Consider the following 144179-nt stretch of genomic DNA (forward strand, 5'->3'; position numbering starts at 1 on the left):
GCTTGGGGTTCTAAATCTTGGATCTCTTCACAGGTATACACATCCCTGACATATAACACCACTCCTCCTCCTTTCTTGTCTGGTCTGTTTCTCTGAAATAGATTGTATCCCTCCATTATTGCATTCCAACCGTGGGACTTATCCCACCAGGTTTCAGTGATGCCTATTATGTCATATTTAGTTTGCTGTCCTAAGATCTCAAGCTCATCTTGTTTATTTCCCATGCTTTGCGCATTAGTGTACAGACATTGAAGACCATTAATCATTCCCCCGTTTCTCTTATTTAAGGGTTTTTTCCTCCCACCACTAGGTCTGCGTACTGTTTGCTCCATTTGGTCTATGACATTTGGATGATCATCTTCATCAATTGATAGACTCCTACCTTCAGGAGCACTGTCTCCCTCCCCCACATTAGTCAGTTTAAAGCCCTCCTGATGAGGTTTCTGAGATTTTTGGCAAAAACATTTCTCCCAACCGTTGTGAGGTGCAGCCCATCGCTTGCCAGAAGTCCATCTTCAAGAAACTGCAGTCCGTGATCTAAGAATCCAAACCGTTCCTGTTTACACCATTTGCGAAGCCAGCTGTTCACTTCCACTATTTTTTCCTCTCTCCCTGGGCCACGTCGTTCAACTGGGAGGACAGATGAGACGACAATTTGTGCATTTAATTGCTTCAATTTCCTGCCCAGAGCCTCGTAGTCACTGTTGATCTTCTGGAGGCTATTGCTTGCAGTGTCATTGGTTCCCACATGAACCAAGAGGAAGGGGTATTTGTCAGTGGGTTTTATGATTCCTTGCAGTCGTTCAGTTACATCTTGGATCTTAGCCCCGGGGAGACAGCACACCTCCCGAGACATCTTGTCAGGCCCACAGATCACTGCTTCTGTTCCCCTCAGTAGGGAATCCCCTATCACCACTACACGCCTCCTCTTAGGTTTGGTCGGGGTTCTTCCGTGAGCTGTCCGTTCCAAGGTCGCCTGCACATTCCCTGAAGACTGACTTTGCTGCTCGTCTTCATATACCTGATCGACTGTAATGAGGGAGAGATTCTCAAATGGAGTCTGTTCTTCGTCTTCCATGCTAGGGGAGAGGACTTCAAAGTGATTGTGTATTTCTAAATCTGAGCGAACCCTGGGCCTCCTACTTCTTTGAGTCACGTTTCTCCATATATCTGGCACCTGTGTTGGTGAACGAGCCTCCTTCTCAGAGGTGTCCCCTGTCTCCTCCTTGGTGGAGACAGTGTTCTCTGTTGCTTCCAAGAAGAGCTCCAGCTCTCTAATTCTTTGGAGCCTAGCTACACGTTCCTCCAGTTGCTGGACTTTGTCTTCTGAGAGGGCAATCAACATACAATTGCTGCAGGTAAAGCTGCCTGCAACCTTTGGCAAGATGGCAAACATTGCGCAGGAACCGCAGGCGACTGCAGCTGTTCCCTCACCCTCCATCTTGTAAACGTGTCGTTGGGGGTGGCTACAGTGGTCCTCCATCTTAAAAAGCATGAAGACAGGACAAATAACCACCCCCCCAAAAAACTAGGTCTCCCCCAACAAACTAAAAGATGGATCAAACTGCGCGCGCCGCACACACAAGAAAACCCTTTTTGCTCCTCCTTCAGCTGCTGCCCTGCAAGCTCTGAAAAGCTCCTCCCACAGCTAATCACCCGACTCAACAGAAACCCTGCCCCCTCTGACCTTTGCACAGGGAGAATAGCTAATCAGCCACAAAGAAACACACACACAAGAAAACCCTTTTGCTCCTCCTTCAGCTGCTGCCCTGATAAGCTCTGATAAGCTGATAAGCTCCTCCCTCAGCTAATCACCTGACTCAACAGAAACCCTGCCCCCTCTGACCTTTGCACAGGGAGAGCAGCTAATCAGCCACAAAGAAACACACACACAAGAAAACGCTTTTGCTCCTCCTTCAGCTGCTGCCCTGCAAGCTCTGAATTAATGGAGAAGAGGTCGACTAGAATATAAATTAAAATTAAACAGTATAATGACACTAAAGTTACTGTCTTGGAATGTGAATGGTCTGAACGAAAAATTTAAAAGGAATAAAGTCGAAAAGGTGTTAAAGAATAAAAATTATGATGTGATTTGTTACCAGGAAACACACGTGGCAAAAAAAACACAAACATATTTTATCTAATAAAAGGTTAGGGGTAGAATTTGTCAATTCAGATACTAATAAAAGAAGAGGGGTAGCGATATATGTGAAGGAGAAATGGGATCCAATATTAACATGTAGAGATGATGAAGGAAGAATTTTTGGAGTACAAATTAATCACCAGGGAGAAAAGATTAACATAATAAATGTTTACGCACCAAATATAAATAAAGCAGAGTTCTTTAAAAAATTGGAACAAATGTTATTAGAATTGGAGAATCACAAGTTGATCTTACTCGGAGTCTTGAACGCAGTGCCAATACAGGAATTAGATAGAAGTACGAAAAGAAGAAAATTCAAGCAAGGGAAGTTACCAAGAACATTTAATAATCTGGTGGAAAATTTAGATCTGATTGATATCCGGAGACATAAAAATCCAATAACAAAACAATTTACACACTTTTCAGAATCACACCAAAGCTGGGCTAGGTTGGACCAAATATGGGTTTCAAGAGAATTAACAAGAGCAGTGAAATGTGAAATCCAACCTAGAACCCTTTCTGATCACAGCTCAGTAACCTTGGAGTTAAAAAGTAGAATACAAGGGACATACAGATGGAGAATGAACGAATTCCTTTTTGAAAATGAGGAGATAATTGAGAAGGCCAAAAGAACTTTAAAAGATTGACATGAATATGAACAAAGAAACAAATATTAATACAGTCTGGGATGCCAGTAAGGCAGTGCTAAGAGGATTCCTAATTAATCAGAATAGCTACAGGAAAAAGTTAAGAGAACAAAAAAGAAGAAGAAATACTTAATCAATTAAGAGAATGCGAAAGAAAACTAATAATAAACCCAAGTGAGAAACAGATCAAACAAACCTACAGAATACTTCAAACGCAATACTCAATTTTAATAGGTCAAGAAGTAGAATGGAGAATTAAGGTATGGAAACAAAAATATTTTGAATCAGCAAACAAAACTGGGAAACTATTAGCGTGGCAACTACGAAAAAGTAAAAAACAAAATGTGATCAATAAAGTAAGAATAGAAGATCAAATTGTGGAAGACCCCAAGAGAATAAAGGAAATTTTTATTAAATTTTATGAAAAACTATATAAAAGGAAAAAAGAAGACATAATTGAAATAAAGAAGTACTTAGAAGAAAATAGAATGAAAGGTTTAACAGGAGAAAATACAATTAAATAAACCTATAAAAAGAATCTAAATTGAAAGCATATGCTGATGATTTGATGCTATCATTAGAAGATCCACAAAAAGTGTACACAGGGTAGTAGAATTATTAGAAGAATTTGGAAAGTTATTGGGTTTTAAGTTAAATCAAAAACTAAAATGATGACTAAAAACATCGAAGAAGTTGTGAAAAATCAGTTAGAGGTACAAATTGGAATTAAGGCGGTAAAAAAAGCAAAATACTTAGGAATTTGGCTAACTATGAAGAATATAAATTTAATGGCGGATAATTATTTAGTTACTTGGAAAGAAATCAAAAAGGACCTAGATATCTGGAACAGGATGAAATTATCATGGTCAGGAAGAATGGCCGCAATTAAGATGAACATACTTCCAAAGCTGCTACTTTTGTTCCAAAATATTCCGGTGATAAGGGGAACCACAGTTTTTAAAGATTGGCAAAAAATTTTATCCAAATTCATTTGGCAGGGAAAAAGGCCTAGAATTAAATTCAAATTACTTACAGATAGAAGGGAAAGAGGAGGATTTGCGGTACTGAACTTGAAACTGTACTACGAGGCTTCATGCCTCTGTTGGATTAAAGAATGGATTGTCATAAAAAATACTGACCCGTTAGATCTAGAAGGCTTCAATACCAGATTCGGATGGCACACATATTTGTGGCACAACAAAGTAAAAGTACACAAAGGATTCTCCAATCATATTATCAGAGGACCATTGATAGAGGTATGGGAAAGAAACAAAAATTTACTTGAAAGAAACACTCCCTGGTGGCTGTCACCAATAGATATTTTAACAACCAAAAAAGTAAATATAGAAGGTGAAAGATGGACATATGAAGACTTGTTGGTTAGAACAGAGAAAGGTTGGAATATCAAAATTTATGAAGAATTAGGAGATAAATTAACGAGTTGGTTACAATTCCATCAAATTAACGCACTGTGGACAGAAGATAAAAAGATTGGGATGAACGAAAAAAAATCTAGATTTCAGATAGAAATATTGGAAGGAAATTCAAAACTCTTATCAAAAATGTATAACCAATTGTTAGAATGGGATACTAAGGACGAGGAGATAAAAGAAGTCATGGTGAAATGGGTGGTAGACCTGGGATATAATTTGGAATATGATAGTTGGATAAAGCTCTGGAATAAAGATATGAAGTTTACAGCGTGTGTCGCACTAAGAGAAAATATGGAAAAAATGATGTACAGATGGTACATCACCCCTGTAAAATTAGAAAAAAATTATAAGACTGGAGACAAAATGTGCTGGAAGTGCAAAAATAAGGAAGGAAGTTTCTACCACATGTGGTGGACCTGCAAAAAAATTAAAAAGTATTGGGAGCTTGTTTATAATGAATTAAAAAAAATGTTCAAATACACTTTTGTTAAAAAACCGGAAAACTTCCTTCTGGGGATGATTGGTAATGAAATTAAGAAAGAGGACCAGACTTTATTCCAGTATGCAACAACAGCTGCTAGAATATTAATAGCACAAAATTGGAAGTCAATTAGTATCCCAACGGTAAGAGATTGGCAAAGTAAGCTATTCGAATACTTAGAATTGGCAAAAATAACACAAAAAATCAGAGATAAGAAAGAAACAAAGTTTATTAAGGAATGGAATAAATTCATAACATATATTGAAGCAGATTTTAAAAATCTATTTTTTATAAGATATTTATTAAGATTTTTTTAAGATATTACAATACAAAATGAAAAAGAAAAAAAATACAAAAAAAAAGATTTAAAAAGATTTAAACCACTCCATTTTTCTATTACTTATTTTCTTATTAGCTTGTTTCCCGGACCTCCTCATACCTTCCTTTTTGTATTCCAGTTCAATTTGTTGGCTCAGCAAATCCTTACCCTCTTTGTTTATCCTAATCTTTGGTCTTAAAATAGTAACATTATATTTTTCCCTATTAACAACCCATTTTTCATATTCCCTTAAAGCATTACAGCTGGAAACCACTTAATTTCAATCCAACATCATTCTAACATTCATTAATTTTACAATGTTTCTGTAAATAGTCTTTAAATTTCTTCCAATCTTCCTCCACCGACTCTTCTCCCTGGTCTCGGATTTTGCCAGTCATTTCTGCCAGTTCCATATAGTCCATCAGCTTCATCTGCCATTCTTCCAGAGTGGGTAAATATTGTGTCTTCCAATACTTTGCAATGAGTATTCTTGCTGCTGTTGTAGCGTACATAAAAAAAGTTCTATCCTTCTTTAGCACCAATTGGCCGACTATGCCCAGGAGAAAGGCCTCTGGTTTCTTCAAGAAGGTATATTTAAATACCTTTTTCAGTTCATTATATATCATTTCCCAGATAGCCTTAATCCTTGGGCACGTCCACCAAAGGTGAAAAATGTACCTTCAGTTTCTTTACATTTCCAACATTTATTATCAGGCAAATGATAGATTTTTGCAAGCTTGACTGGGGTCATGTACCACCTGTATACCATTTTCATAATATTCTCTCTCAAGGCATTACATGCCGTAAACTTCATACCTGTGGACCACAACTGTTCCCAGTCAGCAAACATAATGTTATGTCCAACATCTTGTGCCCATTTAATCATAGCAGATTTCACCGTTTCATCCTGAGTATTCCATTTCAACAGCAAGTCATACATTTTTGACAAAATCTTAGTTTTAGGTTCTAACAGTTCTGTTTCTAATTTTGATTTTTCCACCTGGAAACCAATTTTCTTGTCCAAATTATATGTCTCCATTATCTGATAATAATGAAGCCAATCTCACACTTTGTTTTTTAATTTCTCAAAACTCTGCAATTTCAATCTATCTCTGTCTTCTTCCAAAATTTTCCAATATTTCGGCCATTTGGCCTCCATATTGAGCTTTTTCAGAGCTTTTGCTTCGATCGGTGACAACCACCTTGGAGTTTTATTTTCCAATAAGTCCTTGTATCTTATCCAGACATTAAACAATGCTTTCCTGACAATGTGATTTTTAAATGCTTTATGTGCTTTGACCTTATCATACCACAGATATGCATGCCATCCAAATACATTGTTAAAACCTTCTAAATCCAAAATGTCAGTGTTTTCAAGAAGCAACCATTCTTTCAACCAGCAAAAAGCTGCTGATTCATGTTGTTGTTTAGTCGTTTAGTCGTGTCCGACTCTTCGTGACCCCATGGACCAGAGCACGCCAGGCACTTCTGTCCTCCACTGCCTCCCGCAGTTTGATCAAACTCATACTAGTAGCTTCAAGAACACCATCCAACCATCTCATTCTCTGTCGTCCCCTTCTCCTTGTGCCCTCCATCTTTCCCAACATCAGGGTCTTTTCCAGGGAGTCTTCTCTTCTCATGAGGTGACCAAAGTATTGGAGCCTCAGCTTCACGATCTGTCCTTCCAGTGAGCGCTCAGGGCTGATTTCCTTCAGAATGGAGAGGTTTGATCTTCTTGCAGTCCATGGGACTCTCAAGAGTCTCCTCCAGCACCATAATTCAAAAGCATCAATTCTTCGGCGATCAGCCTTCTTTATGGTCCAGCTCTCACTTCCATACATCACTACTGGGAAAACCATGGCTTTTACTATACGGACCTTTGTTGGCAAGGTGATGTCTCTGCTTTTTAAGATGTTGTCTAGGTTTGCCATCGCCTTTCTCCCAAGGAGCAGGCGTCTTTTAATTTCGTGACTGCTGTCACCATCTGCACTGATCATGGAGCCCACTGATCATGGAGCCTATGCTGATTCATAGTAAAGTTTAAAGTCTGGCAGGGCAAATCCACCTCTTTCCTTTGCATCTGTTAGTATTTTAAATTTTATTCTAGGCCTCTTGCCCTGCCAGACAAATTTAGAAATATCTCTCTGCCACCTCTTGAAACAGTCCATTTTTTTCCACAATTTGCAATGTTTGAAACAAAAACAACCTTCTAGGCAATATATTCATTTTTACCGCAGCAATACGGCCCAGCAGTGAAAGCTTCAAATTTGACCAAATTTCTAAATCTTTTTTCACTTCAACCCAGCATTTTTCATAGCTGTCTTTGAATAAATTCCCATTTTTTGCTGTCATGTTGTTCCCCAAATATTTAACTTTCTTAACCACTGTTAAACCTGTCTCGTTCTGAAACCTCTCTCTCTCTCCATTGGTGTTAAATTTTTCTCTAATACCTTGGTCTTTGACTTATTCAACTTAAATCCTGCAACTTGACCAAATTCTTGAATCAGTTCTAAAACTCTTTTGGTACTAGATTCTGGCTCCTATAACGTCAATACTAAATCATCTGCAAACGCTCTCAATTTGTACTGTTTGGCTCTGACCTGTATACCTTTAACCAACCGGTCCCTTCTAATCATATTCAGCAAAACCTCCAGGACCGATATAAAAAGCAATGGGGGAATTGGGCAACCTTGTCGTGTCCCTTTTTCTATCTTAAATTCTTCCGTCACTACATTATTTACAATTAGTTTAGCCTTTTGTTCTGAATAAATTGCACTTATACCGTTTTCAATGCCTTGGCCTACCCCCATCCCCTGTAGGCTCTTCTTCATAAAACTCCAAGAGATATTATCAAAGGCTTTCTCTGTGTCCACAAATATCAAAACTGCTTTAGTATTTATGTTCACTTCTAGTTTTTCCAAAATATCAATTATATTCCTCAGATTACAGATAGGTAGCCGTGTTGGTCTGCCATAGTCAAAATAAAAAAAATTCCTTCCAGTAGCACCTTAAAGACCAACTAAGTTAGTTCTTGGTATGAGCTTTCGTGTGCATGCACACAAAAGCTCATACCAAGAACTAACTTAGTTGGTCTTTAAGGTGCTACTGGAAGGAATTTTTTTATTTTTATTCCTCAGATTGTCAGACAAATGTCTTCCCGTGAGAAAGCCCGCTTGGTCTTTATGAATCTCTTCCATCAACACTTTTTTCAATCTCTTGGCCAAAATGTCTGCAAAGATTTTGTAATCCACATTAAGTAGTGATATGGTGCTGTAGTTCTTAAGCTGAGTCTTTTCAGTCTCTGTTTTCGGTATAAGTGTAATGTACACCTCTTTCCACGACTCTGGTGCCCTTTTCCCTTACAGTATTTCATTGCAGACTTCCTTTAAAGGCTGTATTAACCACTCTTTCAAGGATCTGTAATATCTAGAAATCAGCCCATCCGATCCTGGAGATTTGCCCAATTGCATGTTTTGGATGGCACCTTCTACTTCCTGTTCAGTTATTTTATAATTCAATATTAATTTACTTTCTTGAGAGATTTTTTGTAATCCATTTGTCTTCAGAAATCGGTCTATGTCCATTTCTTTCTGTGGCCCTTGTGTGTATAGTTGTTTAAAATACCTCTGGAAACAGTTTCTAATCTCAGTTGGATTGTGTATGTTCTTTTCTTCCACTTCTAAATTTGTGATAGTATTTAGTTTTTGTCTTTTTTTCATTTGCCAGGCCAGCAATTTCCCACATTTATTAGCTGATTCAAATGTTTTTTGTCTCATTTGTTTAATTTTCCATTCTATTTCCTGATTCATCATTTCCATATATTGTACTTGATATAACTTTATTTCTCTCAAAATCTCCTGCGACTTTGGTTTTGCTCTCAATTTCTTCTCACTTTCTTTTATTTCCCCCCAAATTTTGTCTTTCTTCTCATTTTGGCTTCTCTTCTTTATTGTGTTCTGTTGTATCAGGAACCCTCTCATGACAGCTTTGCTTGCGTCCCAGATTACTCTTTTTTCCACATTGGTGCTCATATTTATCTCAAAATAACCTCTCAAGGTTTTTTGGGCCTTCTTAAGCACTTCTTCATCTCTAAATAAGGTGTCATTCATCCTCCATCTAAAGGAGCCAGCTGATGTTAGTTTCAACTTTATCCTTACCGCATTATGGTCGGAGCAGGTTTTGGGGCAGATTTCCACTCTCTTTATCTTTGGTGCCATTCCTCTAGTTACCCATATTTGGTCAATTCTAGTCCATGTCATCTTAGCTTCAGAAAAGAAGGTTCCCTCTCTTCCCAAGGGGTTCTTTGTTCCCCAAGTGTCCACTAAATTAAAATTGTCTGTCATCTCAAAAAATGTTTTCAGTAGTCTACCATCCTTGGTAACTACCTCTCTTTGTGCCTTATCCATGTTTGTAGATACTACTCCATTCATATCCCCCATCAAAATCAGATTGTAATCCAAATAATCCAATAAGGTCTCATGCAACTTTTTAAAGAATTCAGATTTCCCCTCATTCGGTGCATAAATTCCTACTATCAAAAATTTCTCTCCTTGAACTTGAATTTCAATTGCCAAAAATCTTCCTTGATCATCTTTAAAAATTAATTTCGGTGATAGTCTCTCCTTTGCATATATCACAACTCCTCTTTTTTTAACTTTGTCAGATGAGATAAACTCCTGTCCCAATCTCTTATTAATCAGTAGTTTCCTGTGTAACCTTGTTACATGTGTTTCTTGTAAACAAATCAAGTCCAATTGTTCCTTTTTTAGTAAATGAAAAACACTTTTTCTCTTCCGAGGAGTATTCAAACCATTACAATTCCAACTTAACAGTTGCAGAGCCATGATGGGGTTACTTCGCTTTAGCTCCAACTGTGCCAAGTGTCTGTTCTTGTTCTGTCAGTGGTGTCTCTTACTCTGGGCCATGCGATCCAAAAGATAAGTTTGCTATATCTAGTATTCCTTTTTCCAGTGCTTTTGGCTCTTCTCTGGATTCCACTTCTTTCTGTAGATCTTCTCCGTGATCCTTCAGAAACCTATCTTTGTCATTGACTGATCTTATTTTTATCTTTCTTCCTTTATATTTAAAGGACCAGGCCTTGAGGGAATTCCCACCTAAAGATGATTCTATTTCTTCTCAGCAGGGCAACCAGATCTCTGTAATTGAGCCTTAAGTCCAAAAGATGTTTTGGAATGTTCTTGAATATCTCCACACTTGGTAATGCAGATTCAAGATTTTGTCTCTTTCCTCTTTTGTTCGAAGGGTAATCAAGCAGTCTCTCACCTTGTTCCTCTTCCAAGTCTAAATGCACTCACTATCTTAAATTCTTCCTTCCCCAAATCCTGTTGCCAGAAATCTGTAAATTCCTGCGTAAGAAAATCAGCCAAATTGTCTTTCTCACGTTCTGGTACAGCCCTGATTCTTAAATTTCTTTGTTTCTCTTTCAAGTCAGTCATAGACAATGTCAAACCGTGGTCCTCAAGTTGCTTATATACCGGCGGTATCTTCTCTTGAGTAGCAGATGCTATATCTTTTTTTTCTTCAGCTATCTTTCGGGTCGAAGCAGATTCCTGTAATAATTTTTCAATAGACTCTGTGTTGGTATTCACCTTCTGTCCCAAATTATTGATGCTTGTAGTATTCTGGTCAATTTTAACTGATGCTTCAGCTACTTGTTTATTTGTTTCAGCTACTTGTTTAGCTAAATTTTCCAAAGATTCATTAATTTTTCCAAGTGCCTGTGCCAGAACATCTTTGGACGACATAACTTTTGGTTTAACCTGTGGAGGTGCAGCCCCTGGTATTCCAGATGGTCCAGATGTTGAAGCCCTTCGCTGCAACGCAGGATCTGTCCGATAGGGTCTGCCAGACCTAGTCGTTTTTTCCTGCGCCAACTCTAGCTTTCCTCTCCCATCTGCCATAACACTTTCATGAGAATCCAAGGTCGTTCCCACGTCTGGAATTTGTTTTGGAATGGAAAGTTCCTCTAGCCCAGTTGTTATTGTAGCAATGTCAAGCCTCCTCTAGGGGGACACAGTAACAGCCAAAGCTTGCAACTTTTAGAAAAGAAAATAGTCCTTATGAGTCCCACAATTCACAAAAAACAACAGTTTCAGTTGCACTTAATCAGTTACTTTAAAACCAGGAGAAGTTCAGAAACACTGTATCTCTTCTGCAGAGTTAGTTGTCAAAAGTCCTCTGCTTACCGATAGGCTTTCCACAGAGCAGGGCAGTCCGTTCCCAGGTTTTAGGCGGTGGATTTTAACTTCCTTCAGATTTAAAATATTTAAAGATCACAGTAGGCTAAATATAACCCTCCGAAGTGCAGAAGTCTTAAAGATAAACTGCGGGAAAAATCCTTTATTATATAACCCAAAACTGAGGTGGAGGGAAGTCAATTAGTTATATGTTGTTGTTGTTGTTGTTGTTGTTGTTGTTTTTTAAATGATATTTATTGAGAATTTAAAATTACAGAGGGGAAAAAAAAGGAAAAGGAAAAAAAAGACAAAAAAGGAATTAAACAATACAAGTCAATAAAAAACAAAAGAAAAAACAAAACACACAATACATCAAAACCAAAAACAAAAGCAAACAAAAAATTTAAAAACAAATCCAATATTCCCAAATCTTTATCTTTTGTTAACTTGTTTCATCGACCTCCTCACACCTTCCTTTTTTGTATTCTAGTCATTAATTATCAGAGTTTGCAGGGCATCAGTTGAAGAAGGAGCAAAAAGGGTTTTCTTGTGTCTGTGTGTTTCTTTGTGGCTGATTAGCTGTTTTCCCTGTGTGAAGGTCAGAGGGGGCAGGGTTTCTGTTGAGGCAGGGGATTAGCTGTGGGAGGAGCTTATCAGAGTTTGCAGGGCATCAGTTGAAGAAGGAGCAAAAAGGGTTTTCTTGTGTCTGTGTGTTTCTTTGTGGCTGATTAGCTGTTTTCCCTGTGTAAAGGTCAGAGGGGGCAGGGTTTCTGTTGAGGCAGGGGATTAGCTGTGGGAGGAGCTTATCAGAGTTTGCAGGGCATCAGTTGAAGAAGGAGCAAAAAGGGTTTTCTTGTGTCTGTGTGTTTCTTTGTGGCTGATTAGCTGTTTTCCCTGTGTAAAGGTCAGAGGGGGCAGGGTTTCTGTTGAGGCAGGGGATTAGCTGTGGGAGGAGCTTATCAGAGTTTGCAGGGCATCAGTTGAAGAAGGAGCAAAAAGGGTTTTCTTGTGTCTGTGTGTTTCTTTGTGGCTGATTAGCTGTTTTCCCTGTGTAAAGGTCAGAGGGGGCAGGGTTTCTGTTGAGGCAGGGGATTAGCTGTGGGAGGAGCTTATCAGAGTTTGCAGGGCATCAGTTGAAGAAGGAGCAAAAAGGGTTTTCTTTTGTCTGTGTGTTTCTTTGTGGCTGATTAGCTGTTTTCCCTGTGTAAAGGTCAGAGGGGGCAGGGTTTCTGTTGAGGCAGGGGATTAGCTGTGGGAGGAGCTTATCAGAGTTTGCAGGGCATCAGTTGAAGAAGGAGCAAAAAGGGTTTTCTTGTGTCTGTGTGTTTCTTTGTGGCTGATTAGCTGTTTTCCCTGTGTAAAGGTCAGAGGGGGCAGGGTTTCTGTTGAGGCAGGGGATTAGCTGTGGGAGGAGCTTATCAGAGTTTGCAGGGCATCAGTTGAAGGAGCAAAAAGGGTTTTCTTGTGTGTGTGTGTTTCTTTGTGGCTGATTAGCTGTTTTCCCTGTGTAAAGGTCAGAGGGGGCAGGGTTTCTGTTGAGGCAGGGGATTAGCTGTGGGAGGAGCTTATCAGAGTTTGCAGGGCATCAGTTGAAGGAGCAAAAAGGGTTTTCTTGTGTGTGTGTGTTTCTTTGTGGCTGATTAGCTGTTTTCCCTGTGTAAAGGTCAGAGGGGGCAGGGTTTCTGTTGAGGCAGGGGATTAGCTGTGGGAGGAGCTTATCAGAGTTTGCAGGGCATCAGTTGAAGAAGGAGCAAAAAGGGTTTTCTTGTGTCTGTGTGTTTCTTTGTGGCTGATTAGCTGTTTTCCCTGTGTAAAGGTCAGAGGGGGCAGGGTTTCTGTTGAGGCAGGGGATTAGCTGTGGGAGGAGCTTATCAGAGTTTGCAGGGCATCAGTTGAAGAAGGAGCAAAAAGGGTTTTCTTGTGTCTGTGTGTTTCTTTGTGGCTGATTAGCTGTTTTCCCTGTGTAAAGGTCAGAGGGGGCAGGGTTTCTGTTGAGGCAGGGGATTAGCTGTGGGAGGAGCTTATCAGAGTTTGCAGGGCATCAGTTGAAGAAGGAGCAAAAAGGGTTTTCTTTTGTCTGTGTGTTTCTTTGTGGCTGATTAGCTGTTTTCCCTGTGTAAAGGTCAGAGGGGGCAGGGTTTCTGTTGAGGCAGGGGATTAGCTGTGGGAGGAGCTTATCAGAGTTTGCAGGGCATCAGTTGAAGAAGGAGCAAAAAGGGTTTTCTTGTGTCTGTGTGTTTCTTTGTGGCTGATTAGCTGTTTTCCCTGTGTAAAGGTCAGAGGGGGCAGGGTTTCTGTTGAGGCAGGGGATTAGCTGTGGGAGGAGCTTATCAGAGTTTGCAGGGCATCAGTTGAAGGAGCAAAAAGGGTTTTCTTGTGTGTGTGTGTTTCTTTGTGGCTGATTAGCTGTTTTCCCTGTGTAAAGGTCAGAGGGGGCAGGGTTTCTGTTGAGGCAGGGGATTAGCTGTGGGAGGAGCTTATCAGAGTTTGCAGGGCATCAGTTGAAGGAGCAAAAAGGGTTTTCTTGTGTGTGTGTGTTTCTTTGTGGCTGATTAGCTGTTTTCCCTGTGTAAAGGTCAGAGGGGGCAGGGTTTCTGTTGAGGCAGGGGATTAGCTGTGGGAGGAGCTTATCAGAGTTTGCAGGGCATCAGTTGAAGAAGGAGCAAAAAGGGTTTTCTTGTGTCTGTGTGTTTCTTTGTGGCTGATTAGCTGTTTTCCCTGTGTAAAGGTCAGAGGGGGCAGGGTTTCTGTTGAGGCAGGGGATTAGCTGTGGGAGGAGCTTATCAGAGTTTGCAGGGCATCAGTTGAAGAAGGAGCAAAAAGGGTTTTCTTGTGTGTGTGTGTTTCTTTGTGGCTGATTAGCTGTTTTCCCTGTGTAAAGGTCAGAGGGGGCAGGGTTTCTGTTGAGGCAGGGGATTAGCTGTGGGAGGAGCTTATCAGAGTTTGCAGGGCATCAGTTGAAGGAGCAAAAAGGGTTTTCTTGTGTGTTAGATCCATCTTTTAGATTTAGGGGAGCTAGTCTCAAACGTTTGTTGGGGAGATCTAGGTGTTTTTTGTGTGGGGGAAGTTATTTGTCCTGTCTTCAAGCTTTTTATGATGGAGGACCTCTGTAGCCAACCCCAACGACACGATCTCAAGATGGAGGGGGAGGGAACAGCTGCAGTCGCCTGCGATTCCTGCGCAATGTTTGCCATCTTGCCAAAGGTTGCAGGCAGCTTTACCTGCAGCAATTGCATGTTGATTGCCCTCTTAAAAGACAAAGTCCAGCAACTGGAGGAACGTGTAGCTACGCTCCAAAGAATTAGAGAGCTGGAGCTCTTCTTGGAAGCAACAGAGCACACCGTCTCCACCAAGGAGGAGACAGGGGACTCCCCTGAGAAGGAGTCTAGTTCACCAACACAGGAGCCAGATATATAGAGAAACGTGACTCAAAGAAGTAGGAGGCCCAGGGTTCACTCTGATTGCTTAGAAATACACAATCGCTTTGAGGTCCTCTCCCCTAGCATGGAAGACGAAGAGCAGACTCCATTTGAGGATCTCTCCCTCATTACAGTCGATCAGGTATATGAAGACGAGCAGCAAAGTCAGTCCTCAGGGAATGTGCAGGCGACCTTGGAACGGACAGCTCACGGAAGAACCCCGACCAAACCCAAGAGGAGGCGTGTAGTGGTGATAGGGGATTCCCTACTGAGGGGAACAGAAGCAGTGATCTGTGGGCCTGACAAGATGTCTCGGGAAGTCTGCTGTCTCCCTGGGGCTAAGATCCAAGATGTAACTGAACGACTGCAAGGAATCATAAAACCCACTGACAAATACCCCTTCCTCTTGGTTCATGTGGGAACCAATGACACTGCAAGCAATAGCCTCCAGAAGATCAAAAGAGACTACGAGGCTCTCGGCAGGAAATTGAAGCAACTAAATGCACAAATTGTCATCTCATCTGTCCTCCCAGTTGAACGACGTGGCCCAGGGAGAGAGGGGAAAATAGTGGAAGTGAACAGCTGGCTTCGCAAATGGTGTAAACAGGAACGGTTTGGATTCTTAGATCATGGACTGCAGTTTCTTGAAGATGGACTTCTGGCAAGTGATGGGCTGCACCTCACAACAGTTGGGAGAAATGTTTTTGCCAAAAATCTCAGAAACCTCATCAGGAGGGCTTTAAACTGACTAATGTGGGGGAGGGAGACAGTGCTCCTGAAGGTAGGAGTCTATCAATTAATGAACATGATCATCCAAATGTCATAGACCAAATGGAGCAAACAGCACGCGGACCTAGTGGTGGGAGGAAAAAATCCTTAAATAAGAGACACGGGGGAATGATTAATGGACTTCAATGTCTGTACACTAATGCGCAAAGCATGGGAAATAAACAAGATGAGCTTGAGCTCTTGGTACAGCAAACTAAATATGACATAATAGGCATCACTGAAACCTGGTGGGATAAGTCCCACGATTGGAATGTAATAATGGGGGGATACAATCTATTTCAGAGAAACAGACCAGACAAGAAAGGAGGAGGAGTGGCGTTATATGTCAGGGATGTGTATACCTGTGGAGAGATCCAAGATTTAGATCCTCAAAGCCAAAGTGAGAGCATTTGGGTCAAAATTAAGGGAGAGAAGAATAACAGAGACCTCATTGTGGGAGTTTACTATAGATCCCCAAGCCAAACGGAGGACATAGATGATGCCTTCCTGGAACAGATGGCCAAGCATGCAAAAGGAAGGGAGATAGTAGTAATGGGGGACTTCAATTACCCGGATATTTGTTGGACGTCAAACTCAGCCAAGAGCATAAGGTCAAACAGATTCCTCACTGGCCTTGCAGACAACTTCATTGTCCAGAAAGTGGGAGAAGCAACAAGAGGAACAGCCATTTTAGATCTGGTCCTAACCAATGTTGATGACCTGGTTAGTGGGGTAGAAGTGGAAGGATCATTAGGCGCGAGTGATCATGCTCTTCTGAAGTTTACTATACAGCGGAAAGGAGCAGCCAAGCATACTAGGACTCAATTTCTTGACTTTAAGAAAGCCGACTTCATAAAACTTAGGGAAGTGCTGGGTGAGATCCCATGGACAACAATACTAAAAGGAAAGGGAGTTCATGATGGCTGGGAGTTTGTTAAGAGGGAGATAGTAAAAGCACAACGTCAGGCAATACCAATGAGACGGAAACATGGAAGGTGCCTAAAGAAGCCAGGGTGGCTATCTAAAGAACTTTTAACTGAATTAAGATTAAAAAAGGATGTGTACAAAAAATGGAAAAGGGGGGAAACCACCAAAGAGGAATTCAAACAAATAGCCAGCACGTGTAGACACAAAGTCAGAAAAGCTAAAGCACAGAATGAACTCAGGCTTGCTAGAGAGGTTAAAAGCAACAAAAAAGGCTTTTATGGGTATGTTCGTAGCAAAAGGAAGAACAAAGAAACAGTGGGGTCACTCAGAGGAGAAGATGGTGAAATGCAAACAGGGGACACAGAAAGGGCTGAACTCCTCAATGCCTTCTTTGCCTCAGTCTTCTCCGATAAAGAAAACAATGCCCAACCTGAAGAATTTGGAGCAAATGATTCAGCAAAGGAAACACAGCCCAGAATAACTAAGGAGATAGTACAAGAATATTTGGCTAGTTTAGATGTATTCAAGTCTCCAGGGCCAGATGAACTGCATCCAAGAGTATTAAAAGAACTGGCAGATGTGATCTCAGAACCACTGGCAGTCATCTTTGAGAATTCCTGGAGAACAGGCGAAGTCCCGGCAGACTGGAGGAGGGCAAATGTTGTCCCTATTTTCAAAAAGGGGAAAAGAGAGGACCCAAATAATTACCGCCCAGTCAGTCTGACATCAATAGCAGGGAAGATTCTGGAGCAGATCATTAAGCAAACAGTCTGTGAGCACCTAGAAAGGAATGCTGTGATCACCAATAGTCAGCATGGATTTCTGAAAAATAAGTCATGTCAGACTAACCTGATCTTGTTTTTTGACAGAATTACAAGCCTGGTAGATGAAGGGAACGCAGTGGATGTAGCCTACCTTGATTTCAGCAAGGCATTTAACAAGGTGCCCCATGATATTCTTGTAAAGAAGCTGGTAAAATGCGGTCTTGACTATGCTACCACTCAGTGGATTTGTAACTGGCTGACTGACCGAACCCAAAGGGTACTCATCAATGGTTCCTCTTCATCCTGGAGAAGAGTGACTAGTGGGGTGCCACAGGGTTCTGTCTTGGGCCCGGTCTTATTCAACATCTTTATCAACGACTTGGATGATGGACTCAAGGGCATCCTGATCAAATTTGCAGATGACACCAAACTGGGAGGGGTGGCTAACACCCCAGAGGACAGGATCACACTTCAAAACGACCTTGACAGATTAGAGAACTGGGCAAAAATAAACAAGATGAATTTTAACAGGGAGAAATGTAAAGTATTGCACTTGGGCAAAAAAAATGAGAGGCACAAATACAAGATGGGTGACACCTGGCTTGAGAGCAGTACATGTGAAAAGGATCTAGGAGTCTTGGTTGACCACAAACTTGACATGAGCCAACAGTGTGACGCGGCAGCTAAAAAAGCCAATGCAATTCTGGGCTGCATCAATAGGAGTATAGCATCTAGATCAAGGGAAGTAATAGTGCCACTGTATTCTGCTCTGGTCAGACCTCACCTGGAGTACTGTGTCCAGTTCTGGGCACCACAATTCAAGAAGGACACTGACAAACTGGAACGTGTCCAGAGGAGGGCAACCAAAATGGTCAAAGGCCTGGAAACGATGCCTTATGAGGAACGGCTAAGGGAGCTGGGCATGTTTAGCCTGGAGAAGAGGAGGTTAAGGGGTGATATGATAGCCATGTTCAAATATATAAAAGGATGTCACATGGAGGAGGGAGAAAGGTTGTTTTCTGCTGCTCCAGAGAAGCGGACATGGAGCAATGGATCCAAACTACAAGAAAGAAGATTCCACCTAAACATTAGGAAGAACTTCCTGACAGTGAGAGCTGTTTGACAGTGGAATTTGCTGCCAAGGAGTGTGGTGGAGTCTCCTACTTTGGAGGTCTTTAAGCAGAGGCTTGACAACCATATGTCAGGAGTGCTCTGATGGTGTTTCCTGCTTGGCAGGGGGTTGGACTCGATGGCCCTTGTGGTCTATTCCAACTCTATGATTCTATGATTCTATGATTCTATCTCAGCAAATCCTTTCCATCTTTCACTATATTCTGTCATTAAATTACCTTAGTTTATTTTAACCTTATCTTACCATAAAAAGTCCTAAAGCTTAAAACTTAAAACTTATTTATACATAATTCCTTATAGCATTTCTACTAAAGCCAAATAGTTTCATTCCAGCATTTTTTCTAACACTCATTAATTTTTAAACTTTCTTCCAATCTTCATCCATCGTCTCTTCTTCCTGGTCTTGGGTTTTGTCAGTCCTTTCTAGCCCTTCCATCTAGTCCATCAACCTGGTGACCTTCTATCCGAGGCTCTTAAGTCTTTTCCATGTCCCTTCTGCAGGTCTTCTTCATGTTTATACCTGCACTTTACTTTGTCTTCTGCTGATCTTATTCTTAATTTCCTTCCTTTCTCACTGAGGGGTAGATCTCGGGGAGACTCCAACTTGACAATATCTTTATCCCTTCTCGACAGGTCAGCCCATTCTCCATAGTCAGCACTGAAATCCAAAAAATATTTGAAGGCATGTTTCAAAGTCCCTCCAAGGTTAAGGGCCCCCACAACTCCAAACTCCCCCTGGCCCAAAACCAGATCCTAAAAATCAAAACATCCCTGCATAGGGGGATCTATCCAACTTCCCATTGTTTTTTGTTCTTAGCTTCCCCCCCCCCCCTATTTAGCCGTGTTGTTTGGTTTATTTTTTGTTTGTGATGAATTTGTCTTGTGTGTATTGGTGTGTAATGAAAATTAATAAAGAGAATGCAAAAAATAAATAAATGTTTGACTGATGTGTGAGAGAGGGAAAAAAATGTTTGACTGATGTGTGAGAGAACTGACTATTATTGAATCCAGATAACAAAATAGATCATAGAATTGTAGAGCTGGAAGGGACCAAGAGGGTCATCTAGTCCAACCCCCTGCAATGAAGGAATCTTCCTGCCCCTTGTGGGGCTTGAACCCATGACCCTGAGATTGAGTCTCACGCTCTACCAACTGAGCTATCCTGCATATCCTCCGCCACACCTGGAAGTTGCTGGGTGAAGTGAGGGCCCCTCCAGCCATCCCTTTAAGTTTTGCATCCCTGATTATGTGTGCTCATGAGATTTCTCAGGAGACAGATGAGGTGATCAGGCACTCCCATTTCTTTAAGAACTTGCCATAGTTTGCTGTGGTCAACACACTCAAAGGCTTCAGCTGGAATACCATCACTTCCACTGGCCTTGTTATTTGCAGTGCTTTCTAAGGCCCATTTGACTTCACTCTCCAGGATGTCTGGCTCAAGGTCAGCAACCACACTACCTGCAGTGTACAAGCCATCCATATCTCTCTGGTATAATTCCTCTGTGTATTCTTGCCACCTCTTCTTGATGTCTTCTACTTCTGTTAGGTCCTTTCCACTTTTGTCTTTTATTATGGAAATCTTTGTACAAAACGTTCGTTTCATATCTACAACCTTCTTGAACAGATCTCTGGTTTTTCCCATTCTGTTGTTTTCCTCTATTTCTTTGCATTGCTCGTTTAAGAAGGCCTTCTTGTCTCTCCTTGCTATTTTTTTTTTTTGAAATCTGCATTCAGTTTCCTGTATCTTTCACTCTCTCTCTCGCATTTTGCTCGACTTCTCTCCCCCGCTCTTTGTAAGGCCTCGTTGGACAGCCACTTTGCTTTCTTGCATTTCCTTTTCATTGGGATGGTTTTCGTTGCTGCCTCCTGTATAATGTTACGATCCTCCATCCATAGTTCTTCAGGCACTCTGTCCACCAAATCTAAATCCATAAACGGATTCCTCACTACCACTGTGTATTCATAAGGGATTTGATTTAGATTGTATCTTACCGGCCCAGTGGTTTTTCCTACTTTCTTCAGCTTAAGGTTGAATTTTGCTATAAGAAGCTGATGATCTGAGCCAGTCAGCTCCAGGTCTTGTTTTTGCTGACTGTATAGAGCTTCTCCATCTTTGGCTGCAGAGAATATAATCAATCTGATTTCGATGTTGCCCATCTGGGGATGTCCATGTGTAGAGTCATCTCTTGTGCTGTTGGAAAAGAGTGTTTGTGATGACCAGTTCTCTTGACAGAACTTTATTAGCCTTTGCCCTGCTTCGTTTTGAACTCCAAGGCCAAACTTGCCAGTTGTTTCTTTTATCTCTTGACTTTAGCATTCCAATCCCCTATAATGAGAAGAACATCCTTCTTTGGTGTCATTTCTGGAAGGTGTTGTAAGTCTTCATAGAACTGGTCAATTTCACTTTCTTCAGCACCAGTAGTTAGTGCATAAACTTGGATTACTGTGATGTTAAAAGGTCTGCCTTGGATTCGTATCAAGATCATTCTATCATTTTGAGATTGCATCCCAGTACAGCTTTTGCCACTTGTTGTTGACTATAAGGGCCACTCCATTTCTTTTACAGGAGTGTAGATATGATGGTCATCCGAACTGAATTCGCCCATTCCCGTCTATTTTAGTTCACTGATGTCCAGGATATCAATATTTATTCTTGCCATCTCATTTTTGACCACACCCAACTTACCAAGGTTCATGGTTCCTACATTCCACGTTCCTATGCAATATTTTTCTTTACAGCATTGGACTTTCCTTTCGCTTCCAGACATATCCGCAACTGAGCGACCTTTCGGCTTTGGCCCAGCCGCTTCATCAGCTCTGAATCTACTTGTACTTGTCCTCCGCTCTTCCTCAGTAGCATGTTGGACGCCTTCTGACCTGAGGGGCTCATATTCCAGCGCCATAACTTTTATATGCCTGTTGTCTTTGTCCAAGGAGTTTTCTTGGCAGGGATACTGGAGTGGCTTGCCGGTTCCTCCTCCAGGTGGATCACATTTGGTCAAAACTCTCCACTATGAACTGTTATCTTGGGTGCCCTGCTTGGCATAGCTCATAGCTTCTCTGAGTTATTCAAGCCCCTTCGCCACGGAAAGGCAGTGATCCATGAAGGAGAATATACTATTACTGTGTTGATAACATGTTGCTGCTTGCAGAACAGGCCCAAAATAAAACCTCTGTATGGAAGGGGTCCCTAGTAATGCTGGAAGCAGACCAGAGAGTTATTATTCAGGGTTCATCCCCACTTCTGTTTGTGCTGCAATTTCTTGGCACAGGTCTGAGTGCTGGGTTTTTTTTTGCCCTGCAGCTTTCCCCAGGAAAACTTGCTGTTTACTGCTAAATTGAAACAAACATCGGTTGGGTCTTCCACAGAGTGACGCTTGTTCTGATTCAAGCCTACTAGGCCTGAATCAAACAGGAGTGAGGATGAGCAGTCAGTGGAGGGGAAACCTTCTCTCATTCGAGTGCCTTCTGCAGGCAATCTCTTGCTTCTGTGTTCAGCCTTTGCTAAACTGTAAAGAATTACTTTTTGCACCACACGGGAACTTTCTCCTTCATGGCCCTTGATCTGCTCCTTCCACCTGACCCCGTAATTAAATCCCCGCGTGAGGCCCTTGTTCGTGTGACATCGCATGCCCTTGCCATGTGGCAGTTGGCACATATCATGGAAGGGGGCAGTCAGAAAGCCTTGCTGGCTCTAAAGGGCACTCAGCTGTCTCATCATTCATAGATGGGAGATAAGTGGCTGCTTGAAGGCCCCCTCCATCCATGCTGGCAGGGAATAAGGCAGGAAATGAGATTTGGAAAAGGCTGTAAAAGGCAGAGATACAGGAGGTAAGGAGAGGGAAAGGGCAGCACATCTTACAAACCACGAATGCTGCATGGTTCCATTCCAGATAACAGGGCCAATTACACACCACCCAAAGGAGGACCAGGTGCCATGAAAAAGATGAGAAAGATTTGCATCGTGTGGGGAGTGGTTAGAACTTTGGGCTTGGGCCTGGAGACCAGGGTTCCATTCCCCACTCACTGGGTGACTTCAAGCCTCTCAGACAGTCGCAACTTACAGGATGGTTGTGAGGATAAAATGGGCAGGGGGAAAGACCTGCATGCAACATTGAGCTTTGTGGAGGAAAGGTGGGTTATAAATGTAAATAAAAAAATAAAAAATAGCAGCAGATGCTTATTTTATATACATAGATGGAATCTTTGAAATGATTGCTACAGTTTTAATTAGAAATACACACCACAGAAATACACTATATCTCACCATGGTGAGAAGACTGTGACTAGGTAACTTTTGTGCCTTCATAAATTCATTCCAAGTCATATTAAGAAGGGGATTTTTTTTTAATGTCATTGTCAGAATTAATCCCTACTTGTTTCCTGCTTGGCAGGGGGTTGGACTCGATGGCCCTTGTGGTCTCTTCCAACTCTATGATTCTATGATTCTATGATTCTAGGGGTCTCCCTGGAGGAGAAGCAAGGGTGAAGGATCTACTTCCAGCAGAGCTCTGCACTACCAGTGGCCCTGAGGAGTTGTGCAATCCAGACATCTCCACTTCCTGCATGGCTGTGGGACGGCTTCATTCCAGAGCTACAGGAGCAGAGGAGACAGTGAGCCAGAGGCTGTTCAGGAAGTCCAGGAAGCTCATCTAAGCCTCTGCCCAGGTCAAGATCTTTCCAAGAGCTAGGATGGGGTGGAACTGCCTGTAGCTATGTAAGCCCTCAGCCTGAGCTACAGCACTGGGCAGTTGCAGTGGTGTGCGGTCAGTGGACTAAGGAGACTAGGCCTGTCCCCGAAAGGGTCCAAGAGTCCTCCCGCCACCTTCCCAAATCCCACCTGGCTTTAGGAAGGTGGCAGCAGGGCTCCAGCATCCTGTCAGAGTCCTGGCGCCTCCTTCCCAAAGCCCAGGAAGCTTCTGCCCAGCTTAGGGAGGGAGGCACAATGCTCATGTGCATGATGTCAGGACATCATGCATGCAACATTGCTGCCACCCGACCCCACCCCACATCGCCCTCACAAGCTGGCACCTCTGGCCCTAACTGTTCCTTACGAAAAATGTCACTGCCCACCACTGGATGGCTGTGAACCTATTGCTAATCAACAACATTAGGCGACTCCAAAGTTCAAGTACTAGGGAGGGAGCACACTTCTTTAGCCACAAGCCCCTGTACAACATTGTTGTATAAACCTCCTATTGTGTTCCTGTTGCAGCTCATCCTTTATGCAAAGAAGCCCTACTGAAGTCAGTGTGGGGCTGACTCCAAGCTAAATGCACATAGAAGTGTTGTTTTAACAGTCATTTCTAGAAACTGAAAAGCCTCAGATACGGTACTTCCCTTTCTTCCTGCATGCAATCCCTTGGAAGTAGCTTCACCCCTATGGTAACCTTCTGGAGATGGAACTGGACACAATATCCCAAGTGGGGCTGTAGGATCTAAGAACATTATGATCTGTGCACATTATTATTTTCAATCCTTTTCGCCAAGTCTTAGTGTGGCTTGTCAGAACAGGAAGGTGGAGGGCATCTCTGTTGTGTTTGAGCAAAATGTTCCATCCCAAGCTACAAACCTCAAGAATGGCTTATGGTTTTTATGAAAGGGAGATGGCTTGTTAGTTCATCTTTGGCTTTGGGGGGCTTCTCTGAGGAAAGGCAAGTCCCAGCCACTCCCTGAGGGCCCAGCTGGTTTCTGTGATGTAGAGAGTTAAAAGGGATGCCAGCCTTCCTTAAATTTACTACAGAGTGTTTCTCAGTGAAGCATTTAAAAGCAGCAGCAACAAAAACATCAAAAACCTTTGCAATGCAAAGGAGGTTTTGAACTAATGGGAAACATTAATAAAGCTCATCTCAATCAGCACAAGGCCAGAAAGAGACAGTTTGGGCGGCAGGCTAATTAAACACTCTGATGTTGTCTCTCTTTTCTTCCCCTTCACTGTCACCAGAGCACGCTGCCTCCTTTCAGAGGATGGTCTGACTCACAGAAAGTTAAGTTCTGATGATGACGTTGGGAGCAGCGTGGGCCAGGAAAGAGGAAATGCACCGCTGATGAGTCCAAGCAAAGTGGTGGAGGTGGTTGATGTGACATGCAGCACGTATCACCCGTGTCTCCTTGTGCTTTTGTGGCATCCATAGAGGGGGCCATATGGTGAAGGGCCTCCGATGGCAATAGGGGGGTCTAGGCTGGTTCATAAGGGAAGAGGAGATCCTTGAGGTATCGGGGTCCTGAGCCACATAAGACTTTTTGGGTCCAAACCAGCACTATGAAACTAACTGGTGGCCAATACCAGGATTGGTGTAATGTGCTTAGACCATCTTGCCCCAGCCAGCAATCTCGCTGAACCAGCTGCAGCTTCATAGGCAGCAGCCCTACATAGAATCCATGCCAGTCATGTTAGAAGCCGTGGAGCCAGGGATCAGCACCTCCCTCCCCAGGTGCATCTGCAGACCTCTTGTGCTGTTTCTTCCTGCCCTCTCTGTCGGCAGGGTGGCATTCTAGGACACTTCCATGGGCCATCAGCAGCCACAGGATTCCCCCTAAGAGCAGAAGTTTAAAATTGAAATACATTTTGCAGGTGCTTCTTGTTTACATAGTATTGCAGTCTGGGGCTCACTAGGACTAGGAAACCAGAAGGAGAATGAAAGATGCTCATCTCCTGGTGTTGCCATCTGGCTGGTTTTGATGCAGGCCTAACCAATTTTTTTCTGCACCCTGCTGTGGTTGGGGTCTTTTGGCTTTTAGCTCAGTCTCTAAATTGTTTAAAACTGCATGCATTTAAATGAATTGGTATATGCAAATATGCAAGAGGAGTTCCCCTCCCCCTTAATTCCCCCTTACTGGGAGAAGTGTCATCCCTAATTACAGCTGAAGATAGACAATCAGTTCCCCGCCCCCTGAATGTAGCACTGAATGTAGTATGTGATTAAGGCTTGGTTGCCAGTGGTGCTGCCAGGGCAGTATTGGGTCTCAGAAGCTCAGAATCCTGCTCAGCAGAAGGAGCAAGCCCCCCACCAAACCAGGGCTTGATCAAAAAGTGGCACTAAAGGGGCAGTTGTCCAGAAGGGAACTGGGCCCTCGGGGAGAAGAAAGGTTCTCCTCCCCTGATCTCAAGGGGAGTAAGTGGACTGTAAGATCTTAAGCTCAGACTCTTGGCGAAATTGCACCAGGGTGTGGGGGTTTCCCTCATGCCATCATTGCAGCTGGGCAGGCAGAATGGCAAAGGCACCAGCTGTCTCTGTTTAGCAGGGACACAAGCTGTCCTTGGTGAATAACCTTTATTTCTCCCCACACCCCCACCCACCCCTTGCTGGCTTGCCATTGTTTTTAGCACTTCCATGGTGACATCTGCTCAGGGCTGCCCCAAGTCGCCCAGTGACAAACGGTAACCACTTCATGGTGAGTTCCAGCACCTATTTAAGTTCCAGTTCACCAACTTGATTCACTAACTATTTGAATTTCCATGGCAACATATTGTCTGCAGTTTACTCAACAAAGGAGATGCCAACATTAACCCTCTCTTGTCCAACTCTGCCCACACTCACAGCAATATCTTTTGCAGGAAGAATCGATGTCTCCTGGGTTTTTAAAACAGAGAAGGGCAGGCTGTAGCAGAGTCAAATAATGTGGGTGGATTAAAAAGCTTAGACAAATTCATGGGCTATGAGGGGCTGCTAGGCACAACGGCACTGCATCCCCCCCCCCCCGTATCAGAAGGGCTTTGCAAGTGCAGGCAGAGCTGCTGCCCCCAGGACCTTCTTGCAAGCACACCCCCCCCCGCATGCATCTGCTTGACTACCACGAGAAGAGGGTGCTGGGCTAGATAGGCCTTTGGAGCTGCTGGTGTGTGCAATTGCTGCCATCGTGTTTACCGGCCGGGAGTGTGTTAGGTGTCCAGTGGTCTGTGTTTGCCTGAGCTTGAATCTGGACTAAGGATTCTGAGTCTCTGTGTTCTGATTCAATGCATGATATCCAGTCACAGAACATTTCAGGATTTGGGCCACTTCCATTGGCCCTTAAACTCTGAGTTATTATTTGCAGCTTGGGAGTTTAGACAGCCAATCACGTTGAAAGTGGGAGTGGCCCAGGCCTTCAGAAATGTATATAAGCAGTTGCTGTTGTCCAGTTCTGTTAATCCAATAAAGGTTCTTGCTGTTATCACAGTGTCTTGCTTTGTGGGAACCCACTTAAATTTCAGAGTGTCCATTATGTTTAGTGGGAGAATTGGGGGCTTCTACAAGTGTGGTCGCGGGTGGCGCTGTGGGTAAATGCCTCAGCGCCTAGGGCTTGCCGATCGAAAGGTCGGCGGTTCGAATCCCCGCGGCGGGGTGCGCTCCCGCTGCTCGGTCCCAGCGCCTGCCAACCTAGCAGTTCGAAAGCACCCCCGGGTGCAAGTAGATAAATAGGGACCGCTTACCAGCGGGAAGGTAAACGGCGTTCCGTGTGCTGCGCTGGCTCGCCAGATGCAGCTTTGTCACGCTGGCCACGTGACCCGGAAGTGTCTCTGGACAGCGCTGGCCCCCGGCCTATAGATGTGAGATGGGCGCACAAACCCCAGAGTCTGTCAAGACTGGCCCGTTCGGGCAGGAGTACCTTTACCTTTACAAGTGTGGTTCTCTTTCACCTGTGAAATGTTGGAGAATATGGAGTGGCACAACTGTACCTTCTCGCTTGGGCCTGGTCCTGCAGCCTAACACAGTGGAGCCATGGACTAGTGATGGAGACGGAGGGTGGACTGCAACCACTTTGTGTTGCTGTTGTTCGTTGCCACAACAGTTCCTCAGCAGGGACACTCTATCTGAGAACTGAAAATTAGACACTTCCTCATGATACCATAACCCTTTGCCTAAGTCTTCTCCAGTCTTTCCACTATGACTATCCCATCTCATTTTGTGCTCTGCTAAGTCCCCAATAGTAGGGACGCGGGTGGCGCTGTGGGTTAAAGCCTCAGCGCCTAGGGCTTGCTGATCGAAAGGTCGGCAGTTCGAATCCCCGCGGCGGGGTGCGCTCCCGCTGCTCGGTCCCAGCGCCTGCCAACCTAGCAGTTCAAAAGCACCCCCGGGTGCAAGTAGATAAATAGGTACCGCTTACCAGCGGGAAGGTAAACGGCGTTCCGTGTGCTGCGCTGACTCGCCAGATGCAGCTTTGTCACGCTGGCCACGTGACCCGGAAGTGTCTCCGGACAGCGCTGGCCCCCGGCCTCTTGAGTGAGATGGGCGCACAAACCCCAGAGTCTGTCAAGACTGGCCCGTTCGGGCAGGGGTACCTTTACCTTTACCTTTAAGTCCCCAATGGCAGCTATTTTGTGACTGGAGAAATGTGCCTGCAGATCTAAAAAGGTGTGTGACTCTTGTCCAGAGGGTGGCAAAGGCTATTCAGGCTGCTGGTGTTTGCTTTGCACACCCACAGAATCTCAGGAACGTCAACTCAGATCACTAGAGAAAACACAAACATTTTACCTCAGCAATGAAATTACCAACATGTACAGACCAGACATTGGATGAAAGCTAATTACTGTTTTCTTGAACTTAGGACAGTCTAGTTTACATAGTTTTTACTTTGTCATTCATATATATTACATCTTTACCACAGTAGCCTTGGCCTGATGGAACAAGCAATCTGGGGGAAGGGGTTTTAAGAGTCTTTCAGGCAATAGATTCCTTCCAAAGACCCTTTTTGCAAGTGGGATTCAATCTCCCCACAACGTGCATGAGGGTTACTATTCAGCTCCCATAATAATAAAGTCTTCCAAGTGTCCCTGTTTTCCAGGGACAGTCCTGGATTTACAGAATCCATCCTGGTTTCTGATTTGATCCCAGAATGCCCCACTTTTCCTTAAGATGCTCCTATTTTCCTTGGGGAAATGTTGGAGGGACTGGAGTTATGCAACCCCTGAGCCAAGGAGATATGTACCTTTAGAATTAGTATTATTATTATTAATTTTTTTAAAAAAATAATATTTATTAGTTTTCCAACAAATTAAACACAACACTACAAAACACCAAAAAAGAAAAAACATACAATACAATACAAAAGAAACAAACAAACAAAAGAAAAGAAAAGAAAACAAAAACCATTTAAAACACAATCCAATTTCAACATCTTATCTTTCTTTCCCTTATTTCCTCGACCTCCTCACACCTCCCTTTTTGTATTCCACTTCTGTTAATTGTTTCAGCAATTCCTTTCCATCTTCCTGTCTTAATACATTCTAACCATATTTTTCCCTTTAAACCTCTATTAATCTAGTTATACTTAATTCCTTGTAACATTTCTACCAAAGCCATATAACTTCATTCCAACATTTTTCTAACATTCATTATTTTTACAGTATTTCTGTAAATAGTCTTTAAACTTCTTCCAGTCTTCTTCCACCGACTCTTCCCCCTGGTCTCGGATTCTGCCAGTCATTTCCGCCATCAACTTCATCTGCCATTCTTCCCTGGTTGGTAAATCTTGTGTCTTCCAATATTTTGCGATGAGTATTCTTGCTGCTGTTGTTGCATACATAAAAAAAATCTATCCTTCTTTAACACCAATTGGCCAACCATGCCCAGGAGAAAGGCCTCTGGTTTCTTAAGGAAGGTATATTTAAATACCTTTTTCATTTCATTATATATCATCTCCCAGAATGTCTTAATCCTTGGGCACGTCCACCAAAGGTGAAAGAATGTCCCTTCAGTCTCATTACATTTCCAACATTTATTATCGGGCAAATGGTAGATTTTTTCAAGCTTAACTGGTGTCATGTACCACCTGTAAATCATTTTCATTAAATTTTCTCTTAGGGCATTACATGCCATAACCGTTCCCAGTCAGCCATCATTATGTTATGTCCAACATCTTGTGCCCATTTAATCATAGCTGATTTCACCGTTTCATCCTGAGTGTTCCATTTCAACAGCAAGTTATACATTCTTGACAAATTCTTGGTTTTTGGATCTAACAATTCTGTTTCCAATTTTGATTTTTCCACCTGGAAACCAACTTTTTTGTCCAATATGTATGCCTCCATTATTTGATAATAATGGAGCCAATCTCGCACTTTGTTTTTCAATTTTTCAAAGCTCTGCAATTTTATTCTCTCTCCATCTTGTTCCAGAATTTCCCAATATTTCGGCCATTTGGTCTCCATATTGAGTTTTTTCTGTGCCTTCGCTTCCATTGGTGACAACCATCTTGGGGTTTTTTCCCCTAACAAATCCTTATATCTTATCCAAACATTAAACAATGCTTTTCTAACAATATGATTTTTAAATGCTTTATGTACTTTTACCTTATCGTACCACAAATATGCATGCCAACCAAATACATTGTTAAAACCTTCTAAATCCAACACTTCAGTATTTTCAAGAAGCAGCCATTCTCTCAGCCAGCAAAAAAACAGCTGATTCATAATAAAGTTTAAGGTCTGGCAGGGCAAATCCACCTCTTTCTTTAGCATCCGTTAATATCTTAAATTTTATTCGAGGCTTCTTGCCCTGCCAAACAAATCTAGAAATATCCTTCTGCCACTTCTTGAAACAATCCATCCCATCCAAAATTTGCAATGTTTGGAACAAAAATAACATCCTTGGCAGCACATTCATTTTTATCACAGCAATTCGGCCTAACAATGATAACTTCAAATTTGTCCATACTTCTAAATCCTTTTTCACTTCAGTCCAACATTTTTCATAATTATCCTTAAATAAGTTCACATTTTTAGCAGTCATGTTAACCCCCAAGTATTTCACTTTTTAAACCAATGTTAGTCCTGTCTCCTCCCGAAACTTCTCTCTCTCATTCATAGTTAAATTTTTCTCTAGAACCTTGGTTTTCATCTTATTCAACTTGAAACCTGCAACCTGTCCAAATTCTTGAATCAGTTCCAATACCCTTTTAGTACTAGGTTCTGGCTCCTGTAAAGTCAATACTAAATCATCAGCAAATATTATTATTATTAATTTTGAAGGCAGCCCTGTAGAGGGAAGTTTTGTAATGTCTAATGTTTTATTGTGGTTTTATATACGTTGGAAATCACGCAGAGCGGCTGGGGCAACCCAGTCAGAAGGGTGGGGTATAGATAGTATTCACTGGAGAAATGTTGGAAGGCATGAAGAGACAGAGACCCAGTATGGCACCCGGAATGGATGAGGCTAAGAATTTATAGCAAAGGCTACAAATGCTAAGAATTGTTGGCCTCTATTTGTTGGGGATCGGTATGCGGGTGGCACTGTGGTCTAAATCACAGAGCCTAGGGCTTGCCGATCGGAAGGTCAGCGGATGAGCTTCCATTGCTCGGTCCCTGCTCCTGCCAACCTAGCAGTTTGAAAGCACATCAAAGTGCAAGTAGATAAACAGGTACTGCTGCCGCAGGAAGGTAAACGGTGTTTCCATGCGCTGCTCTGGTTCTCCAGAAGCGGCTTAGTCATGCTGGCTACATGACCCGGAAAAACTGTCTGCGGACAAACGCCGGCTCCCTTGGCCAGTAAAGTGAGATGAGCGCCGCAACTCCAGAGTCGTCCTTGACTGGACTTAACTGTCAGGGGTCCTTTACCTTTACCTTTGTTTGCTGGGGAATGGCTACAGGTCAGCAGTAGAGCACATGCCTTGCATTCAGAAGGCCCCAATTCTATTCCTGATATGTCTAGAAAAAAGGCTTCTGTCTGAAACTCTGGGGAGGCAAAGCCAGGGCTCACCCACACCTATCTTTGCTCTGCTTTCCAGGTCCTTTTTTGAGCACTTTTTGCTGTTGCCCCAATCCTTTCCCTGTGAAAACCTGATCTTTGCAGCTGAAATGGAGCAACCGCAGTCTGGTGAAAACCAGAATTACTGCTTGCTCTGATTCAGTAGTAAAAATCGAGTAGTAAGAATCCTGGGGAGAGTAGGGGGGGGGAGAGCGCTAGGACATGGACCAGGAAAGCACAGACTATTTTTAGAAAGCATGTTCAAGGCAAAATTCTGTGTTTTAAGTTTGAACCCTGCACCCATGTCCTAGACTGGCAGTTCCAGTGGGGGGAGAGGGTCTGATGGGGGCAACCAGGTTTCCCCCCTGCACCTCCCTCTGAGAGAGACAGAACCACATCAAGTCAGGGGGACAATGCTTCTGTTGTATTTCCAAGCATATGGTAGCAGGCTTTGGGCTGCTGGATTATCTATTTTGGAACTTTTCAAGAAGGATTTTACTTTTTAGCAAAAAGGACAGAGGCAGTGCTGCAGTCCTCAGATCACCTTGTAACAGGTATGGATCAAAGATGACAACCTCATAAAGCGATCCATGGGGAAACTAGATCTGTCACTGTGAGCCTCTCCATCCTATGCTCAGGCTGTATATATGTGCAAACATATCCCATGCAGCATGGATCCTACACCCTAAAGACCCTAAAGCCTCCAGTGTCCCTCATGACAAAGGAAACTGGCCCTTTGGAACCCCTGGCGTCTCCTGCCGCTTGGAGCCTGGGGTTGCACACAGCAGTATGGGGTGGAGGGGAGCAGAGTGTCCTGAGCGTGGGGCGGAGCGGGGTTGGGGGGACCTTAGGACTCTGACCCATTCACCTTGGGGGACTGGCACTGCTCAGACAAAAGAGGAGAATGAGGAAGTTGACTGCTTTCAAGTCCCCAATTCCAGACGGCAGGAAGTGGTGGAAAGGCGGAATCTCAGTTCCAGTCCTGTTATACTGTGCTTTTGAACATTCAGCTCTGCCCAAGTCAGTGACTCAGCGCGACATCTCAGCTTTGCTCGCCACTGAGGCAGTGTGCGCTGTCAGCCAACTCACCCTCCCGGCTTGTTCCTGTCAGAGGCAGGACATGCCAGTGCTGAGAATGAATGTCGAGGTGACCCAAGGCCACCAGAGCGAGAGGCAGCCTGCACAGGCAACAGAAGGAGGAGCACGCAAGGATGATCGGGAGAAAGACAGTGATATTGCGTGGCATCCATCAAAGGGGCGCCATGCTGTGTACAGACCATCTCCTCCAGCCAAAGGCCTCTTCTCATATGAAACACACCCACCCTGAGCAAAACCTGCTGAGAGCTGCACCATGTGTCCACGCTATAGAAAACGGCCAGGGTTCATGTTTACAAGGGGCCTTAGGGGCATTTGCCGAGGGTTCATCCATGCACAGGGCTGGCCTAAGACATTTCAATGCGTGAGGGGGAGCAGCAAATCCCCCACACCACCCAAAGGAAGGGGTGGGGGAAAATGGGTTCAGTATGACTTTCCCTGACTTAGAAACAGCTGCAAAAGCAAAGATGGCCCACAATATTTTGATGCCTGGGGCAAAGGACAAGGTGCCAAGAAGTTTACCTGACCACCTGCGGAATCTGTCTTCAGCGCCAACTGGCTTAGGAGGCCTGGACAGGGCACTTAGCCCACACAGCTCAGTCCACCCCCTCAACACCACCTCTCTCTGCTCAGTACCTGCTGCCTGAGGCGACCCTCTCACCTTGTCCAATGCTAGGGCTCAGGAGGTGAGAAGGCATCACTTTCTGTTCTGCCCCACATTCATCCCATGCAGCATGTATCCTATTCTGCTGCAGTTCCTCTTCCGCCAAGAACTACATCATTCATTTCGCTGTCTGCTGTGGCAAAATTATGTAACTTATGTCTTTTGATTCATTAACTATGTAAATTACACAAGCTGCATAAGTTACATTATCATTACCTTGCTCCCCCCCCCCTTTGTTTCAGTGCAAAGGAAACACAATACAGACGGGGAGAAATGTAATCAATGTAATTACATATCATTTGTGGACGGAAACTGACCATGACAGCAAATACCAACCCTTTGGGGCCGGATTGATTTCCATTGTGGACATGGGATGGAGAAGCAAACATCAGCAATTTCTGCTCCTGTTCCTGTTTTCTCCAACATCTGTAAGGAGGGCCGTCCCTGCCTTCAAGCTGCTCTGAAATTTGTAGATTGTCTTGCTTAAGAATGTCTAAAATCTGCAGAAATGCTTGCTACGCTCCGGCTCTCTTTTTGCCTTGGAATAGGCTGGGTGTGTCCTGATGCTGTTTACTGCCAAAAGAAACACACAGCTTTAAGTCAAAGCAGAGGATAGAAGTGAGGGGACTCTGCTGCAAACTTCACATTACTCCCTCCCCCCCTCATGTTGTTTGATATAAATCTTTCCAAACGAAGTCCCCCTAAAGGCAAGGCAGGTTTGATTTAGGCCTCTGCTATCCAGACGGCATTTTGGAACATGAGCCACTTTGAAGTGTTTCAGAGGCTGGGATCAAAGGTGGCAGTGGCAGGAAGAGATGGGGGGGGTGTTTGCGGATGGGGTGGGCCGGGGGCTCCCAAGATGCTGGGGCTGTGCCAGGTGGCAGCCTGTTGAACAGCTGAGGGAAATATACTTTAAAGTAACACAAGCTGGCATCAGGTGTCTTTATTCAAGCAGTGCTAAGCGAAAGAGAGACCCTGATCATTTGGTTCAGAAGTGGGAGCCCACCACCCGCATGTGCGTGTGTGGCCTTTATGGCCCATGACCAATGCCCTGGTATTAGGAGGAGCCTATGACAGGCAGCCAGGATTTTTCATCTTGGGCAGGAATTCTAATTAAAACGTCAGCTTCCTTGGTGTAAGATTACGCACAGTCCTTTGCTTCTCCTGCAGCAGGCAAACTCTTTCATGCCTGGTTAATGTTTGCAGAGAATGGATCACATGGAAAGCTCTTGGATCAGAAGACGGAAGGAGGGCGGGGGATGATCATCCAACTGGAAGGTTTCCAGGCTGCAGAGGCACAATCTTCAACTGGATATGCACGGAGAGTTTCAATTTCCAGTTCACAAACAGCACAGAAGCTGACACTCTGCTACCAAAACAGCAACAGCAGCTGCTGCTGAAGGAAGGTGGTGGGCAGTGGCACTAGGATATCCCCAAGATTGGGGGGCTGGTGTGCGTCACACGTGTATGACATCATGTGCGCCTCACAGGAAATCACACACATCTCCTGATGCTGCAGGGACTGGCGCAACCTCATGCTTGGTGCAGTGGCCCCACAGCGTTTCCCAGCAGCTCACAGGCCAGTGCAGCCTTCGGTGACATTGCCCTGGGTGCCCTCACAGCTTAACAGCACGGCCAACAAAATGAGCAAAGCCTCTCCACTGGCCTATACTTGGGAAACCCCAAAGTGTCCTATGACTCTAAGCTGTTTTAACTATAGTGGTACCTCTGGTTACATACTTAATTCATTCCGGAGGTCCGTTCTTAACCTGAAACTGTTCTTAACCTGAAGCACCACTTTAGCTAATGGGGCCTCCCGCTGCTGCCGCGCCGCAGGAGCACGATTTCTGTTCTCATCCTGAAGCAAAGTTCTTAACCTGAGGTACTATTTCTGGGTTAGGGGAGTCTGTAACCTGAAGCGTATGTAACCTGAGGTACCACTGTATTTTTAATTCTGAATTTAAAATTGCTGAAATCTGGTGAAGGGTGAGTAATAAATAATAAAAAATATATGACTTCTAAAACCTGCTCTGCAAAAGAAGCACCTCCCGTGATGTTAAATGAGAAGTGTGAAGGCTTTCAAAATGTATTGCACTCTCATGTAAGGATGGACAAATCTGTCAGCTTCGATTTTCTCTTGGGAGTTTTAAACGTCTTAAATTCAGTTCCCCACATTTCCACAGTAATTTGCAATTTAAAAATAAAAATCCCCATGGAAATTCATCAGCATATTAGGGTGAAATTCTCCTAAGAAACACAGTTTTTCATTCATTTGTTGTTTTGACTATCATGGTCACCTCAACCACCACAAAAATGGGAATATGTAAACTACAATAAATACATACATAGATACACCATTAAAATACAATATATGCACATATATATTAAAATACAAGGCAATGCAAATGGGTTTCTATATTTCATTCTCAATCAGATCTTTACAGTCTACCATATTATCCTTGATTAATGTTCTCCTCCATTTTGGGGCAGCAACACAGTTTTGTATTTAGTTTTGACTAATATAAACAAAATTTCAAAGAGAGTTGTGCTTCGGTTCAGGTCTTGCTTCTAGAGGAGTGAATTGGGTAGCAAAATCACATTCCACCTCCATGTCTACTCTAGTGGCACAATCCCTTGCCTGCAGATGCCCATATGGGAGGGAAACCACTTAGGGATCAAATAGACCCTTTCCATTTTCCCAGCTGTCCTTCAGGCAGGTGTGGACTACGCAGAGTGCAACATGTGTTTGGCCATTTTCTGGCATGAGAAGGCCATGCACACAGCCCAAGGAGAGACTGAACTGCCTTGTTTCCTTGCATGCTGAACACATGTGCTCCTCAGGCTCGACAGAAGGAACCTATGCATATGGCACTGAGAAGGAGTGGAGCCACTGAGCCACTGATGAGAGGTGCACATGAAGTGGAGCCACTGAGCCACTGTGAGAGGTGCATATGAATCTCTCATTCCAGGAGCATGAGCACTTGCAGAACATCCATGTACCCAGAGAAGGGATAACAGGGAGATAGATGGCTTCACTGAATCACATGATGATCTCCTTCCCCATGCACATGTGCAGGGGAGTATGGACTGTACCACAAACAAATGGTTAAAAGGTAAAGGACCCCTGGACGGTTAAGTCCAGTCAAAGGTGCTCATCTCACTTTCAGGCAGGGTAAGCCAGCATTTGTCCACAGACAGCTTTCTGGGTCATGTGGCCAGCATGACTAAACTGCTACTGGCGCAACGGAAACACCATGACCGAAGCCAGAGTGCACAGAAATGCAAACATATGCCAAGTCCTCAGTATCAAACTTTATTTTGGTCACAGACCAGCATAAGATAAAATATACAGATAAACTGAACACATAAGACTTAGAACAGGTAAGGGATAAAAGCTAGTAATTAAAACTTGATTATATCATACATATTTAAAAAGATAGAAACAAGGACAAACTGTTAAAAGCGACTATAAGAGGGAACGTGAAGGAGCACAGGTCTTGTATTTGGGGCCTAGTTTGTGGCGCAAACCATCCTTTGACAATATCCATCATGGCAGCTCAAAATCTAGCAACTGAGTTTTCATCTTGAAGTAGTAGAGAGGTATAAAGTTGATCTGTGCAACCTGGAAATTTATGTAGCATAGGCAAGAGGAACCTAGTTCGTATATCTGTGTAGCACTGGCAGTGAAAAGAGGCATGTTCTGTTGTTTCCAGGTGCCCTGAGCCACAGGGGCATTTCCTCTCCTCGTATGGTGTCTTCCTAAAGCGGCTTCCTGGGTGGCTGAAGGGAGGGCCTGGCAGTGGGCCAGAGGGAAAGCCCTTCGCTCTTTTGGAATTTCAAGGTTGGCTATACAGTGGTACCTTGGTTCTCAAACTTAATCCGTTCCAGAAGTTCATTCCAAAACCAAAGCATTTCAAAACCAAGGCGTGCTTTCCTATAGAAAGTAATGCAAAATGGATCAATCCATTCCAGACTTTTAAAAGCAACCCCTAAAACAGCAATTTAACATGAATTTTACTATCTAAGGGGACCATTGACCCATAAAACAAAAGCAATAAACAATGTACTGCAGTCACACAATCAATCAATCAATCAATCAATCAATTAATCAATCAGTAGCTGAACTGGATTCCACACAGTCACAAAAACAAAACGAAAATAGCAGCAAAAACAAAAATGCAAAATAAATAGCAAAAACAGACAGACCTCAGTGCAACACTCAAAACGGAGGTGTGGCACTCAAAATGGAAGTGTGGCACTCAAATCGGAAGTGTAACACTCAAAACAGAGCACGTTCGGCTTCTGGAAAAAGTTCGCGAACTGGAACAGTTACTTCTGGGTTTGCAGTGTTTGGGTTCCAAGTTGTTTGAATACAAAGGTGTTTGAGAACCAAGGGACCACTGTATATAGCATCTGGGAGGTGAGGTACCTTCTGGTTTCACTGATTAAAAATTTGGGGGACCTGGCTAGATCTGCTTAGTGTTCTGTATCTTCCAGGTGCTGGTTTTTTTGGCTTGGTCATACCCCATGTCGAATAGGATCTGCCCAGAGTTGTCATTATGTTTATCACTTCACATTTCCATGTCATTTGGAAACTGTCCTTAAAGAGTTAAGGGAGCAAGTCCATGCAGGAGGCAGGAGCATCTCAGCCAGTAATTTAGTGTGGCAAGCCATAGTCTGGCCTTAATTCTTATGAATCCAATTTCAAGACGTATGGTAGCATTGGAGATGTGTGTAGGGCTGATCTTAAGAATTTAGATTGTACCAGTTCTAATGGTGCACAATTGGGCACCATATACAAGCAATGTGCAATGGATTTGGCCTCAAACAGTTTGAGAGCTGCAGGTAAATATTGTCTACCTTTAGTCCTAAAGTACCTGAGTATAGAATTTATGCATTCTGTTATGTACTGAGTTGAATAGGATCCAAACTGCAGCAGTCTGATTGGTCCTAGAACAATAGGATTCAGAATGCAGCAGTCTGATTGGTCCTAGAACAATGCAGAAGTATGATTGGTTGGCAGGAGCCACCCAATCCAGCTCCAGATAGAAGTGAATCCACCACCTGATTGGCCTACAGGAGAATTTCGGAATTAGCCAATCATGTGCAGCCCATTGTGTAAATAATGTATATAAAGCAGATACTTTGAGGGGACTTTCATTCATTTCTCCTCACCACTATGAGCTGAATAAAGAGCATGAAATCCACTCTCGACTCTGAGTATATTTCACATTCCCTGCAACATTTATGCATTCCCGGCAACATAATCCCAGTGGGCTTTTCTGCTTCCCGAGGAATGAAGGGTTATAGCCAAATATTTGAAGCAGGTGACCTGATCAATGTTATGGCCATCGATGTACTATGAGCAAGGTTTGGGCCTTTTGGCAAAGACCATGATTTTGGTTTTCTGGTAATTTAGTTCTAGTTTGCTCTCCTTGCAGTGTTTTTATGGCTCTTTTAAGGCTAGTAGGAGTTATTGAGAGGATCGCTGCTTCATCTGCGTAAAGCAGCACGGGGATATGCTTTCCTGCTAGTACTTCCATGTACCCAGAGAAGGGATGGCAGGGAGATAGATGGCATGATGATCTCCTTCCCCATGCATGGCACATGTGCAGGGGAGTTTGGACTGTACCACAAACATATACCAAGTCATCATACTGTGTGGGATTACTGAGCTGGGCACTTAACTTCCCAAGGGGGGGGGATATATTTATTTTTGCTTCCTGGACTTCCGGGTTAGCGCCATCGGTAATGGCGGAGTTCCTCTGACCGAGAGGAGCCCGCTCAGTGAAAATCGGGTCTTGCCGCGGCGGCGAAGGCAGAGACCCCTCAAAAATCCCAGGCGGAGGAAGCCTGGGAACGTGGGATTCGGCTGACACCAAGAGCGCCTCACCTACTCGCAGGGAAACCCTTTTTTGGGGATCCAAAGCGAAGTGGGGTGAGTGGCACAGTGTTTTGAATTGACCGCTATTTTTACGGAGTGAAGCCGCACAGCCGTTGCCGGAGAGCGCTGACTTTTTCCTGTGGACAATTGGACTCTAAACAAGTACCCGTGAGTAGAACGGAAAATTGGACTACGAAACATTTTAATTTGGCACCAAAGCGGGAAGGTTCTAAACAGGAAGTCCGCCTTCCGCTTTTGTAAATAGATTGAAGCAAAAATTTTGCAAGCTAAAGTCTGGAAAGTCGTATATAAAGGACTAAATTTCCTTCAGTTAAAACCACCAAAACCCCTCTTGGAAGCAGGAGAAGAGGGGGGGAATCTTAGATTGTTTAAACCTGCAGGAGAGAGAGTAAAGAAAGATAAATTTCCACCGTCTCAAACCTGGGAACGGGGTGTCAGAGACAGAAATTTTTGGGGAAGTTCATTGACTGTGAATGGAACATCTTTTGACAGATAGTTAAAAAAGAGAAACATATTGATCCCAATGATGCCTTTTGCATCCAAAAGAAACAAAATATTTGAAAAATGAAAGTAATTTTCTTTTGTTGGACCTGCTTTCAAAAGATGGATACAAATTGAAATTGTCTCCTCTAGAGGGAGCTTGTTAAACTGTTGCTGGAGTCGATCTGGGGAATTTCACAGCTGTGGAGATTAAGGATTGTGAGACCAGACATTTGACCTTGGATAAGAATGTGTTTAGAAGAAGTTTTGGTGCTTGCCCTTTGCAAGACAAGTGCTTTGTTGGAGCAGCTGCATGAGAAGATGGATTTGATGACTGTTGCAGTCAATAATTTTGGACAAACAGTGAATACTCACATAGAAACCATTCAGGAACCAACCCAGGAATCTGTTTGTTTTTAAAAAATATTTTTTATTGCATTTTCCAGATACAAAGTCAGAAATATAAGAAAAAAGTAACAGAAAAAAGAAAAAAGAAAAAAGAAATCCAACTTTCCAAGACAGTTTTCCATAACCAACCTGTCAGGGGTACAGGGACAGAGGCACAGGGAAGGCAGGAAATGGAGAGCGATGGAGAGGAATCCCAGGAGAGCGAGGAAGAGGATAGCAATGACGCAGGGGATTCCATGAGTCTCTCCAGCGAATCAGAGGATTCCCAGAAAGGGGCGCCTGTGGTAAGGGCAAGGGGAGCCCCGGGGGGAAAGTGTCAGGAGCGGGGGGCCAGCAGGGGACCCCAAAGCGGCAGCTGGGAATCAGGGCCAGCCTCCCCACCAGAGCGCAGCGAGGGAGGGGGAGGTTCCAGTGTGTCAGAGGGAGCAGCTCCGGCGACAGAGAAAGGGGAGGGATCAGAGCAAGCCGTTCTCCCGGAAGGGGAGGAAGGCAGTGAGCAGAGTAGCATAACTGTCAAAAGGAAGGTCAGAAGTTGGGCGCGCGTGCCAAGTTCAAATGAGGAGGCGCGCGGGAGAACAGGGAGCCCGGAGGAGGAGGGGCCAGGACCCAAAGCCCGCAGGAGGGGGCAGGAGCAGTCTGGAGACTCCGCTTCAGGAGAAAGCAGGAGGGGGGGAACCCCGGCGGGCAGAAAGACCCTGCGGAAAAGGAAAGAGAGAAAAGGGTGGAGCAGCGTTAGCTTATTAAACTGGTGTAGGGGAGGGACCAATTCAGAGGGGACTTCAAATGTCTAGGGGAAAGAGACGCGGGGCCGCACGCCTCGGTTGTGGAACCAATAATGAACTGCAATAAACATCCTTGTATATAAGAAGAGCTTGGCGTTGGTCTTTTGTGAGCTGAGACCTGAGGCAGCCCTGACACAACCGGACTTCCCCACGTCTCCCTCACCCTGCATTCTTTACAATAAAAATATCAGCAAATTATTACCTTGTTTCATGCATTCCTTTGTACCTTTCAAACATTATATTTTGAGTTTAAGATACTTATTATCAATTACTTATACCTTAAATTAATTATAATGTTACTTTAAACTTTAACCATTTCTTAATTGTAACTTAGTTTCCTGTATCTCCAAATCTTATTGCTGAAGCTAGACTTTCCAAATCGTGCAAATTCTTAACATTCATATAACTTATAATGTTTTTGTAAATAGTCCTTAAATTTTTTCCAGTCCTCTCCTCTTCCATTGTTTCTTCTCCCAAATCTCGGATTCTGCCAGTCATTTCAGCCAGTTCCATATAATCCATCAATTGCGTCTGCCACTCTTCCAGTGTGGGCAAATCTTGTAACTTCCAGTATTTTGCGATGAGAATTCTTGCTGCTGTAGTTGCATACATAAAAAAGGTTCTATCCTTCTTTGACACTTTCTGGCCGACAATGCCCAGGAGGAAGGCCTCTGGTTTCTTGGGAAAGGTATACTTAAATACCTTTTTTAACTCATTATAGATCATTTCCCAGAAGGCCTTCACTTTTGGACAAGTCCACCAGAGGTGAAAGAATGTCCCTTCAGCCTCTTTACATTTCCAACATTTATTATCAGACAGGTGGTATATTTTGGCAAGCTTGACTGGGGTCATGTACCACCTATATATCATTTTCATAATATTTTCCTTCAAGGCATTACATGCCGTGAATTTTATTCCGGTGGTCCATAACCTTTCCCAGTCTTCAAACATGATGTTATACCCAATATCCTGCGCCCATTTTATCATGGCTGATTTAACTGTCTCATCCTGCGTGTTCCATTTAAGCAGCAAGTTATACATTCTTGAAAGTACCTTAGTTTTTGGTTCCAACAACTCTGTTTCTATCTTCGATTTTTCCACCTGGAATCCTTTTTTTTTTTTTTGTCCATTTTAAAAACTTCTTGGATCTGAGCATAGTGTAACCAATCTCGCACCTTATTCTTTAATTTGTCCAGGCTCTGCAGCCTCCAATTGTCTCCAATTTTTTCTATTATCTCCCAATATTTTGGCCAAACGGCCTCCATATTGAGTCTTTTTCGGGCCTTAGCCTCTATTGGTGACAGCCACCTCGGGGTCTTATTTTCTAATAAGTCCTTGTATTTAGTCCAGACAATAAATAATGCTTTTCTGACAATATGGTTTTTAAACATTTTGTGAACCTTTACCTTGTCGTACCACAGATATGCATGCCATCCAAAAGCATTGTTGAACCCTTCCAGATCTAGGACATCAGCGTTTTCTAATAAAAACCAATCTTTCATCCAGCAGAAAGCTGCAGCTTCATAATATAACCTTAAGTCCGGCAGGGCAAATCCCCCTCTTTCTTTTGCATCTGTTAGTATTTTAAATTTTATCCTGGGCTTTTTGCCCTGCCAGACAAACTTAGAAATATCTTTCTGCCACTTTCCAAAACATTCCACTCTGTCCACAATCTGTAGGGTTTGAAACAAAAACAACATCCTTGGCAAAACATTCATTTTTACAGCTGCAATTCGACCTAACAAGGAAAGTTTCAATCTTGACCAAGTTTCTAAATCTTTTTTGATTTCTGACCAACATTTTTCATAGTTGTCTTTAAATAAATTCAAATTTTTAGCTGACAAATTGACCCCTAGGTATTTCACTTTTTTAACCACATTTAACTCTGTCTCCTTCTGAAACCCATCTGTTTCTGAGGGTGTCAAATTTTTTCCCAACACCTTGGTTTTTTGCTTGTTCAACTTAAATCCCGCCACCCGACCAAATTCATGAATTAATTCTAAAGCTCTTTTCGCACTAGATTCTGGCTCCTGTAGTGTTAAAACCAAGTCATCTGCAAAGGCCTTCAATTTATATTGTTTCACTCCGACCTGTATTCCTTGCACCAACTGGTCCTCCCTAATCATGTTCAATAGTACCTCCAGGACTGAAATAAATAACAGAGGGGATAGAGGACACCCTTGTCGTGTTCCTTTTTCAATTTTAAACTCTTCTGTCACCACAGTGTTCACTATCAGCTTAGCTTTTTGCTCTGAATAAATTGCCTCTATGCTGTTTTGAAACCCCCGTCCCACTCCCATCCCATCCAAATTTTTCTTCATAAACTTCCAAGAAATGTTGTCAAAGGCCTTCTCCGCATCAATAAAAATTAACACTGCTTTCGTATTAATGTTAGTTTGCAGAAGTTCCAAAATGTCAATAATATTCCTGGTGTTATCAAACAAATGTCTACCTGGGAGAAAGCCTGCCTGGTCTTTATGAATTACTTCACTTAGCACTTTTTTAAGCCTACTTGCCAAAATATCTGCAAAAATTTTGTAATCCACATTTAGGAGTGAGATGGGACGGTAGTTCTTAAGTTGAGTCTTTTCAGATTCCAGTTTAGGTATCAATGTGATGAAAGCGTCTTTCCACGATTCCGGTGCCTTCTTCCCCTCCATAATCTGATTGCAAACCTCCATTAATGGTTGTATCAATAAATCTTTCAATATCTTATAGTACTTGGAGGTAAGTCCATCTGGGCCTGGAGATTTGCCTAATTGCATATTCTGAATGGCACCCTCAATTTCATGTTGTGTTATTCTGTAGCTCAGGATTGTTCTCTTTTCCTGGGATAATTTTGGTAATCCATTAATTTTTAAAAATTGATCTATCTCAGTCTCTTCCTGCGGCCCTTGCGTATAGAGTTTTTAAAAATATCTCTGGAAACACTTTCTAATTTCTTCTGGTTTCTAAATGTTTCTCCCTTCGACCTCTAGACTGGTAACAAAGTTCAATTTTTGTCTCTTTTTCAACTGCCATGCTAGCAGTTTACCACATTTGTTCGCTGATTCGAATGATCTTTGTTTCATTTGTTTAATTTTCCATTCAACTTCTTGATTTATCAATTTCGCATATTGTGCTTGGTGGAATTTAATTTCTCTCAAAATCTCTTTTGATTTTGGTTTTAATCTCAATTTTTTCTCTCCATCTCTTATCTTCTCTAAGATCTTATCCTTTTTTTTCATTCCAGAGTCTTTTCTTGATCGTGTTCTGCTGTATCAGAAACCCTCTCATAACAGCTTTACTTGCGTCCCAGATTGTTCTCTTTTCCACCGAAGTGTTCAAATTTATTTCAAAATAGTCTTTTAATGCTTTTTGGGCCTTCTTCACAATCTCCTGATCTCTTAAAAGGGAGTCATTCATTTTCCATCTGAAGGAACCGATTGGAGTGAGTCTCAATTCCACTTTCATAGCGTTATGGTCGGAGCAAGTTTTTGGGCAGATTTCCACTTTTCTAGTCTTAGGTGCCAGCCCTCTAGTTGTCCATATTTGGTCGATTCTTGTCCATGATAGATGGGCTTCAGAAAAGAATGTTCCTTCTTTACCTAGGGGGTTCTTTGTCCTCCAAATGTCAATCAAATCCATACTGTCAGTTAGTTCAAAGAATGTTTTAGGTAGTCTGCCATCTTTTGTTAAATTTTGATTTTGTGACTTGTCCATATTTGTAGAGACCACCCCATTCATATCTCCCATCATAATGATGTTGGTATAGTCTAGATATTCCAGCATTATCTCATGCAGCTTCTTGTAAAATTCTGATTTCTCCTCATTTGGTGCATAAATTCCTAATATCAAAATTTTTTCTCCTTGTGTCTGTATTTCAATTGCCAAAATTCTTCCTTGCTCATCTTTAAATAAGAATTTTGGTGACAGGCTCTCCTTTGCATAAATCACCACGCCACTTTTCTTGACTCTATCCGATGAAATAAATTATTGGCCTAGTCTTTTATTGATTAATACTTTCCTATGGCGCCTAGTCACATGAGTTTCCTGCAAGCAAATAATGTCCAATTGTTCTTTTTTCAATATATGAAAGATTCTTCTTCTTTTTTCCGGGGAATTTCCGCCATTGATGTTCCAACTAAGCAGCTGCAGAGACATCCTGGATCAATCTGTTGGTCCTACAGAGGCGTCTCTTCCTTTTCTTCTGATCCCAGGGATACAGGTGTCGGTACAGGTACAGGCAAAGGCGGTGGCCAAGCTGCTGCTGCTCCCTTCTGAAGGTCCTCTCCGTGGTCGTTCAGAAACTTTTGTTGGTCTTCTGCTGTTCTAATTTTGACTTTCTTTCCTTTGAAGTTAAAGGATAGTCCTTGGAGAAACTCCCACCTGTAGGGAATTGAGTTGCCTCTCAATAATCTTGCTAGTTCTGTGTATGTAGCTCTAAGATCCAAAAGTTGTTTTGGTATGTCTCTGTAAATTTCTGCTCTGTTGCCTTGAATTACCAATGATTTTTCAAAATGTAGGCCTAATATTTTGTCTCTTTCTTGCTTGGATCTCAAAATGATAAAGCAATCTCTAGATCTGTCCTTCCTCACCACTCTTCCCAGTCTAAAAGCGGTAACAATTTTAAAGTCCTTTTCTTCCACTATGCCCCAGAACTTTGAAAGTTCTGATGTCAAGTAACCAATCAAATCTCCTTGTTCAAGTTCTGGGATAGCTCTTATTCTAAGATTGTTTTCCCGATTTCTCAGCTCCACCATGGACAGGTAGGCCTGCTGTTCACTGATCTGCTTGTGTAACGGCCTTACCTCCCCTTTTATTGCCTCGGCCTTCTGATTGGCTTGTTCTGCTTTTTGATTGGCTTCCTCAGCCAATTTTCGATTTTCTATAGTTGCTTCCTTAAGATTCCCAATTGCTTGTGTATGTTGAGCAACTTGGTCAGTCAATTTGCTAATAGAGGTTGTAGCTTGGTCAATTTTTGTCGATTGATCATCCACCTTTTGATTTAAAATTGCCAGTTGTTCCAAAATTTATTTTAAGACTGTTTCAGATCCTCCTGTAGCCATATCCTCTGATGCTGGCTGCTCAGCTTCCCCTTCTTGTACTCCCAAAACAGCTGGGACAGATGATCTGCGTGATTATAAATCCAAAATCCTCTAGGGGGAGTACCACAGTAATTCACCAGAAAGAAAGAACTTTTTCCGCCATTAAAGTCCCTGCAGTCCCAAATAAATTACAAAGGAACCTTCGTTTTCCTTTTTAACGTGTAGAGCTCTTCCCAAGTTAAAACAAAGTCTCAAAAAAAAGGTGCAAGAAACAGTTTCCCTGTTGTAACAAAGCAGTAACGTTCAGATGTAACACTTTCAACTTTAGATACAGTTTCCGCAGTTTGACAGTTCTCTTATATCCTGGCAGTCCGGGGCTTTGGTTTCTTAATCCTTTATACTCCACAAAAGAGAGGAAAGTTCCATTTAAGATCCAATAAATTTAAAGCCAAGTCCCCCTTTTTCCCTTTAAAAACCAGTTCACGATAGTCCCAACTTTTTGTAATCCCGTTTAAAGCGCTTCCCGCTTGTCAGAGTCTTTGCTTTTGATCTTTTAAGCACGATCGGAAGACGGACTTCCTGTTTTGCGTCTCCCGTTTTCAGCCGAATTTTATGATTTTTAGTCCCGAAAATTTTGTAATCCCTACTCACGGGTATGTAGTTTGAAGCCTGATGTTTCAAGAAGAAAGGTCAGCACTCATCATCAGCAGCCGCGCGGCTTCGCTTCCGCGGAAAGAGCGATGAACTCACAGCACCGCTCCCCCTTCCACGTTCCGGAGCCCCTTACGGGGTTCCTTCTCCGTTTCTGGGGGGGCTTCTGGTGCCCGCCGAGTCCCACGGCCACGGGCTTGCTCTGCCCGTGGTTTTTCTTGGTGGGTCACCGCTGTGCCGCAGCGGACGACCCTTTTCCGCGGAGCCCCTCTTCAGAGCATGAAGAGGACCGCCATTGCTGTTTCGCGCAGCCTCCAGAAGTGCCAACCCAGGAATCTGTTTTGACAGGGCAAGTGCAAGTGCAGAAGATAATGGAGGAGGTTGTTGTTGAACCTCAAGTAATACAAATGGAGAGACCCGAGGCCCTGCAGGAGCATAAGCTGGGAGCATTGTTTGGCTTGGAGATGGGAAGTTGGTTGGATCCCCCTAGGCAGGGATGTTTTGGCTTTTGGGATTTGGTTTTGGGCCAGGGGGGGGGTCTGGAGTTGTGGGGGCTCTTAACTTTGGAGGGACTTTGAAACATGCTTTTAAATACTTTCTGGATTACAGTGCTGACTGTGGAGAATGGGCTGACCTGTCGAGGGGGGATGGAGATATTATTGGGTTGGAGTCTCCCCGAGACCTACTCCTCAATGAGAAAGGAAAGAAATTAAGAAAAAGATCAACAAAAGACAAGGTAAAGTGCAGGTATAAACAAGAAGAAGATCTGCAGAAGGGACATGGAAAAGACTTAAGAGCCTCGGACACAAGATCACCAGGTTGATGGACTAGATGGAATGGATAGAAAGGATAGAAAGGACTGACATAACCCGAGACCAGGAAGAAGAGACGTTGGATGAAGATTGGAAGAAAGTTTTTAAAAAATTATTTTGAGAATTAGTGTAAAATTAATGAGTGTTAGGGAAAATGTTGGAATGAAACTATTTGGCTTTAGTAGAAATGATATAAGGAGTTATGTACAAATAAGGATTAAGTTTTAAGTTTTAAGGTTTTTTATGGTAAGATAAGGTTAAAATAAATTAAGGTAAATTTAATGACAGAATATAGTGAAAGATGGAAAGGATTTGCTGAGTTAATTAATAGGTTAGACTGTTATACAACAAAAGTTGAGAAAGATGGAAAGAATTTGCTGAAACAATTAATTAAACTAGAATACAAAAAGGGAGGTGTGAGGAGGTCAATGAAACAAGTAAATGAAAGATAATGATATGGAATATTGGATGTGTGTTTTAATGTTATTGTTCTTTTTTGCTATATCGTTGTATTGTTTTTTATGTTTTTTCTTTTTATATATTGTAATGTATGTCCTGTTAAATTTTTTGTTGTTTTCTTCTTTTTTCTGTAATTTTTAAACTTCTAATAAATATCATTTTAAAAAAAAGATATTTATTTTTGCTTCCTTCTGCATGCTTTAGAATTCTGTAGAGCAGACTCCCCTTTTCAGCAGCTTTCATAAACATATAATTATCCAGTAGGTTGTCCAATAGCTGCTGTTCAGCTCACTTTGTATACAGCCCATCATTTCTGTGCAGAAAAGAGCAGTGAGTTTTCCTTTCACACTACTGTGGCTCTGATAAATCACAAGTAGCTTGATCAGTGAATAATCGTAGTGGGCTTGGTCAAAAGTTCCAGTTGGAAGAGGGGAGATCTGGCTGCTCTGTCTTTGTTTCAAATTTGAAACTATTTTCACAGAAATTTAGGGTTTTAAAAATCAGCACCAACACTTTGAATTGTGCTCGGAAATGTGTTGTTGTTGTTGTTTAGTCATTTAGTTGTGTCCGACTCTTCGTGACACCATGGAACAGAGCACTGGGCACTCCTGTCTTCCACTGCCCCCCGCAGTTTGGTCAAGCTCATGCTGGTAGCTTCGAGAACACTGTCCAACCATCTCGTCCTCTGTTGTCCCCTTCTCCTTGTGCCCTCCATCTTTCCCAACATCAGGGTCTTTTCCAGGGAGTCTTCTCTTCTCATGAGGTGGCCAAAGTATTGGACCCTCAGCTTCAGGATCTGTCCTTCCAATGAGCACTCGGGGCTGATTTCCTTAAGAATGGAGAGGTTTGATCTTCTTGCAGTCCATGGGACTCTCCAGAGTCTCCTCCTGCACCATAATTCAAAAGAATCAATTCTTCGGCGATCAACCTTCTTTATGGTCCAGCTTTCACTTCCATACATCACTACTGGGAAAACCATAGCTTTTACTATATGGACCTTTGTTGGCAAGGTGATGTCTCTGCTTTTTAAGATGCTGTCTAGGTTTGTCATTGCTTTTCTCTCAAGAAGCAGGCGTCTTTTAATTTCGTGGCTGCTGTCACCATCTGCAGTGATCATGGAGCCCAAGAAAGTAAAATCTCTCACTGCCTCCATTTCTTCCCCTTCTATTTGCCAGGAGGTGATGGGACCAGTGGCCATGATCTTCATTTTTTTGGATGTTGAGTTTCAGACCATATTTTGCGCTCTCCTCTTTCACCCTCAATAAAAGGTTCTTTAATTCCTCCTCACTTTCTGCCATCAAGGTTGTGTCATCTGCATATCTGAGGTTGTTGATATTTCTTCCGGCAATCTTAATTCCAGCTAGGGATTCATCCAGCCCAGCCTTTCGCATGATGAATTCTGCATATAAGTTAAATAAGTAGGGAGACAATATACAGCCTTGTCGTACTCCTTTCCCAATTTTGAACCAATCAGTTGTTCCATATCCAGTCCTAACTGTAGCTTCTTATCCCACATACAGATTTCTCAGGAGACAGATGAGGTGATCAGGCACTCCCATTTCTTTAAGAACTTGCCATAGTTTGCTGTGGTCAACACACTCAAAGGCTTCAGCTGGAATATCATCACTTCCACTGGCCTTGTTATTTGCAGTTATTTGGCCTTGTTATTTGCAGTGCTTTCTAAGGCCCATTTGACTTCACTCTCCAGGATGTCTGGCTCAAGGTCAGCAACCACACTACCTGCGGTGTACAAGCCATCCATATCATTCTGGTATAATTCCTCTGTGTATTCTTGCCACCTCTTCTTGATGTCTTCTGCTTCTGTTAGGTCCTTACCACTTTTGTCCTTTATTATGGTAACCTTTGTATGAAATGTTCCTTTCATATCTCCAATTTTCTTGAACAGATGTCTGGTTCTTCCCATTCTGTTGTTTTCCTCTATTTCTTTGCATTGCTCGTTTAAGAAGGCCTTCTTGTCTCTCCTTGCTATTTTTTTGAAATCTGCATTCAATTTCCTGTATCTTTCACTATGTCCCTCGCATTTTGCTTGCCTTCTCTCCCCCGCTCTTTGTAAGGCCTCGTTGGACAGCCACTTTACTTTCTTGCATTTCCTTTTCATTGGGATGGTTTTCGTTGCTGCCTCTTGTATAATGTTACGAGCCTCCATCCATAGTTCTTCAGGCACTCTGTCCACCAAATCTAAATCCATAAACCTGTTCCTCACTTCCACTGTGTATTCATAAAGGATTTGATTTAGATTGTATCTTACCGGCCCAGTGGTTTTTCCTACTTTCTTCAGTTTAAGCTTGAATTTTGCTATAAGAAGCTGATGATCTGAGCCACAGTCAGCTCCAGGTCTTGTTTTTTGCTGACTGTATAGAGCTTCCCCATCTTTGGCTGCAGAGAATATTATCAATCTGATTTTAATGCTGCCCATCTGGTGATGTCCATGTGTAGAGTCGTCTCTTGTGTTGTTGGAAAAGCGTGTTTGTGATGACCAGCTTGTTCTCTTGACAAAACTCTATTAGCCTTTGCCCTGCTTCGTTTTGATCTCCAAGGCCAAACTTGCCAGTTGCTCCTTTTATATCTTGATTCCCTACTTTAGCATTCCAATCCCCTATAATGAGAAGAACATCCTTCTTTGGTGTCACTTCTATAAGGTGTTGTAAGTCTTCACAGAACTGGTCAATTTCAGTTTCTTCAGCACCAGTAGTTGGTGCATAAACTTGGATTACTGTGATGTTAAAAGGTCTGCCTTGGATTCGTATCGAGATCATTCTATCATTTTTGAGATTGCATCCGAGAACAGCTTTCACCACTCTTTTGTTGACTATGAGGGCCACTCCATTTCTTTTACAGGTTTCTTGCCCACAGTAGTAGAAATGTACTGGGAGTCAATGTAGCAATACGGTAGCAATATGTTCTGGTAGGGCAGAAGGGAGGCCAACAGCAGGTGGCACCAGAGCTAAGGACACAAAGAACCCATTACCATGGCTTGGTTCCCATCCTCCCCCTGCTGAGTTCTTCTACAAGGGCAAACCAGAGACTGAGGAGGAGCCAGGGCCACCTTCTAGACTGGGTACATGTAAATAAGGCAAGCAGGTGACGGTTGACTAAGGCTGGTGGGGCAGTACCCCATGGACTCTATCCTCCAGTGACAATTGGAAAAAGAGATGAGGAGAGAAGAGGGAAATACACAAATGTGGGAGCCAACATTAACAACCATGAGCCTCATTAAAAGGCAGCATCCTGGGAGTCTCTACTGTTTGTTTGTTTGTTTGTTTGTTTGTTTATACCCTGCCCATCACACACAGATAAGAACAGGGAAATAATTCTATTGCATCTTTGACCATCAGTTTAACAATTAACCTAGGGGTATTCTCTTAATTTTAATCAGGGAGCAAGCATATCAGGGGATCTCTATGGCTTGGTGAGTGTACACAGAAAATTTAAAAAGCGGGAATTTGTATGCTTTTTCCTCCCCTACAGTGAGCCAAGTTCCCCATGCCATCTCCTTCTGACAGGAAACAATATCATGTGGATTGACAAATCTGGTCATTTCTGTTTCTCTCTGTTTCACTTCTGAATTAAAATATTCCCAACAAAAATCTGCATGCATTTTAATGCAGTTTTTTCCTAATACTATATTAGGAATTTATATATTTATATTTATATTATTGGTCCAGTGCCAAGGGCCCTCTGGCGGTTCCCTCACTGCGAGAAGTGAGGTTACAGGGAACCAGCCAGAGGGCCTTCTCGGTAGTAGTGTCCACCTTGCATAGCTGTCAACTTACAGATTTGAAAATAAGGGAGCAGCAGCCTTGAAAATAAGGGATCAGCAACCAAAATAAGGGATTTTCGGAGCGCAAGTATGTTCAGCTTCTGAGCCCCTCCGAGCAAAATGCAGAAAGCCCAGCCAGCAAACAAACAAAGGCTCAAGCAGTTGTTCCCACAGCACAGCAACCTGGCAAAGGGGATGCAGCAAGGAAAACCACGCCACCTCTCTGCTGGGAAGTGCTGAGCAAAGGCGAGTCCCCAGGCAACGCGGCCGATTTGATCAGCACAAGGCATGCAAGCTCCACCCCCCCAGTCGTTCTCAGACTCCTTATTGGGTGAGCAACGCAGCCAAGCAACACAGTTGGAGCCTCCCTCCTCCCTGGCCAGCAGGGAGGGAGGGAGAGGAGCTGCTTCCTTTGAAACCCGGGAAATGTAAGGGACATCATCAATAAGGGACAGCAGCAGGACACGGCACTGGGATAAGGGACTTTCCCGCCAAATAAGGGATGGCTGACAGCTATGCCACCTTGTGGAATGCCCTCCCATCAGATGACAAGGAAATAAACAACTATTTGACTTTTAGTAGACATCTGAAGGCAGCCCTGTTTAGGGAAGTTTTTAATGACTGATGTTTTATTGTGTTTTTAATATTCTGTTGGGAGCCGCCCAGAGTGGCTGGGGAAACCCAGCCAGATGGGAGGTGTATTAATAATAATAATAATAATAATAATAATAATAATAATAATAATAATAATAACCTCTCTGTGTGCAAGTTGACTTGATACATACTGTACATTTCTGCAAGCAATTTTCCCTAATATAATATAATAATGTAGCTTTGTACATTACTTTTACTGATATGTGCATGTTGGGGGTTGGAGTAGTGCATCACAAAGTTTTGAGAAGTGTGAATTTCAGAGGATAGCAAAGCTTCTGTTTCTTTCTTGGTTCAGGAAGTGTGAATTAAGCAGATGTGGACAAAAAGGTGAACTGAACAAATTTCTCCCCAGGCCTGAGATCTAGGCATACTTATATCTGAAACGAAACACTGATTTGCAGCACAGTCCTAATGGATGTTTACTCAGGAATGTTCAATCTGCCTTTTAAGTAAACCAGCCTGATTCCCCCTTCCTGGGCAGATCTAACGTGCGGATCAGAATACAGACGTCGTTTGTTTTTCAATCATTTCCAAATTTTGCAACTGAGTTCTTGGCACAAAATTGTGTTTTGATCTGAACATGAGGCGTGGATTGGGTCACTTTATTTAAGAATTTGGAGAAGTGGCGTTCCTTCTGTGTCTCCAAAATCCAATTACATTGGGCATTGTAACATATGAACGTTGCAGCCCATGGCTCAGCAGTATCTGTGAGGGAAGCTTGGCACCTCACAACCTTCCCCTGGCACCCTTGAAGCCTCTAATCCACCCACCCCACAACAGCATTTCCAAAAATATTTCAATAATAAAACATAGCTTTATTGCAACACATGACAGGACCTGCTTTTCTCGCATTATTTTGACCTATGTTAGTAGGATGCCCCCTGATTTAGGTGGGAATAAGTAAGACAAGTCTTTCCCCCCATGTTAACTACAGTGGTACCTCAGGTTACAGACGCTTCAGGTTACAGACTCCGCTAACCCAGAAATAGTACCTCGGGTTAAGAACTTTGCTTCAGAATAAGAACAGGAATCGTGCTCTGGCGGCGTGGCAGCAGTGGGAAGCCCCATTAGCTAAAGTGGTGCTTCAGGTTAAGAACAGTTTCAGGTTAAGAACAGACCTCCGGAATGAATTAAGTACTTAACCCAAGGTACCACTGTACTTTGATGCTTTTTCTGAAATACTACATGTCAAATTCTCAAAAGAAAATAATCTCGTTTTTTGGTGGCTCTGCTTTGCTGGTGCCCTGGGTAATCCAGCACAGAGAGAGGGAGAGATTTGGAGCTGGATAGGTCAATGGCTTCCATCTCTCCATTGCAACAATGGTGGAAAAAATAGATTCTTGCCCACCCCCTGCCTGGGTTTGTTCTTTCCAGATGGAAATGATCCACTTGACCCAAATAATGAAATGCTTGTGTGTATGTGGCACACAAATAGATTTGGATCCCTCTCATTAAAAAAAAAGACTGTGAGGCAAAGTGTATTTCGTGAAAGCTTTAAGACAGACACAGCCTAAAAACAACAGAAGAGGGGAAGGAGCTGCACGGAATAATAGACGGAAATTGAATGCTTCCTTTCCTGTGTAGCTGAGGATCTGTGAAGAATCTCCAGGGTTGCAGCAAGAAGTTAGGCAGCCATACCAGCCCTGGCAAATCTGCCAATGTTCTCTCTCCCTCCCTTGGAGCTTCCACTGGTCGGGTGCTGACCTCCCAACCTCCCTGTCCTTTCTCCTGTCACTTTGGAAGGCTTTTGAATGACCCAGACAGAAAAGCTTTGACAGGCTTCAAAGTGCGTGTTTCTCTCTCTGAGACACAGCAGTGAAACATGAGGCCACATAAGTCCTCAGCATGCCTTTGTGGGAGCCAATCAACACACCTAGGAGCTGAAGGAAATACTGGCCGATTCCATGGCTAGTTTTGGTTTGTTACTTTTAGTGGGTCTACTCTGCGTAGGGCTAGCCTTGGAAGCAGCCCGAAGTCTATTGTGCTTGGAACATTTCCCTCACCCTGAGTATGCAAAAAGATGAGAGAGGAGAAATGAAGGAGAAGCCTGGAGAAATGGAGTCTGGTGAGCATTTCCAGCATTTCTCAAAATTCACATCCCACTGTTTGGCTTTGGTTATTTTTATGAACATCAGCTTATTAATTGCTTTTTTTCTTTCCAAGTCTGAGGTAACAGTGCTTCCAAATCACAGTTTCTGGAGACCACAGGATGGGAGAGTTTCTCTCATGCTCAAAGCCTGCGCTTGCAGTTCCCCCCCACACACACATTCGGTTGGCCCCTGTGGGAACAGGATGCTGGGCTGAATGGGCCATGCGCTCTTTTTTATGTGCTTTTGTATTTCATCATCCCCAAAGGCTGCTATTGTCACACTTCTGACAATACGGATGGGGGGGGACACTGGGGTGCAATCCATGGGGAGATTTTGTGGTGCTAAAAGTCAATTCAAGGTGGTTTGTGCTAGAAAAGTTTTCATTAGGTTGGGTATGTGTACCTCTCACTCTGTGACCCTCCCTGGCTTCCAGACCAGCCTGGGCATTAGAGTAGCTTTTCTCCACAGCTGAAGGCAGGTTGTGGGGGACAAAGACTGATGAAAGACTTTCTTCTGTCATGCCAAGTGTGGGGAACCCTTTTCAGCTGGAGGGTCACATTTCCTTCAAGACAAGCTTCCAGGGGCCACTTGTCTGTGGGGATCAGGGCCAGAGAGGAGAGCTGGCAGAGTAAAGAATGTAAAATTCACTTCTGTACAGTAGGCTGGTTTCTACAGAAACTCACACACCTCTCCCTCTCCTCCATCCAGGCAGACGTGCTTAGAGTTCAAGATCATATCCCAGCCAGGCAAAAACACTCAAGGAAGGTGCAGAGCAGGGCTGGCAAGCATCAAGGGCTGGGGAATGTTCTGAGGGCAGAGAGAGATGCCTGCAGGGGTGCACTGAGGTTCCTGCCCCCTGGATTTTGCTAAGGATTGAAGAATGAACACAACGGGGATGTCAGAGAGCAAAAAGGTGGCAGTGATGGCCACCACCCTTGGTGGCTTAAGAGGACTGGACAAATTCATGGAGGAAAAGCCAATCCAAGGCCATAATGGCTCTGCACTTTCTCCATGGTCAGAGGCAATGATGTTGCCGACTACCAGCTGCTAAAAACAGGGATGGACTTTGTTCTTCCAAATTTCAGTGGTGCCTGTGTGAGGCCAACATTTGGTGCTCCCCCACCTCTCACCGCCCATGCTCCTCAAGGCACCATGTCATGGTGCTTTGCTCTGCTGCATCCCCTGGACTCAGCGCCCAGTGCGGCAGCAGAACCGACCACACTGCCCTCAGTTTGCTTCTGCTGGAGACCCCGGACAGCGAGAGGGCTCTTGGGCTCAAGTCCTGCTGGCAGATTCCCCCAGGCATCTGGTTGGCCACTATGAGAACAGGAGGCTGGACTCAATGGGCCATAGGCCTGCTCACTCAGGCTTCTTCTTGATGTTCTTATATTCTTAAAAAGCTACCATAGCAGTAAGTTGCAACTTACCCCACACAGTAAGTTGCTTCCTGAATACTGAGAACAAATTTGTATTCATTTATAATGACAAATGGACTGTCTAGTTCTTGTGGAGATGGAGGGGCTTACTTAGAACACTGCAGATGGGGAGGTGGTGAAGCTGTTTCTGGACCTTCTGACTTCAGGCTGCAGGAGAGGGGGGTGCTTCACTGGGCTGAATACTCCTCTGTGCTAAAAATCAAACATATTTCCTTAAAACAAGATCTCACTTGCATGTTTGGGGATTCCCCCCCCCCAAGTGATAGATGACAACTCTGCCTCTCGAACTGCTATGTTGGGTGTCCAATGCAGACACAGTTCTCCTTTCCTATGTGTGCTAGTTCTTGCAGAGTCCTCCAGAGTCTTGGCATAAGCTTGTGTGCAGCTCACAATTTCCTTCCATATGTTGGAAATCTGGAAGGCGCAGGCAAGCTGGAGATGGAGTGTTCTTCTCCGCATTGTGGTGTCTCCTTGAAGCGTGACATCTACAATTGCTTCCAGATGTGTTTCCAGCAGGCCAGGGTGGATGTGGTAAACTCCATGATGGAAACCAAAACCCAGACCAGATGTGCCATGTCTATTTCAGCAAAGCACACATCTGGCTTCAAGGATCACCAGAACAAATGGCTCCAAGACATTTTACTGTCAGCATCAAACACGTGAAGGGTGCTTAGAAAGCTTTCAGCAGACATCCTACCTATGGAGGCTTCCTACTTCAACTGTTACTCCCTCAGAGAGCTTAGCAACCTTCAATACAAGGATGAGGAAACTGTGGCCCTCCATACCTTGTTGGACTACAACTCCCATTATCCCTCACCACTGGTGATACTGGTTGGGGCTGATGGGATCTGGACTCCAACAATACCTGGAGGGCCAAACATTTCCCACCTCTGCACCAGTTTCTCATGGTTTTCATAGCAAGTTAAGAACTGGCAGATGTGATCTCAGAACCACTGGCAGTCATATTTGAGAATTCCTGGAGAACAGGCGAAGTCCCGGCAGACTGGAGGAGGGCAAATGTTGTCCCTATTTTCAAAAAGGGGAAAAGAGAGGACCCAAATAATTACCGCCCAGTCAGTCTGACATCAATAGCAGGGAAGATTCTGGAGCAGATCATTAAGCAAACAGTCTGTGAGCACCTAGAAAGGAATGCTGTGATCACCAATAGTCAGCATGGATTTCTGAAAAATAAGTCATGTCAGACTAACCTGATCTCGTTTTTTGACAGAATTACAAGCCTGGTAGATGAAGGGAACGCAGTGGATGTAGCCTACCTTGATTTCAGCAAGGCATTTGACAAGGTGCCCCATGATATTCTTGTAAAGAAGCTGGTAAAATGTGGTCTTGACTATGCTACCACTCAGTGGATTTGTAACTGGCTGACTGACCGAACCCAAAGGGTGCTCATCAATGGTACCTCTTCATTCTGGAGAAGAGTGACTAGTGGGGTGCCACAGGGTTCTGTCTTGGGCCCGGTCTTATTCAACATCTTTATTCAACATCTAGTCACTCTTCTCCAGGATGAAGAGGAACCATTGATGAGCACCCTTTGGGTTCGGTCAGTCAGCCAGTTACAAATCCACTGAGTGGTAGCATAGTCAAGACCGCATTTTACCAGCTTCTTTACAAGAATATCATGGGGCACCTTGTCAAATGCCTTGCTGAAATCAAGGTAGGCTACATGCACTGCGTTCCCTTCATCTACCAGGCTTGTAATTCTGTCAAAAAACGAGATCAGGTTAGTCTGACATGACTGATCTCGTTTTTTGACAGAATTACAAGCCTCGTAGATTTCAGTTCCACTGTCGAACAGCTCTTACTGTCAGGAAGTTCTTCCTAATGTTTAGGTGGATGATGGACAAAAGGGCATCCTGATCAAATTTGCAGATGACACCAAACTGGGAGGGGTGGCTAACACCCCAGAGGACAGGATCACACTTCAAAACAACCTTGACAGATTAAAGAACTGGGCCAAAACAAACAAGATGAATTTTAACAGGGAGAAATGTAAAGTATTGCACTTGGGCAAAAAAAATGAGAGGCACAAATACAAGATGGGTGACACCTGGCTTGAGAGCAGTACATGTGAAAAGGATCTAGGAGTCTTGGTTGACCACAAACTTGACATGAGCCAACAGTGTGACGCGGCAGCTAAAAAAGCCAATGCAATTCTGGGCTGCATCAATAGGAGTATAGCATCTAGATCAAGGGAAGTAATAGTGCCACTGTATTCTGCTCTGGTCAGACCTCACCTGGAGTACTGTGTCCAGTTCTGGGCACCACAGTTCAAGAAGGACACTGACAAACTGGAACGTGTCCAGAGGAGGGCAACCAAAATGGTCAAAGGCCTGGAAACGATGCCTTATGAGGAACGGCTAAGGGAGCTGGGCATGTTTAGCCTGGAGAAGAGGAGGTTAAGGGGTGATATGATAGCCATGTTCAAATATATAAAAGGATGTCACATAGAGGAGGGAGAAAGGTTGTTTTCTGCTGCTCCGGAGAAGCGGACACGGAGCAATGGATCCAAACTACAAGAAAGAAGATTCCACCTAAACATTAGGAAGAACTTCCTGACAGTAAGAGCTGTTTGACAGTGGAATTTGCTGCCAAGGAGTGTGGTGGAGTCTCCTTGTTTGGAGGTCTTTAAGCAGAGGCTTGACAACCATATGTCAGGAGTGCTCTGATGGTGTTTCCTGCTTGGCAGAGGGTTGGACTCGATGGCCCTTGTGGTCTCTTCCAACTCTGATTCTATGATTCTATGGAGCAGCATGAATGGTTTTCCCTACCAGATTTCCCTGTTAAAATTTACATGTTTAACTGAAACGCTTCTTTGATGTGACTAGATCCAGCCTAAGTGCATTAGAGCTGTGTCTACTGAGAAAAGATAAAATACGCGAATGGATCTGATATGGGATACCAACTGAAGGGAGGGAGGGAAGTCACAAGCTCGGTGGAGCTAAAATAGTTTTTTGTTGACTGTAATGGTTCTAGGGGTTGCTCATGCGTAAGCCTGTCCCAACACCCGGCCGGGTTGCCTGAGTGAACCTTTCCTGTCCGAGCAGCCACTCACCCGTGGCTGTCTCAATCGCTGGCAGAATCCGTCAGTGGGCGTTTCTTAAACTTCTTCCAGCAAAGAAGCTCTTTGATGCCCAGTCTCCTCCTACTCTCCCTGCGCGGAAGCCTTCTGCGCAAGGAGGGCGTAGGCAGCGGAGGACTCTTCCTCTCCCCACTGGTCTGCGGCAAGGAGTCATGGGACCGCCTCACCGATTCCCCCATCTGCCCCCCTTCTCCACTGGAGCTACGCTGATTCCCTTCCCCAGAAGATGGGCTGCCTCTCCCACTCCCGGGACACTCTGTGGGATCCCTTTGGAGCTTGCTCTCTCCCTTGGACACTGATGGCAGTTCCCTGACATTGACTAATGCATTTTGTTGACTTATGCATTGTAAGAAAGAATGTGTAAAGAAAATAATAAAAAATTATTGGGGGGGTGGGGAAACAGAGCTGTGTCTATTGGGGCATATTGTCTTTTTGTAAACACAAGGTAGGTGTGAAGGCAAAGAACAATTGGCAACAGTTTTGGGGCATCTCTTCAAGAAAATGGCCTCCAATTTTCCATAAAAGATGCTCTTGAGTCTTGACCATGTGTAAAAACATGGGGCCCACTTTCCACCCACTTCCACAAACATGCTGATAAGCAAATGCCTTCTCTTTTGTACAGAGCATCTTCATTTAGGTGTCCAATGCCAAACAGGACACAAACCCCACTGAATTGCAGCGAACCCTTACAAACACTTGCAGAACGGTTGGCCCATAAATCACTATTGCAGAAAGGGAAAGGAAGATGTCACTGTCAGCTAAGAAAGTCATAAATCGTAACTAGGCCAAGTTTTGAAGTGAACCAGAAGACAAAATGCTGTGTCAAACAAATCAGATCATAGAATCATAGAATAGAATCATAGAATCATAGAGTTGGAAGAGACCACAAGGGCCATCGAGTCCAACCCCCTGCCAAGCAGGAAACACCATCCGAGCACTCCTGACATATGGTTGTCAAGCCTCTGCTTAAAGACCTCCAAAGTAGGAGACTCTACCACACTCCTTGGCAGCAAATTCCACTGTCGAACAGCTCTTACTGTCAGGAAGTTTTTCCTAATGTTTAGGTGGAATCTTCTTTCTTGTAGTTTGGATCCATTGCTCCGTGTCCGCTTCTCTGAAGGAGCTTATCAGAGTTTGCAGGGCATCAGTTGAAGAAGGAGCAAAAAGGGTTTTCTTGTGTGTGTGTGTTTCTTTCTTTGTGGCTCATTAGCTGTTTTCCCTGTGTAAAGGTCAGAGGGGGCAGGGTTTCTGTTGAGGCAGGGGATTAGCTGTGGGAGGAGCTTATCAGAGTTTGCAGGGCAGCGGCGCGCGCCTAGCGGCGCGCGCAGTTAGATCCATCCTTTAGATTTAGGGGAGCTAGTCTCAAACGTTTGTTGGGGGAGATCTAGGTGTTCTTTTGTGTGGGGGAAGTTATTTGTCCTGTCTTCAAGCTTTTTATGATGGAGGACCTCTGTAGCCAACCGCAACGACACGATCTCAAGATGGAAGGGGAGGGAACAGCTGCAGTCGCCTGCGATTCCTGCGCAATGTTTGCCATCTTGCCAAAGGTTGCAGGCAGCTTTACCTGCAGCAATTGCATGTTGATTGCCCTCTTAAAAGACAAAGTCCAGCAACTGGAGGAACGTGTAGCTACGCTCCAAAGAATTAGAGAACTGGAGCTCTTCTTGGAAGCAACAGAGCACACCGTCTCCACCAAGGAGGAGACAGGGGACTCCCCTGAGAAGGAGTCTAGTTCACCAACACAGGAGCCAGATATATGGAGAAACGTGACTCAAAGAAGTAGGAGGCCCAGGGTTCACTCTGATTGCTTAGAAATGCACAATCGCTTTGAGGTCCTCTCCCCTAGCATGGAAGACGAAGAGCAGACTCCATTTGAGGATCTCTCCCTCATTACAGTCGATCAGGTATATGAAGACGAGCAGCAAAGTCAGTCCTCAGGGAATGTGCAGGCGACCTTGGAACGGACAGCTCACGGAAGAACCCCGACCAAACCCAAGAGGAGGCGTGTAGTGGTGATAGGGGATTCCCTACTGAGGGGAACAGAAGCAGTGATCTGTGGGCCTGACAAGATGTCTCGGGAAGTGTGCTGTCTCCCCGGGGCTAAGATCCAAGATGTAACTGAACGACTGCAAGGAATCATAAAACCCACTGACGAATACCCCTTCCTCTTGGTTCATGTGGGAACCAATGACACTGCAAGCAATAGCCTCCAGAAGATCAAAAGAGACTACGAGGCTCTCGGCAGGAAATTGAAGCAACTAAATGCACAAATTGTCATCTCATCTGTCCTCCCAGTTGAACGACGTGGCCCAGGGAGAGAGGGGAAAATAGTGGAAGTGAACAGCTGGCTTCGCAAATGGTGTAAACAGGAACGGTTTGGATTCTTAGATCACGGACTGCAGTTTCTTGAAGATGGACTTCTGGCAAGTGATGGGCTGCACCTCACAACGGTTGGGAGAAATGTTTTTGCCAAAAATCTCAGAAACCTCATCAAGAGGGCTTTAAACTGACTAATGTGGGGGAGGGAGACAGTGCTCCTGAAGGTAGGAGTCTATCAATTAATGAAGATGATCATCCAAATGTCATAGACCAAACGGAGCAAACAGCACGCGGACCTAGTGGTGGGAGGAAAAAATCCTTAAATAAGAGACACGGGGGAATGATTAATGGACTTCAATGTCTGTACACTAATGCGCAAAGCATGGGAAATAAACAAGATGAGCTTGAGCTCTTGGTACAGCAAACTAAATATGACATAATAGGCATCACTGAAACCTGGTGGGATAAGTCCCACGATTGCAATGTAATAATGGGGGGATACAATCTATTTCAGAGAAACAGACCAGACAAGAAAGGAGGAGGAGTGGCGTTATATGTCAGGGATGTGTATACCTGTGAAGAGATCCAAGATTTAGATCCTCAAAGCCAAAGTGAGAGCATTTGGGTCAAAATTAAGGGAGAGAAGAATAACAGAGACCTCATTGTGGGAGTTTACTATAGATCCCCAAGCCAAACGGAGGACATAGATGATGCCTTCCTGGAACAGATGGCCAAGCATGCAAAAGGAAGGGAGATAGTAGTAATGGGGGACTTCAATTACCCGGATATTTGTTGGACGTCAAACTCAGCCAAGAGCATAAGGTCAAACAGATTCCTCACTGGCCTTGCAGACAACTTCATTGTCCAGAAAGTGGGAGAAGCAACAAGAGGAACAGCCATTTTAGATCTGGTCCTAACCAATGTTGATGACCTGGTTAGTGGGGTAGAAGTGGAAGGATCATTAGGCGCGAGTGATCATGCTCTTCTGAAGTTTACTATACAGCGGAAAGGAGCAGCCAAGCATACTAGGACTCAATTTCTTGACTTTAAGAAAGCCGACTTCATAAAACTTAGGGAAGTGCTGGGTGAGATCCCATGGACAACAATACTAAAAGGAAAGGGAGTTCATGATGGCTGGGAGTTTGTTAAGAGGGAGATAGTAAAAGCACAACGTCAGGCAATACCAATGAGACGGAAACATGGAAGGTGCCTAAAGAAGCCAGGGTGGCTATCTAAAGAACTTTTAACTGAATTAAGATTAAAAAAGGATGTGTACAAAAAATGGAAAAGGGGGGAAACCACCAAAGAGGAATTCAAACAAATAGCCAGCACGTGTAGACACAAAGTCAGAAAAGCTAAAGCACAGAATGAACTCAGGCTTGCTAGAGAGGTTAAAAGCAACAAAAAAGGCTTTTATGGGTATGTTCGTAGCAAAAGGAAGAACAAAGAAACAGTGGGGTCACTCAGAGGAGAAGATGGTGAAATGCAAACAGGGGACACAGAAAGGGCTGAACTCCTCAATGCCTTCTTTGCCTCAGTCTTCTCCGATAAAGAAAACAATGCCAAACCTGAAGAATTTGGAGCAAATGATTCAGCAAAGGAAACACAGCCCAGAATAACTAAGGAGATAGTACAAGAATATTTGGCTAGTTTAGATGTATTCAAGTCTCCAGGGCCAGATGAACTGCATCCAAGAGTATTAAAAGAACTGGCAGATGTGATCTCAGAACCACTGGCAGTCATCTTTGAGAATTCCTGGAGAACAGGCGAAGTCCCGGCAGACTGGAGGAGGGCAAATGTTGTCCCTATTTTCAAAAAGGGGAAAAGAGAGGACCCAAATAATTACCGCCCAGTCAGTCTGACATCAATAGCAGGGAAGATTCTGGAGCAGATCATTAAGCAAACAGTCTGTGAGCACCTAGAAAGGAATGCTGTGATCACCAATAGTCAGCATGGATTTCTGAAAAATAAGTCATGTCAGACTAACCTGATCTTGTTTTTTGACAGAATTACAAGCCTGGTAGATGAAGGGAACGCAGTGGATGTAGCCTACCTTGATTTCAGTAAGGCATTTGACAAGGTGCCCCATGATATTCTTGTAAAGAAGCTGGTAAAATGCGGTCTTGACTATGCTACCACTCAGTGGATTTGTAACTGGCTGACTGACCGAACCCAAAGGGTGCTCATCAATGGTTCCTCTTCATCCTGGAGAAGAGTGACTAGTGGGGTGCCACAGGGTTCTGTCTTGGGCCCGGTCTTATTCAACATCTTTATCAACGACTTGGATGATGGACTCAAGGGCATCCTGATCAAATTTGCAGATGACACCAAACTGGGAGGGGTGGCTAACACCCCAGAGGACAGGATCACACTTCAAAACGACCTTGACAGATTAGAGAACTGGGCAAAAATAAACAAGATTGTCAGGGTTACTTCAAGATCCTAGCTCACAGAGGATCACGCTAGCCAGCGATCGTTAAATAAAAGTCTTTATTGAGTTACAGTCTCCATTCTCGAGCTGCTGCGTGCAACCCTACGTCTTATGCTTAGATCGGCGAAGCTCCGTCTGAGTCTCCGCCCCTTGCGCACCAACTTAATATCCTAGCCCTGCTCCACCTTTTCCGCCTGACAGTTCTCCTCTGGGTCCCTCTGCCCCCCTGGGTCTCTTCCTTCCGGGATTCTTCTGACGCTGACCCCCCTGACTCTCCTGTCTCCTTGCGCCGGGCTTTAGGACCTGGCTCCCTTTCCGGGCTGCCTACTGCGCCACCTTCCTGTGCATTTGAACTTGGCGCGCGCGCCCAACCTTCCACTTTCCGTCTAACCGTCACTTCGCTCCCCGATGAAGGTGTGGCCACTCCTGACTCGTGCCCTCCCTCCTGTTGCGAGCTGCCAGCGCTTGCTCCCTGGCGCTCTTCCTCTTTCCTACTCTCTGGCGGTGACGTTGGTCCCGATCTCCAACTGCTCCCCTCTGAGTCCCCTCTGGCTCTTTCTTCCTGGGGTGTCCCCCTAGTCTCCCCCCTTGCCCTGGCCACTGGTGCTCCTTTTTGTGAATCTTCTGATTCACTGGAAAGGCTCGGAGATCTCGGGTCGTCGTCATCACTCATCCTTTCTTCTGCCTCCTCCCCCTCGCTCTCTGTTTCCTCCCTTGCCCTCGCCTCTGCTCCTGAACCCCTGACATCCATCCCCCCCTCGAAGCCCCCTCTTCCCCCCTCCCCTCCTTCCGGTGCGGGAACTGGGTGCTGCAGTGTCAAAGGGACGAATGTCGGGTACAGTTCGCTTCCCGTGGCGGGCCTCCATCCGAAGTCTTCCGGTTCTTCCTCCCTGCTCTCGTCGACGACGGTCACCTCTGCTTCCATCTCTGTGCCGCCGTGCTCGAGACCCTGGTCGTCCCCGAAAACGTCCATGTCCGTCTCTCCCTCGCTTCCTTCTGGAGGCGTTGCTCGTCCTGGACCCTCCAGCCACTTCCTGCGCCACTGCTCCTCTTGTCGATCATCCCACCAATACGAGGGTTCTGAAGCAGATCCTGAGGGCGACCCCTCCGGGGAACGGGCGTCTCGTGTCGGTTCCTCATCCGAGTCGAACCCCCGGAACGTGCTGGCTGAAAGCGTGGGCGTGAAAAGCCAGTCGTCGAAAAAGTCCGCTGGCATTGGCCTATGGGGGAAGAGGGCATGAAACTCTTCCTTGAGCAGAGGTTCATCTAAAGCGTAGCCCGGCACCCAGCTGTTGGCACTGGCCGGGGTGCCCTCCTTAGCGAGAAGGTATTCTACCCCCTCTTCCCCCCATCTGGAGTCCAAAATCTCCGTGACTTCGTTGAGGCGCACCTCCTGTGCCACTCCCCGTTGCCTGGTTCCCTCTCGGAGCGGACTCGGCGCCGTTCCGGGTTCCTGAAACCTGTGCGGTGCCTTGTAGGGAGTGAGCACCGATCTGTGGAACACCGGATGCATTCTGGAACCCTCCGGAAGCGCCAGCCTGAATGCCACCGGGTTGACCTGCTCTTCGACTTGGTAGGGCCCCAGTTGCTTATGCCCTAGTTTCTTCTTGGCCAACGACCTGGCCGGCACTGCGTGGGCTGCTAACCAGACCCAGTCTCCCACATGGATCTCTTCGCCAACCCTTCTGTGTTTGTCTGCCTGCACCTTGTATGCGTGTTTGGCCAGCTCCAGGTGCCGCCGCAGCTGATCGTGGACCTCCTGCAACTCCGACGTGAACGCATCTGCTGTCTGCGGCTCCCCCTCCACCAGTCTTTCCAGTCCCGGGAAGGTTCTGGGGTGCCTCCCGTTGTTGGCGAAGAACGGCGTGACCCCCGTGGACACGTGCTTCGTGTTGTTGTAGGCGAACTCGGCGAGCGGCAGGTAATCCACCCACGTCGCAGGCTGTTGATTCGCATAGCATCTCAGGTACTGCTGCATGATGGCATTGACCCGCTCCGCTTGCCCGTTGGTCTGCGGGTGTCTCGCCGACGCCAGGTTGATCTTGACGTTTAGGAAGCCCATCAGCTTCTGCCAGAAATTCGAGATGAACTGCCGCCCGCGGTCGGACAGAATAGACCGTGGCAGACCGTGAACCTTGAACACATGGTCTATGAACAGTTTGGCGGTTTGTTCCGCCGTGGCCACCTTCGCACACGGGATGAAATGTGCCATCTTGGAGAACAAGTCCACCACCACCAGCACGGCCGTCTTGCCCCTCGAGCTGGGCAGATCCGTGACGAAGTCCAGGGCGACTCTCTCCCATGGCTCGACCGGAGTTTGCAGCGGTTCCAACAGTCCGGCCGGCGGTCTGTGCACTGGTTTGGCCCTCTGGCAGGTGTCGCACCTCGCCACATAGTCCGCGACCTCCCCTCTCATTCCGGGCCACCAGAAATCCCTGGCGACTAATTCCACCGTCTTCTCCTTGCCAAAGTGCCCGGCAGTGGGTGCGTCGTGCAGCTGATGCAGTACCTTGGCGCGAAGTTCGTCTCCCGGCACGTAGATGGCCCCTTTGCGGATGAGCAATCCATCTCTCAGCTGGAACCCGTCGGTCGCTGCCGTACCCCTTTGCATCTCTGCCATCTTTGCTTGCGCGAAGGAGTCATTCTGCAACGCTCGTCGCACCGCCTCCAGGTCCACTGTCGCCGCAGCGCACGCCCACACTGTTGGTGCGAAGATGTGCATGGCGGCCGCTGGCGTGGCGTCCTCCAGATACTGTGGCTTACGGGAGAGCGCGTCCGCCATGATGTTGGTGTCCCCCGGGACATACTCTATCCGGAAGTCGAAGTTCGCAAAGAACTCAGCCCAACGTATCTGCCTCTGGTTCAGGAACTGTGCCGTGCGCCAGTGCTCCAGATTCTTGTGGTCCGTGCAGACCTGCACCGTGTGCTTGGCTCCAATCAGGAAGTGCCTCCATGCTTTGAACGCTGCATGAATAGCCAGCAACTCCCTGTCCCAGATGGTGTAGTTCTGTTCGGACTTGCTGAGCTTCCTGGAGTAAAACGCTCCGGGCCTCCAAACCCCCTGCGGGTCCTTCTGCAGCAGGACTGCTCCGACGGCCCTGTCCGAGGCGTCTGTTTCAACTCTCATCGGCCTGCTGGGGTCGACATGAAGCAGCTGTTCCTCCGACGCGAAAAGACGCTTGAGTGCCTGAAAAGACTGCTCCGCCTGCGCTGTCCAGATGAACTTCTTTTTCTTGGAACTGAGCGTGTCCGTGATGGCCGCTGTCTGCATAGCGAAGCCTTTGATGAACTTGCGATAGAAGTTCGCGAAGCCGACAAACCGTTGGACCTCCTTCCGGTTGCGTGGGCTTTTCCAATCCAACACCGCTCGAACCTTGGCGCTGTCCATGGCGAGCCCCTTGTCAGACAACTTGTAGCCCAGGAAATCCACCTCCGTCACGTCGAATTGGCACTTCTCCAGCTTGGCGTAAAGCCTATGTTGCTGGAGCCTGCTCAGCACTTCCCTGACGTGTCTGTCATGCTCCTGCTGCGATTCCGAAAAGATCAGGATGTCATCCAAGAAACAGACGCACGTCTTGTAGAGGAGCCCCGCCAACACGTGATGCATGAAAGCTTGAAAAACGTGGGAGCCATTTTGCAATCCAAAAGGCATAACTCTATATTCGTAGGTGCCCAGGGGCGTGAACATGGCTGTCTTCCACTCATCTCCTTCCCGCATGCGAATGAGGTTGTACGCCCCTCGCAGGTCCAACTTGGTGAACACGCTGCCCTTGCGTACTTTTGCGAGGAGGTCGTCGATTCGGGGCATGGGGAAGTCCGATGGCTTGGTGACACTGTTCAAAATGCGGTAGTCCACTACGAGTCTTTTTTGGGGCGTGTCTCGCTTCTTCACAAAGAATACAGGACTGCCCCCCGCTGCCTGGGACTCTCGGATGAAACCGCGCTTCAAATTATGATCTATGAACTCTTTGAGTTCCTGCAGTTCGTCTTCAGACATGGAGTACAGCTTCCCTTTGGGCAGCGCCGCCCCCGGCAGCAGGTCAATTTTGCAGTCATATGGTCTGTGGGGGGGGGTAGCTTGTCTGCCTCCTTCTCGCAGAAAAGCTCCAAAAATTCTGCGTACTTGTGGGGAATCGCTTGCAGCGTGCCTAGCAGCATCTGTGACTCCTCTTGCTCCCCTTCCTGCTGGGGCATGATGCAGTGTTCAGCACAAAAGGAAGAGCCGAAGGTCAGCTGCCTCTGGTACCAAGCCAGCGTCGGGCTGTGCTTGTCCAGCCAACTCATGCCCAATACAATAGGCGTGTCTGAGAGTTGAGTGACGTTGAAGCTGATGATTTCCCTGTGATTTCCAAGCCGCAGCACCATAGGTGGCGTCTGCTTCACCACTTGCCCCCCTAACAGCTCCCTGCCATCCACCGTGACAACCTGCAGGGGCAGCGTGGCAGGCAGCAACTGTATAGCGTGCCGGTCGACAAAGTCCTGCCCTATGAAGTCTGCATTGCTTCCTGAGTCAATGGTGATTGGCACGTCCATGGTGATTCCATTGGGTAGCTGGAGCGATGCGGTGAGCCTCACTACTGGCTTGGGCAGGAGGGGATCCATGGGCGGTAAACTCTCTGGGGACTGCTTCACTGACACGTCTGGCTGGGCCCCAGTGCCTCTTCCTCCAGCCAGACATCGTCGTTTCCCTGCTGTGGTTCTCCGTGCTGCGTTGCTGCAGTCACCATTGCTGAGGCTGCAGTGTGCTTGTGGAGCCTCCGGGGACACTCTTTCGCCATATGCCCTGGATCCTCGCAGATATAACACTTCCTGTTCCCTCTAGGAGGCTTCGCTTTCACTGCTGCCGGTGCTAGGGCTCTGGCTGCTGACTGAGCCCTTGCACTCCCAACCTCCATCGGTTCCACCCCTCCCCCTGTTGGAGGCGTGGATTGCGCACGCGCTGCTTCTCTGGGAAGGAAGGAGGAGCCCCTGGCTGGTTCGCGCCCGCTGCGCCCTTCGTCCCTGCTCCACGGACGTTCTTCCAGCCGCACCCCCACCGCCAGCGCCCTCTGAACGATCTCCTGCGTGGTCCGGGGTCTCTCCCCCCTCGCAATCTCATCTTTAACCGAGTTGTGCAAGCCCTCCCAAAAAAGGTCTCTGACAGGAGCCGAATCTCTGTCCCATTCCAGGGCAGACCAAAGCGAAAAAGCGGGCATGATACTGCCTTACGCTGGCCCTCCCTTGCCTTAGTCCATGCACCTCCTTTCGGGCAAGATCCACGTCAATGCTTGATAAAAAACAGCCATCCATCGCTTTAATAAAGGCGTCCGCATTTTGGAGCGCAGGATCCTTATCTCTCCACAAATTGCACAGCCATGCTTTTGCGTCTCCATGCAAATGGGACATGATGAACCCCACTTTCTCTTGTTCATCTCTAAAGTCTTTGTGCAGTAGTTGCAGTGCACACATTACGTCTGCTCTAAAGTTGGGGTACTGTTGCAAATTCCCATCGAAGTGCGAGACTAGACCGCCTGTGCGTCTCCCCAACCCAATCCCCTCTGATTTGGGTGTCTGTTGCCCTTGCTTCGTAAGCACGTCCAACCTGACCTGGAGATCCCTGTAGGCGGCAGCTGCTTCCTCCTCTCTCTTCCTGGACGCCAGCGCCTCGGCATTCAGTCGTGAAACTGCTTCTCTGAGTTCCGTTATTTGCTGTTCGGCCGTCATATTGTCTGCCGTTCGTGAGCTCTCTTGTAGGCACCCGCTTTCCCTCCTCTACGCGAGGCCGTGGATGCCCACAATTTGATGAGACGGAGCTTACTGTCAGGGTTACTTCCAGATCCTAGCTCACAGAGGATCACGCTAGCCAGCGATCGTTAAATAAAAGTCTTTATTGAGTTACAGTCTCCATTCTCGAGCTGCTGCGTGCAACCCTACGCCTTATGCTTAGATCGGCGAAGCTCCGTCTGAGTCTCCGCCCCTTGCGCACCAACTTAATATCCTAGCCCTGCTCCACCTTTTCCGCCTGACAGTTCTCCTCTGGGTCCCTCTGCCCCCCTGGGTCTCTTCCTTCCGGGATTCTTCTGACGCTGACCCCCCTGACTCTCCTGTCTCCTTGCGCCGGGCTTTAGGACCTGGCTCCTTTTCCGGGCTGCCTACTGCGCCACCTTCCTGTGCATTTGAACTTGGCGCGCGCGCCCAACCTTCCACTTTCCGTCTAACCGTCACTTCGCTCCCCGATGAAGGTGTGGCCACTCCTGACTCGTGCCCTCCCTCCTGTTGCGAGCTGCCAGCGCTTGCTCCCTGGCGCTCTTCCTCTTTCCTACTCTCTGGCGGTGACGTTGGTCCCGATCTCCAACTGCTCCCCTCTGAGTCCCCTCTGGCTCTTTCTTTTTTTTTTTTTTAATAAAATTTTTATTGGTTTTACAAAGTTTTTAAATAACAAACAAACACTTAAAAAGACAAACATACACGTATAGTTTCATACCATATTTTCATAAACCTCTTTTCTTGGACTTCCCCTCCCCCCCCTTTCTGCATCCCAATGTCCATAATTTTTAGCAACTCCCAATTGTTACTTCCAACCTCTGTCATCTTAGTCTTCTCTATATTCTGACCTTATACCACTGTATCCCTTTGTCTCTGAAAACCACAACACTTTAACATTCATTGAGTTTATAATAGTCCTTAAGGTAACTTTTAAATTTTCTCCATTCTTCTTCCACCGTCTCCTTTCGTTGGTCGTGGATTCTGCCTGTCATCTCAGCCAATGTCATATAGTCCATCACTTTCATCTGCCATTCTTCCAAAGTGGGTAGATCTTGTGTCTTCCAATACTTCGCGATGAGTATTCTTGCTGCTGTTGTGGCATACATAAAAAAAGTTCTATCCCCTTTGGACACCAATTGGCCGACAATGCCCAAGAGAAAGGCCTCTGGCTTTTTAGGAAAAGTACATTTAAGTACCTTTTTCATTTCATTATAGATCATTTCCCAGAAAGCCTTAATCTTCGGGCACGTCCACCAGAGGTGATAGAAGGTACCTTCAGTCTCTCTACATTTCCAACATTTATTATCGGGCAAATGGTAAATTTTTGCCAGCTTGACTGGGGTCATGTACCACCTATAAACCATTTTCATAATATTTTCCTTTAGTGCATTACATGCCGTGAATTTAATACCGGTGTTCCATAACCATTCCCAGTCAGCTGACATGATATTGTGCCCAACATCCTGTGCCCACTTGATCATAACCGATTTGACTGTTTCGTCCTGTGTATTCCATTTCAACAACAAGTTATACATTCTAGATAAAATCTTAGTATTGGGTTCTAATAACTCAGTTTCTAGTTTTGATTTTTCCACCTGGAAGCCAATTTTCCTATCCTGTTTGAAAAACTCCATTATTTGACGGTATTGAAACCAGTTTTGTACTTTATGTTTCAATTTCTCCTGGCTTTGTAGTTTAAGCTTATCTCCATCCTGTTCCAAAATTTCCCAATACTTCGGCCATCCGACCTCCATATTGAGTTTCTTCACTGCTTTAGCCTCCACTGGTGACACCCATCTAGGGGTTTTGTTTTCCAACAGATCTTTATATCTTGTCCAAACATTATATAGTGCTTTCCTAACAATATGATTTTTAAAGGCACTATTAGCTTTGTCATACCATAAATATGCATGCCAACCAAAAGCATTGTTAAAACCCTCCAGATCCAAAATGTCCGTATTCTCGAGGAGCATCCATTCTTTCAGCCAGCAAAAAGCTGCTGCCTCATAGTACAATTTTAAGTCCGGCAGGGCAAAACCCCCTCTTTCTTTTGCATCTGTCAATATTTTAAATTTAATTCTGGGCTTTTTGCCCTGCCAGACAAATTTCGAAATATCTTTCTGCCACCTCTTGAAACATTCCATCTTGTCAAGAATCTGCAGGGTCTGAAACAAAAATAGCATTCTAGGCAATACATTCATTTTAATCACCGCAATTCGGCCTAACATTGACAATTTCAAATTTGACCATATTTCTAGATCTTTTTTGATTTCTGACCAACATTTTTCATAATTGTCCTTATACAAGTTCACATTTTTAGATGTCAAATAAACCCCTAGGTATTTGACCTTCTTAACCACTGTCAGCCCTGTCTCTTCTTGGAATTTCTCCTTTTCCATATCTGTTAAGTTTTTTCCTAAAACTTTGGTTTTTTGTTTATTCAACTTAAATCCAGCCACCTGGCCAAACTGTTGTATTATTTCTAGAACTTTTTTTCGTACTAGTGATTGGCTCTTGTAAAGTCAATACTAAGTCATCCAGCTCCCTTAGCCGTTCCTCATAAGGCATCGTTTCCAGGCCTTTGACCATTTTGGTTGCCCTCCTCTGGACACGTTCCAGTTTGTCAGTGTCCTTCTTGAATTGTGGTGCCCAGAACTGGACACAGTACTCCAGGTGTGGTCTGACCAGAGCAGAATACAGTGGCACTATTACTTCCCTTGATCTAGATGCTATACTCCTATTGATGCAGCCCAGAATTGCATTGGCTTTTTTAGCTGCCGCGTCACACTGTTGGCTCATGTCAAGTTTGTGGTCAACCAAGACTCCTAGATCCTTTTCACATGTACTGCTCTCAAGCCAGGTGTCACCCATCTTGTATTTGTGCCTCTCATTTTTTTTGCCCAAGTGCAATACTTTACATTTCTCCCTGTTAAAATTCATCTTGTTTATTTTTGCCCAGTTCTCTAATCTGTCAAGGTCGTTTTGAAGTGTGATCCTGTCCTCTAGGGTGTTAGCCACCCCTCCCAGTTTGGTGTCATCTGCAAATTTGATCAGGATGCCCTTGAGTCCATCATCCAAGTCGTTGATAAAGATGTTGAATAAGACCGGGCCCAAGACAGAACCCTGTGGCACCCCACTAGTCACTCTTCTCCAGGATGAAGAGGAACCATTGATGAGCACCCTTTGGGTTCGGTCAGTCAGCCAGTTACAAATCCACTGAGTGGTAGCATAGTCAAGACCGCATTTTACCAGCTTCTTTACAAGAATATCATGGGGCACCTTGTCAAATGCCTTGCTGAAATCAAGGTAGGCTACATCCACTGCGTTCCCTTCATCTACCAGGCTTGTAATTCTGTCAAAAAACGAGATCAGGTTAGTCTGACATGACTTATTTTTCAGAAATCCATGCTGACTATTGGTGATCACAGCATTCCTTTCTAGGTGTGCCGACTGTTTGCTTAATGATCTGCTCCAGAATCTTCCCTGCTATTGATGTCAGACTGACTGGGCGGTAATTATTTGGGTCCTCTCTTTTCCCCTTTTTGAAAATAGGGACAACATTTGCCCTCCTCCAGTCTGCCGGGACTTCGCCTGTTCTCCAGGAATTCTCAAAGATGACTGCCAGTGGTTCTGAGATCACATCTGCCAGTTCTTTTAATACTCTTGGATGCAGTTCATCTGGCCCTGGAGACTTGAATACATCTAAACTAGCCAAATATTCTTGTACTATCTCCTTAGTTATTCTGGGCTGTGTTTCCTTTGCTGAATCATTTGCTCCAAATTCTTCAGGTCGGGCATTGTTTTCTTTATCGGAGAAGACTGAGGCAAAGAAGGCATTGAGTAGTTCAGCCCTTTCTGTGTCCCCTGTTTGCATTTCACCATCTTCTCCTCTGAGTGACCCCACAGTTTCTTTGTTCTTCCTTTTGCTACGAACATACCCATAAAAGCCTTTTTTGTTGCTTTTAACCTCTCTAGCAAGCCTGAGTTCATTCTGTGCTTTAGCTTTTCTGACTTTGTGTCTACATGTGCTGGCTATTTGTTTGAATTCCTCTTTGGTGGTTTCCCCCCTTTTCCATTTTTTGTACACATCCTTTTTAAATCTTAATTCAGTTAAAAGTTCTTTAGATAGCCACCCTGGCTTCTTTAGGCACCTTCCATGTTTCCGTCTCATTGGTATTGCCTGACGTTGTGCTTTTACTATCTCCCTCTTAACAAACTCCCAGCCATCATGAATTCCCTTTCCTTTTAGTATTACTGTCCATGGGATCTCACCCAGCACTTCCCTAAGTTTTATGAAGCCGGCTTTCTTAAAGTCAAGAAATTGAGTCCTAGTATGCTTGGCTGCTCCTTTCCGCTGTATAGTAAACTTCAGAAGAGCATGATCACTCGCGCCTAATGATCCTTCCACTTCTACCCCACTAACCAGGTCATCAACATTGGTTAGGACCAGATCTAAAATGGCTGTTCCTCTTGTTGCTTCTCCCACTTTCTGGACAATGAAGTTGTCTGCAAGGCCAGTGAGGAATCTGTTTGACCTTATGCTCTTGGCTGAGTTTGACGTCCAACAAATATCCGGGTAATTGAAGTCCCCCATTACTACTATCTCCCTTCCTTTTGCATGCTTGGCCATCTGTTCCAGGAAGGCATCATCTATGTCCTCCGTTTGGCTTGGGGATCTATAGTAAACTCCTACAATGAGGTCTCTGTTATTCTTCTCTCCCTTAATTTTGACCCAAATGCTCTCACTTTGGCTTTGAGGATCTAAATCTTGGATCTCTTCACAGGTATACACATCCCTGACATATAACGCCACTCCTCCTCCTTTCTTGTCTGGTCTGTTTCTCTGAAATAGATTGTATCCCCCCATTATTACATTGCAATCGTGGGACTTATCCCACCAGGTTTCAGTGATGCCTATTATGTCATATTTAGTTTGCTGTACCAAGAGCTCAAGCTCATCTTGTTTATTTCCCATGCTTTGCGCATTAGTGTACAGACATTGAAGTCCATTAATCATTCCCCCGTGTCTCTTATTTAAGGATTTTTTCCTCCCACCACTAGGTCCGTGTGCTGTTTTCTCCATTTGGTCTATGACATTTGGATGATCATCTTCATTAATTGATAGGCTCCTACCTTCAGGAGCACTGTCTCCCTCCCCCACATTAGTCAGTTTAAAGCCCTCCTGATGAGGTTTCTGAGATTTTTGGCAAAAACATTTCTCCCAACCGTTGTGAGGTGCAGCCCATCACTTGCCAGAAGTCCATCTTCAAGAAACTGCAGTCCGTGATCTAAGAATCCAAACCGTTCCTGTTTACACCATTTGCGAAGCCAGCTGTTCACTTCCACTATTTTCCCCTCTCTCCCTGGGCCACGTCGTTCAACTGGGAGGACAGATGAGATGACAATTTGTGCATTTAGTTGCTTCAATTTCCTGCCGAGAGCCTCGTAGTCTCTTTTGATCTTCTGGAGGCTATTGCTTGCAGTGTCATTGGTTCCCACATGAACCAAGAGGAAGGGGTATTTGTCAGTGGGTTTTATGATTCCTTGCAGTCGTTCAGCTACATCTTGGATCTTAGCCCCGGGGAGACAACACACTTCCCGAGACATCTTGTCAGGCCCTTCAGACTCTGATAAGCTCCTCCCACAGCTAATCCCCTGCCTCAACAGAAACCCTGCCCCCTCTGACCTTTACACAGGGAAAACAGCTAACCAGCCACAAAGAAACACACACACACACAAAAACCCTTTTTGCTCCTTCTTCAACTGCTGCCCTTCAGACTCTGATAAGCTCCTCCCACAGCTAATCCCCTGCCTCAACAGAAACCCTGCCCCCTCTGACCTTTACACAGGGAAAACAGCTAACCAGCCACAAAGAAACACACACACACAAGAAAACCCTTTTTGCTCCTTCTTCAACTGCTGCCCTTCAGACTCTGATAAGCTCCTCCCACAGCTAATCCCCTGCCTCAACAGAAACCCTGCCCCCTCTGACCTTTACACAGGGAAAACAGCTAACCAGCCACAAAGAAACACACACACACAAGAAAAGCCTTTTTGCTCCTTCTTCAACTGCTGCCCTTCAGACTCTGATAAGCTCCTCCCACAGCTAATCCCCTGCCTCAACAGAAACCCTGCCCCCTCTGACCTTTACACAGGGAAAACAGCTAACCAGCCACAAAGAAACACATTCAGTTACATCTTGGATCTTAGCCCGGGGAGACAGCACACTTTCCGAGACATCTTGTCAGACCCACAGATCACTGCTTCTGTTCCCCTCAGTAGGGAATCTCCTATCACCACTACACGCCTCCTCTTGGGTTTGGTCGGGGTTCTTCCGTGAGCTGTCCGTTCCAAGGTCGCCTGCACATTCCCTGAGGACTGACTTTGCTGCTCGTCTTCATATACCTGATCGACTGTAATGAGGGAGAGATCCTCAAATGGAGTCTGCTCTTCGTCTTCCATGCTAGGGGAGAGGACCTCAAAGCGATTGTGTATTTCTAAGCAATCAGAGTGAACCCTGGGCCTCCTACTTCTTTGAGTCACGTTTCTCCATATATCTGGCTCCTGTGTTGGTGAACTAGACTCCTTCTCAGGGGAGTCCCCTGTCTCCTCCTTGGTGGAGACGGTGTGCTCTGTTGCTTCCAAGAAGAGCTCCAGCTCTCTAATTCTTTGGAGCGTAGCTACACGTTCCTCCAGTTGCTGGACTTTGTCTTTTAAGAGGGCAATCAACATGCAATTGCTGCAAGTAAAGCTGCCTGCAACCTTTGGCAAGATGGCAAACATTGCGCAGGAATCGCAGGCGACTGCAGCTGTTCCCTCCCCTTCCATCTTGAGATCGTGTCGTTGGGGTTGGCTACAGAGGTCCTCCATCATAAAAAGCTTGAAGACAGGACAAATAACTTCCCCCCCACAAAAAAACACCTAGATCTCCCCCAACAAACGTTTGAGACTAGCTCCCCTAAATCTAAAAGATGGATCTAACTGCGCGCGCCTAACCCTAACCCTAACCCTTTTTGCTCCTTCTTCAACTGATGCCCTGCAAACTCTGATAAGCTCCTCCCACAGCTAATCCCCTGCCTCAACAGAAACCCTGCCCCCTCTGACCTTTACACAGGGAAAACAGCTAATCAGCCACAAAGAAACACACAGACACAAGAAAACCCTTTTTGCTCCTTCTTCAACTGATGCCCTGCAAACTCTGATAAGCTCCTCCCACAGCTAATCCCCTGCCTCAACAGAAACCCTGCCCCCTCTGACCTTTACACAGGGAAAACAGCTAATCAGCCACAAAGAAACACACAGACACAAGAAAACCCTTTTTGCTCCTTCTTCAACTGATGCCCTGCAAACTCTGATAAGCTCCTCCCACAGATAAACAAACTGAGTTGCTATGAACAGCCTTCTCCATCCAGGTGGCCTCTGGATCTTCTGGGTTGCCACCTGCATCAGCCCAGACAGCCTGGCCACACTGGGCGGGACTGAGGGAAGCTGCAGTCCAAAACGTGGAGAAATGAGGATAAGACTGGAAAAGGAGGAATGGAGAGAAACTGAAATTAGCAGATTTGCCCTGTCCGAGATGCACTTTCCCAACCAAACAATGGGGCGGGGGGGATAACTTGTTAGGGAAAAGTGTGGATAAAAATGCAAATAATAGTGAAGATAACATAAAAAATGCATAACGTTAGGGAAATGATTCTGTAAAAATGTGCATACTGTGTTGGTCCAGACTGCAAAAAGATGTTTATTATGAGAAAATGCTAGTGACTTTCCCTGAGGATTTAAAACATAATAATGGGTAAATTGCTGCAGAAATGTGGAGAACTGAATGTAAGATTAAGAAAATTACAAACTGAGAGAAACTGAAATCAACAGATTTGTCCATTCCTCCTGCTCAGTCACTTCTTCTTTGGTTCTTTGGCAAAGAATTCTGCGGGAAGAACTTTAGGGGTTTGCCTACACATGCAAAGTGTCAAGCAGCCTTTTCATCCACTCAGCCAATAAACTTGCATGTATCACGCAGTCCTTGGAACCAGAGAGCCGGCCTGTGTCCATGGGGACAGCGTGGTGCACCCCACAGAGACTCCAGCTAAAATCATGCAGCCATCAGCGTCCCTTCCATAACAAAAATCTTTTCCAACACATATAAACACAGGAACATTTTATGAACATCTGTCTTATTTGGATGCATTTACTTTCTTTTGCAGGCAATGTATAAGTGGCCACCCTACTATTAGGGTGCTGTGCATCTTTTTATTGATTTGTAAACAAACTGAGCCGACAAAAGTATTGTTGCACGCAACTCCATCCTCTGAGTGGCGCAAGATTCCATGGGTTGTTTCTCCTTTCGGACCATGAGGCACAGTGGAAACTGGTGTCTTTATGACATATGGGTTATTGGCACATATATATATATACAACCTGAGCCTAAATTGAGAGCATGCAGAGCATTCACATCCCAAGGGGGTCCTGTTCCTTCTATTGCTGCAGCCTTGGATTCGGAGAGACCCAAAACACCACATCTGACCCTCTACAGCACAGAACAGCCTGCTTCCTGTCCTGCTGGCCCTCTCAAAGCTTGCAAAAAGTGACACTTTCTCCCTGTTTGCTTACATCAACCCTTTGTCTCTGCCCACTAGCACCCAGCTGGAGGAGGAGCCCCATTACTCCTTGTCTGGAATAGTCTTTGACCCCCTAATGGCTTTCTGGATAGGTTAATGACTCAGCCGTTATTAGGTCTGTTCCTCCAATGACCGCCATGTAGCTTGCTATGCATAAGCTGAATTCAGCCATGTTTGGCACACTTTCATCAAACCTTGATCGATTCTAACTTACTAAATCCAAGAATTAGGGGAAGGATCTAACATCCAGGAGTTTAGGGGATCTCCCCCTCCCGCAAAAAACAAAACCATATTGTAACTCTATAGCGCTGTCTCTCTCTCTCCCCCCCCCCCCGTTGCCCCCTCTGGCAAGGAAGCTAACCCTGTATTAGGCTGCTTTGTGACATTTCCTGCAGCTTAGGGAAGTGCAGAAGACTAATATTGGGGCATGGCACAGCTTGCTTGTAGGGTTGAAATCCCAGGTTGGGTTGGTTTTGGTTTTAGGGGATCAAAAGCCGCTATGCTGACAAGATCAGGCGCAAAGGGGGGCTTTTATCTCTTGGCTGCAAGGCACAAAGACCCACTTGTGTTGACGTCTACAGAATCAGACTTGATGGAGAAAACATGCCTTTTACATTCTGTATCCCCATCTCAGATATATAAGGCTGTGAACTTTAAAAAGCACTTCAGCTTGGGATGTCATTTGGCTTTCTATTAACCTACTCCAAATGCTTCCATTTACATTCCAGCTCAGCAACCCCCGCCCCCTTCTTAACACTTCTCGACTTCAAAGTGCTTGGCAAAGATGAATCACCCCCCCAGTCCAACCCCCCCCCCGCCCCCAAGCAGGTACAAGGGAGAGGAGACATTCAGCTATGCTAGAGGGAGAACCCAAAGCTGCTCTATCTTGAGGGAATTCCACAAGACTGGGGGGAGGGGGTTTTTTTAGAGGTCTTTGTGATAATGCAAGAGGGAATAGCAGCTCTGTTCTCAGGCATTAACCAGGCATGAGAAACAGGTGGCACAGCTATGCTAAGAGCAGGGCTAGTCAACATGGGCCCTGCAGTCCTCTCAGCCCCAGGCAGCCTGGGCCATGTTCCAGGACAATAGGATTTGGCTGGTGCTCTTTAAACGCTTTGGACTACAACTCCTATTGTCCCTGGCCATTGACCATGCTGAATGGGCCGATGGGAATTGTAGTCCAAAATAATTGGAAGATGAAAGGTTGGGGAAGGCAGTTATTAAGTGTTTTAATCATCATTCCTTCTCCCCAGGAAATTCTGGGGAAGAGCAAGGAGGCTGGGGATTGCCGATGAAGAATCCTCCACACCAACAGCAAGCTAACCATTCATTCATGCATTTAAAGAACTTGAATGTCACATTTCTGCTTATCCAACTTGGTGCCTGACAATAACAGAGGTAAGATAAGCTAAACATGGTCGTATTTAACTAAGTTTAACTGTCAGTGACTCATTCAAACTAATGAACCAAACTAAGGGCTTATGCACAATTTCCTCGGCCCAGTATACCTGAAGGAGCGTCTCCACCCCCGTCGTTCTGCCCGGACACTGAGGTCCAGCACCAGGGGCCTTCTGGTGGTTCCCTTGCTGCAAGGAAATAAACAACTATCTGACTTTTAGAAGACATCTGAAAGCAGCTCTGTTTAGGGAAGTTTTTAATGTCCGATGTTTTATTGTATTTTTAATATTTTGTTGGAAGCTACCCAGATGGTGGGTGGGGTTTAAATAATAATAATAATAATAATAATTGTGTTGACGTCTACAGAATCAGACTTGATGGAGAAAACATGCCTTTTACATTCTGTATCCCCATCTCAGATATATAAGGCTGTGAACTTTAAAAAGCACTTCAGCTTGGGATGTCATTTGGCTTTCTATTAACCTACTCCAAAGGAGGAAAAGAAATTATTATTATTATTATTATTATTATTATTATTATTATTATTATTATTATTATTATTTCTTTTCCTCCACTCTTTCCAGGCATGGTCTGTGATTTAAAGCTGTGAGATGGCTTTTAGCAGGTGGGAGAGAATACATTAATTGAATGCATCCCTCCAGGTGCCTGTGTGTGGGGGTTTAACAGAGTTTCCTAAAAAATGCATATTCTTGCTAGTTAGAATGATAAAGGGCTAATATCCCAGAGCTATACTTCTGATAGGCAGATACTCAGATCATAGGCAGATACTCAGATATTCCAGTGTATCTGAAGAAGTGTGCATGCACACGAAAGCTCATACCAAGAACTAACTTAGTTGGTCTTTAAGGTGCTACTGGAAGGAATTTTTTTTATTTTGACTCAGATCATAGGAATACAATTGATAGAGAGGGCTCTGTGTGATGTCATTTCCCCTCTTCTCCTGAAGAACAAGAAGCATATAGACTCCCTGTTTCGCTCTCTTCCCTTGGCATGCCATGCGGGCAGATGGCCCTGCACTTGCTCCCACTTAGGCAGATGCTTGAAGCTGGTTATACTGTAAATATAGGTATTTCGCCTGCATAGTTGCTGCTGTGAACTAATGCAAGATTATAAAGTAAGTAAATCATATTCTTAAACTTACTTCCCAAGTTGTTGCCTGATTCTTTGTTAAGTGGAGGAAGAAGGGGGAAGCCAGCTGACTTCATAGCTGGACTTGCTCAAAACAAGGCTTTACAGCCTAATTCCTATGCTTTTAATTTTGCTGCCAAGGATGGTGGCACAATGTTATATCACATTTACAATGCATATAAATTGCTTTTTCTAGCTGAGTCCTCAGTGGCACCATTCAATTCTCTTGCTAAGTTCTTTTGCTGGCTTTCCCTTTCTGTGTTGCTGAGCATCTCTCTAAGTCAGGCCTGGAGTGGAGCTGTGCCCCCAGGCTTTCTAATTTGGCCCTCCCAGGCCAGTCCCCCCCTCCGCCAGCTTTGCACCTTTCTTGCATATCTTTGCCTGGTTGAAATGTGCCCTTGAACTTGGACAATTTGCTCTGTTGCAGTTGTGCCTTCTTTTCCATGTTGTTAGCTGCCTTGCGCATGGTTTAAACCAGGGGTCAGCAAACTTTTTCAGCAGGGGGCCGGTCCACTGTCCCTCAGACCTTGTGGGGGGCCGGACTATTTTTTTGGGGGGGGTGACTGAATTCCTATGCCCCACAAATAACCCAGAGATGCATTTTATATAAAAGGACACATTCTACTCATGTAAAAACACGCTGATTCCCGGAGTGTCAGGGGGCTGAATTTAGAAGGCAATTGGGCTGGATCCGGCCCCTGGGCCTTAGCTTGTCTACCCCCACAAGGTCTGAGGGACAGTGGACCGGCCCCCTGCTGAAAAAGTTTGCTGACCCCTGGACTTTAAACTGTGAAAAGGCAACAAACAACCTAACTAAGTATGCATGACAATGCCTCTGGTTTCCCTGGGTGGAGGACAGAGGGGGCGTGTGACCGTGTGTAGCCCATGGTCAGAGCTGTAGCTAGGAAGCAGTGAGGTGGCCCCCGCCAGCGGCGCAAGCGAGAGGGGGGTGCAAAATTGGCTCACCACCGCTGTCCTTGCCCGCCAAATAGAAGATTGTTCTTTGCTGAGCTCCTGCGATGAGCGAGCGGAACCAATCAAATGCAGGCAATGAAGGCGGGGGAGGGCGCTCTGATTCGGTGGCCATGGGGCCAAGCTGGGTCCCTCACAAGTGCAGCAGCAGCAGGAGGAGGAAGGGGGCGAGGGAGACACAGCGGGGCTTGGACAGCACCCAGTGCCTTCAGCACATGGTGCCAGGTGGGCTCTGCCTCCGCCCAGCCTGGCCGAGAGGTGGTGCTCAGCCAGGGAAGCCGGAAAAGGAGAAAGAGACGGGCCTCCTCATACGGGCTTCTCTATCGGAGGCCCTGCAAGCCAGGGAGAAGCGTCTCCCATGCCCTGGGCATGATGCAGGGGCCACGGCCTCCCACAGCTGCTTGGCCAGGCCCATGGCGTCCTATGGCCACATCAGAAGGTGGCGGAGAAGCTCGCTCGGCAGCTGCCGCCGCCACCACTGCTGCACATCTCCTCCCAGTGGCTGCCTCGGCTCCCTTTTCCCTGCCAGCTGAGTCGGCAGGCTGTGTGGTTTCAGGGGAAGTGGGAAGGGAGAGGCCAGGCAACCCCGAATGGGCCTTGGTGGGAGGTCGTGGGATGGTTGAGTGGGAAAGGGACCGTGAGGGTCACCTAATCCAACCCACTTGCAGTGCTAGGAGTCTTTCACCCCCCAAAATCCCACGATCCTGAGGTCGAGAAGTGCATGTACATGCACCTCCTTTTCTGGTGTTCCGCTGCCACCTCTTCCCCCAACAGCCCCCACCCTGCCAGTCAGGCTTCTTTGCCTTTTAACTACAGCAGGACGGGTGGAAATTCCACTGGCAGAGTTTATCATTGCACGTGAGTGGCACGACACATTAAAAAAGCAAAGGGTGCCCTGTTGGTTCATTTTTTTAAAAAAAAGCCTCCAAAATGCACAGTTAGGTAAATAACCTGTATTAGGAGCAACCAGAATGTCACAAAATTGTGGCAAGACTTGGAGTTATCCAGAATTCTTTGTTGTACTTTTGACTTTATAAAAGGTCTTTGTGCTATTTTGCTCTTGCCATAAAAAGTGTTTCCAGGTAAATCAGCACATGAAGCAGCTCAGTATCACGCCTGCCAACAGTTGGCAGATCTGGGTACAAAAAAATGTGCATAGAGTACTAAAAGAAGAACACCTGCACCTGTACTACTCTATACTGCTGGCATGCCTACCCTATGTCAAGAAGGTTGCTACAGGGAGAGGCCCTTCTCTGGTGGTGTCACAAGTATGGGCCTAACTCCCATATCTCTCTGTTGCAGGCAATAATTTGAGCACTGACAGCACTTAATTCTTTTACAGTCTGATCTTATGCAGAATTAGGCATCCTAAAGCAGATGAAACAAATGGGCATAATCATTCCCAACAATGCATAAGATCAAACTGTGGAGTGAATATTATCATGTGCATATATTCATTTTAAAATAGGTAAAGCGTGTGTGTTTCTTTGTGGCTGATTAGCTGCTCTGCCTGTGCAAAGGTCAGAGGGGGGAGGGTTTCTGTTGAGGCATAGAATGATAGAATCATAGAGTTGGAATAGACCACAAGGGCCATCGAGTCCAACCCCCTGCCAAGCAGGAAACACCATCAGAGCACTCCTGACATATGGTTGTCAAGCCTCTGCTTAAAGACCTCCAAAGGAGGAGACTCCACAACACTCCTTGGCAGCAAATTCCACTGTCAAACAGCTCTTACTGTCAGGAAGTTCTTCCGAATGTTTAGGTGGAATCTTCTTTCTTGTAGTTTGGATCCATTGCTCCGTGTCCGCTTCTCTGGAGCAGCAGAAAACAACCTTTCTCCCTCCTCTATGTGACATCCTTTTATATATTTGAACATGGCTATCATATCACCCCTTAACCTCCTCTTCTCCAGGCTAAACATGCCCAGCTCCCTTAGCCGTTCCTCATAAGGCATCGTTTCCAGGCCTTTGACCATTTTGGTTGCCCTCCTCTGGACACGTTCCAGTTTGTCAGTGTCCTTCTTGAACTGTGGTGCCCAGAACTGGACACAGTACTCCAGGTGAGGTCCGACCAGAGCAGAATACAGTGGCACTATTACTTCCCTTGATCTAGATGCTATACTCCTATTGATGCAGCCCAGAATTGCATTGGCTTTTTTAGCTGCCGCGTCACACTGTTGGCTCATGTCAAGTTTGTGGTCAACCAAGACTCCTAGATCCTTTTCAAGCCAGGTGTCCCCCATCTTGTATTTGTGCCTCTCATTTTTTTTTGCCCAAGTGCAATACTTTACATTTCTCCCTGTTAAAATTCATCTTGTTTGTTTTGGCCCAGTTCTCTAATCTGTCAAGGTTGTTTTGAAGTGTGATCCTGTCCTCTGGGGTGTTAGCCACCCCTCCCAGTTTGGTGTCATCTGCAAATTTGATCAGGATGCCCTTTTGTCCATCATCCAAGTCGTTGATAAAGATGTTGAATAAGACTGGGCCCAAGACAGAACCCTGTGGCACCCCACTAGTCACTCTTCTCCAGGATGAAGAAGAACCATTGATGAGCACCCTTTGGGTTCGGTCAGTCAGCCAGTTACAAATCCACTGAGTGGTAGCATAGTCAAGACCGCATTTTACCAGCTTCTTTACAAGAATATCATGGGGCAGGTGATTAGCTGTGGGAGGAGCTTATCAGAGCTTGCAGGGCTCTGGCGGCGCGCACAGTTTGATCCATCTTTTAGATTTAGGGGAGCTAGTCTCAAACGTTTGTTGGGGGAGACCTAGGTTTTTTTTGGGGGGGTTATTTGTCCCGTCTTCATGCTTTTTAAGATGGAGGACCACTGTAGCCACACCCAACGACACGTTTTCAAGATGGAGGGTGAGGGAACAGCTGCAGTCGCCTGCGGTTCCTGCACAATGTTTGCCATCTTGCCAAAGGTTGCAGGCAGCTTTACCTGCAGCAATTGTATGTTGATTGCCCTCTTAGAAGACAAAGTCCAGCAACTGGAGGAACGTGTAGCTACGCTCCAAAGAATTAGAGAGCTGGAGCTCTTCTTGGAAGCAACAGAGAACACTGTCTCCACCAAGGAGGAGACAGGGGACACCCCTGAGAAAAAGGCTAGTTCACCAACACAGGCGCCAGATATATGGAGAAACGTGACTCAAAGAAGTAGGAGGCCCAGGGTTCGCTCTGATTGTTTAGAAATACACAATCGCTTTGAAGTCCTCTCCCCTAGCATGGAAGACGAAGAACAGACTCCATTTGAGAATCTCTCCCTCATTACAGTCAATCAAGTATATGAAGACGAGCAGCAAAGTCAGTCCTCAGGGAATGTGCAGGCGACCTTGGAACGGACAGCTCACGGAAGAACCCCGACCAAACCTAAGAGGAGGCGTGTAGTGGTGATACGGGATTCCCTACTGAGGGGAACAGAAGCAGTGATCTGTGGGCCTGACAAGATGTCTCGGGAGGTGTGCTGTCTCCCCGGGGCTAAGATCCAAGATGTAACTGAACGACTGCAAGGAATCATAAAACCCACTGACAAATACCCCTTCCTCTTGGTTCATGTGGGAACCAATGACACTGCAAGCAATAGCCTCCAGAAGATCAACAGAGACTACGAGGCTCTCGGCAGGAAATTGAAGCAACTAAATGCACAAATTGTCATCTCATCTGTCCTCCCAGTTGAACAACGTGGCCCAGGGAGAGAGGGAAAAATAGTGGAAGTGAACAGCTGGCTTCGCAAGTGGTGTAAACAGGAACGGTTTGGATTCTTAGATCACGGACTGCAGTTTCTTGAAGATGGACTTCTGGCAAGCGATGGGCTGCACCTCACAACGGTTGGGAAGAATGTTTTTGCCAAAAATTTCAGAAACCGCATCAGGAGGGCTTTAAACTGACTAATGTGGGGGAGGGAGACAGTGCTCCTGAAGGTAGGAGTCTATCAATTGATGAAGATGATCAGCCAAATGTCATAGACCAAATGGGAGACTTCTGGGTCAGTGCCATCGGTGAATGGCGGAGTTCCTCCGATAGGAGGAACGAGCTCTGTGAAAACTGGGTCTTTCCGCCGTGGTGAAGGTGGGGACCCGCTAGAAATCCCAGGCGGAGGAAGCCTGGGAACGTGGGGTTCGGCAGGGCACCAGAAGCGCCCCCTACTCACCGGGAACCCCTTTTTGGGGCGCTGGATTGAAGCGGGGTGAGCGGCACGGTGCTGCGAACTGATTGCTACTTTCACGGAGTGAAGCCGCACAGCCATTGTCGGAGAGTGCTGACTTTTTCCTGTGGACAATTGGATTTAAAACAAGTACCCGTGAGTAGAAACGGAAAATTGGATCAAGAAATATCTTAATTTGGCATCGAAGCGGGAAGGTTCAAAACAGGAAGTCCGCCTTCTGCTTTTTGTATATAGACTAAAGCAAAAACTTCGTAAGCTAAAGCCTGGAAAGCTGCCAAAAAAGTCTAAATTTCCTTCATTCAGAACTACTGAAACCCCCTTGGAAGGAGGAGAAAAGGGGGGGGTTGTTTAACCCCTGCAGGAGAGGGAGCGAGAAGGATGAGTTTCCACCGTCTCTAACCTGGGAACAGGGTGTCAGAGACAGAAATTGTAGGTTCATTCACTGTGAATGGAACATTTTGACAGATAGTTAAAGAAGAGAAACAAGCTGATTCCAATGTTGCCTTTTGCATCTTAAAGAAACAAAATATCCGGAAAATATCTGAAAAACGAAAGTAATTTTCCTTTGTTGGACTTGCCTTAAAAAAATAATTAAAAAAATGGATAGAATAGAAATTGTCTCCTCTAGAGGGAGCTTGTTAAATTGTTGCAGCAGTATACTTGAGGACTCAACAGCTGTGAGATTAAGACCGTGGGAACAGTCTTTTCTGACCTTGCCTAAAGATGAGCTGGGAGGAAGATTGGGTGCTTACCTTATGCAAGACAAGTGCCCTGTTGGAGCAGATGCATGAGAAGATGGACTTGATGAATGAAAAAATGGATTTGACTGTTGTGGTTAATAACTGTGGACAAACAGGGAACATTGATACAGAAATTATTCAGGGACCAACTCATGAATCAGTACTGACTGGGCAAGAACAGAAGATAATGGAGGAGGATGCAGTTGCACCTCAAATAATACAAATGGAGAGACCCGAGGCCCTACAGGAGCATAAGCCGCTGTCATTGAAGATTGAAGTTGGAATGGGCCAGGGGGAATCTGGTGTTGAGGAGGTTCCTAACTTTGGAGAGACCTTGAAATGTTTTTAAATATTTTTTTGGATTTTATCGAGGACTGTGGGGAGTGGGACTTTGGGGAATGGGTAGGTTTGATGAAGGGAGATGGAGACAATTCTGGGTTGGAACCCCCCAGAGAACTACTCCTCAATGAGAAAGGAAAGGAATTAAGAAAAATACCAACAAAAGACAAGGAAAAGGGCAAGTATAAACAACAACAAGAAGAAATGCAGAAGGGACATGGAAGAGACTTAAGGGCCTCGGACATAAGGCTTCCAGGTTGATGGACTAGATGGATTGGACAGTAAGTACTGACACGATCCGAGACCAGGAAGATGAGTCGTTGGATGAAGATTGGAAGAAAATTTATAAAGGAAATTTTTTATTTAGGGAATTGGCTAAAAGTTAATGAATATTAGGGAAAATGTTGGAATGAAACTATATGACTCTAGCAGAAATGATATCAGGAGTTTTGTATATTTGAAAACTAAGATTTAAGCTTCAAGGTATTTTAGGGTAAGATAAGGTTAAATAAATTAAGGCAATTTGAATAACAGAATATGGGGAAAGATGGTAAGGATTTGCTGAGCTAATTATTAAGTTAAATTGTCAAGATAAATTTTTTAACAAAAATTGATTAAGATGGAAAGAATTTGCTGAAATAATTAATTAAACTAGAATACAAAAAGGGAGGTGTGAGGAGGTCAATGAAACAAGCAAATGGAAGTTATAGATATGTAATTTGGGATCTATGTTGTTTTCTTTTTTCTTGTGTTTTCCATTTTTCTTTTTATATTTTTTGTTGTTGTATTGTTCTTTCTTTTTGTATGTATTACAGTGTTGTTTTTAATTTTTCTTTTTTCTTTATAACTTTGAAACTACTAATAAATATTATTTTAAAAACAAAACAAAACAAATGTCATACACCAAATGGAACAAACAGCACGCAGACCTAGTGGTGGGAGGAAAAAATCCTTAAATAAGAGACACGGGGGAATGATTAATGGACATCAATGTCTGTACACTAATGCGCAAAGCATGGGAAATAAACAAGATGAGCTTGAGATCTTGGTACAGCAATCTAAATATGACATAATAGGCATCACTGAAACCTGGTGGGATAAGTCCCACGATTGGAATGTAATAATGGAGGGATACAATCTGTTTCAGAGAAACAGACCAGACAAGAAGGGAGGAGGAGTGGCGTTATATGTCAGGGATGTGTATACCTGTGAAGAGACCCAAGATTTAGAACCTCAAAGCCAAAGTGAGAGCATTTGGGTCAAAATTAAGGGAGAGAAGATTAACAGAGACCTCAGTGTGGGAGTTTACTATAGATCCCCAAGCCAAACGGAGGACATAGATGATGCCTTCCTGGAACAGATGGCCAAGCATGCAAAAGGAAGGGAGATAGTAGTAATGGGGGACTTCAATTACCCGGATATTTGTTGGATGTCAAACTCAGCCAAGAGCATAAGGTCAAACAGATTCCTCACTGGCCTTGCAGACAACTTCATTGTCCAGAAAGTGGGAGAAGCAACAAGAGGAACAGCCATTTTAGATCTGGTCCTAACCAATGTTGATGACCTGGTTAGTGGGGTAGAAGTGGAAGGATCATTAGGCGCGAGTGATCATGCTCTTCTGAAGTTTACTATACAGTGGAAAGGAGTAGCCAAGCATACTAGGACTCAATTTCTTGACTTTAAGAAAGCCGGCTTCATAAAACTTAGGGAAGTGCTCGGTGAGATCCCATGGACAGTAATACTAAAAGGAAAGGGAGTTCATGATGGCTGGGAGTTTGTTAAGAGGGAGATAGTAAAAGCACAACTTCAGGCAATACCAATGAGCCGAAAACATGGAAGGTGCCTAAAGAAGCCAGGGTGGCTATCTAAAGAGCTTTTAACTGAGTTAAGATTAAAAAAGAATGTGTACAAAAAATGGAAAAGGGGGGGGAAACCACCAAAGAGGAATTCAAACAAATAGCCAGCACGTGTAGACACAAAGTCAGAAAAGCTAAAGCACAGAATGAACTCAGGCTTGCTAGAGAGGTTAAAAGCAGCAAAAAAGGCTTCTATGGGTATGTTCGTAGCAAAAGGAAGAACAAAGAAACAGTGGGGTCACTCAGAGAAGATGGTGAAATGCAAACAAGGGGACACAGAAAGGGCTGAACTCCTCAATGCCTTCTTTGCCTCAGTCTTCCCCGATAAAGAAAACAATGCCAGACCTGAAGAATTTGAAGCAAATGATTCAGCAGAGGAAACACAGCCCAGAATAACTAAGGAGATAGTACAAGAATACTTGGCTAGTTTAGATGTATTCAAGTCTCTAAAAACTTTAATGAACAACATTATGCCAGAAGGCAAGATCCCAAAGTCATGGCAGGAAGCAAACATTACGCTAATCCACAAACAAGGTAGAGAGAGAACCTAGACAGCATCTTAAAAAGCAGACATCACCTTACCAACAAAGGTCTGTATAGTTAAAGCTATGGTTTTCCCAGTAGTGATGTATGGAAGTGAGAGCTGGACCATAAAGAAGGCTGATCGCCGAAGAATTGATGCTTTTGAATTATGGTGCTGGAGGAGACTCTTGAGAGTCCCATGGTCTACAAGAAGATCAAACCTATCCATTCTGAAGGAAATCAGCCCTGAGTGCTCACTGGAGGGACAGATCCTGAAGCTAAGGCTCCAATACTTTGGCCACCTCATGAGAAGAGAAAACTCCCTGGAAAAGACCCTGATGTTGGGAAAGATGGAGGGTACAAGGAGAAGGGGATGACAGAGGACGAGATGGTTGGACAGTGTTCTCGAAGCTACCAGCATGAGTTTGACCAAACTGCAGGAGGCAGTGGAGGACAGAAGTGCCTGGCGTGTTCTGTTCCATGGTGTCACGAAGAGTCGAACATGACTAAACGACTAAACAACAACATCTTTATGGTTGTATTTCAAACCTGTGTCTTTGCAACGTTTTTTAAATTGTAGGAGTAATTTTATTTTCCACCACTAGATGGCACAATTTTCCAGTTTGCTTGTGAGGTGGTCCTTCTTATTTTATTCCTCTAGCCTCTCTTTGTTGCAGTGACTGTTTCCGCCACTATTCTTCTTCCGTCTTTTTTCTCTTCTGAGGGCAGTGACTCATAGTCTCCCCCCCCAGCGCCATTTTCACCATCTGCTTTTTCCTCCTTTTTTCTCTTCCTTCATATATCTCTTCTTCCCTTTCACTTCTTTATCTTTATCTTCCCCCCGCTCCCTGGTCTTCAAATCTTTTCTACGCCTTCTCTTCCCCACTGTATCCTCCACGTTCCTCCCCCTTTTTTCACTCACCACTCTGTTTTATGCTGATCTCCTTCTCAATGGCCGCTGCTTTGTTGTCACCGCTGTTGCTGCAGCTTGCTGTTAGAATCATAGAATCATAGAGTTGGAAGAGACCACAAGGGCCATCGAGTCCAACCCCCTGCCAAGCAGGAAACACCATCCGAGCACTCCTGACATATGGTTGTCAAGCCTCTGCTTAAAGACCTCCAAAGGAGGAGACTCCACAACACTCCTTGGCAGCAAATTCCACTGTCAAACAGCTCTTACTGTCAGGAAATTCTTCCTAATGTTTAGGTGGAATATTCTTTCTTGTAGTTTGGCTCCATTGCTCCGTGTCCGCTTCTCTGGAGCAGCAGAAAACAACCTTTCTCCCTCCTCTATGTGACATCCTTTTATATATTTGAACATGGCTATCATATCACCCCTTAACCTCCTCTTCTCCAGGCTAAACATGCAATTACAGTAAGCAATTACAGACCCATTTCATTGCTGAACAATGATTAAAAACTGTTTGCGGGTATCCTAGCAAGCAGACTGAAAATAGCGTTACAGGATATCATAAACCAACATCAACCAGGATTTCTCCGAAACAGAAATATAAAAACAAATACGAGAGTGGTAATTGATTTGTTGGAATATTTGGAGCTAAGGCCAAGCAAAAGAGCAGCGTTTATGTTAATAGACGCCGAGAAGGCTTTCGATAATTCATCAAGCGCATTTCTAGAGTACTGGAATCAGCATCATTGGGGGTATACTACTGCACAGGTATAAAAGCAATATATGAGAAGGAGCAAGCTAGTTTAATAATTAACAGTGTCAAGACCGAATGTTTTTCAGTGGAAAAGGGCACCAGACAAGGATGCCCTCTCTCACCTCTGCTTTTTATACTGACATTAGAGATTTTGATTTCAGAAATAAAAGATAAAGAGATCAAAGGAATTAAGTAGGTAACAGCTTAATAACAGCTTAATAAGAAAGTGGATACTGCAACTAATAAAATTGTTTTAAATACAGAAAGTATAAATAACTTGGGACAAAAGGTGAACACCAATACAGAATCCATTCAGAAATTGATACAGGAATCTACTTTGACACGGCAGACTGCGGAGGAAGCTAGGGAGAAGGCAGCTGCAGCTGATTGTAAAGTAACTCAATTGGAGAAAGAGGTAGTTCCAACCCTTCAGAGGCAACTTGACAAACACAAGGTGATGCTTGCTATGCTGGAACTTAAAGAAAAACAGACAAATTTGAGGATTAGAGCCATACCAGAATTAGAGAAGGAAAGTTTGATAGATTTTCTTACACAGGAATTTGCTGATTTTTGGGAATTGGACTTGGGCCAAGAAGAGTTTAGAATTGTGAGGGCATTTAGACTTGGAAGAAGAGGGAAGAAAGAGAAGAATAGAACAAGAGATTGTTTGATTTCCCTCCGGACCAAAGAAGAAAGAGACAAAATCTTGGGTTGGCACTACCAGAAGAATCCAGAAATACATCAGTCAAGAGTGGAAATTTTTAAAGACGTTCCAAAATACCTTTTGGATCTCAGATTCAACTACGGAGATATTGTTGCTCTGCTGAGAAGGAATAAAATCATCTTTAGGTGGGAGTTCCCCCAAGGCCTATCTTTCAGTTTCAAAGGAAGGAAAATAAAAATAAGATCAGTAGAAGATAAAGTAAAGTTTTTGATTAAATACAAAGAAGATCTGTAGAAGGGAATTGGAAAAGAGCCAACAGCATTGGATAGAAGATCACCAGATAGAGGACCAGAGCAAAGAGCATCGGACAGAAGATCACCAAACAGGGGAACATTGGATATATTGACATTATCCTTTGGATTGGACCTCCCAGTGAATGTGTCACCACCACTACCAACAGAAGAAGAGCAAGCATTGGGTGCAGTTGGGGGGGGGTACCAGAGTAACTACATGATGGCGTTGCAGTTCTTGAGCTGGAATGTGAATGGACTGAACTCCCCCGAAAAAAGGCGGAAAGTATTTCATTTATTGAAAAATGAGCATTTGGACTTGATTTGTTTACAAGAAACACATGTGATAAGGCTACATAGGAAGATATTGAGTAATAAAAGAATGGCCAAGAATTTAGTTCATCGGATAAAGTTAAAAAAAGAGGAGTGGTCCTCTATGCAAAGGAGAGCCTATCACCAAAATTCATATTTAAAGATGATCAAGGAAGATTTGTTGCAATTGAAATTCAAGTACAAGGAGAGAAATTTCTGATTGTAGGTATTTATGCACCAAATGAAGGAAAAGCAGAGTTCTTTAAGAAGCTATATGAGACTTTGATTGACTATATGGACTACAATATGATTTTGATGGGAGACATGAATGGAGTGGTGTCTACAAATATGGACAAGGCACAGAGACAGGTAGTCACCAAAGATGGTAGACTACCAAAAACCTTTTTTGACATGACTGAAAGTATGGACTTAGTTGACATTTGGAGAATGAAGAACCCTCTGGGAAGAGAGGGAACTTTTTTCTCTGAGGCTAAAATGACTTGGACAAGAATTGACCAAATTTGGGTAACCAGGGGACTGGTACCGAAGATCTGCAAAACGGAGATTTGCCCTAAAACTTGCTCTGACCATAATGCTGTGAAGATGGAAATGAAATTGACGTCAATTGGTTCCTTTAGATGGAGGATGAATGATACTTTGTTTAGGAATGAAGAGGTGACTAAGAAGGCCCAAAAAACTCTAAGAGATTATTTTGAGATAAATATGAATACTACAGTGGAAAAAAGAGTAATTTGGGACGCAAGCAAAGCGGTCATGAGAGGATTCCTAATACAACAGAATGCATTTTAAAAAGAAGAATCTGGGCAGAAATGACTGGCAGAATCCGAGACCAGGGAAGAGAGATGGCAGAAGAAGATTGGAAGAAATTCAAGGACTATCTTGGGAAATATTACAAAATTAGTGAATGTTAGAATGATGTTGGATAGAATTTAAGTGGTTATCAGCTGTAATGATTAAGATAATGGGGGGGAGAAAGAAAGGTGTAAAATTAAGTGAAAATTAAGGGTGAGGATTTGCTGAATGAATAATTTGAATTGGAATACAAAAAGGGGAGGTATGAGGAGGTCTGAGAAGTAGAATCATATTTGGGTCCTCTCTTTTCCCCTTTTTGAAAATAGGGACAACATTTGCCCTCCTCCAGTCTGCCGGGACTTCGCCTGTTCTCCAGGAATTCTCAAAGATGACTGCCAGTGGTTCTGAGATCACATCTGCCAGTTCTTTTAATACTCTTGGATGCAATTCATCTGGCCCTGGAGACTTGAATACATCTAAACTGGCCAAGTATTCTTGTACTATCTCCTTAGTTATTCTGGGCTGTGTTTCCTCTGCTGAATCATTTGCTCCAAATTCTTCAGGTCGGGCATTGTTTTCCTTATCGGAGAAGACTGAGGCAAAGAAGGCATTGAGGAGTTCAGCCCTTTCTGTGTCCCCTGTTTGCATTTCACCATCTTCTCCTCTGAGTGACCCCACTGTTTCTTTGTTCTTCCTTTTGCTACGAACATACCCATAGAAGCCTTTTTTGCTGCTTTTAACCTCTCTAGCAAGCCTGAGTTCATTCTGTGCTTTAGCTTTTCTGACTTTGTGTCTACACGTGCTGGCTATTTGTTTGAATTCCTCTTTGGTGGTTTCCCCCCTTTTCCATTTTTTGTACACATCCTTTTTTTAATCTTAACTCAGTTAAAAGTTCTTTAGATAGCCACCCTGGCTTCTTTAGGCACCTTCCATGTTTCCGTCTCATTGGTATTGCCTGACGTTGTGCTTTTACTATCTCCCTCTTAACAAACTCCCAGCCATCATGAACTCCCTTTCCTTTTAGTATTACTGTCCATGGGATCTCACCGAGCACTTCCCTAAGTTTTATGAAGCCGGCTTTCTTAAAGTCAAGAAATTGAGTCCTAGTATGCTTGGCTGCTCCTTTCCGCTGTGTAGTAAACTTCAGAAGAGCATGATCACTTGCGCCTAATGATCCTTCCACTTCTACCCCACTAACCAGGTCATCAACATTGGTTAGGACCAGATCTAAAATGGCTGTTCCTCTTGTTGCTTCTCCCACTTTCTGGACAATGAAGTTGTCTGCAAGGCCAGTGAGGAATCTGTTTGACCTTATGCTCTTGGCTGAGTTTGACATCCAACAAATATCCGGGTAATTGAAGTCCCCCATTACTACTATCTCCCTTCGTTTTGCATGCTTGGCCATCTGTTCCAGGAAGGCATCATCTATGTCCTCCGTTTGGCTTGGGGATCTATAGTAAACTCCCACAATGAGGTCCCTGTTATTCTTCTCTCCCTTAATTTTGACCCAAATGCTCTCACTTTGGCTTTGAGGTTCTAAATCTTGGATCTCTTCACAGGTATACACATCCCTGACATATAACGCCACTCCTCCTCCTTTCTTGTCTGGTCTGTTTCTCTGAAATAGATTGTATCCCCCCATTATTACATTCCAATCGTGGGACTTATCCCACCAGGTTTCAGTGATGCCTATTATGTCATATTTAGTTTGCTGTACCAAGAGCTCAAGCTCATCTTGTTTATTTCCCATGCTTTGCGCATTAGTGTACAGACACTGAAGTCCATTAATCATTCCCCCGTGTCTCTTATTTAAGGATTTTTTCCTCAAGTTGAATAAGATGAAAACCAAGGTTCTAGAGAAAAATTTAACTATGAATGAGAGAGAGAAGTTTCAGGAGGAGACAGGACTAACATTGGTTTAAAAAGTGAAATACTTAGGGGTTAACATGACTGCTAAAAATGTGAATTTATTCAAGGATAATTATGAAAAATGTTGGACTGAAGTGAAAAAGGATTTAGAAGTATGGACAAATTTGAAGTTATTATTGTTAGGCCGAATTGCTGTGATAAAAATGAATGTGCTGCCAAGGATGTTATTTTTGTTCCAAACATTGCAGATTTTGGATAAAATGGATTGTTTCAAGAAATGGCAGAAGGATATTTCTAGAGTTGTTTGGCAGGGCAAGAAGCCTCGAATAAAATTTAAGATATTAACGGATGCTAAAGAAAGAGGTGGATTTGCCCTGCCAGACCTTAAATTTTATTATGAATCAGCTGCTTTTTGCTGGCTGAGAGAATGGCTGCTTCTTGAAAATACTGGTGTGTTGGATTTAGAAGGTTTTAACAATGTATTTGGTTGGCATGCATGTTTGTGGTACGATAAGGTCAAAGTACATAAAGCATTTAAAATCATATTGTTAGAAAAGCATTGTTTAATGTTTGGATAAGATATAAGGATTTGATAGAAAAGAAGACCCCAAGATGGTTGTCACCAATGGAAGCGAAGGCACAGGAAAAACTCAATATGGAGGCCAAATGGCCGAAATATTGGGAAATTCTGGTGCAAGATGGAGACAGAATAAAATTGCAGAGCTTTGAAAAATTGAAAAACAAAGTGCGAGATTGGCTCCATTATTATCAAATAATGGAGGCATACATATTGGACAAAAAAGTTGGATTCCAGGTGGAAAAATCAAAATTGGAAACAGAATTGTTAGATCCAAAAACCAAGAATTTGTCAAGAATGTATAACTTGCTGTTGAAATGGAACACTCAGGATGAAACGGTGAAATCAGCTATGATTAAATGGGCACAAGATGTTGGACATAACATAATGATGGCTGACTGGGAACGGTTATGGACCACAGGTATGAAATTTACGGCATGTAATGCCTTAAGAGAAAATTTAATGAAAATGATTTATAGGTGGTACATGACACCAGTTAAGCTTGAAAAAATCTACCATTTGCCCGATAATAAATGTTGGAAATGTAATGAGACTGCAGGTACATTCTTTCACCTTTGGTGGACGTGCCCAAGGAATAAGACATTCTGGGAGATGATTTATAATGAAATGAAAAAGGTATTTAAATATACCTTCCTTAAGAAACCAGAGGCCTTTCTCCTGGGCATGGTTGGCCAATTGGTGTTAAAGAAGGACAGAAATTTTTTTTATGTATGCAACAACAGCAGCAAGAATATTCATCGCGAAATATTGGAAGACACAAGATTTACCCACCAGGGAAGAATGGCAGATGAAGTTGATGGACTATATGGAATTGGCGGAAATGACTGGCAGAATCCGAGACCAGGGGGAAGAGTCGGTGGAAGAAGACTGGAAAAAGTTTAAAGATTTACAGAAATACTGTAAAATTAATGAATGTTAGAAAAATGTTGGAATGAAGTTATATGGCTTTAGTAGAAATGTTTTAAGAAATTAGGTATAAATAGATTAATAGAGTATTAAAGGGAAAAATAAGGTTAGAATGTGTTAAGACAATTATAGGATAGAAAACAGGAAGATGGAAAGGAATTGCTGAAACAATTAACAGAAGTGGAATACAAAAAGGGAGGTGTGAGGAGGTCGAGGAAATAAGGGAAAGAAAGATAAGATGTTGAAATTGGATTGTGTTATAAATGGTTTTTGTTTTCTTTTGTTTTGTTTCTTTTTTGTATTGTATTGTATTTTTTTTCTTTTTTGGTGTTTTGTAGTGTTATGTTTAATTTGTTGGAAAATTCATAAATATTATTTTTTTAAAAAGGAATTAAGTAGGTAAAGAGGTTTTTAAAATCAGAGCCTTCGCGGATGACATTATTTTAACAATGGGAGAACAGAAACAAGCATCACTAAATCAACAGAGATAATAAATCATTTTGGTAAGGTGTCTGATTTTAAGATGAATAGGGTAAAGAATGGAGGAAAGATATAACGAGATTCATTTGGCAAGGCAAGAAACCTCAGATAAAATATAAGCTTTTGACAAATAAAATAGAGAGGGGAGGGCTAGCACTGCCAAATTTAAAATTATACTACAAGGCAGAATGTTTAATATGGGTAAAAGATTGGATTATACTGGAGAAAACTAACATCTTAGATCTTAAAGGTTTTAACAGATATGGATGGCATGCCTATCTCAATTACGAGAAGGCAAAAGTCCATAAAGATTTTACAAATCATTTACTCAGGAATCTGGAACAAATATAAATTGCAACTGGAACCACAGACCCCCTGGTGGCTTTCGCCGCTGTAGGCGCATGCTGTGAAAAAACTTAATATGAGAACAAACTGGGCATCATATAGACTACTACTGGAGGAAGATCAAGGAAAACTCAGATTAAAACACTATGAGGAGATACAACAATATGTGTCTTATAGATGGCAATACCTGCAAGTAAGAAGTGTATTTAATCAGATCTAAAAAAAGGTTTTGTGAAAGAGGATTCTAAATTGAGCACCACAATATTACAAAATAATAAGAAAATATTTTCTAAAACATATAATCTTTTACTTGATTGGGAACTGATGGATGAAGAAGTGAAAGAAACTATGATCAAATGGGCTAAAGACGTCGGGCATACGATATACTTAGAGCAATGGGAGAAATTCTGGCGAGAGGATATAATATTTACTGCCTCTTATACAATTAAAGAAAATTTGGTTAAAATGTTCCACAGGTGGTATTTAACACCAGTTAAGCTGGCCAAAATCTATAAATTGAAATCCATCCTCTGTTGGAAATGTGGCAAAGAAGCAGGAACAACAATACACATGTAGTGCGTTTGTGAGGAGATTAAGAAATTTTGGGAAATAATACATCAGGAATTAAAGAAAAGGTTGAAAATCCCAGTTGTTAAAAAACCAGATGCATATCTCCTGGGCTTGATAGGGAAAGATAAACCACAAGTGGAAAAAATATTTTTTTTCTATATGCAACTACGGCAGCCAGGGTAGTGATTGCTTCTAAATGGAAATTTCATTTGTTGCCCTCAAGAGAGTGGATTTTCAAATTAAATGAATATTTAGAACTGGCAAAGCTAACCTCAATCATAAGATATCAGTCAAATCAACTTCCTGGCATGGTCGGGGGAAATGCTCTGTTGCAGTCACGGGTACGGGCTAAAAGCACGAGGAAGTGAGGGCGACGCGAACCCTGAAGAGGTCTGAGACTGAAGAAAATAGATCCAAGCAGCGCATAAAGGGGTTTTCTGCCGTTCCAGCACAAAAAAGTGGAGGAGGTGAACCTCAGAGCAGAAAGATCGCACACCCGACCGTGAGACGCCCTTTGACCCGAATGAGAAAGCACCAGGCTGCTGCAAACTAAAACTGTAAAATCAAGAGTACTCCTGAAGAAAGAAATTAATAACGTTGGCTTAAAATAAAAGTACAGACTAATTTAAGATTATAAAGGACAGTAAAGCAAACTGAGAGGCGCTTCAGCGTTCTGAGACTTAACAAGTTGTGGAAGATAAGCCTTGTAAAGAGGCAGAAAATAAAAACAGAGACATACAGAACACCTGCTTCTACAGGAGGGTGCACTGTTGAGAGACAAAGCTACAACAGGCCACAGGGTTCTGTCTTGGGCCTGGTCTTATTCAACATCTTTATCAACGACTTGGATGATGGACTCAAGGGCATCCTGATCAAATTTGCAGATGACACCAAACTGGGAGGGGTGGCTAACACCCCAGAGGACACTTCAAAACAACCTTGACAGATTAGAGAACTGGGCCAAAACAAACAAGATGAATTTTAACAGGGAGAAATGTAAAGTATTGCACTTGGGCAAAAAAAAATGAGAGGCACAAATACAAGATGGGGGACACCTGGCTTGAAAAGGATCTAGGAGTCTTGGTTGACCACAAACTTGACATGAGCCAACAGTGTGACGCGGCAGCTAAAAAAGCCAATGCAATTCTGGGCTGCATTAATAGGAGTATAGCATCTAGATCAAGGGAAGTAATAGTGCCACTGTATTCTGCTCTGGTCAGACCTCACCTGGAGTACTGTGTCCAGTTCTGGGCACCACAGTTCAAGAAGGACACTGACAAACTGGAACGTGTCCAGAGGAGGGCAACCAAAATGGTCAAAGGCCTGGAAACGATGCCTTATGAGGAACGTCTAAGAGAGCTGGGCATGTTTAGCCTGGAGAAGAGGTTAAGGGGTGATATGATAGCCATGTTCAAATATATAAAAGGATATCATATAGAGGAGGGAGAAAGGTTGTTTTCTGCTGCTCCAGAGAAGCGGACACGGAGCAATGGAGCCAAACTACAAGAAAGAAGATTCCACCTAAACATTAGGAAGAACTTCCTGACAGTAAGAGCTGTTTGACTGTGGAATTTGCTGCCAAGGAGTGTGGTGGAGTCTCCTTTTTTGGAGGTCTTTAAGCAGAGGCTTGACAACCATATGTCAGGAGTGCTCTGATGGTGTTTCCTGCTTGGCAGGGGGTTGGACTCGATGGCCCTTGCGGTCTATTCCAACTCTATGATTCTATGATTGATGTGAACAGGAAACAAGAGGGGACTTTTCAAAGGAAGGCAGGTGCCGTTACACTAAAGGCTCAGTTCCCACATCATACAGAACAGAACTCCTGAGAAGATGGTATTTGCAGGAGGCCCTTTCATGCAGATGGTAGGGATCAATGGAAGCGATGGAGGAATCTTTAAAGTAAACTACAGGGCCTAAAGTAACCTCTGCTCTCTCCGCCTTGACATGCTCCTCAGTGCCTCCGTGGAGCCTTGTAGGAATGGCAAAGCGGCAGCTTCCCAACCACCCAGTGCTGAGGTTTGGTAAATTGTAGCCTCTGATTAATTATACGACAATCTCATGAAAGCTTTTATACAACCTCTAATGAAATTGTCACTGTCTGCATTTCTTTGGATTTATTTTCCCTCTGACCTGGAACGTAAGCTATACAGCTGTAAATAAAATGTTTTAAGTGTGTTTTGAGTGCAATATACAATGTGACACTAGATGACGATGGTGAGTCTTATGGAAAATTCAATGTACAGTGGTACCTTGGTTTACACCACCATAATCTGTTCTGGAGGTCCAGTTGTAAACCAAAACAGGTTGTAACCCAAGGCACGCTTTCGCCAATAGGCCTCCGCCCCCCAAATTGGTTGCTGTTCAAAAATAAGGGACACACACTTCCGGGTTTGACTCTGGTTGTCAAAATGGTTGCAAACCAAGGTACCACTGTATTTTTAAAAACACTTTTTAAAAATCATTTTCAGAATGCTTTTTTTATGTGTGTAGATTCCACCCTGATTGCTTACGTTTTCTCTCTCCCAGCATCCTGTGAATGGAGATGCCTGTCGAATTAGGATAATGCAAAAACGTCTGCATCCCCTCCACCATCCTGTTCATGAGAACCAGGACACCACCCAGCCCCTCCACACACCCAAAATCAGCCCCGGCCAAGGCTCCCCCCGACAGGCCTTGGCACCACTTGGCTCCCTTTCCCTCCGCAAACCCCTCGCAGGTCAGCCCCTCCCCACCCGCCAGGGCCACGACGACGCGGGCGATTCGTGGCCGCTGGAGGAGCGCAGCCGGGGCCCGGGGCCAGAGCGGGGCGCCAAGAAAGACGGCTCTTCGCCCCGCGCCAGAGCACGAGAGCCAGGCAGGGGCCTCCGGGATGCCGGGCGGGAGTCGGGAGGGATGAGCGGCGCCTCAGGGGGAGAAGAGGGACAGGGCCGGAGCCCGCGGCGGGGCGGGAGTGAAATACGGCCTCCCGCCCTTCTGCCCCGGAGCAGGGCGCCGCCTCCCGCTTGCCGATCGAGATTCGGCGTGACGAGCTCGCTGACCCCCCGGGCGGCCCTGCGTGTGGGCTCACGAGGACCAGCGCCCGAGGCCGGCCCGGCCCGCTCTGCCCTTTGTGGCGGGGGGAGGGGCCCCCATATCCCCCGGCGACGCGCACGCGCACGCACACGGCGCGACGGGCTTGTGGCGCACGCTAGTCGCGCGGTATGAGTGACGCCATCGCGCCACCTCCGTCGCGGGGCCGATTCCGCGCGTGGTCGCTCACTGCGCAGGCGCAGACTTGGCTGCTCGAGGCGACGGAGGACATTTTGCATCTGCTCCGAGGCAGCGAACTGGCCAGGAGGGTGGGATCCAGCCCTCGCAACGGAGCCTCCTCTGCTCCTCCCCCAGTCTGCTCTGAAGGGAAGGTTGCCTTGTGATGAGGGAAGGAGCCGTTTAGCCTACATTGGATGCAGCCCATGGTAGAAGAAGAAAGGTTTGCGCCCTCTTGAATCAATAAGGGAACCAGAGCTCAGCAAAAACCACAATGCCTGGGCCCTTCCTGTCCAGCTAGCGAACGCAAAGCCTGTGGGCCTCACCCCCTTCGTCTGGGAAGCAAGGCAGGCCCAGCCCAGTTGTCACAGCACACCTCTGACCTCTGCTTCCAGGATCAAGCCCGCATTTGGGGAGTTGGGAGGCCAGAGCTGGCAGCTTCCTGCCCTTGTATTCTTTGGCATAGTGAGAGGACCATTAAATGGATCTGGTGAGCAGCCGTGGTGCGGAGGAGGATGTCATTTCTCCCCACAGCAACATCTGCCCAAATCCTTTTCAAGGAATCGTCTAGGCCAGGGCCTTTCCCACGAGTAGCTGAGTTTTACATAGACAGTCCCAGTAAAAGAACAAAGACAACATCGACTATGTCTCATAAAGAGTTGTTGCATTAAAACCCCTGAGGAATATACTGGCGCTATAAATGCTCAAAAATGCAGTTTCCTCCTCAGCCCAACCCCAGGGGGTGCAGGTGGTTTTGAATAGTACTTAGAACTATTCATTGAGCACTCGCCCACATTTGCTTGTGCAAATTGAGGTTACATTATATCTGATCTTTATTGAGCATTCCTTATTTGTTTGCAGGGCGGTTACATGGCAACAAGCATTCATTCTGATTTGCTTGTTCAGTGTTTATAATGTTCTGCTGTTAATCATTTGTTCATCCCACACTTTTCAGTGCTTATCCCTGTCACTTTCCTAACTGCAAAAGATCTTTGTTTCTAAAAACCTCTTTAATTGCACAAACCTAAATTTACGGTATGTGTTTGAATCTCTTCCCCCAATTGGTGATAGTCTGAAGGCATCCCTGGTTGGCTGTGGTTCCATCTTGCTTGTTACTGGTAGTGCTTTTCTCCAGAGTTTCAGGCAGGAGTCTTTCCTGCTCTGCGTCAGCATAGGTCCATCTACGGTTATTTTAAAATTAACAACTAAGCTTTACTTTCAGCCAGCTTTTGCATTATAGCGCCTCTCCTTCCACACACCCAGCAAGGCTGTTCTCCCCCATTATAGCAACTGACTCATGGGGCCTTTGCAATTCTGGGTTTCATTTTGAATACAGAGCCTTTTCAGCAGCCTGAACTGCTCTGCAGTTCAGACACAGATTTACAGGCTACTTTAGATGAACAGATGGGGGCCTGTGTTTTGAGAAGGTGTTTGCATCTCATGTCCATGAAAGGAAAGGGGCAGGGGGGCACCCAGCAAGGCCTGCAGTGCAGAAAAACATCTCACTTCCCAGAAAACCTAAGGCCTCCCCCTCAAAGCGGAAAGCAACCTCCTCCTATTTGCAGTCAGTGAAGGAGAAGGGCAAAACCGCTGGAAAGAATTCCTGCCCTGACACTTCAGGCTGTGCAGATCTTTCACTTCATGCCAGGCCTAGCGTGGTGTTTGTGCCTGTGCTTGCTCCAGACTTTGCATCCTGGAGCTGAGCTTTCCTCACGTTACTCTCACTTAAACTCTCAAACTGCCTTCTGTCTGAGACTGTAATGGAAAACTCAAAAGACAATAGGCAGTTCTTGCCACCTGGAAACATTTATGTGGCCAGCCTTCTCCACTTTACTTCTTAAGGCACTCTGCACGTACTTAGAGAGCATGTAGCATAGAATCATAGAATTGTAGAGTTGGAAGGGACCCCAGGGGTCATCGTCCAACCCACTGCAATGCAGGAGTCTCAGCTAAAGCATCCGTGACAGATGGCCATCCAAGCTCTGCTTAAAAACCTCCAAGGAAAGTGCAATACTAACAGTATTTAGTTTACTAGTCCTTTGCTGTGCAAAAGGTATCTGACTTACAAAGCTTCAAAAACATCAGGGATAGCACAGAATAAAAACAAGCATAAACTACAATAAATCCTTTAGAAAGCTCCCAGAGCAGCAGGAGAGGAGGAGCTAGCGCAGAAGCTCATGAACCTCAGGGGAGAAGGACCGTAACAGACTATTGGTCGAACTTCCAGATGTACACACAACAGATGGGATGGGAAGGGAAGGCCATAGTAGCCATGTTCAAGGCAGGACTTAGTGATGAAATCTGGCATGAACTGGTGAAAATGCCGATGATGACCACCTTAGAATAAGTGGGGCAAGCTTCCCTCCAATTGGGCCTGCAGATGCGAGACAAGGTGCATTGAGGACAAGTGAGACCCGGGAATGTCAGAGTTTATGCACCAGTAGAGGCAGCGAGCCACTAGCCCCATGAGGAAGAAGAACCCATGCAATTGGGGACTTTAAGAGGGATACGTTTCCTAGGAGTTTTGCCGGCAGAGAAAGAGAGGCATCTCAAAGAGCATCTGTGCTTCACCTGTGGCACGGCAGACCACATGGTACAGCATTGTGGGGTCAGGAAGAACTGGGGAGCCTTATCAGGGATGAGTGTGGCTCCCAGGACAGGAACAAGCGCCGCCGGGAAACGACCTGCCCCAGCCTGTCCAGGAGGCCACGGGCTGGGAGGAAAAGCCTCTGCCCAGACCAGTCATCCCAGTCATTACAGTGAATGCCATGCTACGACTTCCAGGTAGGCGCAGCGAGCGGGTGTGCATACTCATAGATTCAGAAGCATTGGCAGATTTTATGGACATGGACCTAGTAGGGCAACTAGGGTTGGCCACACAAGACGTTGGAGACCCCCTTGGATGTGAGGACTATAGACGGCCGCCCCTTGTTGTCGGGATGTGTCTCAGAGACCACGATACCAGTAGGCCTGGAGCTGCTGGGCTACCGAGAGACCACGTTCCACATCACAAGACTGCCCACTTACCCCATGGTGTTGGGGATGACTTGGCTGTCCCAACATGACCCCATGATCTCGAGGGGGCAGAGGTCCTTGACTTTTTCTTTTCTTTTTTTTTTTAAAAAATATTTTTTATTAAATTTCCATTTAACAATCCAACATGTCTCATTAATTAATCCAAATTATGCAAATACATATCATAAAGTCCAAATATTTTGCCGAATTTTTAAATTTTTTGTTGGGGGTACCCATGCTTCGAGCTCAGAAGGGTCCAATCCTCTCATATTTCTGCTGCTTTGATGCTCACAAGTCCCGTCTTCCAATCTTTTTGTTGATATCATTTTTCTTCTTAATAACCTCTGAGATATTTCCACAAGCGAGTTGAAGGAAACATTATAATAGTCCTGTGTGGGTTTTCACACTAATCCAAAAGTCCTATTCAAGCGGCAGGCGCCATTTCGGCAGTTCCCATGAAATACAGTCTAAGCGTCTGCTTATTAACTTTCACAGACTAGTTGCTCCATTCCAGGGGAGTTCTTGCCAAATCAGACGTAGAATTCAAATAAGATAACAGAACGTGGCTCACCTCCCCCTTTGACTGTAAATCTTGCAACAAAGTCTGTCTCATAATGGCGGTTCCCAATTAGAACTGCGTCATCCAAAAGCCTTTCATTTCATTTCCAGATCTTCCGCAAAACAAAGCCTTTAGTTAATAATTTTATTTCCACACAGTTTATTTTCCCATCTAACTTGCTATCAATCATGTGGCGGTTCTTCTTGGGGAGGGGTTGTTAGGTAAATCATATTGAAAAAGAGAAAAGCCCCCCCCCCTTCCGATCCGTTTCAACATACCGACATAGCTGTGATTCTGTTCAGTCCAACCCGTCACTCAGTTTCTCAGTGGTCGATTTATTTAGCAATCAACACACCTGTCAGGGCTGCCTCAGGTCTCAGCTCACAAAAGACCAACGCCAGGCTCTTCTTATATACAAGGATGTTTATTGCAGTTCATTATCGGTTCCACAACCGGAGCGCGCAGCCCCGCGTCTCTTAGGCTAGACGTTTGAAGTCCCCTCTGAATCAGTCCCGCCCCTACACCAGCTTAAGAGGCTTGTGCTAGTCCACCTCTTCCTGTCTTTCCTTTTCCGCAGGGTCTTTCTGCCCCCCTGGGTTCCTTCCCTCCTGCTCTCTCCTGAAGCGGATTCCTCAGATGCCTGTTCCCCCCTCCTTTGTGCTTTGGGGCCAGGCTCCTCCTCCGGGCTCTCTCCATTTCCGCGCGCCTCCACATTTGAACTTGGCGCGCGTTCGCTACCCCTGACCTTCCTCTTGACACTTACACTACTCCCTGTACTACTCTCCGCCTCTTCCGGCAGGACGTCCTGCCCCAATCTCCTTCCCCTGTCTCCATCCTGCTCCGCTCCGTGTGTCACACTGGGAACTCCACTCTCTTCACTTCGTTCCTGCTGGGAAGCCGGCCCCGATCTCCCACTCCTACTCGGGGTTTCCCTGCTGCTTCCCTGCTCCTGGCAGGTCCCCCCTGTGACCCCCCTTGGCCTGACTAGGGGCGCCCCCTTCTGGGAATCCTCCGATTCACTTGAGAGACTCATGGAAGACCTCAAGTCATTGTCATCCTCTTCCTCACTGTCCTGGGATTCTTCCCCATCGCTCTCCGTCTCCCCCCTCACCTGTGCCTCTGTCTCTGAACCCCTGACAACACCCTTTCCTTCGCTTGAAACATGTGCATTTACTCTTCTCCAATTATTTATCTTAAGCAATGCAACTAGGATCGCGGTCAGAAGCAGCGTCCAGGAGATCCAGAAACTCACTCGAGGGCTTTCCATCAAGTGGCCCCCCCTCCTTCTTTCGAACTCAGGGGTGATTTATTGGCAACCACGGACGAGGCAGCATCTTCCCACCCCCTGGGAAAATTAGGGAGCCTAATTTACTCCCATCATTAGCCTCTTAATTACCTTGTATGAGCCAGAGAGATGGCTGAACTGCTGGACTCTCACTGGAGGGGGAGGAGACTGCAGTATCTAGTGTCTTGGAAGGGGTATGGGGAGGAGGAGAAATTGTGGGAGGACTTGGGGAACATACACGCCCCGAAGCTGCAGAGAGAATTTCACCCAGGCACCCTAGTAAACCCAAACGCAGAGGGTGGGTGGAGGAGGAGGAGGACTGGGATGAAGAAGAGGGTGAGGCAGATTGGGGAATGGAACCCAAGGAGAATCCACAGGGGAGTAGTTACTGGGAAGAGGATGAAGAGGAATGGTGGGAAGTTCCCTGTAGTGCCCCGCCAGAGGAAGAGGAAGGGCAGGGGGAGTTGGAGGAGACCCCTAGCAGAGGGGATGATGTCAGGATTGATGAACCCCCATTGCAGAATACGCTGCTGTCTGTTGAAGACCTGACAGCAGAGACGGAGGAAAGAGGGGAGGGAGACAATGGAATGCAAACAGTCGGAGAAACAAGCAGGCAACCAGTGGGTGAAAGTTCAGCTGATAGAGCAAGGGAATGCACGAGAAGTGACAGCTTGTCAGAAGGAGGAGGAGGGGGAGCCTGTGAGCTTTCAAACCCACATGAGGGGAGGGCTCCAAGAAAGAGCGGGAAAAGCCGCGTCATAAGAAAAGGACGCTGTCAGGGGTTCAGGGAGAGAGGCACAGGGGAGGCAGGAAATGGAGAGCGATGGAGATGAATCCCAGGACAGCGAGGAAGAGGATCACAATGGCGCAAGGGATTCTATGAGTCTCTCCAGCGAATCAGAGGATTCCCAGAAGGGGGCGCCGGTGGCCAAGGCAAGGGGAGCCCCAGGGGGAAAGTGTCAGGAGCGGGGGGCCAGCAGGGGATCCCAAAGTGGCAGCTGGGTGTCAGGACCAGCCACCCCGCCAGAACGCAGCGAAGGGGGTGGAGGTTCCAGTGTATCAGAGGAAGCAGCTCCAGCAGCAGAGAAGGAAAGGGGGTCGGAGCAAGCCACCCTCCCGGAAGGGGAGGGGAGTAGTGAAGGGAGTAGTGTAGCTGTCAAGAGGAAGGTTAGAAGTTGGGCGCGCGTGCCAAGTTCAAATGCACAGGCGCGCGGAAGAACAGGGAGCCCGGAGGAGGAGCCAGGTCCCAAAGCCCGCAGGAGGGAGGGAGAGCAGTCTGAGGATTCAGCGTCAGGGGAATCCAGGAGGGGCGGAACCCCGGCGGGCAGGAAGATCCTGCGGAAAAGGAGAGAAAGGAAAAGGTGGAGCAGCGCAAGCTTCTTAAACTGGTGTAGGGGAGGGACCGACTCAGAGGGGACTTCAACGGTCTAAGGCTAAGAGACGTGGGGCCGCACGCCTCGATTGTGGAACCAATAATGAACTCCAATAAACATCCTTGTATATAAGAAGAACTTGGCGTTGGTCTTTTGTGAGCTGAGACCTGAGGCAGCCCTGACAGACGCACTTCCGTTTTTGCTGGAGAAGAAAGAATAGAAAGTGAAAGTTCAGTCGAGTCATCATGAGCTCTGAGCTGCTGTGTTTTGTTTGGCAGTAAACCAACCCTTTTAATTAATTGGACTAGTGTGTTATCAGCTGCTGCTCACAGTAGCTCAGTGGTAAGAGCATGTGCTCAGCATGCAGGGCACCCCAGGCTGAATCCCCAGCATCTCCAGGCAAGGCTGGGAGTTATCCCTATCTGAAATTCTGGAGAGTTGCTGCCAAACAGTGTATTCAGTACTGAGCTAGATGGACCAATGGGCTTCCTATGTTTCCCCACCTGCTGCCTGGCACACTTGGAACAGCATTTACCACAGCAGGCCAGGCCAAGCGTCAGGGCCACAGAAGACACCGGCTGCCCTGCCACTGCATCCTGCTCCAAGAAGGCATTCCAGGTTGCAAAGGAACCTGTTTCAGGAAGAACTCTCCCGCTCTGCGCTCACAACAAGCTGCCAAACAGGTGGCCTGGGGCTTTGCCAAAGAGGCTCTGATGAGAGAGTGAAATCTTGGCCTTTCACAGCTGACCAAATTCCTCCATCAGCCCAGCTGCCATTCCTTCCCACTCGGAGCAAGAGAGAGACTGTCTCCTTGCCCCTGAACTATAGCAAATGCACAGCTATCCCAAGGATCTGCCAGCCTGCTTAACGTGACGCAATATCCCCATGGCTTCTCCAGGGCTGAGAGCCATTGAGACCCTAAGATCTTGGTCAAGGGAGGCTGCAGCTGCCATCAGAGCAGAGATACTTGAGGTGATTATGAGCTCGTGAAAAAAAGAGCCTGGGTGCTGCGTTGGGCCAAAGGTCCATCCAGGCCAGCATCAGGTTCTCACAGCGGCCAACCAAATGCCTTTGGGAAGCCTGCAAGCAGAACCTGAACCCCCTCTCCCCAGCTCTGACTCCCAGCCACTGCTATTCAGAGGCACATTAGCCATTGGTAGCCTGAGGAAGAGGAGGAGGAGGAATGTATATGCTTCCCATCTGACTGGGTCGCCCCAGCCACTCTGGATGGCTTCCAGCAAATTAAAACATCAAACACAGTCACGCATCAAACATTAAGAACTTCTCTGTACAGGGCTGCCTTCAGATGTCTTCCAAAAGTCAAATCGTTTATCTCCTTGACAACTCAGGGCACCAATACCAAGAAGGCCCTCGGCCTGGTTCCCTGTAACCTCACTTCTCACAGTGAGGGAACTGCCAGAAGACCCTCAAAGATGGACCTCAGTGTCCAGGCTGAACGATGGAGGTAGAGATGATCCTTCAGGTATACTGGGCTGAGGCCCTTTAGGGCTTTAAAGGTCAGCACCAACACTTTGAATTGTGCTTGGAAATGTACTGGGAGCCAATGTAGATCCTTTTGGACTGGTGTTATATGGTCTTGGAGGCCACTCCCAGTCACCAGTCTAGCAGCCACATTCTGGATTCTGAGTCACCTTCAAAGGTGGCTCCATTGCAGTAGCCCAAGTGGGCGATATCTTTGCTAACAGGGCACCTAGGTTGCATTATGCATTCTAGCTCAGGGGCCGGCAAGGCTTACCGGCCATGGGCCGGATCACTCCCACAGAGATCGTCCATGGGCCGGTGCAGCGCAGTGCCAGAAATCACTTTTGCACATGCAGAAACGCTGAAAATTGCACCTGCGCAGAATCGATTTTCAGCATTTTCACTGGTTTAGCGCAGCGTGCGGGGGATTTGCCAAGCAGGTGGATCCGTTCAAGGGTGGCTCATGGGCCAGTAAAACAGTCTTCATGGGCCGGATCTGGCCCATGGACCGCACGTTACCAACCCCTGTTCTAGCCTTTCCTACCCCTGCAGCTCTCAAGGAGCCCTGAAGAGGGAACCCCCTGACTTTCTCTTTGTGTTGGAGATGCCAGGAGTTGCCCCTGGGCCCTGACATATGCAAAACCTATTGCTGGTGCTGACCTATAGCCGTGTAGTGCTGCGTGATCTCCATCTTCAGCTTTGTCCAGGAACATCCAAGAAGAGAGCGGATGTGAAACAAGAGTGCTCCTGGCAGCAGTTGGGGTGAGGGAGCCGAGTGGGATTATATAAGCTGCAGGCAGTTGGATCATTCCTCAAGAAGGCCATCGGGAGAGAGGAACAGGAGGTGGCTCCAAGCAATGAGATGAATGCGTGAAAAGGGCTTGTCCCGGTGCCAGAGTGTGTTCTGAACAGGAACAACTGCAGCCCATTGAGTCCATACGAGCATTCAGTTGGGAGAGAATGTCGTTTTCACCAGCATCTTCCTTTCCACGGCTAGTTGCTGGGACTGAGCTGGCGATCATCACCCTCCACGCCTCTGGTTCTACATCCAGCCGACCCAAACCTCCTGTTCATGGACCGCAAACCTCTGGAAGTTGCCAAGAGAGCCTTCCTTGTTCAATGAAGCTCTTTGACTGATGGTGTTCCCTCTTGCTGTCCATACTGGAATATGATTCAGTGTGCACGCATGTGCCTCTCATTATAACTGAACTCCTGGCAGTGGAATAGAGCTGATAGGACAACAACTTTGAACACATCCTGCCAACATTACCTACATCACCTTCCCTGGCTGAGGACTTGATCCATCTGCGAAAACACACGAAAGCAAGGGGGAGAGGGGTTGGCAACTGATGGGCTTCCTATCCCCCAGTGTGCTACTTTCACCAGATGCTGTTGATCAGACCAAGTCCCCATTACATGTTCAGTGTGTCAAAGACAGAACAAATGCAAAAACGGCTTGTTAGGCTCCAGGCGTTCTTGCTTCCAACGCACACCCCCTTCCCCAACCTCAGACCGGATACACAAGTTCCAGGATAGGAATATGTGTCCCCGGAGTCCTGAGTCAAATCTGGAATTCATATACTCTGTAAATGTACTTTATTAAATGCAGGATTCAAGGAAGGTTTGGGAATGATTATATCAGAGGACTTGATAGTATAGTTGAGACTTTTGGAATTAAACAATCACTTTAGACGTGTAAGGCTGAGCAAGAAAAATTGGGGAATTGCATGTTTTGGCTTCAGATCCCCCACCCCCATCCTTCACTGCTATGCACTAAGGGTGCAGCTTGCACCTACAACTGGAGACAGTTTCCCTTCTCCCTCTCCTGCTCACAACTGTATTCCAACAGGCTGTACGAAAAGCTGCCTGCAGCATTGGAAGCCATGAGAGCTAAACTGCAAGACAGGGATGCTTTTGTTATCTGCACTTGGGCTACTTAGGAAGTCTTCTGCATGTGCCCATATTTCGCAACTCTCCACAACCTGCTTCAGTCCACTTTTGGATCCCCACCCCTACCTGGAATGGAACATTGTAACAGTTCCAGGCTGATTCCTTCATACAAATAGAAAAGCATGCTGGGATCAGAGTTTGCAGGGAAGCAGTTGAAGAAGGAGCAAAAAGGGTTTTCTTGTGTGTGTGTGTTTCTTGGTGGCTGATTAGCTGTTTTCCCTGTGTAAAGGTCAGAGGGGGCAGGGTTTCTGTTGAGGCAGGGGATTAGCTGTGGGAGGAGCTTATCAGAGTTTGGCAGGGCAGCGGCGCGCGCAGTTAAATCCATCTTTTAGATTTAGGGGAGCTAGTCTCAAACGTTGTTAGGGGAGATCTAGGTGTTTTTTTGTGTATTTGTCCTGTCTTCAAGCTTTTTATGATGGAGGACCTCTGTAACCAACCCCAACGACACGATCTCAAGATGGAAGGGGAGGGAACAGCTGCAGTCGCCTGCGATTCCTGCGCAATGTTTGCCATCTTGCCAAAGGTTGCAGGCAGCTTTACCTGCAGCAATTGCATGTTGATTGCCCTCTTAAAAGACAAAGTCCAGCAACTGGAGGAACGTGTAGCTACGCTCCAAAGAATTAGAGAGCTGGAGCTCTTCTTGGAAGCAACAGAGCACACCGTCTCCACCAAGGAGGAGACAGGGGACTCCCCTGAGGAGTCTAGTTCACCAACACAGGAGCCAGATATATGGAGAAACGTGACTCAAAGAAGTAGGAGGCCCAGGGTTCACTCTGATTGCTTAGAAATACACAATCGCTTTGAGGTCCTCTCCCCTAGCATGGAAGACGAAGAGCAGACTCCATTTGAGGATCTCTCCCTCATTACAGTCGATCAGGTATATGAAGACGAGCAGCAAAGTCAGTCCTCAGGGAATGTGCAGGCGACCTTGGAACGGACAGCTCACGGAAGAACCCCGACCAAACCCAAGAGGAGGCGTGTAGTGGTGATAGGGGATTCCCTACTGAGGGGAACAGAAGCAGTGATCTGTGGGCCTGACAAGATGTCTCGGGAAGTCTGCTGTCTCCCTGGGGCTAAGATCCAAGATGTAACTGAACGACTGCAAGGAATCATAAAACCCACTGACAAATACCCCTTCCTCTTGGTTCATGTGGGAACCAATGACACTACAAGCAATAGCCTCCAGAAGATCAAAAGAGACTACGAGGCTCTCGGCAGGAAATTGAAGCAACTAAATGCACAAATTGTCATCTCATCTGTCCTCCCAGTTGAACGACGTGGCCCAGGGAGAGAGGGGAAAATAGTGGAAGTGAACAGCTGGCTTCGCAAATGGTGTAAACAGGAACGGTTTGGATTCTTAGATCACAGACTGCAGTTTCTTGAAGATGGACTTCTGGCAAGTGATGGGCTGCACCTCACAACGGTTGGGAGAAATGTTTTTGCCAAAAATCTCAGAAACCTCATCAGGAGGGCTTTAAACTGACTAATGTGGGGGAGGGAGACAGTGCTCCTGAAGGTAGGAGTCTATCAATTAATGAAGATGATCATCCAAATGTCATAGACCAAATGGAGCAAACAGCATGCGGACCTAGTGGTGGGAGGAAAAAATCCTTAAATAAGAGACACGGGGACTGATTAATGGACTTCAATGTCTGTACACTAATGCGCAAAGCATGGGAAATAAACAAGATGAGCTTGAGCTCTTGGTACAGCAAACTAAATATGACATAATAGGCATCACTGAAACCTGGTGGGATAAGTCCCACGATTGGAATGTAATAGTGGGGGGATACAATCTATTTCAGAGAAACAGACCAGACAAGAAAGGAGGAGGAGTGGCGTTATATGTCAGGGATGTGTATACCTGTGAAGAGATCCAAGATTTAGATCCTCAAAGCCAAAGTGAGAGTATTTGGGTCAAAATTAAGGGAGAGAAGAATAACAGAGACCTCATTGTGGGAGTTTACTATAGATCCCCAAGCCAAACGGAGGACATAGATGATGCCTTCCTGGAACAGATGGCCAAGCATGCAAAAGGAAGGGAGATAGTAGTAATGGGGGACTTCAATTACCCGGATATTTGTTGGACGTCAAACTCAGCCAAGAGCATAAGGTCAAACAGATTCCTCACTGGCCTTGCAGACAACTTCATTGTCCAGAAAGTGGGAGAAGCAACAAGAGGAACAGCCATTTTAGATCTGGTCCTAACCAATGTTGATGACCTGGTTAGTGGGGTAGAAGTGGAAGGATCATTAGGCGCGAGTGATCATGCTCTTCTGAAGTTTACTATACAGCGGAAAGGAGCAGCCAAGCATACTAGGACTCAATTTCTTGACTTTAAGAAAGCCGACTTCATAAAACTTAGGGAAGTGCTGGGTGAGATCCCATGGACAACAATACTAAAAGGAAAGGGAGTTCATGATGGCTGGGAGTTTGTTAAGAGGGAGATAGTAAAAGCACAACGTCAGGCAATACCAATGAGACGGAAACATGGAAGGTGCCTAAAGAAGCCAGGGTGGCTATCTAAAGAACTTTTAACTGAATTAAGATTAAAAAAGGATGTGTACAAAAAATGGAAAAGGGGGGAAACCACCAAAGAGGAATTCAAACAAATAGCTAGCACGTGTAGACACAAAGTCAGAAAAGCTAAAGCACAGAATGAACTCAGGCTTGCTAGAGAGGTTAAAAGCAACAAAAAAGGCTTTTATGGGTATGTTCGTAGCAAAAGGAAGAACAAAGAAACAATGGGGTCACTCAGAGGAGAAGATGGTGAAATGCAAACAGGGGACACAGAAAGGGCTGAACTACTCAATGCCTTCTTTGCCTCAGTCTTCTCCGATAAAGAAAACAATGCCCGACCTGAAGAATTTGGAGCAAATGATTCAGCAAAGGAAACACAGCCCAGAATAACTAAGGAGATAGTACAAGAATATTTGGCTAGTTTAGATGTATTCAAGTCTCCAGGGCCAGATGAACTGCATCCAAGAGTATTAAAAGAACTGGCAGATGTGATCTCAGAACCACTGGCAGTCATCTTTGAGAATTCCTGGAGAACAGGCGAAGTCCCGGCAGACTGGAGGAGGGCAAATGTTGTCCCTATTTTCAAAAAGGGGAAAAGAGAGGACCCAAATAATTACCGCCCAGTCAGTCTGACATCAATAGCAGGGAAGATTCTGGAGCAGATCATTAAGCAAACAGTCTGTGAGCACCTAGAAAGGAATGCTGTGATCACCAATAGTCAGCATGGATTTCTGAAAAATAAGTCATGTCAGACTAACCTGATCTCGTTTTTTGACAGAATTACAAGCCTGGTAGATGAAGGGAACGCAGTGGATGTAGCCTACCTTGATTTCAGCAAGGCATTTGACAAGGTGCCCCATGATATTCTTGTAAAGAAGCTGGTAAAATGCGGTCTTGACTATGCTACCACTCAGTGGATTTGTAACTGGCTGACTGACCGAACCCAAAGGGTGCTCATCAATGGTTCCTCTTCATCCTGGAGAAGAGTGACTAGTGGGGTGCCACAGGGTTCTGTCTTGGGCCCGGTCTTATTCAACATCTTTATCAACGACTTGGATGATGGACTCAAGGGCATCCTGATCAAATTTGCAGATGACACCAAACTGGGAGGGGTGGCTAACACCCCAGAGGACAGGATCACACTTCAAAATGACCTTGACAGATTAGAGAACTGGGCAAAAATAAACAAGATGAATTTTAACAGGGAGAAATGTAAAGTATTGCACTTGGGCAAAAAAAATGAGAGGCACAAATACAAGATGGGTGACACCTGGCTTGAGAGCAGTACATGTGAAAAGGATCTAGGAGTCTTGGTTGACCACAAACTTGACATGAGCCAACAGTGTGACGCGGCAGCTAAAAAAGCCAATGCAATTCTGGGCTGCATCAATAGGAGTATAGCATCTAGATCAAGGGAAGTAATAGTGCCACTGTATTCTGCTCTGGTCAGACCACACCTGGAGTACTGTGTCCAGTTCTGGGCACCACAATTCAAGAAGGACACTGACAAACTGGAACGTGTCCAGAGGAGGGCAACCAAAATGGTCAAAGGCCTGGAAACGATGCCTTATGAGGAACGGCTAAGGGAGCTGGGCATGTTTAGCCTGGAGAAGAGGAGGTTAAGGGGTGATATGATAGCCATGTTCAAATATATAAAAGGATGTCACATAGAGGAGGGAGAAAGGTTGTTTTCTGCTGCTCCAGAGAAGCGGACACGGAGCAATGGAGCCAAACTACAAGAAAGAAGATTCCACCTAAACATTAGGAAGAACTTCCTGACAGTAAGAGCTGTTCGACGGTGGAATTTGCTGCCAAGGAGTGTGGTGGAGTCTCCTACTTTGGAGGTCTTTAAGCAGAGGCTTGACAACCATATGTCAGGAGTGCTCTGATGGTGTTTCCTGCTTGGCAGGGGGTTGGACTCGATGGCCCTTGTGGTCTCTTCCAACTCTATGATTCTATGATTCTATGATCTGGTGAGAAATCCAGGATGCATTTTATTCTAAATAAGTTGAACAAGACATGTAGGGGTAAAGGAGAGCCCAGGCTAAAATATGGAGCTATAATCCTGCAATTTCCTGATTCAGATCTTGCCCCTCCAGACAGTCTTCTTATTGGGAATCCATGATGCTTTGTGGTCATGATGGTATCAGGGCAGTTATATGGAATCGTACTTTTTAATTTTTTTAAAATATTTTTTATTACATTTTATAGATACAGATGTATAGTCGGATATAATAAGGAAATTACAGAAAAAAGAAGAAAGAATTAAGAAATCCAACAGTCCAGAAAATTTTTCCATAACCAACCGAACTTCCCCACATCTCCCTCACCCTGCATTCTTTACAATAAAGATATCAGCAAATTATTACCTTGTTTCGTGAATTTCTTTATAGTTCCAAATAGTTATATTTTAGATTTAAGATAGTTGTTGTCAATTTACTCTTACCATAGAATAAATATAATATTACCTTAAACTTTAGTCCTTTCATAATTGTAACTTAATTTCCCATATCACCAAATCTTATTGCTGAAGCTAGTTTTTCCAATTCATGCAAGTTCTTAGCATTCATATAACTTATAATATTTTTGTAAATAGTCCTTAAATTTTTTCCAATCCTCCTCCACTGTTTCTTCTCCCAAATCTCGGATTCTGCCAGTCATTTCGGCCAGTTCCATATAGTCCATCAATTGCGTATGCCACTCTTCCAGTGTGGGCAAATCTTGTAACTTCCAGTATTTTGCGATGAGAATTCTTGCTGCTGTAGTTGCATACATAAAAAAGGTTCTATCCTTCTTTGACACTTTCTGGCCGACAATGCCCAGGAGGAAGGCCTCTGGTTTCTTGGGAAAGGTATACTTAAATACCTTTTTTAACTCATTATAGATCATTTCCCAGAATGCCTTCACTTTTGGACAAGTCCACCAGAGGTGAAAGAATGTCCCTTCAGCCTCTTTACATTTCCAACATTTATTATCAGACAGGTGGTATATTTTGGCAAGCTTGACTGGGGTCATGTACCACCTATATATCATTTTCATAATATTTTCCTTCAAGGCATTACATGCCGTGAATTTTATTCCGGTGGTCCATAACCTTTCCCAGTCTTCAAACATGATGTTATACCCAATATCCTGCGCCCATTTTATCATGGCTGATTTAACTGTCTCATCCTGCGTGTTCCATTTAAGCAGCAAGTTATACATTCTTGAAAGTACCTTAGTTTTTGGTTCCAACAACTCTGTTTCTATCTTCGATTTTTCCACCTGGAATCCTTTTTTTTTTTTTGTCCATTTTAAAAACTTCTTGGATCTGAGCATAGTGTAACCAATCTCGCACCTTATTCTTTAATTTGTCCAGGTGCCGTCACCAGAAAGGGATAGACAAACGGAAAAAAGAAAACAAAATCAAGGAAAGTTGCCGAAATCATTCCAAGATTTGGAAGAAAACCTAGACTTAATAGATATATGGAGATACAAACACCCAACAGAAAAGCAGTTCACCTTCTTTTCCGAAGCACATAAAAGCTGGGGCAGAATAGATCAGATCTGGACCTCGAGAGCACTTACCCTAAGAACAATAAATTGCGAAATTCACCCAAGAACATTTTCGGATCATAATATGACAACTTTGGAAATTAAAGGGATAACACAGGGAAGTTTCAGATGGAGATTAAATGAATACCTATTAGAAAATGACGATGTTATTGAAAAGGCCAAAACCACCCTAAAAGAATATTTTAACTTAAATCTAAATACAGGAACAAGCATAGAAGTGGTCTGGGACGCTAGTAAGGCGGTGATAAGAGGTCTATTTATTCAGCAAAACAATTACAAGAAGAAGATAAGACAGCAGAAGAAAGAAGAAATACTTAAGCAGCTAAGAGAGCATGAGAAAAAATTAACAGATCACCCGAAGGATGAACAAAGTATCCGAGCAATAAAAATGTTACAAACACAATATTCAATGCTGACAAGTCAAGAAATTGAATGGAAAATCAAACTAATGAAGCAAAGATACTTTGAGTCAGCGAACAAAATAGGGAAATTTTTGGCCTGGCAATTGAGAAAAAGACAGAAACAGAATATGATAAATAAAATAAAAGTAGAGGAAGATCTGATAGTAGATCCAATTAAAATACAAAAGAAATTTTTGGAATTCTATGAAGAATTATATAAGAAGGGGGAAGAGGATCTAACGCAAATAGAAAGATATCTAAAAAGACACAAAGGAAAGACCATCGGGGAGGAAGAAAGATTTCAACTAAACAAACCCATTAACATAGAAGAGGTTCAAAATGCTATAAAAAAAATGAAAGCAGGAAAAGCTCCAGGCCCAGATGGCCTTTCGGCCAAATATTATAAAGTCTTAGGAAATCAACTATCATCGGTGCTCTGTGATACAATGAACAACATCTTGAGAGGAGGGAAAATACCTGAGTCGTGGAGGGAAGCTTTCATAACATTAATTCCAAAACCGGATGTAGATAAAATGTGTATTAAAAATTACAGGCCAATATCCCTATTGAACAACGATTACAAAATATACGCCGATATTATGGCAAATAGATTAAAAAAGTGCCTATCGAACTTAATTCACAAAGACCAAGCAGGTTTTTTACCAAATAGATTCCTGAAGGACAATGTGAGACACACTATAAACCTAATCGAATATCTGGAAACTAACAACAACATACCAGCGGCCTTGATTTTCATAGATGCCGAAAAGGCGTTCGATAATATCTCGTGGCAGTTTCTACTAAAGACCATGGAAGAAGCCGGGATAGAGGGAGAATTCCTGAGAGGAATACAGGCAATATATTCAAACCAATCTGCCAAACTGGTGATAAATAACAATCTTACAAACACGTTTCAAATTGAAAAAGGAACCAGGCAAGGTTGCCCCCTCTCACCGCTCTTATTCATTACGGTTTTAGAAGTTTTGGCAAATAATATAAGATCAACACCAGAGATCAAAGGGATCAAGATAGGATCAAAAGAGTTCAAACTAAAAGCCTACGCAGATGACTTGATGTTATCCGTAGAAGAACCGCAAGGGAGCATCGAAAAGGCGCTGGAAATATTAGAAGAATATGGCAGATTAGCAGGATTTAAACTGAATAAATCAAAGACCAAAATATTAACAAAGAATTTGAGAAATGATATAAAAGAAAATTTAGAGAGCCAACATGGAATTAAAGTGACTAAAAAAGTAAAATATTTAGGTATTTGGCTTACACCTAAAAATATAAATTTAATTGAAGATAATTATACAACGACCTGGAATAAAATTAAAAAAGATCTGGATGTTTGGAGCAGAGTTAACCTCTCGTGGCTCGGTAGGATGGAGGCGATAAAAATGAACACTCTCCCCAAGATGTTGTTCCTTTTTCAGAATATCCCGATCATTAGAGGGACTAAAATATTTAAAGATTGGCAGAAAGCACTCTCAAGATTTATATGGCAGGGAAAAAGACCAAGGATCAGATACAAACTACTTACAGACCGAAAGGAGAGAGGGGGGATGGCGGTACCCAACCTAAAATTATATTATGAAGCTGCTTGCCTAAGTTGGGTGAAAGATTGGATAACTTTGGAGAACACGGATCTGTTGGAACTTGAAGGTGTAGACAACAGGTGGGGTTGGCACGCATACCTTTGGCTAAATAAAGGAAAAACACATAAGGGTTTTTCAAATCATATCATTAGAGGGCCATTATATGAAGTTTGGGAAAGAAATAAAAAACTGTTAGAACCAAGAACACCCTGGTGGCTGTCCCCAATAGACATCTTATCAGTTAAAAAAACAAATCTGGATGAGAAAAACTTAACATACGAAGATTTATTGACACGCTCCCATGAAAATTGGAAATTAAAACCGTACGAGGAACTGAAAGGAAAGTTGAAGGGTTGGCTACAGTACCATCAGATCAATGCAAGATGGACGGAAGACAAGAAAGTAGGAATGAATGAAAAGAAATCAAAATTCCAAATCGAAATAATTGAAAGCAAATCTAAATTATTATCCAAATTGTATAATATTTTATTGGAAGAGGATACAAAAGATGTAGAAACTAAAGAGGTTATGGTAAAGTGGGCTAGAGACTTGGGACACAACATAGAATACGAGAAATGGTCGAAGCTATGGAATCAGGGAATAAAATTCACAGCAAGTGTGGCAATTAGAGAAAATCTAGAAAAGATGATATACAGATGGTATTTAACACCAGAAAAATTAAATAGGATGTACAAGACCGGTAACAAGGCCTGCTGGAGATGTAAAACAAATGAAGGGAATTTTATACATATGTGGTGGACATGTGAGGAAATAAAAAAATTTTGGAATCAGATATATGATGAACTAAAAAAAATATTTAGACTCACATTTCCCAAGAAACCAGAGGCCTTTTTACTAGGGATGGTTGGAAAAGAAATACCAGAAAAAGACAAAACCCTGTTCCAATACGCAACAGCTGCGGCTAGAATGCTAATCGCCCAAAACTGGAAAAACCCAATTACACCAACGGTGAAGGATTGGCAACTGAAATTATATGATTTTATAGAATTGGCAAGAATGACGCAAAGAATCAGAAATCAAAAAAATACAAAGTTAAAAGAGGATTGGAATAAATTTATGGTATATAGTGAAGGCAACTCTGGTAACACAACAACTGCAGTAGGTTCGATTTAACTCTTCCGATGTTATAAACTAAAAACTAACACCAGCTGTAATATGATTTTATTAAAAATAGAAACCCGAAATCAGGAGGGAGGGAAGTCGATGCAACGTATGTGTTTTTTCTTTTCTTTCACTTTTCTCTCTTTATTTTTCCTTCTTCTGTCTAACTTTTAATGTCTTTTTTTGGTTGTGCTTTTCTTTTTGGTTGTGTATGATGAAGAAAATATAATAAAAAGTATTTAAAAAAAAAAAAAAAAAATAATTTGTCCAGGCTCTGCAGCCTCCAATTGTCTCCAATTTTTTCTATTATCTCCCAATATTTTGGCCAAACGGCCTCCATATTGAGTCTTTTTCGGGCCTTAGCCTCTATTGGTGACAGCCACCTCGGGGTCTTATTTTCTAATAAGTCCTTGTATTTAGTCCAGACAATAAATAATGCTTTTCTGACAATATGGTTTTTAAACATTTTGTGAACCTTTACCTTGTCGTACCACAGATATGCATGCCATCCAAAAGCATTGTTGAACCCTTCCAGATCTAGGACATCAGCGTTTTCTAATAAAAACCAATCTTTCATCCAGCAGAAAGCTGCAGCTTCATAATATAACCTTAAGTCCGGCAGGGCAAATCCCCCTCTTTCTTTTGCATCTGTTAGTATTTTAAATTTTATCCTGGGCTTTTTGCCCTGCCAGACAAACTTAGAAATATCTTTCTGCCACTTTCCAAAACATTCCACTCTGTCCACAATCTGTAGGGTTTGAAACAAAAACAACATCCTTGGCAAAACATTCATTTTTACAGCTGCAATTCGACCTAACAAGGAAAGTTTCAATCTTGACCAAGTTTCTAAATCTTTTTTGATTTCTGACCAACATTTTTCATAGTTGTCTTTAAATAAATTCAAATTTTTAGCTGACAAATTGACCCCTAGGTATTTCACTTTTTTAACCACATTTAACTCTGTCTCCTTCTGAAACCCATCTGTTTCTGAGGGTGTCAAATTTTTTCCCAACACCTTGGTTTTTTGCTTGTTCAACTTAAATCCCGCCACCCGACCAAATTCATGAATTAATTCTAAAGCTCTTTTCGCACTAGATTCTGGCTCCTGTAGTGTTAAAACCAAGTCATCTGCAAAGGCCTTCAATTTATATTGTTTCACTCCGACCTGTATTCCTTGCACCAACTGGTCCTCCCTAATCATGTTCAATAGTACCTCCAGGACTGAAATAAATAACAGAGGGGATAGAGGACACCCTTGTCGTGTTCCTTTTTCAATTTTAAACTCTTCTGTCACCACAGTGTTCACTATCAGCTTAGCTTTTTGCTCTGAATAAATTGCCTCTATGCTGTTTTGAAACCCCCGTCCCACTCCCATCCCATCCAAATTTTTCTTCATAAACTTCCAAGAAATGTTGTCAAAGGCCTTCTCCGCATCAATAAAAATTAAAACTGCTTTTGTGTTGATATTAGTTTGCAGAAGTTCCAAAATGTCAATAATATTCCTGGTGTTATCAAACAAATGTCTACCTGGGAGAAAGCCTGCCTGGTCTTTATGAATTACTTCATTTAACACTTTTTTAAGTCTGGTTGCCGAAATATCTGCAAAAATTTTGTAATCCACATTAAGGAGTGAGATGGGATGGTAGTTCTTCAGTTGAGTCTTTTCAGGTTCCAATTTAGGTATCAATGTGATGAAAGCTTCTTTCCACGATTCCGGTGCCTTCTTCCCCTCCATGATCTGATTGCATACCTCCATTAATGGTTGTATCAATAAATCTTTCAATACCTTGTAATACTTGGAGGTAAGTCCATCTGGGCCTGGAGATTTACCTAATTGCATGTTCTGAATGGCACCCTCAATTTCTTGTTGTGTTATTCTGTGATTCAGGATTATTCACTTATCCTGGGATAATTTTGGTAATCCAATAATTTCTAGAAATTGGTTCATCTCAGTCTCTTCCTGTGGCCCTTGTGTATAAAGTTTCTTGAAATATCTCTGGAAACACTTTCTAATTTCTTCTGGTTTCTGAATGTTTCTCCCCTCAACCTCCAGATTGGTGACAAAGTTCAGCTTTTGTCTCTTTTTCAACTGCCATGCTAGCAGTTTTCCACATTTGTTCGCAGATTCAAATGATCTTTGTTTCATTTGTTTAATTTTCCATTCTACTTCTTGATTTATCAATTTCGCATACTGTGATTGATGAAATTTAATTTCTCTCAATACTTCTTTTGATTTTGGATTTAATCTCAGTTTTTTCTCACAGTCTCTTATCTTTTCTAATATCTTATTTTTTTTTCCATTCCAGAGTTTTTTCTTAATCGTATTTTGTTGTATCAGAAACCCTCTCATTACTGCTTTGCTTGCGTCCCAGATTGTCCTCTTTTCCACCGAAGTGTTCAAATTTATTTCAAAATAGTCTTTTAAAGTTTTTTTGGCCTTCTTCACAATCTCCTGATCTCTCAACAGGGTGTCATTCATTTTCCATCTGAAGGAACCGGTTGGAGTTAGTCTCAATTCTACTTTCATGGCATTATGGTCGGAGCAAGTTTTTGGGCAGATTTCCACTTTCTTAGTCTTAGGTGCCAGCCCTCTAGTTGTCCATATTTGGTCGATTCTTGTCCATGACAGGTGGGCCTCAGAGAAGAATGTTCCTTCTTTACCTAAGGGGTTCTTTGTCCTCCAAATATCAATCAGGTCCATACTGTCAGTTAGTTCAAAGAATGTTTTAGGTAGTCTGCCATCTTTTGTTAAATTTTGATTTTGTGACTTATCCATATTTGTAGAGACCACACCATTCATATCTCCCATCATAATGATGTTAGTATAATCTAGGTAGTCCAGCATTATCTCATGCAGCTTCTTGAAGAATTCTGATTTCCCCTCATTTGGTGCATAAATTTTTCTCCTTGTGTCTGAATTTCAATTGCCAAAGTTCTTCCTTGCTCATCTTTAAATAAAAATTTTGGTGACAGGTTCTCCTTTGCATAAATTACCACTCCTCTTTTTTTAACTCTATCAGATGAAATAAATTCTTGGCCTAGCCTTTTGTTGATTAACACTTTCCTATGGAGCCTAGTCACGTGAGTTTCCTGCAAGCAAATAATGTCCAATTGTTCTTTTTTCAATATGTGAAAGATTCTTTTCCTTTTCTCCGGGGAATTTCCGTCATTAATGTTCCAACTAAATAGCTGCAGAGACATCCTGGCAATTTATTAGTCTTGTAGTGTCGTCTCTTCCTTTTCCTCTCAACCCGGGGGTACAGGTGTTGGTACGGATCCAGACAAGGGCGGTGGCCAAGCTGCTGCTGCTCCCTTCCGAAGGTCCTCTCCGTAGTCGTGCAAGAACTTATCTTGGTCTTCTGCTGTTCTAATTCTGACTTTCTTTCCTTTGAAGTTGAAAGATAGTCCTTGAGGGAACTCCCACCTATAAGGAATTGTATTGCCTCTTAACAGTCTTGCAAGATCTTTATATGTGGCCCTGAGGTCCAAAAGTTGTTTCGGTATATCTCTGTAGATTTCTGCTCTTTTGCCTTGAATTTCCAATGATTTTCCAAAGTGTAGGCCCAATATTTTCTCTCTTTCTTGGCTCGATCTCAGGATAATCAAGCAGTCTCTGGATCTGTTCTTCCCCACCACTCTTCCCAATCAAAAAGCAGTTACAATTTTAAAGTCTTTATCTTCTTCTATACCCCAGAACTTTGATAGTTCTGATGTCAAATAACCAATCAAATCTCCTTGTTCAAGTTCTGGGATAGCTCTTAATCTGAGGTTGTTTTCCCGATTTTTCAATTCCACCATAGACAGATAGGCTTGCTGTTCACTAATTTGCTTGCACAGTGGTCTTACCTCCCCTTTAATTGCTTCAGCCTTCTGATTGGCTTGTTCGGCTTTTTGATTGGCTTCCTCAGCCAGCTTGCGATTTTCTGCAGTTGTTACCTGAAGATTCCCAATTGCTTGCGTATGTTGAGAGACTTGCTCAGTCAGTTTATTTATAGTGGCTGTAACTTGATCAAATTTTATCGACTGTTCATCAGCCTTTTTATTTAAAGCTGCCAGTTGTTCCAAAATTTGTTTTGAGACTGGATCAATCCCTCCTGAAGCCATATCCTCTAGGGCTGGCTGCTCAACTTCTCCTTCTTGCAAGGTTAAAACAGTTGGGACAGATGATCTACGTGGCTGAGAAGTCAAAGTTGTTTGTAACAATTGTTGTACAGATTGTTTAGCTTTCGATTTGGCCGCCCTTGCTTTTTCTGTGCCACTCATCCCACAGCTGTCTATGCGTCAAGGTCAAATTGTAAGCAATCCCATGGGAAGGACAGTCCAAAATGTAAACAACTAGGCACAAGATAGCCAAAATAATATGCAGTTCCCAGAGACTTGTTAATCCTAAATCCTCTAGGGGGAGCAACCCTGAAGTTCAGAAAAAGAAAGAAACTTTTTCCACCATTAAAATCCCAGCAGTCCAAAATGGATTACGAAGGCACCCTCAATATCCCTTTAAATTTGCAGAGCCTTTCCCGGTAAAAACAAAGTTTCATAGATGGTGCAAGTAACAGTTTCCTTATTTGTATCCAACAAAAGTACTCAAAGTAGCGCTTTCAGCATAGAATACAGTTTCCACAATTTGACAGTTCTGTTGTATCCTGACAGTCCGCAGATTTGGTTCTCAAGCTTTTATAATCCACCAAGAAATGGGGGGAAATTTCAGTCCGAATCCAATCAATTTGGCACAAAACTTGTCCTTTTAGCTCTCAATAGCAAATTCGAGCATTGCACAATAAAATCAACTTCTTTTATAATCCCTTTCAAGGCGCTTCCCGCTTGTCGGGGTCTTCGCTTTGATCTTTAAGCAGAATCGGAAGACGGACTTCCTTTTAACGTCTCCCGTTTTCAGCCGAATTAATAAGCTTTAGTCCCAAGAATCATATAATCCTTACGAGTATGAAGTTTTAGAGTCCGATGTTCCAGGCAGAAAGGACTGCACTCATCAGCAGCAGCCGCGCGGCTTCACTTCCGCGGAAAGAGCGATGAACTCACAGTACTGCTCCCCCTTCCACGTTCCGGAGCCCCTTACGGGGTTCCTTCTGCGTTTCCAGGGTCGCTTCTGGTATCCGCCGAGTCCCACGGCCACAGGCTCGCTCTGCCTGTGGTTTTTCTTAGTGGGTCTCCGCTCTGCCGCAGCGAACGACCCTTTTCCGCGGAGCCCCTCTTCACAGCGCGAAGAGGACCGCCATTGCCATTTCGCGCCACCTCCGGAAGTCTATATGGAATTGTACTTTTAATACTATTTGCACCTGTGAAAGGTTTGGGGTGGACATACTGCTTCCTTTCCAATTAGTACATGTTCTCTAACTTCCTGCTGAAGTTTTTTGGGGGGAGGTTCCTCACTTTTGTTGTGTTGTAGTGCAAATGGGTCCCACCAGGCTAACAATGCAGTAACAATGGGAAAGCGTCACAGAACAAGTGGAGTAGAATGTTGTGATGCTCAATTCTTGCTGTCTGGAGGGTCACTCTCAACACAAGTGGGATGGGAAAAAAACCTGATATATTCGTTGTGTAGAAAGTTACAGGATTTCAGCAGGAAGTTACTATGGGACATGCTCTGATTGGAAAGGAAGTAGAATGTCCACCCCAACACTTTTGCATTCTTTATACCATCATGATCACGAATTGTCATGAGTGCCCAATAAAAAGGATGTCTGGAGGCCATAATCAAATCTCCTTTAAGAGGCGCAACATAGGAAACAAAAACAGATGCCCATTTACAAGGTCCAGTTGCTACCTCTAATTCCACCAGGGACTGAATGTGAAGCCCCTTTTAATTCACAAGTCCCATCACACATAAGCATCTATCTCAGTGGTTGGTTTGCAAAGGCAAGCTCCCTTCTTGGATTTGCTCCCTCTTACAGCAGAGCCTTCCTGCCCTCTCCTCTCCCTCATTGCTGCCAAGTTAGCAGTTGCTTTAATTAATTTTGCACAGTGGAGCCTGGGAGTTTAGGAAGGGGGGGAAGGAAGACTTGAGCTTTTTGGAAATAGGCAGGGGAACCAATCTAATTAGAGAGGGAGCCAAAGTTCCTTAAGTGACTTGTAATGAGATCCAGGCGCTCGCACACCGAAAGAAACGGGGTGGGGGAGGAAGCATGCTTCAGAGGATGAACACCTTCCTGATACTGAAGTCAATCAGGCAGCGGTACTAACTTGCTGGAGAAGAAGGAAATCCTAATGCAGGACTAGTCAAGCCGTACAACAGAGCAAGGACTTAGTTTGCCCATTCATGAAATGAATGAATTGGTTTGTTACATTTAATTTTTTTTAAAAGATATTTATTAAAGTTTTTAAAGTATAACAGTGAAAATGAAAAAAAATACAAAATACAACATAAAAACAGTTTAAAGAAAACCACAATAATTTTCCATAACATATCTTCCTTACGCTTATTTCCCTGGACCTCCTCGTACCTCCCTTCTTTGTATTTCACTTCAGTTTGTTAGTTCAGCAAATCCTATCCATTAAGCTTTTACCCATTTATAAACCTTTTTTCGTATCTCCTAAAGCATTACAGCTGGAAACCACTTAGTTTCTATCCAACATCCTTCTAACATTCATTAATTTTACAATATTTCTGTAAATAGTCTTTAAATTTCTTCCAGTCTTCTTTCACCAACTCTTCTCCCTGGTCTCGGATTCTGCCAGTCATTTCTGCCAATTCCATGTAGTCAATCACCTTCATCTGCCATTCTTCCAAAGTGGGTAAATCTTGTGTCTTCCAATACTTTGCAATGAGTATTCTTGCTGCTGTTGTAGCATACATAAAAAAGTTCTGTCCTTCTTTGGCACCAATTGGCTGACAATGCCCAGGAGAAAGGCCTCTGGTTTCTTCAGGAAGGTATATTTAAATACCTTTTTCAGTTCATTATATATCATTTCCCAGAAAGTCCACCAAAGGTGAAAGAATGTACCTTCAGTTTCTTTACATTTCCAGCATTTATTATCGGGCAAATGATAGATTTTTGCAAGCTTGACTGGGGTCATGTACCACCTGTATATCATTTTCATAATCATAGAATCATAGAGTTGGAAGAGACCACAAGGGCCATCGAGTCCAACCCCCTGCCAAGCAGGAAACACCATCAGAGCACTCCTGACATATGGTTGTCAAGCCTCTGCTTAAAGACCTCCAAAGTAGGAGACTCCACCACACTCCTGGGCAGCAAATTCCACTGTCGAACAGCTCTTACTGTCAGGAAGTTCTTCCTAATGTTTAGGTGGAATCTTCTTTCTTGTACAGTGGTACCCCGCAAGACGAACGCCTCGCAAGACGGAAAACCCGCTAGACGAAAGGGTTTTCCGTTTTGGAGGCGCTTCGCAAAACGAATTTCCCTATGGGCTTGCTTTGCAAGACGACAGCCCATAGGGAAATCTCCGGGACAGCGGGGAAGCGCAGCGCGTCTTCCCCACTGTCCTCGGACCTCCTCCGAAGCCTGGCGGCGGGGCGGGGACACCTCCTCCCGCCGCCGCCGGGCTTTGGAAGGCTCCTCCGAAGCCGGGTGGCGGGGCGAGAACACCTCCACCCGCCACCGGGCTTCGGAAGGCTCCTCCGAAGCCGGGCGGCGGGGCGGGAACACCTCCCGCCGCCGCCTGGCTTCGGAATGATGCTCCGAAGCCGGGCAGCAGGGAGGGAACACCTCCCGCCACCGCCCGGCTTCGGAACGATGCTCCGAAGCCGGGTGGCGGGGCCACGAAGCCTGGGCGCGCTGATCTCAGCGCGCGCAGGCTTCGGCATGCTGGCAACTCTCCGCAAGCAGCGGGAGAGGTCCGCGAAGCCTGTCCAGGACAGCTTTTGAAGGCAGGGGTGGGGACAAAGACTTTTCCCCCCCGCCCACCTTCAGAAGAGGTCCTGGACCTCTTCTGAAGGCTGGCGGGGGGCAAAAGTCTTTGTCCCCCCTGCCTGCCTTCCCAGGGGCTTTTACATCGCCCCGGACAGCGGAGAAGTCCTCCGCTGTCCCGGGGTGATTTTAAAATGCCGCCCGCCAGCATTTTAAGATCGCCCCTGACAGCGGAGAAGTCCTCCGCTGTCCCGGGGTTTTTTAAAATGCTGGGGGTGGGAAGAAAAGCCCTTGTCCCCCCCCCCAGCCTTCAGAAGAGGTCGGGGACAGACTGTCCCCGGACCTAGTCTGAAGGCGGTTTCCATAGGAACGCATTAATTGATTTTCAATGCATTCCTATGGGAAACCGTGCATCGCAAGACGAAAAACTCGCAAGACGAAGAGACTTGCAGAACGAATTAATTTCGTCTTGCGAGGCACCACTGTAGTTTGGATCCATTGCTCCATGTCCGCTTCTCTGGAGCAGCAGAAAACAACCTTTCTCCCTCCTCTATGTGACATCCTTTTATATATTTGAACATGGCTATCATATCACCCCTTAACCTCCTCTTCTCCAGGCTAAACATGCCCAGCTCCCTTAGCCGTTCCTCATAAGACATCTTTTCCAGGCCTTTGACCATTTTGGTTGCCCTCCTCTGGACACATTCCAGTTTGTCAGTGTCCTTCTTGAATTGTGGTGCCCAGAACTGGACACAGTACTCCAGGTGAGGTCTGACCAGAGCAGAATACAGTGGCACTATTACTTTCCTTGATCTAGATGCTATACTCCTATTGATGCAGCCCAGAATTGCATTGGCTTTTTTAGCTGCCGCGTCACACTGTTGGCTCATGTCAAGTTTGTGGTCAACCAAGACTCCTAGATCCTTTTCACATGTACTGCTCTCAAGCCAGTATTCTTCACATGTACTGCTCTCAAGCCAATATTCTCTCTTAAGGCATTACATACCGTAAACTTCATACCTGTGGTCCATAACTGTTCCCAGTCAGCAAACATAATGTTATGTCCAACATCTTGTGCCCATTTAATCATAGCTGATTTCACCGTTTGTTGTGAAATGGTTTGTTACATTTAATACCCCGCATCTCCAAGGAGGATGGTTGTAGTACAGTAGTAGGGTGCAAATGCTTTGTATACAAACAGAAGGTCTCAGGTTCAAAAATGACTGTTATGGATTGATTATCTGACATGGATTGAGTCATCTTCCTTTGTTCCAGTGATTAACAACAACAACACCCAAACCTCAACCAGCAATCCATACGAAAAAGCAACTGTCAATAAGAAGTCTTGTGGGGTTCAAACTGAATTTAAACAAGACAAAACTATTAGTTAAAAAATTGTCGCCAGATGAAAAAGCAGAATTAGAAAAAATAATACAAATTAAAGTCTACCCCAAAATCAAGTATTTAGGATTATGGATAACACCAAAGAATATTAACTTATATGAAGATAATTATATCAATTGTTGGAAAGAGATCAAAAGACAGTTGGAGACATGGACAAGGTTAAATTTATCATACCTGGGCTTTATTTCGGTAATTAAAATGATAGTTTTACCGAAGCTCCCCTTTCTATTCCAAATGATTCCAATTATAGGAAAGACCAGCAGTATCGACAAGTGGCAAAAAGAAATTCCTATTTTTTTGTGGAAGGGTAAAAGACCAAGAGTAAAGCATAAGATATTAATAGATACTGTAGAAAGAGGTGGCTTCGGGTTACCGGATTTGAAGATATATTACGAAGCCTCATGTCTTCTCTGGTTGAAAGATTGGTGTCTATTTAAAAATTGGGATATTTTAGATCTAGAAGGTCATGACACCCATTTTGGGTGGCATAGCTATCTTAATTATGGGAAAACAAAGGTGCATAGGAGTTTTTCAAATCATATAATAAGAAATGCTATATATAAGGTATGGGGAAAATACAAAAGATATTTGGAACAGAAAACCCCAAGATGGAACTCTCCACTAGAAGCAATCGCTGTTAAAAAAAACAACAACATCAAAGAGAACTGGATAGCGTATAACACAATATTAAGGGAGGAGGAGGGTCAACTAATATTGATAAGTTATGAGAAAATAAAAGATCACTTTTCTAGTTGGCTAGATATACTTCTAGGTGAATGAAGTGTTCAGACAGGATAAGCAGATAGGTTTTGAAAAGGAGCCTTCAAGATTTGAAAGAGAACTACTGAATAGTCGCAAAAATGTATAGACTTCTTTTAGACTACGAAGTAATGGATGAGGAAGTTAAGGCTTCAATGATAAAGTGGGCCCAAGATGTGGGCCGTCCAGTTATGCTAAAAGAGTGGGAAAACTTATGGAATGTAAATTTTATTTATTTTTTCAAAAAAAAATTATTGGTTTTCACAACATTATAAATAAACAAACAAACAAACAAACACATGAGACAAACAAACATAATCATAGCCTTATTAAAAATTACACTTATTAACATTGTTAAATGACTTCCTCGCATCCCCTTGGTTGAATTTCATTGCATATCCTTTTAACGGTTTTCCAAATCACAGTTCTTATAAAATTTAACTTAATTTCCTGATGTCTCGGGAAGTGTGCTGTCTCCCCGGGGCTAAGATCCAAGATGTAACTGAACGACTGCAAGGAATCATAAAACCCACTGACAAATACCCCTTCCTCTTGGTTCATGTGGGAACCAATGACACTGCAAGCAATAGCCTCCAGAAGATCAAAAGAGACTACGAGGCTCTGGGCAGGAAATTGAAGCAATTAAATGCACAAATTGTCATCTCATCTGTCCTCCCAGTTGAACGACGTAGCCCAGGGAGAGAGGGGAAAATAGTGGAAGTGAACAGCTGGCTTCGCAATAATAATAATAATAATAATAATAATAATAATAATAATAATAATAATAATTTTTATTTATATCCCGCCCTCCCCAGCCGAAGCGGGGCTCAGGGCGGCTAACAACAATCAAATAATCAGTCAAATAGTCACACAATCTAAAAATATTTCATTATAAAAATTAATTAAATCAAATTGATGGCAACCAATTAAGCAAAATTCTGTGCAGGTTGCCAGAGGAGGGAGTCAGGCTGCGCCCTGACCAAAGGCCTGGCGGAACAACTCTGTCTTGCAGGCCCTGCGGAAAGATGTCAGGTCCCACAGGGCCCTAGTCTCTTGTGACAGAGCATTCCACCAGTTTGGAGCCACAGCCGAGAAGGCCCTGGCTCTAGTTGAGGCCAGCCTAACCTCTCTGAGGCCTGGGACCTTGAGGATGTTATTATTTGCAGACCGTAGGTTTCTCTGTGGGGCATACCAGGAGAGGCGGTCCCGTAGGTACGAGGGTCCTAGGCCGTATAGGGCTTTAAAGGTTAAAACCAGCACCTTAAACCTGATCCTGTACTCCACCGGGAGCCAGTGCAGCTGGTATAGTACCAGATGAATGTGCTCTCACAGCGAAGACCCCATAAGGAGTCTCGCCGCGGCATTCTGCACCCGCTGGAGTTTCTGGGTCAGTCTCAAGGGCAGCCCCACTGTGATGGCCTGGGATTCCGAGTCTGAGAGCGATCCGGAGGAATCCCAGCCGGCACAGGAGTCCCCGCCTCCAGGGCCGGCTGAACTGGGGCAAGGCCTAGATGCTGAGGAAACTCAAGAGCAGGCACCAGGTGAAACCATTTTGGCCCCAGAGGTGCTGGATGACTCAGTGGCCACAGGTGGGCCTCCTCCAGGGCCCAGTAACCCTTCGGCCTCTCCTGATCTGCAGAGGCTTAGGGCAGAGAGGCGAAGGGAACTGGTTGCCCCCAGGAGGAGTGCTCGCCTTAAGGCCAGAGGAGGCGGGGCTCCTGGGGGTCGGGACCGCCCCTGACCTTAGAAGAGGATAAAAGCCCAGTCAGGCCGGCCCCAGGTTGCGGGAGCAACGTCGTTGTTGGCTTCGGACCTTCCTGTGTTCTTGATCTCTGCTCGGCCTCCTGTTCCTGACTATCCAGTACTCCTGTTCCCTGCTCGGCTTCCTGTTCCGGACTATCCAGTACTCCTGTTCCCTGCTCGGCCTCCTGTTCCCGTCCATCCGGTGTTCCTGCTACCTACTCAGCCTTCTGTTCCAGCGTTCCTGTTCCCCGCCCGGCTCTCTGCATCGAACCTCGCCCCTCTTCGTGTGGACTCTGCTACACTCACGGTACCTTACCCCCGGGACCAGCACAGTTTGCTCCCGCCACACCCGCACTCCCCCTTCGTAGGGGTGCGTTCGGGAAGAGCCAGAGGCCATGGCCGACCAAGTGGCTACACTGTTGGCAATAGCCCAGGAGAACCAGGCTTTGAGGCACACCGTGCAGCAGCTCAGTAACGCGATTACGGCACTGCAGCAGCGTTTGGACGCGCTACCGACTCCTGGGGCCGACGCCCCAGCTTCTGACAAGTACCCAGTGGCCTTGCCTGAGAAATTTGATGGGGCCCCGGCCAGCTTTCCCATGTTCCTTGCCCAGGCCAAGCTGTATATTCAGGGGCGCGCCCGGAATTTCCCTGACGACCGCACCAAGGTGCATTTCTTGATTAGCTTGTTAAAGGACCAGGCGGCCAAGTGGGCGTTGCCGCTGCTCAGGCAAGACTCCCCCTTGCTGACAGACTACGGGGGGTTTTGCAATCTGTTGGAGGCCGCGTTCGGCAACCCCCAGAAGGGGAGTCAAGCCAACCGGGCGATTCGGCAGTTGAGGCAGGGCAAGACCACGGTGGCCGCATACACCACAGAATTCCGGCTGCTGGCACAGGACTTGACCTGGAACGACTCGGCTCTCCGGGACCAGTATCTCGAGGGGCTTTCAGATGAGATACTGGACCAGCTGGCCACAATGGAATGCCCCACCACGCTAGACACCCTTATTCAATGGAGCCTACAGATTGACGATCGGCTAGAGGACCGGCGTCAGGCTCGGGACCGCCGGCACCTCCAGTTCTTGGCTCCAGTGTCTACCAGCAGCCCCACGGGCCCAGCTAAGTCATTGGAGGAACCTAAGCAGCTTGGGGCAGTGCGGCCACGCCTCTCCCCCGCGGAGAAGTCGCGGCGTCGGGAGGGGAATCTATGTCTCTATTGTGGCAGAAGCGGACACTATGTAAGGTCCTGTCCTGAGAAACGCCAGCCGCAGGGAAACCACCAAACCCCAGTAGCTGATGGCCCTGGCTACCTGGGGTCCCAAACAGCACAGAATGGGGCCGCACCAATTGAATTACAACACCTTATGGTTCCGGTACATCTATACCCTCCAGGAGGGCCATGGATTCTTACCCATGCGCTGGTGGATTCGGGCGCAACCCGCTCTTATATGGACACTGCTTTTGCTGCCCAGCATCGGGTGCCACTTCGGAACAAGCCGGAACCGGTGCAGGTGGAGGCAATCGACGGACGGCCCCTGCGTTTGGGTGCCGTCACTCAGGAGACCCAGCCCCTGGTCCTGTGCCTCCAGCAGCACCGTGAGATGCGAACTCTGGATATTGCCTCCATGCCCCGGTTCCCCCTGGTGCTTGGGATGGACTGGCTGGAGGCTCACAATGTGTGGATTGACTGGGTCAAACGGACTGTACACTTCCCAGACCCCAGTTCTCCTGCTGAGACTGAGATGCTAGCAGCTGCGCCCACTGAGGAGGTTGCTGCAACGCTCCCCGCTGAATACCGGGAATATCACGACGTGTTTGAGGAACAGGGGGCAGACCAGCTGCCGCCGCATCGGTCCTTTGACTGTGGCATAGACCTCCAGCCCGGAGCGCCTCTACCGGTGAGTCGCTTATACTCGTTAACAGAGCCAGAGCGCGAGGCTTTACAGGACTTCTTGCGCAAGAACCTGGAGCGTGGGTTCATTAGGCCTTCTACCTCGCCCACTGCTGTGCCAGTGCTCTTTGTTAAAAAGAAATGTGGGGAGCTCCGCCTTTGCCATGATTACCGGGCCCTGAACAAAATTACCATCCCGGACCGGTACCCCTTGCCCCTTATTTCGGAGTTACTGGAGCGGGTGCAAGGGGCGCAGGTGTTCACCAAGCTAGACCTCCGGGGTGCCTACAATTTGATTCGGATCCGCACCGGGGATGAGTGGAAGACCGCATTTGGGACCCGGTACGGACAGTTCGAATACCTGGTTATGCCCTTTGGTTTGTGCAACGCGCCTGCTGTGTTCCAACGGTACATCAACCACGTGTTCCAGGACTTGCTAGACAAGTACGTGGTGGTGTACTTGGATGACATTCTGGTTTACTCCCATGACCCGGCGTGCCACGAAGGCCATGTCCGGACCGTGCTGCAGCGCTTGCGTGAGCATCGTCTGTATGCAAAGCTCAGCAAGTGCGAGTTTCATCAGCGGTCAGTGGACTTCCTGGGTCACCGACTCTCACCAGGTGGGGTGCAGATGGATCCTGGGAAGGTGGCAGCGGTTCGAGAATGGGCGGCACCTCGGAACCGCAAGGACCTACAGCGTTTCCTGGGGTTCGCCAACTATTACCGGACCTTCATTGCGGACTATGCTCACCGCACCACCCCGTTGACCCGACTACTGCGCCCCAAGACGCCGTTTTCCTGGGACAAGGAGGCAGAGGAGGCGTTTCAAGGGTTGAAGGCCTGTTTCCAGAGAGCGCCAATCTTGCAACATCCGGATCCTTCTCGACCCTTTGTGGTAGAGACTGACGCCTCCAGTACGGCTCTCGGTGCCGTCTTGTCTCAGCAGCACGGACCGGAAGCGCCACTTTTACCCTGCGCCTTCTATTCCCGCCAGCTCCTCCCAGCGGAGCGTAACTATACCGTGTGGGAGCGGGAACTACTGGCCATCAAGGTGGCCTTTGAGGTTTGGCGCCATCATCTTGAAGGAGCACGACACCCGGTGGAGGTGAGAACCGACCACCGGAACCTGGAATACCTCCAGACCACCCGCAAGCTGAACCAAAGGCAGATCCGGTGGGCGTTGTTCTTTTCCCGGTTCCAGTTCTGGATCCGCTACATCCCTAGCTCCCAAAACCAGAAGGCGGATGCCCTGTCCCGGAAACCCGAAGACAACATAGACACGGTTCAGCAAGCAGCACCCACCATGATCCTACCACCAGCTGCATTCCTGGCCACCCAGGAGGTTGAGCCACTGCAGGCTCGGGTGCGGGAACAGCAGCGGGTCGACGCTTGGGCCCAGGAACGGCTCCGGGAACTGGCCGAAGGATCATGCCCTCAGTATCCAGGGCTGGTCTCGCATCAGGGTCTTCTGCTGCACCACGGGCGCCTGTACATCCCATCAGGGCCGCTTCGGGCTGATATTCTCCGGATGACCCATGATGCGCCAGCGGCGGGGCACTTTGGGCGGTATCGGACCACCCATCTGGTAAGCCGTGAGTTTTGGTGGCCCCGTTTGAAGGCCGATGTGGCTCGCTACGTCGCTGGTTGTGACGTCTGCAGGCGGGCCAAGGGGCCTACCGGGCGACCCCCCGGCCTTCTTCAGCCGTTGCCGGTTCCACCACGTCCTTGGCACACAGTCTCTTTGGACTTTGTAGTGGAGTTACCCCCGTCTCGTGGCTGCACCTGCCTTCTAGTTTTCTCCGACCACTTCACGAAGATGGTGCACTGTGCCCCCTGCCCATCCGTACCCTCAGCTAAGGAAACCGCGCAGCTGTACCTTCAGCATGTCTTCCGCCTGCATGGCCTACCTGGGCGTGTAGTGTCCGACCGTGGCGTTCAGTTCACGTCCCGGTTTTGGCGTGCTTTGCACCAGGCCCTCGGGTCAGAGGTCTGTCTCTCATCTGCTTACCACCCACAGACTGATGGCCAGACGGAACGGGCGAACGCGGTGCGGGAACAGTACCTCCGGTGTTACTGCAGCTACCAGCAGGACGACTGGGTTGACCACCTAGCATTGGCGGAGTTCGCTTATAACAACGCGGTGAATGCGTCCACCCAGCAGACCCCGTTCCAAGCCAGTTATGGTTTTCATCCACGGTTGTTTCCGGATGTGCTGCCGGCATCTGCGGTCCCTGCGGTGACAGAGTGGCTTCAGGAGCTCCAGTCCCAGCAACAGCTGTTGATGGAGCAGCTGCGCCAGGCCAAGGAGGCGTACAAGGTCCAGGCCGACCGCCACCGCTAGGTGGGGCCGGAACTTCACGTCGGTGACCTGGTGTGGCTTTCCACTCGCCACCTCCACCCTTCTCGACCTTCGCGGAAGCTGGACGCCCGGTTCACCGGCCCGTTCCCTATCGTGAACCAGGTCTCGCCTGTGGCATTCCGTCTCCGGTTGCCAGCACACCTGAAGGTTCACCCGGTATTCCACAGGTCCCTTCTGAGTCCGGTGGCCCCACCCGACGAGTTCCACCCGAACCGTCCCCGACCGCAGCCAGTTTTGGTGCAGGGAGAGCCTGAGTACGAGGTGGAACGCATTCTGGACTCCCGATACCGCAGGGGAAGGCTGCAGTATCTCATTGACTGGAAGGGGTATGGGCCAGAGGACCGTTCCTGGGAACCAGCGGCCAACGTCCACGCGCCTTCCTGCATCCGAGAGTTTCATGCGGCGTACCCCAGCAAGCCGGGTCCGGACCCTCAAGTGAGGGGGGGGCCTGGGAGGGGGGATGGTGTGATGGCCTGGGATTCCGAGTCTGAGAGCGATCCGGAGGAATCCCAGCCGGCACAGGAGTCCCCGCCTCCAGGGCCGGCTGAACTGGGGCAAGGCCTAGATGCTGAGGAAACTCAAGAGCAGGCACCAGGTGAAACCATTCTGGCCCCAGAGGTGCTGGATGACTCAGTGGCCACAGGTGGGCCTCCTCCAGGGCCCAGTAACCCTTCGGCCTCTCCTGATCTGCAGAGGCTTAGGGCAGAGAGGCGAAGGGAACTGGTTGCCCCCAGGAGGAGTGCTCGCCTTAAGGCCAGAGGAGGCGGGGCTCCTGGGGGTCGGGACCGCCCCTGACCTTAGAAGAGGATAAAAGCCCAGTCAGGCCGGCCCCAGGTTGCGGGAGCAACGTCGTTGTTGGCTTCGGACCTTCCTGTGTTCTTGATCTCTGCTCGGCCTCCTGTTCCTGACTATCCAGTACTCCTGTTCCCTGCTCGGCTTCCTGTTCCGGACTATCCAGTACTCCTGTTCCCTGCTCGGCCTCCTGTTCCCGTCCATCCGGTGTTCCTGCTACCTACTCAGCCTTCTGTTCCAGCGTTCCTGTTCCCCGCCCGGCTCTCTGCATCGAACCTCGCCCCTCTTCGTGTGGACTCTGCTACACTCACGGTACCTTACCCCCGGGACCAGCACACCCACGTAGAGCGAGTTACAATAATCCAGTCTGGAGGTGACCATCGCATGGATTACAGTGGCTAGGTCAGGACGAGAGAGATAAGGGGCCAACTGCTTAGCTTGGCGGAGATGAAAAAATGCCGCCTTTGTTATAGCTGTAATCTGCGCCTCCATAGAGAGGGAGGTATCGAAGATTACACCCAAACTCTTAACGGACGGTGCTGGCACTAATTGCACCCCCGCAAGAGATGGGAGTTGCCCCCTCGATCCCATATTGTCCTGCCCCAGCCAGAGGACCTCTGTCTTCGAAGGATTTAACTTCAACCGGCTCCCACGTAACCATCCAGCCACAGCTTCTAGACATCTGGTCAGTGTGTCTGGGGCCGAGTCAGGATGGCCATCCATCAACAGATAGAGTTGGGTGTCATCAGCATACTGATGGCAACCCAGCCCAAAACTCCGGACAAGCTGGGTGAGGGGGTGCATAAAGATGTTAAAAAGCATCGGGGAGAGAATTGCACCCTGAGGCACTCCACACACCAAGGAGTGGCGTGATGACAATTCCCCCCCAAGCGCCACCCTCTGTCCCCGACCAGAGAGAAACGAGCGCAGCCATTGAAGGACTGTGCCCTGGATCCCCACGTCAGCAAGGCGGTGGTCCAGGAGTTCGTGATCGACCATGTCAAAGGCTGCTGACAGATCTAGAAGAATCAGCAGCCCCGACCCGCCTCGATCCAGCTGCCTGCGGAGATCCTCTGTTAGGGCGACCAGAGCCGTCTCGGTCCCATGACCAGCACGGAAGCCGGACTGGAATGGATCCAGAGCAGATGTTTCATCCAGAAACCTACCAGGCTGTTCAGCAACCGCTCTCTCAATCACCTTACCCAGGAATGGAAGATTCGAGACCGGGCGGTAATTGGATAGATCTGAGGGATCTAATGATGTTTTCTTTAAGAGCGGACGCACCACCGCCTCCTTCAGTTCATAGAATCATAGAATCATAGAATCATAGAGTTGGAAGAGACCACAAGGGCCATCGAGTCCAACCCCCTGCCAAGCAGGAAACACCATCAGAGCACTCCTGACATATGGTTGTCAAGCCTCTGCTTAAAGACCTCCAAAGTAGGAGACTCCACCACACTCCTTGGCAGCAAATTCCACTGTCGAACAGCTCTTACTGTCAGGAAGTTCTTCCTAATGTTTAGGTGGAATCTTCTTTCTTGTAGTTTGGATCCATTGTTCCGTGTCCGCTTACCTGGAGCAGTAGAAAACAACCTTTCTCCCTCCTCTATGTGACATCCTTTTATATATTTGAACATGGCTATCATATCACCCCTTAACCTCCTCTTCTCCAGGCTAAACATGCCCAGCTCCCTTAGCCGTTCCTCATAAGGCATCGTTTCCAGGCCTTTGACCATTTTGGTTGCCCTCTTCTGGACACGTTCCAGTTTGTCAGTGTCCTTCTTGAATTGTGGTGCCCAGAACTGGACACAGTACTCCAGGTGTGGTCTGACCAGAGCAGAATACAGTGGCACTATTACTTCCCTTGATCTAGATGCTATACTCCTATTGATGCAGCCCAGAATTGCATTGGCTTTTTTAGCTGCCGCGTCACACTGTTGGCTCATGTCAAGTTTGTGGTCAACCAAGACTCCTAGATCCTTTTCACATGTACTGCTCTCAAGCCAGGTGTCCCCCATCTTGTATTTGTGCCTCTCATTTTTTTTGCCCAAGTGCAATACTTTACATTTCTCCCTGTTAAAATTCATCTTGTTTGTTTTTGCCCAGTTCTCTAATCTGTCAAGGTCGTTTTGAAGTGTGATCCTGTCCTCTGGGGTGTTAGCCACCCCTCCCAGTTTGGTGTTGTCAGGGGTTCAGAAGCAGAGACGCAGAGAAGGGTGGAAACAGAGAGCGAGGGGGAGGAAACCGAAGGGAGAATGAGTGATGATGACGACCCGAGATCTCCAAGCCTAAGCAGTGAGTCAGAGGACTCCCAAAAGGGAGCCCCAGTGAGCAGAGCAAGGGGGGGATCCGGGGGGACACCCCAGGAGGAAGGGAACAGAGGAGATTCAGAGAGCAGCAGCTGGAAGTCGGGACCCACGCTCAAGACTGAGAGCAGCAGGGAGGAAGGCAGCCAGGCATCGGGTTCCGGAGGCCGTCAGCAGGAGGGAGGGCACGAGTCAGGGGTGGTCACGCCCTCCTCAGAGAGCGAGGCAACGGTCAAGAGGAAAGTAGAGAGTTGGGCGCGCGCGCCAAGTTCAAATGCAGCGGAAGCTGGAGCAGTAAGCAGCCCGGAGAGTGAGCCAGGTCCCAAAGCCCGCCGAAAGGAAGCGGAAGGATCAGGGGGGTCAGCGTCAGAGGAGAGTAGAAGGGAGGAGTCCCAGGGGGGCAGAAGGACCCAGAGACGTAGGGAGAGGCGAAGGAGGTGGAGCAAGGCTAGGGTATTAAGCTGGTGTGCAAGAGGCGGGGACTCAGATGGGTCTTCGCCGACCTAGGGCAGAAGGTGTAGAGCTGCACGCTGCAGTTCGGAAATGAAACCTGTAACTCAATAAAGACTCTTTTAAAGTGGACGCTGTGTGGCGTGGTCCTGTGTGAGCTGGGACCTGGTAGCAGCTCTGACAGTAAGACCCATCTCTTCAAAGCTTCAGAAACCTGAAACCTCGCAGCGGGAGCAGAAGCCGCTAGGGGAGGAAGAGGGGTGTCTGTAAGCAAGCTCACAAAGGTTAGCAAGATGACGGAAGAACAGAGGATCTCCGCGCTGCAAGAGGCAGTGACCCAGTTGTCCTCAGAGGTATTGGCTTCCAAGAAACGGGAGGAGGAGACTACAGCCGCCTACAGAGACCTACACGCCAGGTTTGAAATGCTTGTTAAGCAAGGGCAACCGGGACCCAGACCGGAGGGCGTGGGATTGGCACGGAGAGCAGGAGGGCTTGTGGCTCACTTCGATGGGACTTTGCAACAGTACCCTAATTTTAGAGCAGACGTAATGTGCGCACTGCAACTGCTGGCAAAAGACTTTAGAGATGAGGAAGAGAAGGTGGGGTTCATATTGTCCCATTTGCATGGGGATGCCAAAGCCTGGCTGCGCAATTTGTGGAGGGATAAAGATCCGGCGCTTCAGAATGCAGATGCCTTTATCAAAGCGATGGATGCGTGTTTTTTGTCTACTATTGATGTGGATCTTGCCAGACGGGAGATTCATGGACTAAAACAAGGGAGGGCGAGCGTCCGGCAGTATCACGCCCGATTTTTTGCGCTGGTCAGTGCTTTAGAATGGGATCGGGATTCGCCCCCTGTCAGAGACCTCTTCTGGGAGGGTCTAAGTTCTGCGGTTAAGGATGAAATTGCAAGGGGGGAGAGGCCCCGAAGCACGCAGGAGGTGGTCCAAAGGGCGCTGACTGTGGGGGTGAGGCTGGAAGAACGTCCAGGGTGCAGAGATGAAGGACGTGGAGGGCGCGAAGCAGCGAGAAGTTTCTCTTTCGTTCCGAGGGAAGCAGCGCGTGCGCAATCCACACCTCCGCCAGGAGGGGGAGGGGAACCGATGGAGGTTGGAGATGCAAGGGCTCAGTCAGCAGCCAGAGCCCTAGCACCGGCAGCAGTGAAAGCGAAGCCTCCTAGAGGGAACAGGAAGTGTTACATCTGCGAGGATCCAGGCCATTTGGCGAAGGAGTGTCCCCGGAGGCTCCACAAGCACACTGCAGCCTCAGCAATGGTGACTGCAGCAACGCAGCAAGGAGAACCACAGCAGGGAAACGACGATGTCTGGCTGGAGACGGAGGCACTGGGGCCCAGCCAGACGCATCTGTGAAGCAGTCCCCAGCGATATTGCAACCCACGGATCCCCTCCCACCCAAACCAGTAGTGCAGCTCACAGCGTCTCTCCAGCTACCCAATGGCGTCACTATCGAAGTGCCGCTTTCTGTGGATTCTGGAAGCAACGCAGACTTTATAGCGCAGAGCTTTGTGGAGCAGCACGCTATACAGCTATTGCCTGCCACTCTGCCCCTGCAAGTCGTCACAGTGGATGGCAGAGAGTTGCTAGGGGGGCAGGTGGTGAAGCAGACGCCACCAATGGTGATGCGCCTTGGCAACCACAGGGAAGTCATCAGTTTTAATGTCACCCAACTGTCGGACACGCCCATTGTGTTGGGCATGAGTTGGCTGGACAGGCACAGTCCGACACTGGCTTGGTACCAGAGACAACTGATCTTCGGCTCCTCTTATTGCGCAGAACACTGCATCCTGCCCCGACGGGAGGGAGAGGAGGAGGAATCACAACTGCAGTTGGGAACGTTGCAAGCGGTCCCCCACAAATACGCGAACTTTTTGGAGGTCTTCTGCGAGAAGGAGGCGGACAAGCTACCCCCTCACCGACCATATGACTGCAAGATTGACCTCCTACCGGGGGCGACGCTGCCGAAGGGGCGGCTATACTCCATGTCTGAAGATGAAATGCAGGAACTCAAACAGTTCATCGAGCATAATCTGGAGCGTGGCTTCATCAGGGAGTCCAAGGCAGTGGGGGGCAGTCCCGTTTTCTTCGTGAAAAAGAAAGACACGCCCCAAAAAAGACTCGTTGTGGACTACCGCCTTTTGAACCAGATGACCAAACCGTCTGATTACCCCATGCCCAGGATTGACGACCTCCTCGCGACGGTGCGCAAGGGACGCGTGTTCACCAAGTTGGACCTACGAGGGGCGTACAATCTCATCCGCATGCGGGAGGGCGATGAGTGGAAGACGGCCATGTTCACACCGCTGGGCACCTACGAGTACAGGGTTATGCCCTTTGGATTACAAAATGGCTCTCACTGTTTTCAAGCTTTTATGCATCACGTGTTGGAGGGACTCCTCTACAAGACATGCGTCTGCTTCCTGGATGACATCCTGATTTTCTCGGACTCGCAGCAAGCTCACGACCGAGACGTGAGGGAGGTGCTCAGCAGGTTGCAACAACATAGACTGTACGCCAAGCTGGAGAAGTGCCAGTTCGACACGACGGAGGTGGATTTCCTGGGATACAAGTTGTCGGACAAGGGGATAGCCATGGACAGCACCAAGGTTCGTGCGGTATTGGATTGGAAGAGCCCGCGCAACCGGAAGGAGGTCCAGCGGTTTGTCGGCTTCGCCAACTTCTATCGCAAGTTTATCAAGGGGTTCGCGATGCAGACGGCAGCAATTACGGACACGCTCAGCTCCAAAAAAAAGAAATTCATCTGGACGGAGCAGGCGGAGCAGTCCTTTCAAGCGCTCAAGCATCTCTTCGCATCGGAGAAGCAACTGCTGCATATCGACCCCAGTAAACCGTTGAGGGTAGAGACAGACGCGTCAGACAGAGCCGTGGGAGCTGTTCTGCTGCAGCGAGACCCGCAGGGGGTGTGGCGGCCGGGAGCGTTCTACTCCAGAAAGCTCAGCAAGTCGGAGCAGAACTACACCATCTGGGACAGGGAGTTGCTGGCCATTCATGCAGCTTTCAAGGCGTGGAGGCACTTCCTAATCGGCGCCAAGCACACGGTGCAGGTCTGCACGGACCACAAGAATCTGGAGCACTGGCGCACGGCTCAGTTCCTGAACCAGAGGCAGATACGTTGGGCGGAGTTCTTTGCTGACTTCAATTTCCGAATAGAGTACGTCCCAGGCGACACCAACATCATGGCGGATGCACTGTCCCGAAAACCGCAATACCTAGAAGAGGTGACGCCAGCGGCGGCCATGCACATCTTCGCACCGACGGCGTGGGCGTGTGCCTCAGCTACAGTAGACCTGGATGCGGTGCGACGTGCATTGCGGGACGACTCATTCGCGCAAGACAAGATGGCGGAACTGCTCAGAGGCACGGCTACCACGGACGAGTTCCAGGTGCGGGACGGCTTGCTCCTACGCAAAGGGGCTGTCTATGTACCAGGAGACGACCTTCGCGCCAAGGTACTGCAACAGTTGCACGACGCACCCACGGCCGGTCACTTTGGCACAGAGAAAACGATGGAATTAGTCGCGAGAGACTTCTGGTGGCCCAGGCTGAGAGGGGAGGTCGCGGACTACGTCGCGAGGTGCGACACCTGCCAGAGGGCCAAGCCGGTACACAGACCACCGGCGGGACTGTTAGAACCGCTGCAAACGCCGTTTGAACCGTGGGAGAGGGTGGCCCTGGACTTTGTGACGGATTTACCCAGCTCGAGAGGCAAGACAGCTGTGCTAGTGGTGGTGGACTTGTTCACCAAGATGGCACATTTCATTCCGTGTGCGAAGGTGGCCACGGCGGAACAAACCGCCAAACTGTTCATAGATCACGTGTTCAAAGTGCATGGCCTGCCACGGTCTATCCTGTCCGACCGCGGACGCCAGTTCATCTCGTCTTTCTGGCAGAAGCTGATGGGTTTTCTAAATGTCAAGGTCAATCTGGCATCAGCAAGACACCCGCAGACCAACGGGCAAGCAGAGAGGGTCAATGCCATCATGCAGCAGTACCTGAGATGCTATGCCAATCAACAGCCTGCGACGTGGGTGGATTACCTGCCGCTAGCCGAGTTCGCTTACAACAACACGAAGCACGTGTCCACAGGAGTGACGCCGTTCTTTGCCAACAATGGGAGGCATCCCAGAACCTTCCCGGGACTGGAGAGAGTGGGGGAAGGAGACCCACAGACGGCGGACGCGTTCGCGTCAGAGCTGCAGGCGGTCCACGATCAACTCAGACGGCAGCTGGAGCTAGCTAAGCACGCCTACAAGGTGCAAGCTGACAAGCACAGGCGGGTTGGCGAAGTGATCCAAGTGGGAGACTGGGTCTGGTTGGCAGCCCACGCAGTGCCGACCAGGTCACTTGCCAAGAAGAAGTTGGGGCACAAGCAGATCGGTCCGTACCAAGTCGAAGCGCAGATCAACCCGGTAGCCTTCCGACTGGCGCTGCCGGAGGGTTCCAGAATGCATCCGGTGTTCCACAGGTCGGTGCTCACTCCCTACAAGGCACCTTACAGGTTCCAGGAGCCAGGGACGGCGCCAAGTCCGCTCCGGGAACGGACGGAGACGCGGGGGGTGAAGCACCAGGACCACATCAACGAGGTCACGGAGATTTTGGACTCCAGATGGGGGGAAGAGGGAGTCGAATACCTCTTAGCCAGAGAGGGCACCCGGGCCAGCGCCAATAGCTGGGTACCAGACTACGCTTTGGAGGAACCCCTGCTCAAGGACGAGTTTCATGCCCTCTTCCCACACAAACCCATGCCAGCGAGCTTCTTCGACGACTGGTTGTTCACACCCACACTTTCTTCCAGCACGTTCCATGGATTCGACTCAGAAGGGGAACCCGCACGGAGCACCCGTTCCCCAGAAGGTTCACCGGCAGGTTCGGCATCAGGCATCTCGTATTGGTGGGACGATCGACCAGAGGAGCAATGGCGCAGGAAGTGGCGGGAGATGCCAGGTCGAGCGACCGACGCAGAGACTGACATGGACGTGTTCGGGGAGGACCTCGGGTTCGAGCACGGCGGTACAGAGATGGAAGAGCAACAAGTCAACGTCGACGACCGCGAGGGGGAAGACTCGGAGGTCTTCAGTTGGCGGCCACCCACGGGGAGCGACCTGTATCCAGCATTCCCTCCCATGATGATGGAGCACCCAGCACCCACACCTGACAGCGGGGAGGGGGGAAGGGGGGGCTTCGAGGGGGGGATGGATGTCAGGGGTTCAGAAGCAGAGACGCAGAGAAGGGTGGAAACAGAGAGCGAGGGGGAGGAAACCGAAGGGAGAATGAGTGATGATGACGACCCGAGATCTCCAAGCCTAAGCAGTGAGTCAGAGGACTCCCAAAAGGGAGCCCCAGTGAGCAGAGCAAGGGGGGGATCCGGGGGGACACCCCAGGAGGAAGGGAACAGAGGAGATTCAGAGAGCAGCAGCTGGAAGTCGGGACCCACGCTCAAGACTGAGAGCAGCAGGGAGGAAGGCAGCCAGGCATCGGGTTCCGGAGGCCGTCAGCAGGAGGGAGGGC

At 45.8% G+C, this 144179-nt stretch overlaps 1 long non-coding RNA gene across 1 annotated transcript; it reads left to right on the top strand.

Moving 5' to 3' along the window:
• The first annotated feature begins 78213 nt into the window (after positions 1–78213).
• Positions 78214–80035, top strand: LOC309519905. The gene is made up of 3 exons (XR_014214062.1): positions 78214–78746; positions 79331–79527; positions 79658–80035. It is a non-coding gene; the product is annotated as an uncharacterized lncRNA (long non-coding RNA).
• Positions 80036–144179: the final 64144 nt, after the last annotated feature.

This window comes from Podarcis vaucheri, assembly GCF_965113315.1.
Source record: "Podarcis vaucheri genome assembly, chromosome: 15".
Classification (NCBI taxonomy): Eukaryota; Metazoa; Chordata; class Lepidosauria; order Squamata; family Lacertidae; genus Podarcis; species Podarcis vaucheri.